The sequence below is a fragment of the Mustela putorius genome, unplaced genomic scaffold, assembly GCF_011764305.1.
Source record: "Mustela putorius furo isolate JIRA1106 unplaced genomic scaffold, ASM1176430v1.1 tig00000198_pilon_pilon_pilon, whole genome shotgun sequence".
NCBI lineage: Eukaryota > Metazoa > Chordata > Mammalia > Carnivora > Mustelidae > Mustela > Mustela putorius.
In genome coordinates, this window is record NW_025421311.1 from 7,039,645 (window position 1) to 7,149,078 (window position 109,434).

The 109,434-nt window shown below is 44.5% G+C and overlaps 1 protein-coding gene across 4 annotated transcripts; it reads left to right on the plus strand.

The window, feature by feature from the left end:
• Positions 1-24,873: 24,873 nt before the first annotated feature.
• On the plus strand, positions 24,874-104,915 carry ZC3H12C (zinc finger CCCH-type containing 12C). 4 transcript variants are annotated; one of them, XM_013062417.2, is made up of 6 exons: positions 24,874-25,171; positions 63,608-64,356; positions 90,428-90,567; positions 94,964-95,198; positions 97,078-97,184; positions 97,812-104,915. In XM_013062417.2, exons 1-6 carry the CDS (start codon positions 25,130-25,132, stop codon positions 99,206-99,208), a joined length of 2,670 nt encoding a protein of 889 aa, XP_012917871.1. In that variant the 5' UTR covers positions 24,874-25,129; the 3' UTR covers positions 99,209-104,915. The 4 variants fall into 4 exon arrangements, with proteins under 4 accessions (XP_012917871.1, XP_044933476.1, XP_044933477.1 ...); XM_045077541.1 differs by lacking the exon at positions 24,874-25,171 and adding an exon at positions 29,273-29,660; XM_045077542.1 differs by lacking the exon at positions 24,874-25,171 and adding an exon at positions 29,678-29,871.
• Positions 104,916-109,434: the final 4,519 nt, after the last annotated feature.

Genomic DNA, 109,434 nt, shown 5'->3' on the forward strand with positions numbered 1-109,434 from the left:
TTCCCGTAGAGGCTTCTAGGAAACAGAGGAAAGCTGAATTCAGAGACTATAGGGATGGTGCCTGCAGGAAGAAGAAGACAGACTCCCTCCCTGCTCCGCAAAACCCACGATGAATGGAGTAAATGGCTCCTGGGCATCCAGGTGCAAATTGCCCTTGTTAGGTGTGAGCTCCTGGGTGTTTGAGATCCTTGTTCATAATCGGCTTCCGGCTATAAGTATAAATCTCACAACCAGAAACAGAATAACTGCTAAAGTCAAGATTCTTGAGGTCGTAGCATGGTGTCAAACAATCTTCCAGTTTCTTAGGTCAGATAAGATATGGCAACAGGGATAAGGAAGAAAACGCGGCAGGTGCCTTCAAGCTGTGACGCTCTTCCCATCCAAGGACAGTCTGACATCCTCACTTAAAGAAGGCTTCACCCCCAGGACAGTTTGGGGCTTTGCTTGTTCCTTTGGGCTCATGTAGGGCTCCCCGTGGACCCCAGTCCCGAGCTGAATGAGCCCCTCTTAGTTGTCTTCTCCTCTCAAGAGGGGGTTGTAAGGAGTCTCCTCCCCATCCCCTAGGGCCGCGTCTCCGCTCCCTGATGCTGGACACTTACCCCTAAGCAGAAACAGCTCGGAGCTACGAGAACAGGGGGCAGCATTCAACGCTGTTGAAGGAAAGCATGAATGAATGAATTGTATCTCTAGCGGCCCACGCATAGATGACATTCTATGAATATTTGTTGGATGAATTAATAAACTAAGGCCGACAAATAAAAAGCCGGGACAGAATTGCTGGCCTTTCGATGATAATCCTCAACTATCCCCACTGCCCTCCCCAGCCTACAACCCTCCCCCTCTCCGGACTCACCCCATCATTTGGAAATATGTGAGGGATCAGCGGAGGCTGAAGACTATAAATTAACCACGTTTTCAACTAGGACCATTTCTGAGCCAAATGTACGTAAAAGCGGACAACTGTCCCAGCCCCCACAGAGGCTCTGGGGCAAGGCTGGGTGGCCCCGGACCACAAGATGGTACTGTACGCTTCTTAGTGTTTCATTTCATGTATCCATTTATTCAGCAAATAATTATTGAATAATCGTTGTGAGCTAGAGATTGTACTAGTCACTGGAGGCAGAGAAATGGATGAGGCAACAGTGTCCCTACTCTTACGGATTTACTTCTTCATTCATTGAAATGAAGTCAGTCGGAAAGGAAAGAGGTGCGTTGAGAGAAAACTAGGTTGGGCCTTGTTGGCCATCTTGTAAGTTTTGCCCTTTCCTCTCTGACTGAGATGGAAATTCGTCAGGTGATGACTAACAAAGGTGACTCCCCCTGGCTGCTGAGCCAGAAAGGGCTGTGGGGCAGCAGGGAAAAGGCACATAGCTGTAGGATTTTGTAGGTGGTTGGGAACGCTCTAGTGGAAAGATAGGAGGGGAAACTCAAAGGAAGAGAAGGGAACACTGCTAGAGAAATGTCCTTGAGTCGGCAAGAGGGGCGCCGTTCTCGTGCTCTAGTGAAGGGGCTCGGGGTGTCACAGGGGGTCATAAAAGAAGACGGAGCTTATGGGCATAGACCAACCCAAGGGAGCCAAACTGGTGGCGGGAGCTTGTATTCTCTTCCATTTGCCTCAGTTTCCCAACAAAGTCCAGGAAGTAAGACCACCAACTGAGAACGAGGGGAAGGTATCGCAAATGTGAAGACAAAAGGATAATCCTGACATAAATGCATCTTTAAATAATCCCTTGAAAAACTCCTAAAACAAAACACATCCTACTAAACTTTGGGCTATAGATGTGGTTCCAGGAAGAAAAAAAAAAAAAAGACCAGAAAATATTTTTACACATACAGCATATGTAAAGCCATCTGAGTACAACAACACGGACAGACGAAGTGACATGATTTGGCACGTTTCCATGAAGCAATGAAAACTGTAAGTCAATTCTCTAAATCTATTGAGATTGGAATCAGGCAAACATCCCTTTATGACTGGAAGTCATTTAAATATAGGTCACTGCATCAAGAGTTCAGCGCTGTGGGGAGAAACACGCGTCTGGAGTTGAGCAAGTGAGAAACACGGGCAAAGCAGCCTCATTGTAGGGCTCTGCTTCCCACCCCGCACTGAAGTCCAACTGACTTTCTCACTGGGGCCTGTGTTAGGCCTCCCCCAGAGACTGGGAACCTGGGATTCCCGGGATTTTTTCAACACTGTCTTCTCTGGTAATAGCTCAGCCCACAGTTCCTCTCTAGAAGAAGAGCTGAGAATATACTCAGCATCACAACTAGAATTCACTAGCTGGGTGAGACCGCTTCCGGGCGCACCACACAAGCCCTTAAGGTGAATTAAAGACCCCAATGCGACCGTCTACTGGATCTTTTCAAACCTGGAACATTTTAAAGCGTGATGCACTTTCATGGTCTCTCGGGAGCCTGTCCTCCAGCTCAAACTCGGACGACATCACTCAGCTTCCCAGGCTGGTTGTCGGTGCACCTTGGCTGGGCTGCATACGGCTGCTGTCTGGGGTAGGTGAGCTCAGCTGCCCACAGCCCCGAGAGCATCTAACCAAGTGGAGAAGGGGACGTGGCGGGGGGACCAGCAGGGCCAGGGGCCAGCAGGAGGCCAGACGTCTTTGCGCTTGGCCTTCAGCAGTTTGGGACTCACCTTGGACGTTAAGTGGTCTCATCTTGGAAACTTTGGAGGTGTGGAGATGTTAGCCCTAGCATCGGTATCTCTTATCCATTTTTACTTCCATTTTTAACTCTGGATTTTTCTTTTTATTTTTATAGTCTCTTGGCTTAACTGAATCCTTGTAACATATTATGTTATTATTTTTATCTTTGAAATATTTTCTTGCCTATCATGGCTTTCTTTTACCTTAATCACAGTTCGTCTCTTTTTCTTACTATTTAATTTTTACATTTGAGTATTGTGAACAGTATTCAAAAGCCTATATTTTTCCTAGTTTTCTAGTCACTTTCAATTTTCTTACCCATTTTTATAATAGCTGTATTTATTTATTTGTTCTTCTTTTTTTTTCCCTAACAATATGGCTGCTGATTACTTAACAACGTCCAGTGTCCCTATTTCTTCCAATTTTAACAGCCCCTTCCCATCCCCCACCCTGGCCAGCTCCTAGCTAAAACCTTTAAACCAGACAGTTCAGGAGATCCGACAGCCACAGTTCCTTCCCTGGACCACAAGTTTCCTCTTCCAGCTGTACACACTTGCACATTTCAAACGGGATTTTTTTCTCAAACTGTGTTGTAAGGTCATCTGTGATGTCCTTCTAGAATCCGTGGTCTCTGCTGCACAGATCAGTGGGCGGAAGCAGGAGAATCACGATGCAGAAGGAGGAGAGGGAGGCGTCGGCTTTCTTTCAGAGACGAACCTGGACCCGCTATCCCTGGACTTACTTTAACAAGGGGGTTTCGAAACTTGTAACATCTGTCCTAAGACAGAGCCACATAAAGACCCACAAAACTCCCAACTGGCTGTAACTAATGTAATTAATGTTTACAAATTTTGATGTAAAAAAAATTCTACTGGTGAGTAGGTCTTCTACCTCCATATTGAAGTTTCCAGGAGTAATGAGCTCTGGCAGGAATTATCCCCATCAGGGTTTGGGTTTCGTTTTTGGTCTGGTGTTTCATAGGCATATAAATCTAGTTAGGTATGTATGTATATCAGATTCGGATGTTATTTTGCTTTGAATACGAATCACTTGGAGACCAGAATGTTAGTAAGCAGCCTGGGGGTTCTATGTACCCCAGGGCCCCACAAGAATGCCTGATCTGCTTCTTTCCTGGACTAAAAATGAGTCATTCTTTGACAAAGGAGGGTCTAAGGCAAGATGCTTACATGCCAGTGCTCCGTGCTCTCAAAGAAAGCAGGATGCCATCTTGATTAGATCCGACTTTCTAAACACAACCTGATTATCAGGGCCTAGACCATGACCATGTCCCCTAAACTAAGGGAAATTTCACCAATTAATCTTCCACTTACATGGCCTGGAGAATGTGTTGAATCAAGAGTCCCTCTCCCCCCATCCCTGCACTATGCACTCCACCATTAGCGTTATTCACTTACTTCCTTTCCTTGTAAAACTTCATTTTGGGCATAGAGCTTCAACCTTCTTATGGCAACGGGTAACTCCTGTCTCCTCAACTGCCTCAGTTTGCACTGCTGTGTTTCCTCTCCCCTGGCTGGTTCAGGGTCAAGGGACCCCTGGATGCCAGCTCAACTTCCACTGGTCCCTGGTCTTCACCTAAGTGGACTTTCCTTCATGCTCTGCCTTACGTCCCTCAGCAGTGGTAAGCCAAGTCTCGCCAGGGCTGGTTCCCATTCTTAGCCAGCCGTGAAAGATCTGTGCAGCCCTGGACTTCGTGGCCCTCATGGGCATCTCCTGCAAGGTCAAGGGGTCCCCAGGAGCATTCCTACCAATGCAGAGATTTCTCTCCTACAGTACGATAGGACGCTTTGTGTGTTTTAGAATATTATGCCATTGACCGATCCAGATTCTAGGGGGAAAGAAATTCTCTCATTTGCAAGAACTGAAGCCTTCTTAATTTCCTTACAGAGGAAAATGTCAGAGAAAAGAAAGAGTCTATCTACTTTAAAGCCACGGTGAAGGGACTGTCATCATCTCCCAGGATCGTAGAGCAGCAACGGCTCATCCACACCTGGCTCTGCTCTCCCCTGAGATGAGCCTTAGTGTCTGTTCTGCAGAGATGCCCACAGATTGCTCCAGTCCTGGCCTCTGACATGTGTGATGATTATCTTTGAAGTCTGTCATGTCAGAAGTGGGTCCGGAAGATGGCCCGGACCGGAAGGATTATTTCCACATGGCATGGGCTACTTCTCTACAGAGAGTTATTTTAACCTAAATGAAGAAATCCCCTGCCAGGTGCATACATTTCACCAAAATATTGCAGAAATGTAATCTCTGGTAATGAGTTTAGTATCAATTTTTCATTTACTTCTCAAGTCTCTTGCATTTGGGAAGGTTGAAAGGAAAATGACTAAAATATATGGCAGGTGAAATTTGAAATGTTACAGCCTTTTTTGGGGGGTGGGGGAAGCCATCTGGTAATATCTTTCCAAAATGAAAATTATGTATACTCTTCAGCTCATTGATTCCATTTCCAGGAGTCTACCCTTTGGAAATAAAAGTGCCGGTATAAAAGGATACCAAGAACTGAAAACAAAGTGGAAATTCACCAGTGAAGGTGAATGGCTGAATACAGTGTGGTATGCTCGTGGAATACCACACAGCCATGAAAAAGCATGAAGGAGAGCCGTACAAGATGATCTGGAAGGATCCCGTAAGAAATCTTGGAAGGAGAAAAGCCAGGAACACAAAAGACAAAAAACAGACAAAGAGTGTATAGAATATAATTTGTTCCCATTTTAAAAAAACTACCCTCAAAATCTATATGTCATAGATACATAGATAGATAGAATATATCTATACAGAATTATATGAATGTTGATAAATATATAAATAGACATTCCCTGGGGGTTAGCATGCATCACTTGGAACGGTCAGGGATCAGACATAGGATACTGAAGTCTAGACGGGGTGGGAGGGTAAGTGTCCATGATAAAAGCAATATAGGATATGATACTGTTCATGTAAAATCATACATACATTTTTAATTTTTATTTTATATATATAATCCTAAAATAATGCATAAAAACAATGATCACCAATGATTAATGATTATCTCAGAATAGTAGGATTTTAGATGAACTTGACTTCCCTTTTTTTTTTTTTTTTTTTTGTAATTTATTTGAGAGAGTATGTGTGTGACTGCGTACACATGCGCGTCCTTGGGGGCTAGGGCCAGAAGGAGAGCAAGAGAAGCAGACCCCCCACTGATAATGGAGCCAGGTGGGCTCGATCCACGACCCTGAGATCCCAACCAGAGCTGAAACCAACTGACTGAGCCCCCCGGGCACCCCTCCTTCTTCTTCTTCTTTTTTTTTTTTTTTTTTTAAAGATCGCATTTTTAAGTAATCTCTACACCCCACGTGGGGCTTAATCTCACAAACTGAGATCAAGAATTGCATGGTCCACCTGGGACCACCTGGGACCTCCCTTTTTTTTTGTTTTTATATGTTGCTTGAATTCTTTAGGGAGAACATGTGCTAGCTGCTTATATTTTATATAAATTTATTTATATATTATATCTGTGGAAGCAAAGACCCACCAAAGTAGAAAAGCAAAGCCTACTTATTCAGAGCTTGCTTCAGCGAGGTAGACAGCCACCTTCACGAACATTTTGGAGCCTGAGGAGTGGGAAAGCTTTCTGGTGGAAAGGAGGGAAGGCCTCAGGCGTGTCCTGATCAGAGGCTGTTGTTATGGGGGAAATGCAGGCTAAGCAGAGGGGGCCATCGTCCTGTGTGATTGCTCAAGAGTGAACATTTGGCTTTCTTTGGCCGGTGTTAAGTTGGAAAAAGGGGGAAAAAATCAAGGCAGCTATTAGTTATTAATCAAGTTACCCCCATCTTGGAGGGATAGTTCCAGAATTTATTGTTTTGTTTCGTGGATCATTTCTAGAGATAGCAATCTGGCCTCCTGCGGGCCTGACTGACAGCAGGCTGGCTTCCAGGGCTGACTTGGTAGATAAGTGGGTTGCTTCCTGGGCAGGTTGCTGCAGGTTGCGGGTCAGAGTTCTATTTTTATAGACAGTCTGGCCATTGATTGTCTGTATATTCAGTCTCTCATATTTTATTTTATTTGTAAGTAAATATATTGTTACATCTTGACAAATATATTTTATAGTCTATAATTTGTATTTTATAAAAATTGCCAATTTACATTTTACATAAAAATTAAGTTATTTAACTAAAAAACAAAACAAAGAAAAAGATTTTTTAAAGATTTTATTTATTTATTTGACAGAGAGAGAGATCACAAGTAGGCAGAGAGGCAGGCAGAGAGAGAGGGAGAAGTAGACTCCCTGGTGAGCCGAGAGCCATCGCAATGCAGGGCTCCATCCCAGGACCCTGGGATCATGACCTGAGCCGAAGGCAGAGGCTCAACCCACTGAGCCACCCAGGCTCCCCAAAAAAATTTTCAATTAAGTAGGCTAATGAATTGTGTAAAAGAAAACAAGTTCTGTCTTCTTAGCCCTTGCCATAATGGGGTAGTGGTTCCCAAACCTGTTTGTGCACATTATTGCACCATTTAAAATAGGAGTTTACGGGCTCCTGGGTGGCTCAGTTGGTTAGGCATCTGGCTCTCGGTTTTGGCTCAGGTCATGATCTCAGGGTTGTGAGATGAAACCCTGCATCTGAGCAAGGAGCCTGCTTGGGATTCTCTCTCTCTTTCCTTCTGCCTCTTCTGTGCTCCCATCTGCACACACTCTCTCTCTGTCTTTTTTTCAATAGTAATAATAATAATAATAATAGTGTATTATACTGAAATGGGAGAATGTTCCTATTTCTACAGGAATCTTGTTTTTAACTAGAAGACCTTCTAAATCCCTGTTCCATTTGCCCTGCCTACCTCCTATCGCTGGAATGTTCACTGTGTCACCCTCTCTATGGGGTTCATGAGGACTGTCAGAGAGAGAATCAGCCTGGCTTGGTTAGCAAGATAAAAGGGAACAAGCCACGATGGGCTGAGCCGGCCTAGAAGCACCACGATCAACCCCCAGGGCCTTGCCCCAAGTGCTTTCACTGGGGAAGTTGAAGGTGAGAACCACCCACAATGTGGGGAGGCTGAGACCAGGGAGCCAAAGGTTACTGCAGGGCTGCTGCGAGCTCCTTAAACAAACTTAGGGTCCCTGGAATGTGTCTTTTCTTTGCAACCTGAAGGAGTCAGCCTAACACAAGTGGTCATCCAAGAACTACCTCATATTTAACTATATATAAAAAACTATACACACACACATACACACACATAAAATAAATATAATAAACCAAGATAGGAGACTCTATGCTTGGTTTGTATAACGAATTATACAGTCATATTTACTGACAGTCTTCTACTGTATAGCTTTCAACAAAAGGAATTGGAAGCACAGAATTGAAGTCTGGAAGACCTATTTCTTCCAGCTTTAGAAATCTGAAGTGACTTTGTAGGTTTCAAGGTCAAAAGGTTTCATATACGCTAAGCTCTTCTCACACTGAACCTGGTCTTACAGTTCATCTGAACACACCTCCTACATCGAGCTTTAGGGTGACTAGTCCTTGTCACAGAGCCATTTGTTCTTGCACCACCACAGACAATGTTACACTCTCATCTCAAAAAAAAAAAAAAAAATCAGAGAAGAAACATTTAAGATTTGTGGACGGAATGCCTGCTGGACCATAAGTTTGTATTGTTTCCCTTCTGGTTCTCCCTGAAGATCCCTCCTGAAGAAGGGGGAGGAGGGGGGGCTTGAGATTTAGTGCAGCTGCCCCGGACCAGGGAGGGATGGTGGGGTTAGGTTAGGCCACCTTGAAAGGAAGATGTAAGGATGCAGGGGGGCCCACGCGCAGGGGGACGTGGGTGGTTAGGGCGGCCAGCTGGAAAAGGGAGAGCAGAGTCCTGTTATTTGGAGAAGAGGGTGTGAGGAGGGAGGCGACTGGAACTAAGAGAAGGGGGGGACAAAACTGTTGTGTCTGGGGGTTGGATGCCTGAACCTCATTCCCAAGAAGGTCCTAATTCAATCTGCGTTACCCGGGAGAAACTCTGCGTGGGGCATCTCGCATGAGCTGTAACGCGGTGGCAGGCTGTTCCCTGCAAAAAAAAAAAAAAAAAAAAGAAAGGAATATTAGATCTCCCGGGCATCGCCAGGACATGGCAGGAGAGGGCCCCCACTCGTGCACACCAAGATATTGGGTCCCGTTCAGGCGACTCCACACCTCAGTCTAGAGAAACCACTGGATACCTGGCCGGCAAAGGTGAGGAGAGGTGGTCACATCTGGATTTCAGAACCAGATAATGCATGGTTCCCTAGAACGCTCTATCCAGCGGGGAGAGAGCAGAGTGGGCACCTTCACTACTGCTGCTTACAACGTTCAGCGCCTCGTCACTGCCCTCCTCTTGTGGAGTCAGGAAGTGGCTCTGAGCCAAATGCAGGAACTCTGGTTATGTGTGTTCACATGTTTGCACAAAGTGAGGGTGGGCTCAAGTGGTCTCCTGACAAATCAGATGATAATCTCTAGTAGAATGCATTCTGGCCCCACGTTCCTAATTTGAAATTCCTTGAGATGATTCGGAGGGTGTCCTGTCTTCTACATAAGAAGAAGGCAAGTATCCTCCTTCATGCGGTTAATGTTTTATTATGAACCAGAGGATGCATTCATGAACAGCTGGCCTTTGAGTCTATTGCCAGAAAGAGATGCAAAAGCTACAAACACGGACTTCGATAGTCTCCAAAATTAAACTCCAAAGTTTAACCTAAAATAATGACTTACCATTAATGTGATTTGTAATCTGGAGATACACTTTGCTGTTAATTTATCCAGGAAAACAGCCGCCCATCTTCCTCTTCATCAACTGTGCCCCGCTCTTGCTCTGTAGTGTGTCTTGACTGGACAAGTAGAACTGAGTTCCAACAAGTCTCCATGCTTCTGGTCTGTCTCATCCTGGCTACTTCCAGCGAACCCATTCTGCCCACAGAAATGTGTGAAAATATGTAGCTGTGCTTAAGAAATGTGTGAAAATATAAAAGTCCCACCACATAACAGTCCCACTGCAGTACTGGCTTCCATTCTTGGACTTCTGCGGGCTACCGCCTGTTCCCGGTATTCTAATCTGGTACTCTTTACTCTTGTCTCTTCTGGACCCCTGACCCCAGCCTTGATGACCTTCCACTCCAATCAACCCCAGCATCTCTCCCAGACATAATCCTGGTTATTTGGTTATTTGCCTTCCAGCATTCGCTACCTGGCACTTGGGTAAGAGAGACTTCTAAACCCGACCCCTCCCCCCCAACACACACCCGTCTTTAGGCAGCTATGCCAAGGGAAGCTGGAAGGTTTCCAGTCTTATCTCCTTCTCAGCTATCCTCACTGAAGCCAGATTCATTTCTCTAAAATGAAATTTTTATAGTGTTTCTCCCCTGCTTAAAATTCTTCAATGGTTCGCCTGTGGCCTCCAGGATGAAGTCCAAACTCCCCATGGCAAACATGGCAGACAAAATCTTTTTGGACATTGCTCCAACAACACTTTCCAGCCTCTTACTTGCACCAATTCTATACCCACGTTTCATCTTAACCATCGTAATGTATTTGCACTTTCCCCAGTGCATATCCTCCCTCCATATCCCTCTTTTGAGAAAGTTCTTTCCTGCACTGTTTACCAAGTGACCTCTAATTTAGTCTTCAAATAGAAATGCTTCTTTTTCCCGAAGGCTTTTTATAATTTCTCAGAGCAGAGCTTACCATATCATTCTTGGAAGTCCTACAATGCTTCTTACTAACCTTAGTATATATCACTGTAATCATTTGCTTTTAATGTTTGTCTTCCCACTAAGCGGTCTTTAAAGTCCCTTGCATAATATCTGACCTATATTAATTGCTGAGGGAAGGAACAAACAAATGAATCAAGGAATGTTAGAGTGCATCCAAAGCACATTCTTGGGAAAATTTTAGCGTTGCTTTTGGATGTCAAACTCTACCAGAGTTGGGCGATATGACTGATTTTTTTTTTTTTTTAATGGTGAAAGAGAAGAAGAAGGCTGTATTCTATAGTTTGAGCTCAGTGTTGTGAGAGTTTCTCCATGATCCTGGTACTTCCTGACCATTCTCCAGGAATTCTGATACAGAACAGGTTGCAATGAGAAAGGAAGGAAGAAGAAAGAAATTTCAAGATAGCAGCTGATGGGTTTTGCCCGGTTAAAAAATGGGCAGGAGGAGAGTGGGATAATTTTGCTTTGATAACATTTTCAAATGTGTGAGCTACCGGGTAAGAAACCATAACCAACCAATTTTGCACAAGTTGGGAGAGAAGGAAAATTTGCACCCAGTAATGTTAGTCTATAAGTGATGCGGTGAGGAAACAGACATGACTTCCACTATGAAGAGCCGATGCCATGGGATTCTTACTAGTCATTTAAAATTTTGTTAGCTGTTTTCTATCCGAATGAGTAAAAAATAAGATAGAGATAAATAAATAAAACTGAGATCTGTAGCTGATTAAATATATTTCTGATGGCTCCACTGAATTTTTAACTTTTAAAAAAATTCTGAACAGTTGGATGGGGAGGAAGAACAAATTCTCCCCTATCTCATGTCTCACCGAGGCTGTACTCATGATTCTCTGACTCACTTCCATGTAGAGGAAGAAACGATCACCCAAGAGCGTATTAAACAAGCTCAGATATTAGTAATAGGATGACAGTCTGAACTCTGCTGCTTTTACTTGCAAAGCACGTATCAATCTCAGCCCGCCACAGAAACCACTGATGTATCAGGGCCTGGTTGGAGAAGGCAATCTCAGCTCTGTCTACCTCCTAACTGGCTCCGGTCGAGAGCCCCTGGGGCAGTGGGATTATTTAGAAATGATCTAGGATGCACAGTCCTGCTGCTCTTCTGCGTGTTGCATTAGATTGTGGAATCACAGCAGACAAATGAGATGTTTATTAACAAAACCTGCAAGAAACAGTCATATTGAAGTCCCTATTTGATTTCCTATGGGAAAATTGCTGGGATCATTAATGATAATGACAATAGAACGTCTTGTGTGTAATATTTCTTTAAAATAAAGGAAAAAGAGGGGCACGTGGCTGGCTCAGCATGTGACTCCTGATCTCAGGGTAGTGAGTTCAAGCCCCATCTTAGGTGGAGATTACTTTTAAAAATTACATTTTTAGGGGCCCTGGGTGGCTCCGTTGGTTAAGTGTCCAACTCTTGATGTCATCTCAGATCATGATCTCAGGGTTGTGAGATTGAGCCCCGCATTGGGCTCAGTGCCCGCCATGAAGCCCACCTAAGATGCTCTCTCTCTCTCTCCCCCTCTCTCTTCCCCTTCTCACCCACCCCTCTAAAAAAAAAGTTAAAATAATTTATATCTTTAAAAATACATAAAATAAAGGAAAAAGAAACAAATAGGACTCAGACAATTTTAGCTACTCTGAGAGAGGTTGTGTAGGCTTCCTTCTTAACATCAAAATGGCAGCCCAGTGTCTGACTTCGTTGGGTCCTCTGCTCCCAGATTATGATAAAAGCTCTATTGGGTCATTCCAAATAACGTCCATTCTAGCCCTTGTGTGCTATCTCATGACTTGGAAGACACCTTCTCCATCTCTCCGGCTTTTCTGCTATTTTCTTTAAGCATAAGCCTTCCCTAGTAGGAAATTCTCAGTCCTATTCTTTTATTTCTTAATTCAACAAAATGTATAAAGATGTATTGAGAGCCCACTATGTGCCAAATACCATGTTATATATCAGACATTGTGAATGAGACAGAACCAGTCGTGCAACATACGAGCCAAGGTAGGAATCAACTCAGGCTAAGTTAACTTAAGCCCTTTGACAGCTCCGCGGTTTCTCCGGCAAAAATGCAAGCTCTCTGGAGCCTTCTGGCCTTGCAGCGGTGGTCTCTCTGGGCTGAGGGACTCTGCTGACATTACCAGACACGCAAACCCCAAGAAGCAGCAGGTGATGAGACATTCCATTTGCAACCCCAGCTCCCCGGGTCATAAGGGCCTTTGAGGGAGATGCAGCTTAATGCAGGTGAAGGTTCTGCCAGAGGCTACTGACTTTTGAGAATGTTCTGATTCCCACACTACGACCCCCTCTTCTGTGCCCTGTGTTCCCTGCACACTCTGTTTAATTGACAGTAAACTACTCCAGTTCCCTGAACACACTATGTCAATTCTCCGACCTTTGCAAATGCTTTTGCTTACCCTTCCTTTGCCAACCTGTTCATCTGCCATAGTCCTGTTATTCACACCATCCCTTAAGGAATGCCGCCTCCCTGATGCCTGCTGGCTTCCCTCCTTCCTTCCCCTTCCTTTCCTTTCCCAGAGTAATCCCTCCCTCTTCCGTCCTGGAGAGGTATTCGGCAATGGTTTCTAGTGAGTCTCTGAATTCTCATTAATCTGATTTATCTCTTGGCCCTACCACTTAGCAACTGCGATCTTGGATGATTTATTTAACCTTTCTGGGTCTCAGTTTCTTGATCTGTAAAAGGGGGCAATAATCATCTCTATCTCATTGGGTCATTAAACAAGGTAAAGAACTCTAAGGACTTAGAACAGGTTCTGACGCACATGAGGGACATCTGCCATGGATCAGGCCACATCGGGGAGCAGCTCTGTATTTCAAGTTCACTTCACCCCCTCAACTGGCAGCATCTGAAGAGCAAGAACCATGTCTAATTTATCCCTGGGCCCAGCATACAGCGGATGCACAACATGTGGGGTTTCAGCTGAGCCTAATAGTGGTATATAACATGCAAAAGTCACAATTCCTTGCAGTTCAGGGCAATTCAAAGGCAAGGGATTTTGAATGACTCACACGGTACTAACTGCAACTAGAGGGCCGCCTCCTCCTCCCCCTCCTCCCATGCTCTCTTTAAAATTGCCTTTCCCTTCGTGGCTTAACTTCAGTCATTCAGCAGTTGTCTACCAGGTGCCCACTCCGGGCAAAGCACCGTGTGAGGCGGAGACTTCTTAGTGAACACGAGGCAGTCCTAAGCCTCTGGGAAAGAGACCAGAGGATGAGCCCATGCAGCCGAGTCCTGCGAGAGTCACACACAGTGAGAGAGCATACACGTGCTAAGGGAAAACCTAAGGAAATGCAACGGTCTAATTTTTGAAGTTGGAGAAGTGAAATCTGGCTGAAGGTAGGAGCGTGGGGTCTTGGGTAGCTGTCCTCTGTACCCACTGAGTTAATAGCTGCCCAGCAGCTGCCCCAGGCAACGCTTCTCTTCTTACTACCGGCAGACTCGAGGGGGCTCTGGAGAGCCAAACGCTAGGGTCTGGAGGACCCCCAGCTTCCTCTGCAGCGTGACTTCCTAGAGAAGACTCCACCCTAGAAGTGAGTACGGTTGAAGGCAAGCACGAGCTGCCTGAGGCTGTCCTCCTCTAATTCACCCCAATAATTCCTGCTTTATTCAACTGCGTCTCTCCTCGGAAGGATCCAGACTTTTTTTCAAAACACCTGCTAAAATTATACATGCATACATTTTTTTGTTGTTGTTATGGTCAGAAAGACTTTAATTCTCTTCGCATATCACCTGTGCTCTGCACCTCAAACATTCATCTGTTTTCTCATGAGTCAGACGTTTCATGGACACCTACAGGGGCACCGTGACTATTATGACTCCCCGCCAACCCGGGGTTGGCCTGTCTTGACATTTTAAATTCTTCGTTTCCTTTCTCGATTATCTTACACTCTGTTTTCCCACACCTGTGGGTTTGTTTATGTAGTGAAGTGATTTGGGGGAAGTGTTAAATACACTGCAGAACATGAAAGTCAACAGAATCCCTCATCAGAGCTCATAGCAGCTTCTGGCCATCGCTCCAAGGACTCCATTCTGGAACATCCCGTCTGGTTAGCAAGGGTTGCTTTCTTCCCCTGAGTGTCACAGTAGGGCAGTTCTCTTTCATTCACACTCCCCATGTGAACGACAGCCGTCCCCCCCAACCCACTGTCTGTTACCAACAGAATATAATTCTAGATGTTGAATTTGAGTTTATTGGTGAAGGTTACAAGTTCTGGATGTGAGGCAGAACCGAGTTTGAATTTTCCAAACCAGTAGCGGAGCTGTGTGACTTTGGAGAAGTTACTTAACATCTCTGGACCTAGTTTTCTCGTCTGATTTGAGCTGTTGTCAAGATTAAGTGAGATTATGTGTGTGAATAGCTTAACTAAGCATTGTTCTAAATGCTTTGTATGTAGCCACTCATTTGCCTCTCTCGCAAGGTGCCCGTCCCATAGGGAACTTAGGGGTAAATATCATGTCACCCTTTGATACTAAGTTCCTCCAGCCCGCGCCTCCCTTACATGCCATATTGTGTACTCCCCGGGCAACAGAATAAAGGCAGCTTTCTTGCTGTGGCTGGCCTTGAGATGTTACAGCCGCAGACACCGAGCCTCGAGCCCCTCTGAAGGGGCCTCTGACACGCCCAGCGCGGCTGCTTGGCTGAGAGGGAGCCCGCCGCCCTCTGCACCAGCTGCAAACACATCTCGCATTCTAATCCAACAGAGCTGGCTTCGCTGACATTAAGGACGTGGTGCAATGCACAAGCTCTTTAGTTTCCAAATGAATGAAAATGACACACTGAGAGCGAGGCTGCCCACAGCATCTCGCTGGAAAACAATAATGAGTCACAGGAAACACAGAGACTGAGTAAGCACCAACGAAAGGCCAGTCAGTCCTTCATTAACATCACTTGGGAAAATATGGTCTCACTATGGAACAACCAAAAACATATGGACAGAAATCTCCCCGGCTTTTGAGGACAATCTAATTCCCATCTGGCTTATCAACCGCGTTCCTTTCAAATTAGCTACTCTGAGCGTTGACAGAGGATGCACAGCGGCCACAGGTATCGAAATGTTAAGCTGCGGTATGCATCTGTGTCCAGATTGGCATTGCTAATCGACTGTGAAATAACTATTAGATACCATTAATAAGCGAGATTATTGGGGCACCTGGGTGGCTCAGTGGGTTGAGCCTCTGTCCTGGGCTCAGGTCATGATCTCATGGGATTGAGCCCCACATCAGGCTCTCTGCTTGGCAGGGAGCCTGCTTCCCAACGCCCCCCGCCCCCCGCCTGCCTCTCTGCTTACCTGTGATCTCTGTCTGTCAAATAAATAAATAAAATTTAAAAAAGAAAAAAAAAGAAGCGAGCTTATTATTTACAGCCTAGATGTTGGACCACAAAAATACTCCACTGGTGTTAGAAAGAGATTGTAGCTTCCTCCTGCATGTAAATACCATCAGAGGTCTGGGTAGAAATTAAAAATAAAAAATCTAAGCATATATCAAATATTTAATGTGCTACTCTTTTCTTGATGATGATGATGATGATTATCAGCAGCAGCAGCAGGTGGTGCACAAAAATATAACACGAAAGCTTTCCTTCAACCTATTCACTATGTTTCTGGGTGATCATTTACTCAGTATATTAACAATTATCTTTGTGCAACAACAACAGCAACAAACATCTCATGGCAATGCTAGTAAATGTTCACAATTTTGAAGTAAAAAAGAATTCACTTGATATGCCACAGGGAAAAAAATTATATCAGTCAAAGGGATGAATCAATATTACTTTCACTTTCTTGGGGGCTTCTCACAGTTTGCCAACAAGGAGATGTCTAGAAGATTGGGAGTTGTAAGCGAAAATATCTTGTATTAACTAAACCAGGGGTTTGGTCACCAAAATCAAGCATTCTCAGAAGACACGCCTCATACACAGTTTTGATGTTTATGGCCCACCAGCCTCTAAAGCTCTTTGCTGGGCTTGAATAACCTTAAGAGCCAGAGCCCCACTCTCACTGCTGAAGCCAAACATTCCAGGCATGGGCCCGCCCAGCCTCCTTTGCAGCTAGAGCACCGGCATGTGATCTGAACTTTGACTAGAGGTACTCATGTCAGACTGCAAACCAGCAGCTAGGGCCCAAGGAAAGAGAGACCTCATAGAGTTCATTCTGCCAAAAATAATAGAGCCAGAAGTTGCATTTTGTTTTCCAGACACACCATTCCAGTGGCCCTTTCTAGCGCCGAAATTGGGGTGGTGGGACAAGCTGTGGGGTCTGTACCCTTCAACAGAGACATCGCTACCTTCCTGGAACCCTGCCTCAGCGTGATGTTGGGCACGGCGCCTGGCTCTGCGGCCTCCACATCTGGCTTTCAAGCCCAGCTAGAAATTATGTCCGATACCAAATGTTCTCTAATAAATTCTTTCACAGAAGACCAAACTCCTGGCTATTTCATTGTACTTCCTTTTTAAAATCTTGAACACATTCCTCCAGCTGTATCTTGTAGTTTGAGAAGACGCAGCAGCAACACTCTTCTAGATGAAGAGAGAAGAAAACAAAGAAGCACAAGTACCACGAGGCAGCTGGCAGCCTCGGGAACACATCTGCTGTCAGTGGGGCATTCTCACCCTGCATTCCAGAAGGTACCTTCCTGGTGGCAGTGAGTGTGTACTACTGTCATGTGACAGTCTGCTTCTCTGACGGGGAGCTTTGACTCGCCTTTCCACCATGTCCTCCTACATCTTAGAACGTGAATGGCAGGAAACTGTGCCCATGTAGACTGTCCTTACCGGAGTTTGCCACACTATCCCTCGTTAGCGTTACAGAATTTCTTCTTCCTGTACCTTTGAAAGAAGAGAAAAATCTTTTGTAGGAATTATAGCTTTGTGCTATCCGCAGAGAGCTGTGCCTCTGTACGTGGTATCTTAACAAAGTTTTTAGCAAGGAACTTAACAATTCAATTAAAACCGTATCTCCTACCAGGGCGCCTGGGTGGCTCAGTCGGTTAAGCATCTGACTTCAGCTCAGCTCGTGATTTCAGGGTCCTGAGATCAAGTCCCGTGTAGGGCCCTGCACTCAGCGGGGAGTCTGCTTCTTCCTCTCCCTCTGCCCCTCCTCCTGCACCTGCTGGCTTTGTCTCTCTCTCTCAAATAAACACGTAAAATATTAAATAAATAAATAAATAAATAACCAAAACCATGTCTCCTACTGAGCAAAAAGGTGAGTGGGGACCTGGGTGATTTAAGATGGTTACAGTTCACACAGAGCTTTCCCAAGCAAACATCTCTGAAACTATAAGCACATCCACTTAACAAAGAAGAAGGTTAGCGTGAGAGAAATTGGCTGACTTGGCCAGAGCACAGAGCTGGTTCAAAGTCGGACCGGATTTCTGAGACTCTGAGACTCCAAACCTCGTTCTCTTCCTCAATGTCGTCATATCTCTCCACTGTCCGTGTCATCTGCAATTCATGCCACATGCCTGGCCCAGAGCCACTTCCAAAGGAACTTGCTCCATCTTGACCCCTGCTGACAGGGCAAGCGCGGGTCATCCCTCTCTGGCTTCTACTGACTGGACAGCAGCAGTCAGCCGACCGCAAAGGAAGCCAGTCTGCAGGCTGGTCAGCAGCCCATAAGGTGGCTTGACACCAGAGTTTTGACTCAGCGGAGGTGACCTGAGTCAACCAGTTCCTAGCTCATTCTCATTCCCTCTAACCAGGAGACCCTAATTGACTCATCCCTTCTGTAGATAGTTGTGAATACTCTTCATGAACTGATTGCCTGGAACAAACTTGTTCAACTTTCTATTTTACCACTTCCACGTAAACATGTCCTAATAGAACAGGGCATCACATGTTTGGAAGTTCCCAATCTTAATCCCTGATAACTACTTTTGTTTTAGAAATTTTGTGCTGTGGATTCCCTGGCCCACCCAGTCTTGGTCCTCTCGCGCGCGTTTGGTCTCTGCTTCATCTGGGTGATGGGCAGCATGCTGAGTTCTTCAGAGACATGATCCTATTTAAGGCTCACAGCAGCCCCACAAGGGAAACAGTATTCATATCTCCATTTTACAGAGGAATAATGCAAAGCACGGGGAGGTGGTAGTGGTTTAGAGCAGGGTCTGCTGGAGGAGAGGAGAGGGCCGAGTAACAGATGTATTTTGAAAGTGGAACCAACCAGGCCTGACTGCTGAATTAGAGGTGGAAGTAAGGGAGGGAAAGGGTGAGGGGTGATGCCCAAGTAACAGCGAATTATGAAGCCATTTGTCCGGCCTAATGGTCCCCTCTGATTAGATGTTCCAGAAGCCCTTCCAGAAGACAAGTTCACCATGGCTAACACTGAACTTTCTGACTTTTCCGCAAGACCTGCTCCCCTTTTAATATTTTCTTTTTCAAAGAGCATCACCGTCCCGATTACCGAGTGGGCGGAGGACCTTACAGAAAAGACTGCAAATGAGAGAAGCCGTTGAAACGACGGTCAGTGTCCTTCTCGGTATTCAAAGTATCTTCTCCAACTTACTCATACATCTGCTAGATTTCTAGCTGCATCGTTTAACCACAAGCCTTCCAGGGGCAGACACTGTGTCTGTATTTAGAGCTGATACTGCGTGAGTATTTGCCAAAGGCCAGGCTTTATGTTCACCCCATGCAGTTCTCCCAGCAGCCTTACGAGGCAGGGCCGAGGCTGAGAGCCTGGGTTCAAATCCTGATTCTGGCCCATCATTGGGGAGAAATTACTCAGGTTCTGTGTGCCTTGGTTATCACACGGGACTCTGGCAGAATAGAGAAAGACGGGTCACCCAGGTAGACAAGAGCAAAGGAGGCTTTCTAGGATGAAATGAATTGCTGTGCGGAATCTTTGTTCCCAAAGTGTTAGGGGAAAGCTGTTGCCGGCGGAGAGAGCACTGTGCATGGAGGCCTGGGAACAAACCACACCTCGGAACCTTCCGTGACTGCCAAGGCCGTTTACCCAGAGCGAGGACGGGCGACAAACTCAAGTACCTACAAGAGCCAGGCAGGTGTGGCAGTAAGAGAAGCGGGCCAGGGCTAAGACACAGTGAAGACATGCGGTCCGGGGCAACCTGGAGAGCAAGGGACCGTCTACCGGGGCCAGCCTCTGCTCCCTCTGCAAGGTCCTCACTCTCTCCCTCAACCCACACAGCTCATCTCGCCTCAGGCCTCCTGCACTTGCTATAGGCTCCATCTGGAATGTTCTCCACACGGGCTGGTTCTCCGCACGAGCTGCATCTTTCAGCTCAGATGCAGTTGAAAAGAAGGTTTCCCTTATCACAGCCCTCAGCCACCGCAGACCTGCTTCTACTCCACTCTGATTTCTCCAGAGCACTGACTAGTATGTGAAATTATTTTGTTCACTTATCTGTGCCTTTCCTCTCCTTGTGTAGTTGTATGTTTTTAAATCTAAGCTCTGTTGGAGCAGGAAAATTTCCAGCACCCACAACCAGGGCTGACATAGGAAGAGCCCCCAGAAGAGCCATTTATTCGTTTTTGAATCAACAAAGGTGCTTTTATCGTGCACCTACTCGATGCCGGGTACGATGCACTACAGAGACGGATTTGACCATCGTCCGAACTTGGGTAGTACTCAACGCCACAAGACTGGGTGAGAAAGCCCAGGGCATGTGTGTGGAGCCGAAATCTACTGGGTCAGAGAGGAATTCTTTGTAGGAGTGGACAGAAAATGTAGGAGGGAAGCAAGTATCATAGAAACCAAGGGAAAACAGAGCTCGTGATATAAATTACACTCAATTAGATAATCGGCTTCTGCCTAATTATGATGTGCGACAGATACTTGGGATAACTAAGGCTTCTTTCCTTCCTTTGTCTCATTTTTGTGCCCATTTGGAAACTTCTGAAGAAAGCCTCATCTACATATCTACTTTCTGTCTGGGTTTCTAGCATATATCTCTATAGTGAGATCATGTCTGTTCCTCTTTTACCTTATTCAAGTAAACTTTCCAGAGTTTTTGTCTAAAGATAAACAAATTTCCACTTAGACATGTATGTATGCAATCTAGAAATAGAGATCTATATCTCTATGTAGAGATATCTCTGGTGTCTTATCGATCTATATCTGTATCTGTATCTGTATCTATCTCAGGTGATTATAAGTGCTTAAAAAAAAAAAAAAAGGCAGGGTCAGGGGATGGAGAGTGACCAGAGCATATATGTAGGGGGGCTCCGTGTGAGGAGCCCCCCCGACAGTGTGCTAAGAGATAGCTTCTCCAATGAGGTGACATTTGAGCAGAAATCCAAAGGACATTAAAGAGCAAGACTTGTGGATATTTGGGGAAGAGTGTTCGGGGGAGGGGGAGGTAGCCAGAAGAGCCAGAAGGCCACTGTGGCAGGTGGAGAATGGGCAGGGGAGAGTGGGAGGAGACTAGGGGTTGCAGGGTACAGAAGGGACTGAAGGAAGCGGCAGCAGCCTTCAGCTCAAGAATTCTCCAAGTCTGCTTTAGGAAGTAGGGGGACATCACAGCAGTGCCCAGAACACAACAGGTGCCCAAGAAGCACTTGTTCAATGAATGAATCCCAAAGGCAGACAGAGAGTTATTTTGAAATCTCCATCCTGGGTATCACAGCTCTTTGAATGAGCCCTAATTCAGGCAAGTTTAACATTTGATTATATTTAATCTAGTGTTTTCTCTGGATTTCTTTTTTTCAAATGTGTATTTTATCTTTCCTTTAAAATTTTGGTTTATTTAGGATATGGGCCATGTCTTTTTTTTTTTTTTTTAATGATCCAAAGTCCAGTGCTAGAACTCAACACACAGCATATTTGATTTAATTAAATCAAGAAAGCTAGTTGAATATAGACATAGAATAAAAAGTTTTCAATTGTAAGTGTTATCTCTGAGTGATAGGATAAGAGATTATTTGTATTTTTGAAACCTTACATTTTTACGTGTCCTAAGAACTTTCTACCATGAACACGTATTCTTGCGATTATTTAAAATAATACATTAGAATATTACAAGGGACTAGATGTCAAAGCCAGTGAAAACCACTTCCATTAACCCTTGTTCAAGATTCATGAAGCTGAAGTACTTGACCCTCAATTTACCTGTTGGCCAACTACATATATATAAAGGAGCCTTGGAAAAAGCCAGCCCTCGCTTTTGTATATAAAGAACTGACCACCAAGACAATACAAGTTACTGTATGGACCTGATCTTACAGAACTCTAAAATCTCTTACAAACATATTTTAGCAAAGTAAACACGGAAAGTGGGGACAATACATTTCATCAGGACAGTGTCTTCTAGTAAAAGACTTTGTCCTTGTCAAAGTTTACTGAATGTTTTAAGTGCCTCGTGCAGCTATCCAGAGTAAAATACATGCCTGAGTTCCTCTAGCAAGTTCTCCATTAAAAAAGAGACTGCAAAAGACAGATAATGCTCACTTTTAAAAACAGATGCTTGTAAAGATGACCCAGAAGGCCTAGCCCTTCTTAGTAAACCAGGATTCTGTGAATAAAACTCAAAATCAAGAGAAACATTTCAGGGGAATAGTGATGTTGTTTCAAATAAGGTAATTTTTGTTTTTAAGATTTTACTTATTTATTTGAGAGAGAGCGTGCACGAGCAGGGGGAAGGAGCAGAAGGAGAAGGAGAAGCAGACTCCCCAATGAGCAGGGAACCCATTGGGACCCTGAGATCATGACCTGAGCTGAAGACAGATGCTTAACCAACTGAGCTACCATAAGGTAAATATTTTGACCCAAATGAAGGGCCATGAGACACGGGAGTCAGTAAGTGGCCGATCTCTGTGCCAAGGTCTAGCCTGACTCCACCTCTGCCTACACAGTTTAAATCTGTGCGCTCTGGCCGGACCACAGGCTGGGTAAGACAGAAGACAGACAGTTTCTCTACAGTCAGAACTCACCTCCACCAAAGTCCTGATGGCGATCTGTGACCTACCAAAATCAGTGAAAGCCATCAGATAGCTGCTTTATGGTTCTATCTTAGCCTCGGTCCTAGCCCTGAGGCACTCTCTTAGGGGACCTGTGATATGCTTAAGGTTCTCCGTGTAGCTGGACCCTTCATTTCTGGCTCCTGGGTGCTCTTGGACTGAAGATCCCTGGGATGTCTACATTCAGACAGAAGTAGCTGGCAGTGGAAATTTCCCCTGGACTTCCACTCTGAAGGTTAGAAGTAAATACCTAGAACATGTGGGCTGGCCCTTTTCCCTGCATCCCTCTGCCCTTAGCCACGAGGCTCACTTACCTGTCCCCTCTCCTAGACGCTGAAGCCAGCCTAGACCCTGGATCAAGGTGCCTTTCCCACCCCAATCGCCCAACTCCCTCGGTGCGGTGACTCAGCAGCAAACCTGCTGTGCTGAGAATCCTGTCCTTCAGACAAACTGCAGCCCTAATTACGGGGCTTGGCCTTCACCTTTATTGTTATGCACTTAGTTGTTTGTTTGGGGCAACTGTCTTGCTTTAATTTGTTTGTGCATGGTTGTTTTTCTTTTTTCCTTCTTTTTTCCCTTTATTTTTATTATTGTTATTTTAAACCCAGCCCCTACCTTGTTCTGCTCCTTGCCTTGTCCTTCTAAGCATTTTTCTAACTCCCCACTCCTTCGGAGATCTGAACTCTGCCTGGCCCATGCTTTCAGAGACTGGTTCCCCTGGCCAAGTCCTTACTGCCTTCTAACAGATCAGAGCGTTACAGGCAGCCACAGGCTGGAGAGGCATGGACTGCCATGGTCCCCAGGATGTAGCCAACCCCAGTGCTTGCTACATGCTGGGCACCGAGCAACTGCGGGTGCCCCAGGGATCAGGGCAGAGCTCCGATAGAGTGCTGACATTCTGACGTGGGAAAAGATGATAAAACAAAGAAACCTAATTCTCAGTGATGGGTGTTATCAGCCCCGTGCCTCCTGCTGACTTTCTGGGAGGCCAGCAGCCTACTTGAACCTGTCCTGTGTCTGCTCGTGAGAACTTCCCGTTACACTCCCTCTAGGTAAAGCAGTCCCATCAGAAATCCTCATGGAATCGGAGCTTGGAGACTTTGGCGAGGAAGTTGTAAAAACACTGACTAATCCCAACTGCCGTTGGCTGGGAATCCTTTAGCAGTTTGGGGACCGCTCCTTCCACGTGACCGTAGGTATCTTTCCCTTGCCTGGGAAGCCCCAGAATTGCACATGTGCAACTCACGGGACTCCCACAACTTCCTCTTCCTTGTGGCCGTGGTACCATTTCCATAAATAGTATCTGCTTATGTATCGTATCAAATAGGAAGGGGTGGATAGTCGCACACGTCACCAATAACCGTGGGCGTTAAAAATGTGTTTTTGAATAAATAATTCAAGCACCCAATTTAAAAGTTGAAAAGCTGGGGCGCCTGGCTGGCTCAGGCAGTAGATCGTATGATTCTTGATCTCAGGGTTGTGGGTTCAAGCCCCACATCTGGTGTCGAGCTTGCTTACAAAGAAAATCTTTAAAAAATAAATAAATAAATGCAATTCAAAAGCTGTAAATGGCTATGGAACAAAAAGGGACCCTATTTTGCACTCTTCCTTTCTGATGATCGTCCAGTCCACCTGCCCAGGACATTGAGCATTACCAGTATGTTGTGTGTCCTTCCAGAGATAATACAGGCACAGTTAAACCCAGGCAGAGATCTTCTTCGTCTTTCACACAGCTGGTAGCATACTAGATTCACTGGTGTCTACCTGACTTCTTTCAAAACAACCCCATAAACATAAAGCCACTTCACTCTCTTTAATAGGTGAATGACATTCTAATGTATGCAGATATTGCAATTTCTGTAGTTTCCTATTAGGAGATATTTAGGCTTATTCCTTCTTTTTTTTTTTCTTTTGCCTTTGCAAATAATGCTGCAATTAATATTCTCCTGATAGTACCTTTTCACATAGGATGCCCTCTAACCTGAAAATTCCATAATTCCCTCTCCAGCTAGCTCAGTGATGTGCATTTATAATTCTGTATACTGATTCCCTTTTAAAACAACAGATGCTTGATGCTTGCAGAGGTGATGAGGATGTTTTTGGTGCACTTGAAATTCCATGTTAAAACAAAAAAAAAACTTTTACACTTCTGAGTGAGGTGAGCTGCTGGGAAACATATGGCCCTTGTCAAAATAGCCAAGCAACACCTTAGGAACATTTTTTAAAATTCAACACTAAGTGTTCATCGTTCTCAAAATTCCTGTGTTGACCCAATGTAGTAAATGAGGGCAGCCACGCTGTCTGTCTCAGGTAGAAAACCAAGCGCATGACCGTATGACACAGCAGATTGAAAACCTCGCCGTTCTGCTCTCTGGTGGCCTCCGACAAATGCTAGGGGGAAAGAGAGTCATGCTGCTAATATGGAATCTTGTGGTAACTCATCAAAAGGAAGCAGTCCTGGGATTGGCCAAGAGCACATATCTCGTGTCCCCTGGTTTCCTTTCCCTGTGAACTCAGCGTTAAAAAGCAGCTCTAAGCCGTGGCTGAAGGACATGGGCAAGAATGTGTTGTATCCCTCTGTGTCTGTCTCACGCAGGTCATGGGCTTAGGAAATGGTTGTGTAGGGTCCTGCTCTTCAGAAAACTTGACATTTCCTAGATGGTTGGAATTAACCAAGACTCCTCTGGAAGACATAAAAGACACTGAATGAAAAATTACAGTAGTCATCGGGCTCCAGGTATGAAGCTCAGTGACTGAAGAAAATCCAGTGCTGGCCAAAGAGCACGCGATGAAGCCCACAGAAGGGGCACTTGACTTTGTCTCAACTAAGGTAAGTGTTTTGGGAGAAATGGCGGAGGCAGGGGAAATAGTTCTCTCTCGTCCTCAAGTGTGTCCTCTGGGTACACACATTTTCAATGAGGAAACACACAAGGACGGCGCTATGAGAGCTCTGGGTAGAAGAGAAGCCGTTGCCATGGGGTGTGCCACTTTTGAATCTGAGGGTGACTTATGTGTCATCACTTTTGAGGTGTCCGGAGGTCTTCGAGAAGGTGGGCGGCCATTGGAAGGTGCCGGCTGAGGCAGCCAGGTGGGATGCGATGGCCGTCCGAAACTCTGGTCTTTTTGAGGTTCCAATGTGAATGTAGGTGTGGAGCAGTCTACCTGGGAGCTATAGATTAAAAAGAAGTGCCGCTCTGGCAATCATTCTCTCCCCTCACCCCCTATCCCCTCACACCCCCCCTCCCCTGCCCCCAGCCCCTAATCTGTTCTTTGCAAAGCATTTGCTTTGAACTAGTGAGGCTGTCCCAGGGCTTTGCTTACTATGAAGCCACAACCACTCAAATTCTTTAATTATGTGCATTTCAGAGTCACACTTCAAGGTCCAGCCTTGATTTTATAACTAAAATACTAAATATTTGCCCAATGCCTATTTTGAAGTTTTCTTGTCAGACATTCAGCCTTTGTTCCTCAGTTTCACCACCTGCAAAATGCAAAGTGGGAGCAGATGAAAATGGTCTCAAAGTTTTCTCTCATCAGTCTTGCGTTCTCTGAACTCCTTGGAATTTCTTTCCTATTTATTCTCTTTTCCTTTTAAGTAAATATAACTTGGAGTCAAGAAAAGATGATTTCCCTAGTGCTGGTTTTTCTCAGAGTTGTAGAAGCATTTTATTTTGTGAGATTTTCTTTCAATTCTGGTTTACGTAACCACACTTGGTTATTATAATAGTGAGCATTTAAAGTTTTCATACCCTCTCAATAACATAAAAGTCTTGGGGCACCTGGGTGGCTCAGTGGGTTAAGCCTCTGCCTTCAGCCCAGGTCATGATCCCAGGGTCCTGGGATCGAGCCCCGAGTTGGGCTCTCTGCTCAGCAGGGAGCCTGCTTCCCTTCCTCTCTCTGCCTGCCTCTCTGCCTACTTGTGATCTGTCTGTCAAATAAATAAATAAAATCTTTTAAAAAAAAAAACCATAAAAGTCTCATTTACCCAACTCTTTGTCTTTTCTAGATAATACTATCAAACATTTCCACATGAATATCCCACTGTTACCACAAAAACATGCCTAAAACCAAACTATTCTAAACATTTGTTCAAAAAAGTAGTTCCTCTAGCCCTAAACTTCCCCTTTTTTTCCAGTCAGCATTACTATAGGTTTCATATTCACACTTGCAAAGTTATTTTGGACTTTTCCCCTTTCTTAAGTCCATCTTCGTCAAGTGTATGCAATCACTCGGTGCTTTTCAGGTCATTATGTCTCACTAAACTGTCCCCTCCTTTCCTCCCTCGCGATTTACTTCAGTAGTTCACGCCTGTTCTGCCATATTGGATGTCAGACTCGTTTCCCTGTTCCAGTCCTTCCCCTTGCAAAACCATCCAGTAACCATCACAATACTTATTTTCCTAAAGTAGGATGTTCTCCATGTCACCCTGTATTCAAAACCCTTCACAATTCCCCACTGTTTACCTGCCACGCTGAGCTCACTCTCCCGTTCTCTCTCAGTCTTTGTGTCTCTGTCTGTCTCTCCCCATTTGCAAGTCTCTCTGTGATTTGGTCCTACTTGTCCCTCATCCCCCTATTTTCCACATTTTCCTGGCACTCCGTCTTTATTTATGCTGTTCCATTGATATGACCTTCCCCATCTTCTCTGTCAAAATACTACTCCTCTTCATTATCCAGCTTCATTTTTTTGTTCTTTTGAAGCCACGGTCATCTGTGCCGTCTTCCCCACCACTTCAACTTAAGGCAACTCTTCTGTCCTCTGAAACTTCATTGCCTTTAATACCCATGGCACATATTTAACTCTCCTCAGTTCTCTTGTCTTCTTAGTTTTCTTTGAACTTTTGTATGTTTTTCTCTCCCCAACTACACAGTAAGGTAACTAAGGGCAGTTATGGGACCGTGTTCACATAATGGGTCCTGATGCTAGAGCGAGACGGTGTTCTCATCCTTGTACTGTTACTTACTGGCTGTAATCTTGGTCTGCATTTTCTCATCTGTGAAATGGAAATAGTGATAGTTATTCAATTCTTCACAGGGGTTCTGTGGGCATTAGATGAAAGAGCACATGCCAAGTGCTTAGAATGGTAAGCATTCACAAAATGTTGGCAATTACAATAATTATTCATGTCTCCTAGCTCCAAAGTATCTAATCTAGTGGCTTGCTCTGTAACCACACTTAATCAATACCGAATGGGATTCGGTTGAGTCAATGAGGGAACTAAGGTAGGCTGTGTGGGTGATCTAGTGTGGACTAGGGGAACTCCTGGCATCACTAAAATCACGCCACAGATGCTGTCACTTATTGTCACCCAGCCAAACTCTTTTTAGGTTCCTGCCACTCCCTACTACTGCTCAAGAGACTTTCTGAGGGTTTGGCTCAGTGAACAAGGGATGATTTCCCAGAGCATCCCTCCCTTCCTGCCAATCGAAACTGACCTAGCTGCAGAGAGCAGGTTGCCAGACATACTAAAGGTCTTAAAGGTGATACCGGAAGAGTAGACCAGAGAGCTCTCATGGCCCCCAAGGAAACCTACCGGGCTGCTAGTTCACTTAACAGGGCCCAAGACTGGCCTGCTGAAGTGGGAAGCAGGCTCAGCGAATGCATCCCTTCGTCTTGAAGCATGAGAATGCCCATAGGCACCAGCAGCAGGACGCTCACAACCGGGAACCCCTCATCAATAGCAAAAGCGCTGCAAATGCTGGCCAAAGAAGTGGAGACATCTGTGCAGCTCAACTGAGCCATAAAGGCAGACTTCTTCTTCTGTTTCTTTTTAATTTTTTTAGACAGCTGGAAATGATAAAGCTTTAGCCGCAGTAAGTATTATGGATCTCACTACCATTAAGTAACCTATGCAAATTCAACAGATCCAGGCTTGACCCATATATGTGCTATTGAAAACAATTCAGAGGCAAGAAATAATTTTATTAGTGAAAAGTGCCATCGAAGGCATGAACTCTGGTGCAGTGAGACAAGTATGTACATTGGATGCACACAGACCTCTATTCTTCATATTCAAACTGTGTCATTTCAGCAAATTTTTCTAACCTCAATTTGCTGAGGGATAAAGGGGATTATAACACCTAACTCACATGGCTGTGGTGACACACAAATGAGATAATGCATTTGAAACAGGCTACCTAGTCTGTGGCACATGCTAGGGGCACAAGCCACCTAAATTCCCTTCCCTTTCACTCCACGAGCAGATGCAGCCTGCCCAAGGCTAGGAGCGAGACGAGACACCTGGTGAGAAGTCCACAGGCAGGTGAATACGATTATTTGAGCATTACTGAGATGTTGACCTAAATGGTACCAGGTGTTGGACAATTGACAGAAGGAAGAAAAAAGGGGCTCTCCTCTCTCCGTGCTTTTCACACTTGCAACTCAGTGCAGAGGGCTGTCTCCTCCCAATCTCTAGAAAGAGATCTGGATTTATCCTGGGCTTAACCTCGATTTTGACATGTTGCCATTTCCAATAAGGCCAGTTTTTTTGCCGAAAGAAGTCATCCTTTTCCTGGGTGAAATCCCAAGAGCTCCATTCGTGTAAGTTGCCTTGTTGGTCTTGCTAATGCGGGTGTGGTTTTTTCCTCACTACAGAATGTGGATAACGAGCAAACGGGCGCGGGAAACTCGCCCTAAGTAGGCACCTTCTCGGTTCCCTAGACTGGGGGGCGGGGGGATGGTCCGCCGTTCTTGCTGGGAGGACGAGGTGTTGCAGAGCTAAGAGGCGCCCCCCTGAACGGGGCTGGGGGAGCCGGGACCGGAGGCCGGGGACCCCCCCCCACCCGCCACCGGGCCGGGCCGGGCCGGGCCGGGGAAGGGGTGCGAGGGGAGGAGGCGCGGGAGCCGCGGCGGAGCCCGACAGGTTCCAGCGGCTCCCCTCACCCCTCTCCACGCCTCCCGGGTTTTCCCCTTGGCTCGGGGTTTCCTGTTTCAGTTCTCGGTGATCTCCAGCAGCAGGTGCTGGTTTGCCAACCTCGGCTCCAGAGGAGGCGAAGGAGGAGAAGGGAAAGAGGGAAGGGGAGGAGGAAGCGGCGCAGCGGCTGCGGCTGCGGCTGCGGGCGGGCGGGCGGCTGAGGAGCGAGGCGGCCGGCGGGAGAGCCGGGTTCGCTGTCGCCCGCGGAGTAGCGGCGCGGGCGGCGGGCGAGCCGAAGCCGCGGCGGGCGGGCGGGCAGGCATGGGGGAGCCTCCCGCTCGCCCCGCGCCCTAGCGGCGGCCGCGGCGGCCCAGGGCGGAGGCGAGAGGCGGCCGCCCGCTGCAGGGCCCCGGGGCCGCCCCGGCTCCCAGGGCATGTCGTGATGGCCGCTCAGAGGAGACCGCAAGTAGGTTGAGCAACAATCCCGTGTGCGCGCGCGGCCGGGGCGCGAGTTGTGCAAGCCGGGGGAGGGGGCGCCGGAGCCGCGGCCCGCAGGGAGGGAGGGCGCGCGGGCGGGCGCGGCGCGGCGCCGCGCGGGCAGGGCCGGGCTGGCCGCTGTCGCCGCGGCCGCTCGCCGCTTCCTCGCGGGGTCGGCCATGCCGGGTAGCGGCCCCCAGGTTGGTCCCTCGGGCGGCGGGGGCTGGGAGGGAGGCTGGCCGCGGCCGCGGAGAGGGGGGGGGGGCGGCGCCCTGAGGGAGCCGCGGGAGGAGGGGGAGGGTGGCGGGACCGGGAGGCCGCGCCCGAGCGCCGGGCGGAGAGGCCGGCGGACCGGAGCGGCGGCGCAGGGCGAGCTCCAGGCCCCGGGCGGGTCGGGGGCCCCCCCCTCCCCCGGAGGTCGAAGGAGCGGGGTGGGGGGGTGGCGAGCGCCCGCGGCTCCCGGGGCTCGGGTGGGGCCGAGCGGAGAGCCCGGCTCGCCGTGGCCGCGGGCCGAGCCGTCCTCGCCGGGTTCTCGGGCTAGGGGAGGCCGGCGACCCGGGCCCCGCGGCCTAGGGCAGCGGTCCACTCCCGCCCGCCCCGGGGCACGGCCGCCGAAGATGGAGGCGAGCCCGGGCGCTCCGCACGGAAACGGACCCACAGCGCTGCTCCTGCGGCTCCGGACGCCGCGCGATCGCGGGGTGAGGCGTCCTCCCGCACCTGGGATCCGGCCCCAGCCATGAGCCCTTCATTCCGACCCCCGCGGAAAGCGCTCCGGCGGCCGGTCCCTCCCGCGCCCCTCACCCCGCAGCCTCGCGCGCTCTCCCGGTTCCACCTCGCGTTCGTGGTAGCTGGGCTCCTGCTTGCCATGGCCAACCACCCGCGCGGACGTGCTCGGGATCGAACTTGGAGAAGCGACCCCCGCTCTCCTTCCCCAAACTGTCTGCCCCTTCACCCCTTAAAGCCCTTCGGAAACAGACTTCGCTTCCAAGTGCTGATCACTCCGACTGGGAGGCTTGCCATTTGGGTAACCGTTAACAATACTGGTCTGTGCTCTGTGTTTGGTGATAAAGAGATGAAATACGAATCCAGATTTAGGGAAAGTTTTCCTATTGGTTGCAAGACTGTGTTGGAGTATCCCCAGGCCGGTGAGGCGCTTATTGATTTAGATTTTTTTTTTTTTTAAACCATCTTCGAATAGTTACAGAGACGCTTGGAGCTGGCATATTTAGAAATTTGGTAAAGTTCATCAATTCTTTACTCGTTTCCTTGTTTAGTTTTTCTAGAGCGTATCATAAACGGAGAGCAGTGGCTGTGTCTCAAACACTTTGGGGGCTTTTCCAGGAACCACAAGAAGTCAGCAATAGAGCGTACTACATATATGTATATAATTAATCTGGGTGTGTGTGTCTGTGGGTGTGTGTGTATTTAATCTGTTTAGGTTGTAGAAGGTATGACTCCCATTTATTTAATCATATGTAAATGAATTTTAGCAGCAGTTTCTTTAATTGATGTCATCCAGTGTTTCGCTTATATAAACATAGCTTCACCAAATGTTTGTAAAATTACTTTACCATCTTACCTCCATTCACGTGTTTTCTTCCGATTTGGCATTCTTATTTTAAGTTACCCAAACCTGTCTATTTGAAGGTACCCTTAAATATCAGAATGATCTAGTAACCCTGTATCTATAATTCACGATGGTTGAGTATTTTTAGTTTAAGGATGGGTTTTACTTTCAAAGTATGTTTAAATTCTACCTCAAGCCTCTATTTGGTCATCACCTGAAGCACTCAAACGTTACAATCGAAGTAAAATGAACTTTTTAACAACACAACAGAAAGGCCAGTATTTTTTAAACAGCATTTGATCATGAACGTCTAATGAAGCTAGTTTTATTATAAAGAAAAATATTGGAGAATAGGAAACAGAAACTTGGAATGTTTGTTTGCTGATGGGAGTTTTTATTAGTCACTTCCTTTTACTACATACTTGTTTTAATTACAAGACTAATAAAAACATCCTATTTTCTGTCACTGGTTTCCCTAGAGCTATTTTCATGGATCACATTTGCCAAATTGGACCTTAGGTGCTTCATGGAAATTCTGTTTTTAAATTATTTTCCTCATTCTACAACGGGATTACCTTGTTTTCATTCTAGCAGACTGGATGATTTTTTACTTTAATTTTAATTACTGTAACAGATATAAAAGTGTTGCCATCATTTCATAACTCTTAGTACCATTTCTGTGCCCTTTTATATCCTTTTATACTCTTTTTGGGCTTTTCGTTGTTTCTGTAGATAAATTTGGAAGAATTTTCTCATGCTGATTTGATAGCAGTTTTAAAGAAACGAATATAAGATAAGTAGGAAACCTTTTTTATCTTTTTAGTTAGAATGGGGGATTGTAAAGTAATCTTCTGTTGCTGCTCACTTGACACTGGTACACTTTTATTCCCTCAGCAGATAATTAATTTAGTATTGATCTAGGTGCTGCATAAGGCTCCTGACCTCTAAAAGAAGAGGGATTATGAACAGATAGAACATAACGCTAGTTGAAATATACTAAGTGGGACAAGCAAAGAATAAGAAATGTGGGGACTATAGTAGGGAAGGCTGCATGCCAGGTCTGAAAGGTAAGATGCAAGCCAGTAGAGCTGGAGAGGAGTCATTTCCAAGTGAATAATGCTGTGAGTCAAGAAAAGCAGAGAGTGGGTGGGCCACTGTGTCTGGAACATTAAGTAGGTGATAGGAGTAGTGAGGGATTGAAGTGGCAAAGATGGTTTCAGGATATAGTTTTTATTGGAAGGAGACATATTAAGTGAGAAGGTCAGGGCATCACCAACATGGATTAAATCAGGTTTCCAAATCCAAACTGAAGTAAAACCAAGTTAAAAATACCGAGATTCTGGGGTCTGATCTCAAATCTGCCAAATGCTGAGAAAACAAAAACAGATATTTGTGTTTTTAAGCACTAGCAGTCCCGATGGGCCTACAACCTAGAAAATCTCATGACTTCACAAAGCTTGGATTTTAAGATTCACCAAAAAACATGTTACAATTATTGCTGCTGTTTCACTAGTGGCAGTTAAGAGAAGTGAATTGAGAATATGGTTTTGTACACTTTCATCCCAGAATATGTCTCTAGGAGCTCGAAAAAGAAAACTTTATAGGATACTTGAGCTATTTCAATGAGATAGCATGTGAAAAGTACACCCTGTCTGGCACATAGTAATTTTGATACTTAATGGCGTAAAGATGATTTTCAAATCTGTAATGTGGAGGTTATCAGTTCCCTGTCTTTGCTTCAGTTTTTGTAGCTGACACAGTGATAGCTATTCTGTGCTGGACACAGAGCTCCCAGGCACCATGCTTATGCACTGCTTTTATTACCCTGGTTTCTAGATGAGGAAGCCCAGGCACAAGAGTTGAAGTAACTTTAAGTTCCACATCTAGAAAGTTGCAGAAGGAAGTTTGAACCTATGCTGTCTGACTTTAAAAACCATGCTCTAACCCCTTGGGCAGGTCTGCTGCCCTGTGATTCAGTTTTTACTCTATTCCTTGAAAAGCGTGTCCTTGTGTGTACGCATGTTGACACACATGGTTTGAAAATTAAGAGACGGGGGCATCTGGGTGGCTCAGTGGGTTAAAGCCTCTGCCTTTGGCTCAGGTCATGATTCCAGGCCAGGGTCCTGGGATCGAGCCCCGCATCGGGCTCTCTGCTCAGTGGGGAGCCTGCTTCCCTCTCTCTCTCTCTGCCTGCCTCTCTGTCTACTTGTGATCTCTGTCTGTCAAATAAACAAATAAAATCTTTAAAAAAAAAAATTAAGAGACGCATGATAATTAGCATGATGGGTCTGGAAGATAAGAGAGGTCTGTTAACCTTTTCTCTATAAAGTACTCCAGTGACAGGACAACATGAAATCCTGTCTGGCCAAATTGTTTGAAGGCAAGGACCTTGTCTTTCCAGCAGGTTGCTTAGGACCTTAAAAGATAAGCCCAAAGGCAGTTTTGGTCTGGTATGGCACATGTTAAACAGCAATGTAGTTCCACCAAAGAGAGCATTTTTTGGGGTGGTGGGGAGGATGGAAACCTCAAAGGTTTTTTTATGAGTAGTGGTTTTAAGTGGTTTTTCCAGCACTTATCTCTGATTGTAGTAATGTAATGTACTTAACTGTGGAGAACTTAGAAAACGAAGAGAAATGTGAACAATTTTTAAAATCCCTGTAACCCCAAGATAACTAACAACATTTTGATGGGTTTCCCTCTTTGATTTTTCTATACATTGGCAAAGGATTATTTCACTTGGCTTGCAATCGAAGATAATCCCCCATAAAGGATAGTTTACATGGTTCTATGTCCCAACACTCATAGGAATTCTTAATGCTCCGTGACCTAGCCCACAAGCACATGTCTGAAAATAAAAAGTGTTCCGCCTTTAAGGTAATTATCAAATCCCTGAGGGTGGATAGGGGAAAAGTAGAAAATCCCAAGGTTGTCCTGTTCGCTTGGAACATTTTCTCCTATTCCGCTTTACCTTTTGCCTGGCCCACATCCCATAGTGGAGGCCTCAGCTCAGGCCTCACTTAGTTTACTCTTGTACTTTTAAGATTTGTAACAGTAGATAACATTTAATTGTGCCAGTCATTGTTCTGGGGGCCACACATAAATTAATGCGTGTGATGCCTACCGCTGCCTCCTTCATGGGAGTGTGTGCATCAAAAGATAGATCTTGTACAATTAGAATGTTACTGTTTATAGAGCCTTGTATCCCCCCTTTCTATCCCAAATTAGCATACGCTAAGGATTTTCTCATGATATTAAAAATATTTCAGGGCGTGACATGTGGGTGGCTCAGTTGGTGGAGTATCCAATTTTTTCAGTTCAGATCATATCTCACAGTCCTGAGATCAAGCCCTGGGTCCGGGTCTGCGCTCTATGGGGAGCCTGCTTGAGGAGTCTCTCCCTCTGCCCCTCCCCCTGCTCGTGTCCTCTCGCTCTCAAATCTTTGAAATGTTTTTTCCTCTATTTTTAATTTTTTTTAACATTTTCTTCCTGAGAACGTGTCACTTTATTTAATCATTATTCTATTTCAGTTAGACATCTGGGTCCCCCCCCCCAATATTTTAACATTTTAATACATTAGTTGAATATCCCAGTAAGAAAAAAAATTGTTTTCTGCATCTGTGTTCTTAGGATTCACGGATGTCATGATCAAAGAGCATAAGCTTTAAGGTTTTTGATGGCCAAAAAGCCTTCCAGAAAAGCTGCCTAGATATGTACACTTATTAGCAAAGAGCAGGAGCTAATTTCATCCCACTTTGAATGTACTGTTGACTTTTTAAATTTCTGACAGTTTGTTAGCTGAATATTAATACCTAATTTTAATGCTCACTTTTTTTTTCTACTTATAATTTAAATTGTTAAAGTAGTTCAAGTTGATTTGATTTAAAAAAAAGCAAACAGAAAATGAAAGCCACTTGCAATCTCCTTACTAATGTGAATATTTGGACAAATACTCTCCTATTTTTATTTCCCATAGGTATACTTCACAGAATTTTTACTTGGGTTTTTAAGTAAAATCACAAGTGTTTCATAGTCTCCCAGCTTCAGGCAAAATTATTTGCTTACTCCCTTCTGTTTTCAAAGTACAATATATTTCCTCCCTAAGCCTTGACTATATGGTGGTGGTGAACTGTTTTCTTCTTTATTTTCTATCTTCTGTGTCTCTGCTCTCCATCTGTAAAACAGAAGATACTGCCTAGAGCATAGATTTGTCATAACAATTTACTGATAATACAAAATGTTGGTAAGAGTACCTTTATTATGCCTAGGATTTTTTTTTTTTTTAATCTTGTTTTAAGCTTCCTGAAGGCAGGGAATTGATGGTCTATATTGTTGTATCCCAAATCTTGTACAACACTTGGCACATAGTAGACACTTCATGAATGTGTTTCTAGTACTTAAAATGAACCTGCTGATATGGGTAGGATGAACAAAGCCTGTAGATGGCTAAGAGATAGTTACAGCAATTAATTCTGAGCAAATAACACAATTGGTACCCAAACTTTAAAAAGATTACCTAGAATGTATGATGTGATTTCTTTTTTTTTCTTTTTAAGATTTTATTTATTTATTTTGACAGAGCGAGAGTGGGGGAGAGCACAAGCAGGGGGAATGGGAGTGGGAGAAGGAGAAGCAGGCTCCCCTCTGAGCCGGGAGTCCAATGCAGGGCTCGATCCAAGACCCCAGGATCATGATCGGAGCCGAAAGCCCCCACTTAATGGACTGAGCCACCCAGGCGCCCTAGAATGTATGAGATGATTTCTTGAGGGGCCATACACATTTGCCTCCTAAGAATATAATTAACCTTGCCTACCGCACTTAGAAGGGAAAGGATATTATAGAAGTTAATTTTCTAGAACATTTATTTTTAAAGTCTTTTTTTTAAATTTAATTTTATTTTTTCAGTGTTCCAAAATTCATTGTTTATGCACTATACCCAGTGCTCCATTCAATACGTGCCCTCCACAATTCCCGCTACCAGACTCACCTAACACCCCCCCAAAACCCTCAGTTTTTCTCAGAGTCCACGGTCTCTCATGCTTCATCTCCCTCTTTAATGTCCCCCAATTCACTTTTCCTTTCCTTCTCCCAATGTCTTTTGTGTTATTCCTTATGCTCTACAAGTGAAAACATACGATAATTGACTCTTTTTGCTTGATTTATTTCACTCAGCATAATCTCCTCCAGTCCCGTCCATGTTGATACAAAAGTTGGGTATTCATCCTTTCTGATGGCTGTGTAATATTCCCTTGTGTATATGGACCAAATCTTCCTTATCCATTCGTCTGTTGAAGGGCATCTCGGCTCCTTCCACAGTTTGGCGATTGTAGCCATTGCTGCTATGAACACTGGGGTACATATGGCCCTTTAAAGTCTTTCAAGAGCAAAACACTTACACTATTTATTTTTTTTTTCTTTGTTTCTCTTTTTGTTTTAAGTAAGCTCCATGCCTGACACAGGGCTTGAGCTCACAACTCTGACATTAAGAGTCACAGGCTCTACCTACTGAGCCAGCCAGGCACCCCATTTTAACTATTTTAAATGGAAAATTTTGTATGTGAATTTTTATATTTTTGTATGTAAATTTTTATATTTTTGTATGTGAATTTTTATATTTTTCTACCATTGAATAATATGCAGCTTATAATTTCAACTGATTGTGAAATGCAATAATAGCTAACATTTATTGGGCATTATGTCAGGCACAGTATTAAGCACTTTATCTACAGTATCTGATTTGGTTTTGCAACAATTCTATATGATTTATACTGTTGTTTTGCTGTTTTACACGTGATAGAACTGATGCCTAGAGATGTTAACTAATTTGGCCGAGGTTATCAATTTCTGGTTTATCTTAAACTAAATGACAACACTTTTTTTTTTTTATTTTTTTTTTAAGATGACGGGGGCAGCAGGACCTGATGGCTTCTATTGATTTAGATCAGTGACTTTTTTGGTCTTTTCTCTTTGTTGTTAGCTCTTCCTTGCTGATGTTGTCATTCCCTTCCAAGCTGCTGTGCCCTGCGAAACTGAAAGACAACAGCTCATATTATGCCTAAAATAAAAGTGTCTAGGCAGTGACTGACGGCCTACAGGACGTTCAGATGGTCTCATTTGGGGAACAGAGAGATGAGACTGCACAGGGAGGGCGGGCAGGAGCTCTGCAAGCAGGTAGACGTGGATCCGCACCTCCGCTCTGCCCTTGCCTGCCTGTGACCTTAGGCAAGTCTCAGCTTCTCTTTGACTTCTCATCCGTCAAACACTGTATACTTTGCAGAGTTGTTTTTACGGAATCAAGATAATGAGCATAGAAGTGCCTGGCACGTGGGAGACACTGGGTGTTATTATAAAATGATTTAGCAGTATCCACTGATTTGATTGGACAGAGACTTTGTCTCTTTCGTTTTTCTGTCCACTTATTCAGACGCTCTAGATTGTGTCCTGAGTAATTGGGATTACCAGATCTAAAAATCCTATGAGATCAAGTTTACTGTTACTGCTTTTAATATGTCCGTTTATATTTTAGATTTTTTTCCAAAGGGCTTTCAAATCTATTACTTCATGTTTTTTAGGGTGAAGCTAAAATTAGTTTTTGTTCTTTGTTCTTAGTCATCTGTACTCATTTACTATTCAAAATTATGTGGGCTTATTTTTATCCTTATTCTGTGACTTAGTCTGTTTCAGATCTTGGCTTTTACTTTACAGCTCATTTTTATTGTGTACTTAGAGGGAGCTGGTTTCCCGTGTAGCTGAGGCTTTCTCCCTGTTGTCGCCTTAGACATTTTTTTGTCTTACCTTTGAGTTCTCATTTTTGTTAATTGCCTCACTGGGATGGTGATCTTTATGTATTAGATACTTTCGGGAATTTTGCTGTAATTTTAAATGACTAGTATAGACTTAAAAGGCTTAAAATGTGCAGTAAATTATCTATTTTGATAAAGTAGGTATCATTTCTGCTGTTGCTAAGATAGAAAAGTACCTTAAGCAACATAAAAGTCAGGGGCATAAACATATGTTAAAATTGGCGGTATCATGCTTAGGAAAAAACGGGAAATGTTTTCTAAACTACATTTCTATTATTTTGACTACTTCATTTTATCTTTTAAAATTAAATTTTAGTTTACTTAACACATACACTTTATCTCATTCTTAGAATCTGAAAAATATCTAAAATGATACTGAAAATCGTCTATAATTCTCACCTAGAGATAGTTTTGGTATCAATGTTTTTATTTTTAAAATCTTCTACTCAGTACAAACACATCCTTTAAAAAATGTGTGTGCATGTGTATTTTGGTTATTTCTCTTCATTCAGTATGTTTTCCTGTGTCATTAACTATCCTTTTAAATGCTTATTTTTAATTGGCTGCATGGTATTCTTCATATTTAACCACTGCAGTTTAATGAAGTTCGTATCCTTGACTAGAGCGTAACCACTCTTCTTTGTTGTTAAAAACAACAAATGTAAACAATGTAAATTGATGATTTTACATACTGATTCTATTTTTAACAAGTTCCTAGATATGATCCTTAAATTGCTTTCTAGAAAAGTTATACCAATTTATATATTTTTTTAAAGATTTTATTTATTTGACAGAAATCACAAGTAGGCAAAGAGGCAGGCTGAGAGAGAGAGGAAGAAGCAGGCTCCCTGCTAAGCAGAGAGCCCAATGTGGGGCTCCATCCCAGGACTCTGGGATCATGACCTGAGCTGAAGGCAGAGGCTTAACCCACTGAGCCACCCAGGCACCTCCCAATTTATATTCTTATTGACACTGCAGGAATGAGTCCATTCTTTGAACCGGTCACTGTTTCCCCATGCAGCCTCGCTTTGTTAGTTTGATAGACAAGAATGAGCTTAACAGTGCTAAGAAGCTCATTCTGTAGAGTCAAACTAAGTCCGAGTTCCTTTTCTGACACTTACTGGCTACATCATCTTGGACAGTTTTCTTATAATTCCGCTAAGCCTCAGTTTCTTTTTCTGTAAGATTGTGATAGTAGTGCCTGTAATGGTGGTGCTATCCTCTAATGTGGTGTGGAGATTAGCAGGTGATGTGTATTGACGCATAAGTCCTTGAGGGACGCAAACTACCATTATTTATGCTAAACGAGATTTCCCCATATTATATTTTGTAATCTGGTATAGCCAAATTTTACAGCTGGTATAAAGAAAAGTCACTCACTTTTAAGTAACCATCTAACTACCTTCCTCTTTTATGCTCTGTTGAATGTAGGACTGAGTTCCAACACCTTTTCAGCTGAGCCTTTGTGATGTAATAATGCATTTTTTTTCAATATTTCAGTTCCACATTTTTTTTCTTATTGCATTGGTTGAAGCTAGAGAACAGTGTTGATTAATAGTAGGCATTTGGGCTTATGTCTGATTTTAATGGAACTTCCTCTGTTGGCTATTGTTTTCATACGTAACTCCCCCATATGTACGCACGCACACACACACACGCACTCCTGAAAATAACTACAAAGTTAAATGTGAGAAACTTCAAAATAGATTTATATCTTATGGGAGGATACCCTTAAGATTTTAAATTCCAAGTATCTTTTAGGCACATCTTCAAAAATATTTTTTTCAGTTTTTAATTTATATTCTCTTCCTTTTTAATTGAATGCACAATCAGTTTAAACAAATCTCAAATTTCAGCAAGGCTGAAATATTACTGCTTTCAGTGTACTTAATGATTCTGTCCTTGTCTCAGTGATAGTTCAAGACCTACTCTTTTCACTATAGTCCACTGTTACATCCTATTTGTAAAATATTAATAGAAGTAGGGCACCTGGGTGGCTCAGCGGGTTAAGCCTCTGCTTTCAGTTCAGGTCATGATCTCAGGGTCCTGGGATCAAGTCCCGCATTGGACTCTCTGCTTGGCAGGGAGCCTGCTTCCTCCTCTCTCTCTCTGTCTGCCTCTCTGCCTACTTGTGATCTATCTGTCAAATAAATAAAATCTTTAAAAATATATTAATAGAAGTAAATGAAGCAGTTTTTACCCCTGGAATAGAACCTTTTATTCAAATGAAATCTTGGGATCAGGGTCCCAGTGTCCTCCATATTCAGCCTCTTAGGCATTTTTTAGAGCAGTGTTTGAAAACTACTTCCCCTCAAAAAAGATTCAAATAATTTGTAAATCCCCCCAAAACAGTGCTACTATACCCAAAGTTTTCAGTGGTTAGCAGGAAAACCACCTTCTGAGGTCATAAGGCTTTTATTAAATAGATTTCGCACTGAAGTTCTAATTTAGCATGTCTAAAAAGATGACCAAGTATGGTAATATGATGAGAATATGGTATTTGCAGATTTGGGTGGACTCTTCTATCATTGGGTTACTGAAACTTTGGTCCTGGAGTCTCTCCTTTTTTCTACAGTCTTCCGCCCATCCATTATTGTATTTTAAAATGCCGTCATCTTGCCAATGATTATCACTGGCACATGGTTAGCTCTCTCTTTTATGCAGCTGTCTTGGGACAATTCCATTTGTATAGCTATTGGTATCTGAAATGAAAATTATCTAAAACAATTTTTGTTCTTCCAAATCTTTCTTTCCAAGACTTCTTCACTTCATTAAGTGTTACTACCTTCTTCTCAGTTTTTCAAACCAAAAATCTAGAAGTTCTTGACTGCTCAGGTCCCTCTTTGCTCTTCCATAAGCAATCCAGTGCATGAGCCTTTCATCGATACATACTATGGATGAACAAGGTTGTTCAGAGGCACCTGGGTGGCTCAGTGGGTCAGTCGTCTGCCTTCAGCTCAGGTCACAATCTCAGGGTCCAGGATTGAGGCCCACATCGGGCTCTCTGCTCAGTAGGGAGTCTGCTTCTCCCTCTCCCTTTCCTCCTCCTGGGCCCCCACTCATTGGCTGTCTGTCTCTCTCAAATAAATAAAATCTTAAAAAAAAAAAAAAGGTTGTTCAATATGAGAAATATCTATTATCATGGAATAAAGTCCACCTGTTAATGTGTATCATTACAATGTAAATACGCCGTGTAATTTACCTTTCTTACTTGTAGAGCTTCTGTGGATAGTATAAGTAAGATTAGGCATATATTTGGTTAGTTTTTGAGCCATCTTTGAAGGTTTCATCAAGCAGAATTATGCTAGCCTCTTAAACCACTGACACGTGTCCCGTGTTTTCCAGTGCCCTAAAATAATCGAAGTGAAGCTGGATGCTTTGAGGTTTTGCTCTAGTGCACCCATAGAAACTATAGGTAGAGCATCCTTTCTCAGGAATGGAATAGAGGATATAAATCACCGAGTGTTCTTCCACGGTATTAACACTTGTAACCTTTTCTTAGGTCAGCTTTCATTATAGATTCCTAATTTATTGGCATGAAGATTTATGAGGAGAATCCTTTCCATTTCATTGAACTTTACTTTTGTCTTGTGAGGTAGATGCAGAACTCCCCACCTCTTGGTCACAGTTTTAGGACATTCGTCATTCATTCGTGCATTCAGAACCAGCTCCATTTTATTAACCGCCTCTGCTTTTTCTTTCTTGCTTCCTCGTTTATTTATTTCTGCTTTAAATTATATTCCTTTGTTCACCTTTATTTGGTTTGCCTGCTCATTTTAACCTTTCCAATTTAAATCTTTAACTCCTTGATTTCTTGTTTTCTATTAAATACAGTTGTACGATTAATTTTTCCTTGAGTATCAGTTTGGCCACATCTCCTAGCTTATAATTTTACTTCTTATTTTTCTTTAACTATACAGTTCTTTGGAAGAGAAGTTTAATTTAGATATTGGTTTTTAAAATTTGTTTTTGGCTATCTGCTGCTATCTCCTCTCTGTTTATCATGGCCAGAGTATATTTCCATTCTCTAGGTTTCGGTTTTTATTAAATGCCTTGAAAGCGGTCTTCTAGTGCAAATGTCTGCCTGTATCTCAACTTTGAAGTCAGGCCGCCTGTGGTGAATTACTCTGAGTACTTGAGATAAGGGTCATTTTTATTATCATTGTTGTTGCTTAAATGCGTGTGTAAACCCCAGAGTTTGACGCCATCAGCATCATTACAAGCCAGTAAATGAGAGAAGTAAATCTAACGCCTTGGATTGTCAAGGCTTTCTGACAATTCATCTTTGTGTGAAGATAGGATGGTGTTAACTTTCAGAATAAGCCAATCTCGCAGTTTGTTGCAGAAGTATTCGATTTCCTTCAGTGGGACCCCTCAGCTCCTGGATCTGCAGACCTCAGGCCTGGTGTGTCCCCCTCCTCTGTGAGTGTCAGGACATCCTGGGGCCGGGGTCGGGCCAGTGGCCCTGGTTTCCCTGTGGTCCTCGCCGTGCTCTTCACCAGCAGAAGATGTGACAGGGAGCATCCTCTGAGTCCTCCCTACCGTCCCCCTCAAGATGGTGAAGCTTTGGAAATAAAAATCGACTGTTCTTTGCCGACCTGTTTATGGGAGGGATGAATGGCCAAGAGGAAGAGTAGACTCATAGACGTTACTCCACACTCTTGAACATGCGGGACGGTGGCACTTCGAGTGATTCCTGTGAGAAATTAACAAATGACCTTTGTTTCTGATGGAGAAGAAAGTGCTTCAGATGGCTGCCTTTGTAATTCCCGGGTGAGCTTCCGACTGCTCTGTGTTGTCGGGTGTCTTCTGGTGGCATTGAAGAGCGAGCCACCCGTCGGGCCCCATGTCCGCACGCCCTCCCCTTCGGAAAGAGGATGTCTGCAGGGAGCAAGGGACAGCTAACGTCTGAAGCCCACACCCTGTCCCCAGATCACTGAGATTTTCTTTCCTTAGTCAGAGACTAGATTCAGAGCACAGGGAGCATGTTTAAGGTATGATTTTGAAGAAACACTAGGAATCTGCTCCTAAGAGCCGATGTCACAGGCTGTGGCTCGGGTCAAGGTAGGAGGTTTTGGAGCCAGCCTGGGCGGCTGGGCGGCGGGTACCAGGCTGGCAGCGGCCGCTTAGCCTCGAGACGAGCCCGAGCTGTGAGAGCACCTGAGTGAAGCCGTAGCAGGTGGAGAAGGTGCTCTGGAGCGCCGGGGTGACAGCCAGAATGCAGGTTGGGCAAGTGTGCTGCGGGGGGCTGCGCCTCGGGCCTCAGCATTCCTCAGAACAACAGGCAGATTGGAAGTGTTTCTTTCCCGCCTTGGTACAAATGAGTGAAGTTTCTGTGCATTTCGGTAGTTATGAGCGCGAATTTGTTGACCAACACCTCAGCTAAGCAGGACGGTTCTACCTGGATTTCCATTTGACCAAAATCCTGAGCTGGTTTCCTTCTACTGTGTGATAGCCGCTTCTCAGCTTTTTGTATGATCGCTGAAAAAATAATCGGTCCTGGAAATCCAATAAGATTAGTGATTCATCTTAGAAAGACTGGTTCCAATGTCGCCAAAGCTTCGCTTTCCAGTAAGGTAGCTCTCTGTTTACCAGACCAAGTGGGTTAGGAAACTCTCCTAAGAGTGAGAAACAGAGTAAGCTGATTCCGTCCTCCCTGCACCCCCTTTTCTCCGTGCGTGTGCACCTGCACGCACACACGCATGCGCACACACACACCCCCCCCACACCCCTCCGAGGAGGAAAGGTGCAGGGACAAGGGAGCAGGACCACGGTGCAGCTAACACTCTTACACTGAATGGTCTTTCATCAGTTTCTTTATCTAGGTAGTCCTTTGGTTTAACAAGCTGTTGTTCTAATACTCATTGCACCTTTACCCCTTCCTCAGGAATCCTTCACACTTAGATGTTTCATAATTATTTTAATCATGTAAGCTTCCCAGTCCCCTCACTGATCTTTCTCTGGGCGTTTTGACTTTGGGTGGAGGGAGTCTGGGAAGGAGCTACGAGGGGCATCTTTATAGGAGATTACCGAATGGCAGCATTAAGCTTGTAGGTGTCTCCAGGGCTGGGACAGAAGGTCGTAGATGGATCCAGAGAGGAGGCGGGAGAGCAAAGAAAACGAGTCCCGTCCCCCCCGCTCCCGCTCCAGTCCCCCCCCCCCCCAAGTCCGTTTCCTGACTTCTGGTCCTGACTCCTGGCAGCCCTGGCCCCCTGGGTCGCACGGAGGGAAAGCCTGCAGAGTTGGGGTGGTTTCAGCAGACTTCCCCTCACTTCATCCATATACGATGTGCACACCTTTGTTCTCCCTGGCCCCACCGAATCCATTCTCCGGGCTTACACTTTGTAAAGAAAAAAAACCTTCTCCTTCCCTAACAGCCCCCTCCCCCAATATCTTTACCCTGCGCCTGTCCTGCCTAACTTACGAAAAGAAGACGTGTGCTGTCCTTTTCTCTTCCCCACACCGAGGTGGGAGTTGTCATCTGCCTTCTCTGGTTCCCCCGAGGACCCGTGGGCCTTTTGTGATGTTGGCTGGGAAAAATGTGCGTCTTTATATTCCTGTCCTCTCCTCGAAGTCTTGCGTGTCCCTCCGTTACGAATGTGAGTAAGAAATCCAGTGTCAATAATAGCACATAGGACTTTCTCACCTGCAGAAACCAAAAATGTTTCCCTGTCATGTCACAGTTGAAGTGAATTCTCCAAAATACCGTTTTCGCTTCTAGCTACTTCAAAATCACGGTAGTTAGGAGAACGGCTTCTTCATCTTGTTCTTTCCATGTGTTCATAAAAAATATATATGTCACTAAAATCACAGTTTTTACATAACTTGATGACTGTATTTTACTCTGTTTGGCTTCTTTGTAGTGCCCCCCGTGTTTCTGGTTTACATGTTTAGCAGCCTGTCTTTAGAGTGAGGTCTGTGAACTTCAGGAGTCAAGAAGGGCCGTGCGGTCTGGAAAGTTGGTGAAGACCGTCTGCTGTCCGCCCCGCTCCTCAACTCACTGAAGTAGCTCCGTCCCGGGCCGCTAAACGCCTTTATCCAGCATTGTCTTCTTGGTCATGATGCAATATATTTGTGTCATTTGATGCCATCCATTTTTCAATACTTTTTTGATATTTTTATTTTACCTCTTCCTCTTTTTTAAGATTTTATTTATGTATTTGACAGAGAGAGAGAGATCATAAGTAGGCAGAGAGGCAGGCAGAGAGAGAGGGGGAGGAAGCAGGCTCCCTGCTGAGCAGAGAGCCCGACTCGGGGCTTGATCCCAGGACCCTGAGATCATGACCTGAGCCAAAGGCAGAGGCTTAACCCACTGAGCCACCCAGGTGCCCCCTTTTCCTCTTTTGTATAAATCCATTGGCTCTATCTTAGGTAATATATCTTGTTTCTTTTTTTTCCCCTGCATAACTTTTTTTAAAAGATTTTATTTATTTGACAGAGAGGGAACACAAGCAGGAGGAGAGGCAGGCAGAGGCAGAGGGAAAAAGCAGGTTTCCCACTGAACAGGGAACCCGATGCGGGGCTTGATCCTGGGATTCCGGGATCATGACTTGAGCTGAAGGTAGACTCTTAACCGACTGAGCCACCCAGCTACCTCTACATAACTTTAGATACCAAGTCACCTTTTGTTTGAACTATTATAATACCTTCCTAATGCATCTTCTTTTAGTTTATTGCCCCCCCCCCAAACTTAACGCAGCTGGACTTATCATCCTAAAATACAGTTAGAAACACATCAGGGTCGCCTGGATGGCTCAGAGGGTTAAGCCTCTCTCTTTAGCTCAGGTCATAGTCTCAGGGTCCTGGGATCGAGCCCCACATCGGGCTCTCTGCTCAGCAGGGAGCCTGCTCCCCCCCCCCCCCCACTCCCTCTCTGCCTGCCTCTCTGCCTACTTGTGATCTCTTTCTCTGCATCAAATAAACAAATAAAATCTTTTAAAAAAACACACACATCATTCACATTGCCAGAACTCTCAGGGGTTCCCCATTACCTTTCTAAATTGTGGGTAGAGATGCCATTCTCTTCTGAAATTTTAATTCCAGTATAGTTAGCATACAGTGTAATATTAGTTTCGGGTATACACTTTAGCGACGCGACACTTCCATACACCGCCCAGTGCTCCTTGGGCAGGTGCCCTTCTTCATCCCCATCACCTCATTTACCCGTCCTCCGCCCATCTCCCTGCGGGTGACCAGCAGTGTTTTCGTTAGAGTTAAGAGTCTTTCTTGGTTTGTCTCTCTTTTTCCTTTGTTTTGCTTCTTAGATTCCATATAAGAGAAATCATAAAGTATTTGTCTTCCTCTGACTGCCTTATTTCACTTACCATTATACCCTCTAGCTCCGTCCATGCTGTTGCAAATGGCAAGATTTCATTCTTTTTTATGGCTGAGTACTATTCTGTTATTTATAGACCCCGCATCCTCTTGATCCATTTATCTGTGGATGGACACGTGGGCTGCTGTCATAATTTGGCTATTGCAAACAATGCTGCCGTAATCATCAGGGTGCATGTATCCCTTTGAATTAGTGTTTTTGTATTCTTTGGGTAAATACCCAGTAGTGTGATTTCTGGATTGTGGGGTAGCCCTATTTTTAACTTTTTTGAGGAACCTCCATACTGTGTTGCACAGCGGCTGCACGAGTTTGCATTCCCGCCCACAGCACATGGGGATGCCTTTCTCTCCACATCCTCGCCAACACTGGTTGTTCCTTGTGTTTTTTATTTTAGCCATTCTGACGGGTGAGGTGATCCCTCACTGTGGTTTTCATTTGCATTTCCCTGATGATGTGACGTTGAGCATCTTTTCGTGTATCTTGGTCATCTGGATGTCTTTGGAGAAATGTCTATTTATGTCTTCTGCCCATTTTTTAGTTGGCTAATTTGCTTTTGAGGTGTTGAGTTGTGTAAGTTTTTTATAGATTTTGGATGCTAGCCCTTTATCATACATGTCATTTGCACATACCTTCTTCTGTTCACTAGGTTGTCTTTTAGTTTTGTTGATTGTTTCCTTTGCTGTGCTGAAGCTTTTTATATCGATGTAGTACTGATAGTTTATTTTTGCTTTTGCTTCCTTTGCCTCAGGAGACATTATCTAGAACAATACTCCTATGACCAATGTCAGAGACATTACTACCTGTGTTCTCTACTGTTCCCTTTTTAAAAAAACCTTCAGTGGTTTCCCAGTATCAAAGTTGAAACTCTGGGATGGCTGGCGTTCAGAACTTTTCATGAACTAGCTACAGCCTGACTTTCTAGCCTCTTCAACAGCAGTACTAATCACACAGTGTTCTGCATATTTTATTACCTCTCACATCTCTGGGCCTTTGATCCTGTTGTTCTCGGGACAACAGAAGATGCTCCCTGTCTTCCCCTGAGCACAGATGCGTACACCATAGTCCGGCTGGGGCTGTATTGTCGCCAACCATCTCCACTCAGCTTACGTGTCACCTCTCCAAACCTCACACCATAGCCAATGTCCTTGTCTCCTGTACGGACTGATATTGCTGTTAGTGGCATTAATTTTTATATACCCTCTACTTTCTAGATGTTCATTTATCTGGTTTTCCTAGTACAGTTTTATACTCCTTAGGGTAGCACCTGTCTGCGTGTTTATACTGTCTCTCACACTCAGCATTATGCCTTTGACTTTCAAATACACGGTTCTTCAGTGAGCTCATCCGTTCATGGTGAACTGGCTGAAGCTCTCATTCAGTTGGGTTGGGTCATCACGGAACATGCTGCTATTTTTGTACCTGACACCACAGTATCACTGCTTAAATGTACACAGTCTTAAAACAAAATGTGATCAACTAGCTAACATTTATATATAAAAATGACCTAAGAACTGAGGTACTCTATAATTAATGATACTACTCTCGATAAAATCCCTCCGTCATAAGAAATCTCTTTATTTCAAAGAAGATTTTGTCAAATAGCAATTATTTAAGGGGAGAAATCATCATGGCTTTAATTTCTCAGTAGTTAATAACTCCTGGATCTTAGGAGAGAGCAAACTCAGAAACGTGTAGCAATTTATTACTTGAGGAGAGAGTTCTGTGGCTGGAAATTAAAATGATAATGAAGTTACGTTATGAGAGAGGCGGGAGGGATGGCTGCTCCTCATCGAGAGCCATTTATTTTAAAATAATTTGTCACAGCCCACCATCTCCATTGTTAAACTGGAAGAAATGTCTCATTTTCTACAAGAAAAATCCTTGCTTCCTTTCAGGTGTCTCTCACTGTTGCTTTCTTTCTTTTTCTTTTTTTTTTCTAATTATATTTGCATTTTCTCTCTCATCCCTTTACTCCTGCCCACTGTCAGACCAGTGTTTTTCTTCTGAATCACTGGCTTTGATGTCCATGTTCCTTCTGGCTTTCCATCAGCATCTCCTGCTGTTCTCCGCTGGCCGAGGTATTCGTGACCTTTACACCTTCAGTATGTTTGGCTTTTCCAAACTAAATGTTACCCCCCCTTTCCCTCTGAGAAGCATTGCCCTAAATTATTAATTTAACAAGATTCGTGTGACAGGATCGTGAACAAAGGCATAGCCTGAGGCATTTGAACTCCCAAGTGGCTTGAGTTCTTGGTTGTGTAAATACGTGGTGAGAAGAGCTCACGGGACACCAACGTAGCCTTTGCCTCCACATTCTTTTTTGTCTAAAGAGAAAACTTTTAGAATTACATCAGGGAGAACATAAAACAATGAAAATCAGGTTTTCTGGGGGTTTTTGTTGTACAATTCCACTTTTCCTATAAACTTTAAGATAATACTTTTAAGTATTTACTATGTGCCAGACACTGTTCTAAGTTACCAAGTATATTAACTCATTCGATCTTTATAACAACCCTCTGCCATTGGGGTATTGTCCCCATTTTCTCATGGTTAAAACCGAGACACAGCAATTAAATAACTTGTCCAGTTTGCTGAGTTGTTGGAAGAGGGTATGGTATAGTGTTGGGTTTTATATCCATCTGTGCCATCTTCCTCTTGGTCATCCTCTTTTCTTTGGGCCCCGTGCTGGAGTAGACGCTTCCCTGGGATTTATAGTCAGGTTCAGGGGCTAAATCAGATCTCTAGACCTCGTGGTGCCTTTGCAGGATAGCGTGGCCCGGTCTAGTCAAGTTCCGTCTGGTGCACTGAGCAACTGTTTTGTCACTGAGAAAAAGTCGGGGTGAAATACCATATCCCTTTTCTAACCTCAAAATAGGGGTGCGCAACTATGGCAAAGAAAATACATTAAGGAGAGTGATAAGCCAGTCTTACGATTATTGATATAAAAATTCTTGGGGGAAATTGGAGCATATATAACCATCTCAAAATATAATTGTATTTCTCTATTAGTCTATTAATAGAATTCACAGTGTTCACAATTCACAATAATTCTCAAAAAAAAATGATCATATTCTTACTGCTATCCACATTCCTAATTTTTTTCCTAAATCTTTCATGTAGGAGGAAAATGTATTTCTATAAATGACCTTTTCAAAGGCTCTGTACAGTGTGGTGTGTATTTGTATAGATATATATGTAAACATAAAGTTACATATAGCTAACACTTCCTGAGTGCTTACTATGTGTCTGACTTCATTCCAAATTTTTTTTTTATTTATTAGCTCATTTGGTTTCCAAACAACCATATCCTGTCTCTTTTTTTTTTTTCCTTCTTCTTCTTTTACAATTGAGAAAAGTGAGGTCTGGGAAGGTAGACTGGCCCAAGGTGATGTTTGTGTATGTTATTTATCTATGTGTGTGTGTACAGCCTAACGGACAAGCCATATAAAGCTTAATAATAAAACCCCAGAGGCATTCCCATCGACACTGGGAACAACACAAAATAGCCATTAATACAGTGTAATTAGACAAAAGGATTGAGTAAAAGATATAAAAATTGATAGGGAGGAGGCCATCTGATGATTTATGTTGTTCGAGATACCCGGAGATCCCCAGAGCCTGTGCGAAGCTCTGATAGAGACATGGAGACTTCACAGAAATACCGGCTTCACTAATGCTATATGTGAATAAAATAATAACCTTTTGGACACATGTAGTAACTAGTCAGTAAATATAATGTGAGAAAGAAAAAGAAACCTTCATTCACAGCAGCAAGAACAAAAGAAAATATTTTAAGACAAACTTAGTAAGAAACTTAGGTCTCTTGTGAAGAAATCTAGAGAACTGTACTGAAAGATAGAAAAAATTTCAGTAAGTTCTTTTTTACTAAAGAATAATTTACAACCACATCCTATGAATTTTCAGGTGTACATCATAGTGATAAGATATGTTTTAACGTCACAGAATGACCCCTGCGGAAAGTCTAGCTACCGTCTGCAGCATACACAGTTGTGCCGTGTCCCTGAGCACGTTCCCCTTCTGTACACAACATCTCTGGGCCTATTTATCTTGTAGATGCAAGTTTGCACCTTCCAATCCCCTTTATCTATTTTGCCTGCCAACCCCGAACCCTTCTGCGTCTGGTAACTACCAGTTTGGTTCCTGTTTGTGAGTCTGTTTCTATTTCGTTTTGTTCATTTGTTTTGTGGTTTAGATTCTGCACGAGTGAAATCATATGGTATGTGTCTTTCTTTGAGTTATTTCACTTAGCATCATACCCTCCAGGTCCATCCACGTTGTTGCAAGTGACAAGATCTCATCCCTTTCTGTGGCTGAGTAGTATTTGTGTGTGTACCACGTTGTTCTTGGTGAAACAGTTGAGCAACTCAGAGCGCTTTTTAAGAAGTATTAGGGCAGCATGGTCTCCATCAAACTCCCAACAGCTTTTTAGTTAAAATCCATCAAAACAATTCTAAAGTATCTGGAAGCATGTATGTGTAAAAATAGCCAGGATGAATATATGAAAACGAGGAGAAAACATATAGGGAAAGAAGACTTGCACACGCAAGGTTCCCAATATGCCCTAAGTCTACGGTCTTAATATCTGGTACGCGCACCGAACGGGGAGAGCGATGGGACCCAGCGGGAAGTGTGGAAGGGAGCCCAGGCTTACACGACGGTCCTATAAAGGAGGGTCCTATCCCTCCCTCTACTCAAACTCTGAAGGTTTTCCACTGCCGAATACAAGCCAGAGCCTTAGTGTGACCTTCAGCCTTGCTTCTCCCTGTGGGGTCCGTGGGCCAAGGGCAATGGCATCAGCCGTGGGCTCATTGGGATGCAGCATCTCGGACCCTACCCCAGACTCTGAATCAGGATCTGCAAGATCTTCAGGATGCACACGCTGTGAAGTCCGGGAAGCGCGGTCCTCCGGAGCGCCACGTGACTGCTTCTCCTGAGCACGCCTTCCTGCCCTCTGTCTCCTCCCCCTGCTCGCTTGCGCCCAGTGCGACGGGCCACCTTGCTTGTCCACAAACCCACTCTCCCGTCAGGGCTTCACACTTTATCCTCCCTCTTCCCGGGCACGTTTCCTTTGCTTCCTTTGGGTCTCACCTGATCACACAAGGCTTCTGGGACTCAGCTGCTTTGCAGCCTTCGCCATCACCTGACTCGTGTGCGTTGCTCATACTGTCCCCGCTCCCCACCCCACCCCACCCTGCCACTGCACAGTGAGCTTGGTGACAGAAAGACTCGCTTCCTTCCTGCTGTGTCCCCAGCACCTGGCCCCTAGGAGGTGCCCGACTGCTGAGTGAAACTGGTATTAAAAATTACAGGGGAGCTCTCTAAGAGTTCTGAAGTCGGGGTGGGGGGGGTGGATGCTGAGCGCTGGCCAAGGAGGGGAAGCCTTGCTTCCCACAGCCTGGGCTGGACGGTGTCCTCCAGCAGCCCTGATGGTCGGCCTCCGCACATGTCCGGCGATGGAGCCAGGCACCGGGTATTCTTTTGCACGTTACACCTCTGCAAATACAGAATCTGCAAATAATGAGGACCAGCCCCGCACCATTCGCTCAATAAATACTGCATTTCTGTGCGCTCTGCTCCCAGAATTATCCGTCACTCCGACGTTTGTTGAGGCCTGGCCGTGTGCCAGGCCCTGCTGGAAACTCCAATAATCCGAAGACAAATTTAACCGTGTTCCAGGGAGGGCTTCCTGGCAGAGTTGGGTCTTGGCTGAATGTTCAGGACTAACGGGTGGGATTTTTAATACGCGACGCTGTGGAGAAAGATATTTTAGAAGAACAGTCACTGGTCTTCTTAAACTTGGGTACACCTCAGACTCACCCGGCCAGTCCAAAAATACATGTCTCTAGGTATGAGACGCTGGCATCAGTGTATTTTAAATCTCCCCAGATGACTCTAGTGTGCAACCAAATTGCACAAATCGTGTTTGGGTAGAATATGGGTTACGTGAAGGAAAGAATGAATAAGGGATTTTGACTGAGGTATGGGAATGCCATCCGTTTTTTGCATATACCTGTTAGATGCCTGTTGTGTGTCAGACACTTTGCAGGGTCCTGGAGACACCTCCGAAAACAAGAGCCGGGAATCCCTGCCTTGTTCAAGTTTACAGTCGAATGGGGTTGGCAGCTGTTCAGGATGATTCAGGTTCTAAATTTAACTTATGATAGTATATGATGATTTGTATTTGGGAGGAATCTTGTCCTCACTGCTCAGAAATCTAAATTTAATATCAAAATTATTACATCGCCCTCTGATATGAATAGAAGGCTATAAAGAGAAATTCTGTTATAAACCTCTATGCTGATTTCGCTCAGCATCGTCTAACACAACCATATGTTGTGTTAGCCTCTCAGTGGTTTTCCGTTTCTTGCACACCAGGACAGTCATCTAAAACCAGTCGTGTGCAGGAATTTAAAATGACTGGTGTGAGGGCCACTGGAAGTACTAACCCAAGCAATTCATTGCACCATCTCATAAAGAATTAATAGGCAAGGCACTATTTCTGTCTTGATTATCAGGGAGAATTTCGATGGAACTCCTAATAGAGAACTTTCATTGGGTCATAGTTGGTTTGTAGTTGCTTTTGTATCTTTTATTGCATGCCATGCTTTTCTTTCCTGAGTTCCTGTACACGGTACATACTTACACACTCTTCTAGACCATTAGTAAGAAGAGACGGACCTCATGATAGAGCTTTCTTGTAACCTATCTGATACTCCCTCTAGCTTGACTAGCTTGACTAGCTTGACTCTGCCAGTCTGTCTTTTCACAGCACTCCTGGCCAAGCAGTGTTTGAATTGGTTTGCTAAGTAGAATAATTTAACGCCTAAAGAACATGCCCCGTGCCCATCCTCAGCTGGGCTGCACAGCCCAGAGAGAGCCTGATGTATGCAAATGAGCACACATGGCAGGGGAGGGGGGAGCGAGGGATGGCACCTGGACTGTGGGACATAAGGTCTGTGATATCAGGAGAGAAGTTCTTCCTAGGCTTCGATGATGAGGTTGCGAATGTTATCATTACCGTAAGAGGCAAAGTGTCATTAAGTTGTTAGAATGCAGAGAATGTCTTGTCTATATTTTATGTAAGATTACAAGCTTTTGGTCAGCTTTTCCTCAGTTTCAGTACACTTAATATTACTGTGTTTTATTAATATGGATGATGTGCTTTCTATCCCTCTTTTTAAAAATCATTTATGGCCTCTTTCCCTCATAAATTTTCTCTCCCTTCCTCCCTTACACACGAGCTGCTTTAGTAGCCTGTTTCATCGGCATTTCAGATGTCCTTTGGACTCCCTGAGCTTTTCTCAAATTCTTTGATTATTTACAAGTTTAATGAGAATTGAAGATCATCTTTCTAAAGACTTAGTTCAATGAATTTTTTAAAATACTGAATGAGAAGTTAATACTGGGAAATAATTGAAGTCTTATGCTGTGGCTTATCACTTAAAGTGACTGCAGAAAAGTTTTTCTTTTTGGACCCCTGGGAAGAAATAACTGTTTTTGTGGATTTATTTAGTGTTTGTCTCTGAACCCTAAAGAGAATTGGGGTGTATTTGCTTTTATTGATGTGGCATTGAGAGATTGTCAGACCCACAGAATTTTTATTTGGAGGAACATCATCTTCCCTCTTTGTTACAGGATCTTTAAATTTTTTTTTAACCTTTCCCTTCATATGTGTTTTAAAAGGGGTCTGGTCAGAGTTAATTTATGTAAGTCTTTTTATCACTTTTTTTCTGTAATAGTCCTTTATAGCAAAACTTTTGTTCAATGTTGTTCAAGGGGGTGTTTTTCCTGCCTTAGTTCTGAGCCAATTGAGAAATAGACAAAGGAGCCAGGCAGATGGACATCAGAATAGCTCGGTTTTGGTGGGACTGTTGCAGGACATGACAAGAGCCCAGCTTAAAGGGCTTAAAGACACTGAATCTTCCAAGTTAGAAAGCTCTAACCGCCCAACCTCAGGCGGTGGTGGGGTGCAAGGCAGACTAGCAGATCCCAAGGAGAAAAGTGCCCAGGAGTGGGGCGGGGCTTTGCTTACATCCCAGGCTCACCCACCCAGTAAGTAGTAAGTCCTCCTACAGGGAGGAGGGTAAGGCCCCGGTTGGGGGGGTGGGGATGTGAGTTGCACCAACCGAGGCTAGTCTGGTTGCGAGACCTTCAGGGAGGAGCCCTGCCATCCCCTCGAAGCTGGAGCGCCCTCAGCCTGCAGCTGCCCTGAGTGTTGGCCGCAGCCTCCATGGAGGGCTTGCAGGAACAGTGAGAATAGCTGCGGGCTCCTGGAGAAGCTCACCCTGTCTTAGAAATAAAACTGCCCAGGAGCTGTGTTGTTCCCCTGTTAACTCCCTGATGGATTTTGCTCCATTCTCTTACATTGTGTGTATAAATTAGGGCTATAAATTAGGGTTTTTATTGGTGTTTGTTGTGTTTTGTTTTGTTTTTAATTCTCAAAAGTAATAGGTTTTGCTGAATTGTAACCTTTCCACCTTCGGGGGACAGCTGGGGAAATTTGATAGAACGATTTTGCTTCCATGGTGTTACTGTTCGGATCGGGAGAGCCTGTATATTAATGGGGGGAGCAGAGCCATATTAAGAGAAAGGTACCAGGAATTGGGCTTGGGTCACAGTGATGAAGAGAATTGACAGCGGCAGCAAAGCCCACGTGTTCACATTCAGACTTCAGGGAACAGACAAGGTCCTCTCACGTGGTCGAAGCTCTTGACATTAGACACGGCGTTGGCACTGACAGATGTCCGCGTGCCGCTAGAACCCCACACTGTCCTCCGTGTCCCACTCCTGTCCTCGGGAGCACACCATGCTCAGCCCTCTCCTGCGGCGCCCCAAACAGCCCAGGGTATTTGCTTGTATTTGCTTTGGGGTGGAAAGTGCACCAGGGCTTGTGACTAGGGAAGCCAGACGGGCTCTTCACCTACAGATGTTTTAATGTGCTTAACATTATCCAATACCAGCAACCAAGACAGTCTAAATACCACAGCAGGATCTGATTAGCTTTTTCAGATCACTGCCTTTATTTGTTGTTTGCAAAAAAGCCTAATCCTGTGCTAGAGATCAGGCCTCCTGCTGAGCCCGGGGGTAGTTTTCTTTACTTTGTGTTCACCAGTGGTAGGAATTAGTGAGAAGATTCCTCCTCCTCCTCCTCTCGAATTAAAGCTATAAAGTAGTAACTATAGTAGCAAGGGATAAAGAGAAGGAAGAAAAGCCAGGGCAAAAGAGAAGACTTTCTATTCATACTAAAAGAGTTTACTTTTTATACGCAAGCAAGTTTGAATATGAATTCATAAATATGGACCTCACTGTCTCTCTCGTCCCTGCGTAGCTTAAGCTTTATTAGGTTTCAGTTGTTGTAATCACTTTGCATTTAATGTACATTTTTAATCTTTATCTTACTAAATCAAACTCAGTTTTACCAAAAGGAGTATATTTACTCACTATCTGGCCTGGATTTATATTTCTTACTCCTTTTACTCATGAAATTTCAAAAAGAAATAGCACCACACTACTTTTAAAATATATATATATTTTAAACTCTCTTCATTTTACTTGCTACCCAAGACATAACATTTGGGTAGTTCACCTTCTAATTTGCAATAAACTGTAATGTTCAAGATGTTTTATCTTTAATGGGCTCCTGACATCAGACCTAGGCTTAACCAATGCAGAAACATTCCTGCAACCCTTGGCAGAATAAGAAGAGTTTTGCTTTAGAAATTAGTGTGCCGTGCAGACCTAATAATAATGACATTCAGTTAAATATTTTCACAGGTTTTTCTAACATTTTGGGAATGATATACTTTCATAAAATATTAAGCTCTTGAGGAAAAATGCAGACAAATGGTGATCTAAAGCATACTTTGTATTTTCATTTTATTTCTGGTAACTGATTTTTTTTTTTAAGGCTTTTAATACTCATAAGGGATGTTTTCTTCCGGGAAATAACCGAAAAATTTAAACGATGTAGAGTAGGCCTTCTAAAATCTCATTTACACTTGAGTGGGCACAGTTAAGTCCCCAGTGGCCAGGAGTCCCAACAACTACTGTCACTCCCCAAGTATTCACAAGTCACCCTTACCGTGGGTAGCCTCGGTGTTTGTGTACGTGTAAAGAGAGATGGCCTCCGATGGTTTGGGGTGCTTTACCCCAATCCTGTAGCTTGGAAAAGCCGCATCATTCAGCCTGTGTCACAAAGTTGTAAAAGCAACTCTTGCCTTCGCCTTTCTCCTTGCACGGGAGTGGAACGTGCAGGCGCGCCGGTGCGGGCCGCTTGGGGGCGCTCTCTCCCCGAAGTAGGTCGCAGAACAGCCGGAGAAGTCTTTTTCCTTTCCCTTGAGCCGGAGGTACTTTGGCAACATCTAATGGTGTTTAAATTTTGATTGAACTTTTGTAATAATCAGAGGCCGCTCAGCCTGCAACTTATGCCACCCTCAAAAGCAAGTAGTGCTTAGCCTCATAAATCATATGAGGCTTAGCCTCATAAATCATACTGGAACTTTGGCCATAAGGGGGTGGGGGGCACAGGGAGGGACAAGCTTCCTCTGCAAGGGGAATGGCTTTGGCTTATTAGTTAAAAAAAAAACACCTTACTTCTTCATAAAGTTAACTTGTCCCTGAGCTGAAATTTGAATATTACATCTGAACAAATTTTATGAAAAATCAAATACCTTTAACAGGTATAATGTGTTGTATATTAGAACATAACATAAGCCTTTGTCTAGTGACATGAGTAAATAGAATCCATAATAAAAGAATTTTACATTGCTATTGGACATGCATAAGGTGAGCTGTAGGTGGATTTAGGTTGAAGTTAAATGATTTTATCTAAAGGTACAGTCAGAGTACACATTGGGCACACAGTGGGACCACACTTGAAGTTTTATCTTCTTAAGCTATGCTCTGCTTTTAATGAACATTCTTAAATTCTGTTTGTAAGCTCTTAAACCTTTGTCTTTTGCAGTCTTTCCTTCTCTCTCTCTCTCTCTCTCTCTCTCTCTTTTTTTTTTTTTTCCATTTTATTGCCTTGCAACAAATTAACCAATCTCTAAAAGTATTTTGGATTTCCTGGTGTTTTCCAGGGAAATAGTTGTACTCTAACCTTCTGTCCCATTTCACTACTGTCTCATTTAAGACAAGGGATTACTGCAGGAGCGAATTGCTACTCTGACACACCTCGTGTTCTTTATTTCTCAAAACCCCGAAGCTAATAGACTGGGAAGATAGCCTCAACTTTTTGGAAACATGCAACTTTTACTACTTGAAAATATAATTGGTTTCTTTGTTCAACACATGAAAAACAAGGAGGAGAAGCCGAAGGCTGCCCAAGCCAGGTGTTTCTTGTTGGCAGCCTGCTGCCTAATGACAGGCTCCCAGGGAGCAGCTGCCTGCGAGTCGGCTTTGTCTGGCCTATTGTTGAAGCGCACCCCTCCTGAATACACACGCTGCCCGGGGCAGACCCTGGGAATGACATCAACTTGCTTATCTTAGAAACCTGCGAACCTGACCCAGGGTGCTGAGGTTGGCTTGCATCTGCCCGGCCAACTAATTGTGAGCTCTCTGGCCCACGATTGGCTGTTCCTCCACTCGGTAATAGGTTAAGCAAAGACACTGCCATTCCATCTGTTCAGCTATTCATTGTTCTTCCTGCCTGCCTGCAAGTCTGCAGCTAAAACTGTGTTAAGGAGCCACTTACTGCTGAAGCTGCTACAGAAACCAATGTCTTTGTATTTTCCTGCGAACGTGAGTATCTGTGCTACTTCATGCCTCGCCCGCTAAACTTTGCTAAACCTTGAGAGTATTAATTTGAACTCTGAAGGACAGGAAGCACCTGAAATGGAAGGCTACCCATTGTTACATGGTGCCAAGATACAGGAAAATTCTCTCTGCAGACCTAGGTCTGGAGCCCCATCAATAGTGACAGCCTCGGGAACATTTGCACGGCGTTAGGCATGGCATGTGATCATCTGGTCCTTAAGGATGAGTTCTGACACGTTCTGATGTTTTAATAATGAATTTGGGTTTTATCTTGTCACGTTCTTGTGTTTCTTCAAGTGTGCGCTGTGAACCGGTAGTACGATGTGATAGATGTTTCCATTGTCTTAAAAATCTGGCTTGGGGGAGACAGACTGATGCGCAGGTAGAGGTTCTGGACAGCCTGTTGTAAACAGGATGATTGAGCAGTCACCTGCGTTGTCAGCAGTTTCGGCAGTCACGTATAGTTTCTAATTTCTCCCATCTTTTAGTTTTCCTCCCTCTGCCTTCGTATCAAAAATCAGGCTGAAGGTGTCATTCCAAGAACTACAGCTTGCAGGAGTCCTGTGATGGGGAAAGCAGGAGACAAAGACTTTCATCTGTCAGTTGGGAGGGAAAGAGCGAGCATAAAGGGTTAAAAAGAGGTTTTCATTTCTACCACATGCCCTATTGTGTGAACATATGCATGAGTCTATTGAAAGTTTTCAGAAGACGGGCAGGCCACCAGTTGCTGGTCTCCTGCAGTTCCAGGAGGACATCTGTTGCCCCAGAGCATTAACCAATCTGTTCAAAGGGCCATCCTTCCTTTGTTAGCCGGAGGGATGCAGACAACAGCACTCCCTGAAATACAATGGTAATTAAATACACGGAGACTACAGCAGTAGTATTTATTACATATTCATTATTTTATTTTCATTGTTCTCCTAGTATTGCCATTTGGATAACAACCAGAACCCACTTTATGGCATTGTAACTTTACCTTACAAACAAACAAATGGATTTAACAACATCATGTTTTCATATTCCTAATGAATTGATATGAGGCTCTTTAGAAATAAAAATTTTTTTTTCCCCCATTGGATTTGAGGTGAAGGATGATCCAAGTCATCTAATGAGAACTTTCAGAGATCTCACCGAATGGGGGAATTTGTGTGTCTACAACAAATTTCTAGTAAATGAGCATATTGCTTTCAGCGAATACAAAGTTTCTTTTGACAATTAAAATAATTGGTCACACCTCATCATCTACAAGATTAGCATGAAAATTTGGGTCTTTTTCAAGAGCTGTTATTTGATTTTTAACTTATTAAGCCTTTAGCAAGAAAAATTATTTTCGTTTCCAGTACAGTATCTGGAGGGAATCTTTAGCTTTGTAAGTGTAGAAATCTGCGTTCAGACTATTTATATTTTTGCCCAGTGCCTCCTGTGTTCATGAATATAGTGTGTAAAGGCCAATTGCAATGGATTCCTGATATAAAATTTCAAAGTTAAGCCATATTTTTTTTTGCAGTTTTGTAAGGGTTTTTTTTATAACTATGGGAATATAAACACCGACTTGTTTTGGGTATGACATTTTGTCTGTGCTGCTGCTTCATGAAATGAGAATTATCCTTATCAGTTAATAGTTGATTAATTTAAAGATGACCGGCATACATTAGCATTTGAGTAAATGCAAAACTTAGGAGTCTAATAAATGATTAGGAAATTAAGGAGAAAAGTATTTCCTACCTCACTTATAATAATAAATTAGGTGATGTTGTTGGAGTCTTTGCTATCTTTTTCAACATTATATTGATCATTTTTAAGGCACTGAACAAAAATAGATTCTCTACTATTCTTTGTCCTGAGATTTTTTATAATAATACCTCATAAGTTTTACACATGACATTACTTTGACAAGTACTGGCCGATGAAAATATTTTTTTTAGCTTTTAAATCCTAAGACTTGTGTTTAATTTTTTTATTGAGTGATTTCAAGGTAGTGTGGGGAAAAAAATGAAGTCTCATGTGAAGTCAGGGCAATGTTTCACTGATCTCAAGTGAGTGAAGAAGCATTTCAGATTGAAGTTTTAAAAACCAAATGTTTCCCATCCGGTCACAACAAGTAAGGTTATTTCAGATTTGGATTATGTAGCAGAGATGACCTAGGCCTGGTAATTGAACTCCTTTGCCCATATTTGTACTATTTCATATTTAGCCTATTGATCGATTGGAACTAAAAATAACTATTTAACTGCTTGTTGTGGACAAGATGACATGGGGTAACTTTCTCTCATGTAACCAGTGAGGTACAGAACATGAAGAGAGTCCTGTCAGTGTGGGGAAGAAGTTTAACTAAAGTATCTTAAAAGAAAAAATATGGTGCCTAACTAGATTAGATGTTGATTTTTTTAAAAGTAGGGTAGGTCAGTATTAACAATCATGTTAGCCCAGTGACTATAAGCTTTTTACTTCCATAGTTTCGATAGTTTGGTGAGTTGTAAATTACAAGTTAAAAGTGTGTGGTATTCACTAAATACATTTGTGTATACAATTGAGTTTTCTCTGGTTTAATATTATAAAAAGCAAATTGTTGGTAATCTCATAGTTTCCCTCCCTATATTATAGCCATATAAGAAAGTGATACAGTAGAGCAGATTTACACACTATCATGAACACTTCTTTTTCTATTAGACTGAAGTGATAGAGAAAGATTTAGATCCTTAGCGTGGATAATTTTTAGTTTAAAAACTTTGTAGTATTTGGTTTTGTTTCTTGAATGCTGTGAAAATGTGAAGAATAATTTCACTTATTCTCTAAACATTTCATGTCCATGTTCCCCAGTGGCTGTGTTTTTCATGCAGTATTCATCTTGTTTGAAACTGTCCAAAAGGAAAACACTTGAGCCCATTATTAAAATAATATTTCCTAGTTCAAGTCCGGGATTTGGTCAGTGACTCATTATCTTGAAGAATTATCTCACAGCAGCACTTTGCAAAACCCAAACTTTTCCGGGGAGATCAGAAATGCTGCCCATTAAATACACTTCCTGCGGTCGGAGCAGACTGTGGGGTTTACAGAACAATGATGTCGGAGCTTCCAGATTGGTTTGGCAGCTTCATTGTTCTCGGAGGGTAAACCAGACGCACTTAAGTCCCAGTCTCTTTTATAGGCTTTTGTTCATACCAAATTCTTGTTTCACTGGGCTGGCATTCACGGTGGCGTGTTAAAGGAGTGCAGCTTAGCAACCAGCCTCTGGTTGCCAGGCAGCCCGGCTTCCAATAGGTTTTCCTTGTTCGAGATACTTTTGGTGGGGAGCTCTGCGCAGGCCACAGTGCAGATTTTCCTTTTAACTGTATCCCTTCATTAGGATTCTGTTGTGATTTGTTACTTGCATTATGGTGTCAGTATATTACAGTAGTTAATAAATCACGGAGTGTAAAGATTTGCTTTCAAAATCCCTTCCTCGAATTCTAAATTATTGGGCTTGTGCATATCCATATTAATAGGAAAAAAAAATTTTGAAATGGATACAGCTCCGTCACAGAGCAGATGTATGGAGAGCTCTCCTAAGGAGTATTTCTTTTTATCGGCTGTGCTGTCTGGAGTCAGCAGAGCTCGATGTTGCTTTAAAAGTCATCAGCGCTGTATTACGAGGACAGTGTTATCTGTCTTCTCAAGGGATACAACCCGAAGAAACTCCTGTAGAATGTGGAGTTCTACGCTGAGGAGATCTTAAATGCGGCGTTATCAAGCCAAAGATCCCATGTTCTATTCTCGAGTGTTTAACACACTTAATATCATTTATTTCATTATGGAGCCATATTTCCCTCCCTAATAAGTTCACCAAGGATGCATTCAGATGTGTGACTCCTTAGAAAAACACTTAGCATTTTCTCTTAACATTTATTTAATAGCCCCTTCCTAGTGTAAATAAGAGCTTTAGAATAGAATGTTTTTGCAGTTTGCTTTTTTAGATTATTTAAATAGGTGTCCTATTGCTTTTTTAGATTATTTAAATAGGTGTCCTATGACAGTCTGAAGTCTGGCTCCCATTGCCGGACTGCCGTTATCCCTGGATGGAACCCCGGGGTTGCCCTAGGAAGTAAACTGCTCATGTGACTATGTTCTCACGCTGAAACACAAGGGCAGAAATAATTTTATTTTGCTAACCTATTCCCGGTCAAGAAATAGCAATGATTCCCAAGAGACTTTAAGGAAAATTGACAAGACAGCAAAAGTGTTTTAAACCATAAAAGCATTCCTGTGGGAGGGAGGGAAGGCGAAGTAGGAGAGGAGATGACTCTTTAACCAAATGCGGATAGTGGGTAATTAATTATCGATGTAGTACAGAAGTATTTTCTTTTTTAAGATTTTATTTATTTATTCAACAGACAAAGAACAAGTAGACAGAGAGGCAGGCAGAGAGAGAGGAGGAAGCATGCTCCCTGTGGAGCAGAGAGCCTGATGCGGGGGCTCGATCCCAGGACCCTGGGATCATGACCTGAGCCGAAAGCAGAGGCTTCAACCCACTGAGCCACCCAGATACCCCCAGAAGTATTTTCTTACATTAGATTCAGAAATCAAGATAACATGTATTCAGTGTACTTTAACTCATTGCTGTTAATTTCATGTGAACTGTACCATTTCTCTGCTTTCTGTAAATGTGCAGAGAATAAAGGAGTTTTTCCCCCTGGAATGAAATAGATGGCACTGTCCCTGACCCTTAGTAAGGGTAACATCACATTAAAATGTGTATTCTGATACTATGCTCTGTATCCACAAAATAAGGATTGTTAGGGCAAATCTATTTGTCTGCTAATTGGAGTATAATTCACTTGGTGATTATTTAGTTCTTTGTTGACTGTTGGAATTTGTTGACTGTTGTCACCTGTGCTCTGTTAGCACTCCACCTAAATTCTGTCTGGAATGTCTTCAGATTGTTGTTAAGCTTGATCCAAATTAATGTCATTCTTTCAAGTATAGTAAGTTAACGTTTTCCTTTCTTTCCATATGGCTTTCCCTTCAAATACTCTTTACAAATGTTTATGAATTCTTTTAGAGGAAATGTACATAACCTATCACAGTTCATCTAGAACCTGCTTTTCGGCAATATTGTAGGTGTCGCTCTGAAACACTGGCCTTTCTGACAGTGGAGAGATCTCTCCCACCAAAGGTCAAGAAGTGCACGATAGAATGGGAAAAGTCACGCAAAACTGGGTTCAAAAAAAAAAATCCAGTTCCACTAGTTACTTTCTTTGTTGCCTTAGAGGGATTGCGTGGCATTCTACTTCCTAACTTCTTTATCTGGAAAACAGGACATGCTACTATCTGGGGCAAAGGTGTTGCGAGGGCTGAGGAGATGGAGAGAAACCACCGCGCTGCATATTCCGTGGTCTGGCAGTGTTCTTTCACGTTCTTTATGGGAACAGAAATGAAACAGTCCAAAATTCTAAGAGTCTTACATGTTTTTTCTCTAGGAATACGGGGTGCTTTGCATTCAGGAATACAGAAAAAATAGCAAAGTGGAATCAAGTACACGTAACAGCTTCATGGGCTTGAAGGATCATCTGGGGCACGACCTCGGCCACCTCTATGTGGAGAGCACCGACCCGCACTCAAGTGCACCCGTGCCGTGGTCGATGGTAGAGAAGCCGACCATGGATCAAGTGCACTCGGGGAAGGAGGAGAAAGACGCGCCGGGAGGGAACGCGAGCTCGGGCGACTCGGACGGAAGCGCACATTCTGATAACGAGTCCGAACGACTGCGCATGTCGGTGGAGCCGTGCTTGGTGACCAAGACTCACAGACAGCTGTGCCGGTCCCCCTGCTTGCAGCCCCGCGCGCTGACACGCAGTGACCTGCTGCGAGACTTGGAGCCCGCGGAGGCGCCGGCGGCGTGCGGGGAGGCGGCGCAGCCCCCCGACGCGGTGCGGGAGTACCAGACCAAGCTGGAGTTCGCGCTGAAGCTGGGCTACTCGGAGGAGCAGGTGCAGCTCGTGCTCCACAAGCTCGGGACCGACGCCTTGATCAACGACATCCTGGGAGAGCTTGTCAAGCTGGGGAACAAGAGCGACGCCGAGCCGGCCGCGAGCGCCGTGCCCAGCGCGCCGCGGGACTCGTCGTCCCTGGAGTCCCAGCGCTCGGACTCGCCGATGCAGGAGCCGCTCGCGGACGACGGCGAGAACCTGAGGCCGGTGGTCATCGACGGCAGCAACGTGGCCATGAGGTGAGGGCGGCCGTCCGCGCCCCTTCTTCCCTTCCTGGGGGCGGGGGGCTTGCTCGCTTCGGGGTCGGTTCTCTCCCGGCGGCGGCGGCGGCGGGAGAGGTCGAGATGGTCCCGCATCGCAGCGCTGGCCTACGTGTGTCCTAGCTGTGTCGCCTCTGGTCTCCTGCCAGTCTGCTTGAGGGGGGGGGGGTCGGGGGGGGTCAGCATTCTCACCGCACTTGTCCTTAAAGACAGACACCCCCCCCCCCCCGTAAGTCTCTCTTTCCTTTCCTGCATCCGGCTGCATTACTGTGGCATTAAAATGAGCGCGTGTCCCCGGCTGAGTGTTGACCGCTGGTTGTAAGGGAAGGTCTGGAGTTCGGGGATATTTGGCACTTTTGAAATCTAGTCGGAGAAACAGTCTGTTTCTATGCGAGTCAAATAACCATAGGGAAAACATGCCAGTTCTTTTCGAAAATTATTTTTATTGATTTGGGAACGAACCGAAGTTAGAGTTTCAAATGTCTTTTGTTTCACTTAAATGTAAATTCAGGGGGGCCTGGGTGTCTCAGTTGGTGAAGCATCTGCCTTTGACTCTGGTCGTGATCCCAAGCGTCCTGGGATCGAGTCCCGCATTGGGCTCCCTGCTTGGTGGGAAGCCTGTTTCTCCCTCTCCCTCTGCCTGCCACTGTGTGTCTCTCTCTCTCTCTCTGTCAAATAAATAAATAAATATTTTTTAAAAATGTAAATTCAAAAATAATTCCTTAGGAATGGGATTTTTAAAAAAGCAAAAACTTCTAATGAAGTTCTTTTTATAAAACTGTGATAACATTTTAAATGCCTCTAAATTCAATTAGTATAAAGTTAATTACCCACAATGTTCTGAACACTGGTGGGGATCTAAAAATAGGGAAAGGTGTCCACTCTTTCAGAGAGTTTAGAATTTCCTATATCGTTTCTTAGGAAATGCTCTGATGTTCTCTACCACAAGTATCATCTGGAGAAGCATCTAAGACCAATGCTGTTCCATAGAAATATAATGTTGGCACATACCTCAGTTTAAATTCTCTGGTACTTATATTAAAAAAAATGAAACAGGTAAAAATGATAGGAAAGGACGTATTTTATTTAGACGCATATAGCCAAAATATTATTTCAACATGTGATCAATAATGAAATATTTTGCATTATTCTTCTATAGTAAGAGTTAGGACTGGCTATGTTACATTTAGAGCACATCTCAGTTCAGACAAGCCAGACTCCAGCGCTCAGTAGCACCCCTAGCCAGTGGCCGCCATACTAGACAGTCACTTCTAGAGACCTAGGTCACTTCTAGACACCATCCCACACACAAACCTGCCAAGTGCAGGTCCAGGGGTAGCTCATGCATCGACTTTTGTCACAAGTACACCAGCTAATAAGAATGTATGCTGAAATCTGGGAGCCACTGGTTTTTAGCAGGTGAGAGTAAGGGCTTGTACCAGGGTGTGAGATGGATCAACTTAACAGTCCTCAGTATAACCTTTTCAGGTAGAAGCAGTGTTATCTTTCTTTCATTTACAAGCAGATGAGACTTGCAGGGTATTAATTGTTTACCCAAGGAAAAGCATAATTCAAACCCAAATATGTCTGACTTCTAAGTCTGTGTACTTTTTATCGGATAATGAGAGATAGAAACAAGTTGAAAAGGTTCAAGCCAGACCTTTTAAGGTCTTGAGTGACAAGCCAGAGAATTTAAACTTGACCCTAATCCAAAGATACCTGAAGGTTTTTGAGGAGAGGATGTAGGAATAGAGTTATTCCTTATACTCATAACCTGGCAGTGATGCTTAAAGTGGATGCTGCAGGTAGGAGATCAATTGGGATCTCCCCACAACCCTTTCTCACAGACTACAGAGGGCCTTGAGCGTCCTAGAGGTCTGAAGCATAGGTATGGCCTTGAGAAGACTTTCAGTAAAATAACCTCTCTGTTTAATCTTTCCCAAACTTAGCCCCTTGTAATCCAGAACTAGGAAATGGTTACCTAAGCAGAGTGGTAACTTGTAAGGCCAGAACATCATGAAATCTCCAGAAGGAGTAGTGTGGGAAGGTGATAGGATCGGGAGGAACCACCTAGAACTGTAGCCAGAAGTCAGAATCCCCAGAGGAATCTTAAAAAAAATACACCTTCTAGGACTCTACTCTTGAATCAATGGGGCTATGATAGAGCCTAAATAATAATGTATTTCTTGAGTGCCCAGGTATTCCTGGTACATAGCCAGTGTCACAGGTCATTCTGCATGAAATGTGAGTATATGCAGGTCAGGAGGGGAGAAGAGTAGCATGAAAAATACTAGTGTTAGAAAAACCAAGGGAGCCACACATGCCATCAGGACTGGAAGGAGATCAGGCTTCAAGGAGAGAATATCCCGTGGGTTGTACTGAAAAACGATCAGAGGACATGACAGCCAGGAAGCCACTGTTTTCAGGAATTCCATTTGGCATTGAAGATAGAGGCCCAGTTACAAGGATGTCAAGAAATTAAGGATCAGGAGCCTGGCTGGCTCAGTCGGAGGAGCGTGTGACTCTTGATCTCAGGGCTGGGAGTTCAAGCCCCGCACTGGGCATGGAGCCTCCTTAAAAATTAAAATTAAAAAATAAATAAATAAATAGAGCTAAATCGGTGTTCTAGAAAGTTGACGGAGGAAGGGAAGAAAGAGGAGGAAGAAGTGTTGGGGGGAGGATTTTGTTTAGTTTGGGGTTTAAGAATGAGCCTAGGTAAGCGGAAGAGACAGGGAAAGCGTGTCCGCAGGAGAGGAAGGCGGTAACCGGGGGACAGTAGCCGGGCGGCTGAACTGTGGAAGCCGCATTCTGAAGGGGGAGAACAAGACGGGCACCAGGGGAGTGTCTGGCAATGGAGGTAAATGCACTGTAAATGTACAGACACAGACAGACAGGAGCGGGAGAAGGGCAGGAGATTTCTAGAAGGTGGAGCCCACAGAAATGAATTCATAAGATGGATGTCATTTAGATAAGCAGTGTCACAGTCGGATCAGCCTCTCCTGTCCACTCCCATGACCAACACCTAGCTCCCAGTGGAAATGAAAATTTCCACCAGAAATAATTGAAAATTTGCATCTGACTCTAAAGTCCACTCCTCGCACATGGTGGAAATCCTCCCCAGGAGAACTGTGGTTCAGAACTAGGCGGCATCCTGAAGGCGTGTGAACACGGTCTGTTCTGTAAGTAGAAGACGGACGTCTGCCCCCACACTCGTGCGGCCCCACCGGCTCCCCCTGCTGGACGGGCGGGACGGTGCAGAGTCTGCTCTTCTCACCATCTTGTATTTTAATCTGACGCTGGGAGTGAAGTGCTCCAGGCATCTCAGGACAGAACAAGTTGACAGGAAATTTTGAGTATAGCAGCATTATCCTGTCAGTCACAATACAATATTGTAGCACGTCCGTAACTCTGGAAGTGCCAGAGCTCGTGAAAATTCATAGTAAACTTCTATATTCAGCCATTTGTAAGAGAAAAAAATCATTTAAAAATACCTATCTACTTCAGATTCAAACTCTTATTTTAACAAAAAATGCGGACAGATTTCACCCATTTCATGTCTCATAAACTAGAACATGCTTTTACTTTTAAAAGTAATTGCCCACTCACGCTAAGTTAGGCAAACCTATTACATAATTTGTACACACGATGTTAAAATAATAAGTAAATGTGGGGATGAGTTAAGACTAGAATACTATTTAATTTTCCTTCTGATCTCTCAGGCAGAAGTAGTGCATATATAAGATGAATATATTTTTAATTTCATTTAAACGCCTGCAATAAAACTGATGGAAAATGATTCTTTAGATAGAAATTAGAAGTAGGAAAGCAAGGGTATTTTTATTAAAATTACCAAAGTAGGCTTTAAAAAAAAATGAGTTCTCTCTGTACCACTTTTGTGATTCTAAGTATGTTGTTAAAACTTTCCAGCCTTCCTTTTCAGAATTGTAAAAAGCAGAATTCTTATCTTACAGGCCTGTTATGAGAACTAAAGATAATTAATACCAACTGCCTAGCGTGTCATAGGTGCTCAGTAAATTATAGTTACTGCATTAGAGCTAGATTTTGTATTTCAACCCAGAATATAGTAACTAATGAATACTTTGTTATCCCAGGGCTTTTGTTTTTGGGTTTGTTTGTATCTAAAAAGCATAGCAATTTCACCGTCCATTTTATTTGTATAATTTATAGGACTGTTTTAATTCTTGCTTCAAGTTTATATTATCAGTGGTCTTCAGTGATGATTTCCCCAGTTTCATAAAGAAGACTTGGACTCAGGACACCTGGGTGGCTCAGTGGGTTAAGCCTCTGCCTTCGGCTCAGGTCATGATCTCAGGGTCCTGGGATCGAGCCCCGCATCGCGGGCCCTCTGTTCAGCGGGAAGCCTGCTTCCCCCTCTCTCCCTGCCAGCCTCTGCCTACTTGTGCTCTCTCCCTCTCTGTCAAATAAATAAAATCTTAAAAAAAAAAAAAAAAAAAGACATCGCTGACTTGGGCTCCTAGATCCAGGTGCCGTCCAAGTAACGCAGGGAGAAGCCACATTGAGATAGACACCAGAGCTCCCAGGAGAGCAGAGACCCTCCTAGGGGACCATGGAGGGAGCGTGTTTCTACTCCACGATAATTAATATGCTTTTTAAAATGTGCCACACTGATACAGGTTCTGGGCAAGTTTGCTGAATAAGCGACTGACAGTGACCCAGAACTTAGTGCAGCACAATTTGTGACACCTTTTCACTGCTGAGAGTGGAGGGCATAGCATGTTGAAACAGAAAGGTAAACTACATTTGGGGAAAGCCCTAAACGTTTACATATATAGTATTAGGCACTCACAATGTGTTTGGTTTCTGAAATGTGAAACAGAATGAAATTTACATTTAGTGGAGCTGGACTAACAAATCCTGACAAAAAGTGCAGTTGATTTAAAGTCCTTTAAAAAAAAAAAGAAAGAAAGAAAGAAAAAGCCTACAGATTGGTCACTGGGCAAGTAGGCCTCCTTCCTTCAAGGGGACACAGACCGGGTAATGTGGATGTTCCGGGAGGCGTATGCCCCAAGTGCAGACGCGGAAGGAAAGCATGAGTAGCGTGTACGCTGTTTCTGGAATGAAATTCTGAGGCTCTTGTGGTGTTCATTCCCTCCAAGCAGCTTTACACCTTTTCAAGCCCGGTGATTCCATCCAACTGAAGGTAGTTCAGTGGTGGGTATCGAATTCGTCTCTGTCCAAAGGTGTCCAGTAGTTTGTTTGTATTTTTCCTTAAATCCACTGCTCTTCTCATTCTCATGTGGCTTAAGTGTCTGATGACGAGTCATGCCGCTAACAGTGCGGTCCTGAGTGCCACAGGGATGGGCACCTGGTAAGCTGGCCCGAGTGTCCGCGCACTTCGATGACTCAAAGTCCTCGGTGACTGTTCTGTTTGTAATCGAAGTGCGGTTCACGGACACATGCTGTACAGGCTTCAGACGTCCACCGTGTGGACAGCGCCGTCCATCATTCCGGGCTCGCCATGATGATAAGTGTCGTGACCGGACGTAACTGTGGTGATAGTGACGATATGCCCTAAGCTGTATCTTTCATCTCAATGACTTACTGACTTTTTTGTCTGGAAGTTTGTACTTCCAAAGCCCTGTATCTGTTTCACCCATCCCCACCCCCACCAGCTCTCCCGCTGGCAACCCCCAGATTGTTCTCAGTATTGGAGTGTGGTGGTTCTTTTGTTCTCTGTTCATCTGTTTTGTTTCTTAGATCCCCCATTTATGGGAAACCATAGGGCATTTGTCTTTCTCTGCCTGACTTATCTTACTTAGCCTAGTATTTTCTAGGCCCATCCACGCTGTTGCAGATGGCACAATCTCGTTCTTTTCTTTTCTGTGACTAATATTCTGTGTGTGTGTGCACGCGCGCGCGCTGTGGGCACGTGCATGTGTGTGTCTTCATCCATTTAACTAAGGATGAACACTGAGGTTGCTTCCATGTCTTGGCTGTTTTAAGTAATGCTGCGGGAAACATAGGAGTGCACACGTCTTTCTGAACTAGTGTTTTCCTTTTCTTTGGGTAAATACCCAGGAGTGGAATTACTTCATCATGTAGTATTACTATTTTTAACTTCTTGAGGAGCTTCCACACTCTTTTCCAGAGTGGCTGCACCAGCTTGCACTCCCACCAACAGTGCACAGGGTTCCCATTTCTCAACATCCTTGCAAGTTTGGTTTTTTTGTATTAAGTTGTGTGAATTCTCTATATTTTTTGGATACTAACCCCTTATCAGATATAGGATTTGTAAATATCTTTTCGCATTCAGTAGGTTGCTTTCTCGTTCCGTCGGTTTCCTTTATGCAAAAACTTATTTTGGTGTACTCAGAATAGCTTATTTTTGCTTTTGTGAAACTGTCGGGTCCTGGACTTTGTTTGGCAGTTTTTTGATTACTGATTCAATTTCATTAATAGTAATCAGTCTGTTCAATGTTTCTATTTTCTCCTGATTCAGTCTTGGAAGATTGTATGTGTCTGTGAATTTATCTATTTCTTCTAGGCTATCCAATTTGTTGGTGTAGTTTTTCATGATATTCTCATAATCCATTCTATTTCTGTGGTTGTTACTTTTTGTTTTTTATTGTATTTATTTGTGTCCTCTTTTCATGATCAGCATACTGTAAGGTTTATCAGTTTTATTTATCTTTTAAAACAACTTAGTTTCATTGATTCTTTTTTCCTTTTTTTTTTTGCTCTCTCTCTTTTTTTTTTTTTATCTGCTATAATCTTAATTCTTCCTTCTAGCCTTGGGTTTTGTTTGTTCTTTTTCTAGTACCATTAGGTGTAAAGTTAGGTTGTATATTTGAGATTTTTCCTTTTCTTGAGATAGACCTGTATCACAATAAACTTGCCTCTTCCCGCTGCTATTTCTGTGTCCCAAAGATTTTGGACCATTTGTTTTCATTTCTGTCTCCATGTATTTTTTTAAATTTCCTTCTTAATATTTCAGTTAATCCATTCATTGTTTAGTAGCACATTTTTAAGTCTCTGTGCATTCTTGTTCTTTTCAGATTTTTTCCTTATTATTGATTCCCAGTTTTATATAGTTGTGGTCAGAAAATATGCTTGATATGATTTCAGTCTTCTTAAATTTATTGGGACTTGTTTTGTGGCCTGTCCTGTAATCCCTTCTGGAGAACATTCCATGTGCACTTTAAAAATCGTGTATTCTGAGGTGCCTGGGTGGCTCAGTGGGTTAAAGCCTCTGCCTTCGGCTCAGGTCATGATCTCGGGGTCCTGGGATCGAGTCCTGCATCGGGCTCTCCGCTCAGCATGGAGCCTGCTTCCCTTCTCCCTCTCTGCCTGCCTCTCCGTCTGCTTGTGATCTCTTTCTGTCAAATAAATAAATAAAATCTTTAAGAAAGAAAAAAAAAACTTGCACACAAATGCACAGAACAGCATTTTTTTTTTTTTAAGATTTTATTTATTTACTTGACAGACAGAGATCATAAGTAGGCAGAGAGAGAGGAGGAAGCAGGCTCCCCACCAAGCAGAGAGCCCGATCCGGGGCTCGATCCCAGGACTCTGAGATCATGACCTGAGCTGAAGGCAGAGGCTTTAACCCACTGAGCCACCCAGGCGCCCCAAACTACTCTCATTTTTTAATTATTTTTTTTTTTCTTTTCGCTCTTCGGCTTGGTTGCTTTCCATGACCTTGTCTTTCAGATCACTGATCTGGTCTGCAGTGTCTTCTCATTGGCTGTTTATTCCTTCTGGTGTATTGTTTATTTCCATTACTGAATTCTTCAGCTCTGACAGGCTCTTTTTTATATTTTCTACCTGTTTCTATAAGTTCTGAGATCATCCACTCTTCTCCAGCTAGTGGGTATCTTTTAGGATCATTATTTTGAATTCTTTATTAGGCATGTTGCTTATCTGTTTCTTTTAGCTCTGTGATTTTGTCTTATTCTTTCATTTAGGACATACACCTCTGTCTCCCCATTTTGTCTAACTCTGTGTCTATTTTTATGTGTAGGTTAGCTATTTTATGGGTAGGTTAGCTGTGTCTTCTGGTCTTATAGCGGTCTTGTATAGAAGAGATGCTGTGTTCCCTGCTGTGGTGGCTGATCTATGATAGCTCTCAGCCTGGCAAACTACAATGACCCACTTTGCCTGATGTGGGCATACTAGGCAGCTTTGGTCCCCGGGCTATTGAGAGGCCTGAGACCACTGCCATGGTTGGCTTGTGGGTCGGCCGGCAGTCAGACTAGTTGTCTGCAGTTAGCTTCTCTGCCACAACTCTAGGCACCACTATGGCCGTGCTTCCCGTGTGTCAGAGAAGCCTTTGGTGGTGAGTGGGGCCAGCAATCATCCTCGGTATGTGCCCTTAGCTTCTCTGCCGCATCTGCAGGTGCACTGACGGGCAGGGCTTTCTCCAGATGCAGCCAGCTAAGAGGCGGGGCTGCTGGAACTGTGGGCATGCTGGTGTGTGAGGACGTTTCTCCCTCCCCAGGCAGGAGTCACTTTGCAGTGGTGCTGGTCCCTCTGGGATTGCCTGCAGGGTGTGTTGGGGGCAAGAGCTGCTCTGGAGGTTTGCCCACCAGGATGGGTGGATTAGATGGGGAATGTCAGGGCAGGGTTTGTGTGCTGGCGAGAGTTGATAGGACTCTTACAGGCATCTGGCTCTCTGGGCTGCGGAGGGTGGGGATGAGAAATGGCCCCCATGAGCACTTCATTCTTCGAGAAATCTCTTGCGGTTCTCTGCCCCTCCCTCCATCACACATTCTAAGATCAGTCAGTAAACCCCTTGCGTGTATACCCCAGGCACCTTCCAAACTGCTGTTACTGTGCTCTCAGTGGAGTTCTGTATTACTCTGGCTCTTTGGGGGACGGGGCTCTGTTTCCTGTTGCCCTCTGGCCCTCCTGAAGTTCGGCCCTCCTGCTTCTCAAAGCCAGGAGGGCTTTCTGGATGTTCTGTGGACTCACCTTCCCAGGACAGGTCTCTGGTTGCCGTGGGTGCCCGGCGTGGGGTCTGATCATCTTGCCGCTCCCACTTACTTACGGGGATTCCCACCCGAGCTTTGGCTCCCACGCAGGGCTCCACCCCTCCTTTCCTTTGCAGTAAGTCTTCGGAGTTCTGATTAACGGGAGCAGGTCTGCTCCGTCAGTCTCCAGGTCATTTTCAGAATTTGTTATGTGGATGCAGCTGTCAGTGAGCCCGTGGGGTCCTGTCGAGGGGAGCGCAGCGTCCTGTTCTGCCGTCTTCCCAACTCGAGGTCTTGATTTCTTCACTGTGTGTCCGTGACCTGGTCACCTGACTTCCTTAAAAGTCACTGTATCTCTATCTTTCGCTTCTGCCCTTTCGGTGAGTAGTAAACAAGAAAACACCCAGAGCCTTATCACTCCCCTGCACGCTGATGTGCCAGATTCTCCCGTGGAACAGAATGAGGAGGAGGTGCACCACTTGTCTCTTTCTGACGCAAACGAATTACTGAAACTGCACCTCCCGCCCCTCCCCGCAATCGCGGCAAGTCCTCTGTCTTGGTCAGGGAACCAGGCTTTCTGGATTTAGATCAAACCTCCTGACTAGTAGGTGGGCTTTATTGTTGCATGTTTGTGCAGAGAATTAGGACAGATATTTTCTTTGCTAATCTCGGGTGAACCACGTTTGGCCAATAGGATCCATCCTTATATTGCATCTCTGGTAAGGACCAGGAGCCATGGAAAGAACTGAAGTAAGGGGGGAGGAGCATATCAGATGAGCCTTTTAAAAAGTTCACTGCGGGGCACCTGGGTGGCTCAGTGGGTTAAGCATCTGCCTTCCACTCGGGTCATGATTTCAGGGTCCTGGGATCGAGCCCCACTGCAGGCTCCCTGCCCCTTCCCCCACCTCCCCTGCTTGTGCTTGCTCGCTCTCTCTTTCAAATAAATAAATAAAATCTTTAAAAGCAAAAAAAAAGTTCACTGTGCAGATAAGTTTAGAGAAGGATTTCAGCACTAAGATTGCAGACGAGGAGACCTACTTCTATATGCAAAGGTTAAGTTGTGGACCACTGGGAAAAAAAAGATGAACTAGGAATATTCACTGCTTTCATGTACCAGTCACACAGCAGAGAATGGAGAAATAACGACTTCTACCTCTACCCACCAGAAAGCTTGGGATAGGAACTGGTTATTAAGTACACATCTCAGTGTTAACAGGGATGTACACAAACATCCCAGGTGAATCACTGAAAGTTTGAACAGAAATCAGATACAGATTTTAGAGTATGAGCAGAGAAGAATGTGTAAGTTATGATAACTTTTCTTTATATCAAGACTAGTGGGGTAAACCCAGATATTTATGAAAAACAAGCAGAGTTTAGCAATCTGTGTAACAGGATTTAGCTTCTGATCTTTAAAACGCAGAAAGGCTTTCATGTATCTAATCTGGTTTGTGAAGTTCTGTGAACTTGAGAACTCCTTTCAATGTAAATTAATTTGAATATTGAAGGTCATCTTAGCCAGACTCTGAAATTTGCTGTCCATTATTTGGTGGATTTGCTGTCCTGTTGCCTGTTCAGCATGTAAGTACAGGCCCAGTATCTAGTTAATAAAATCCTCCTGGAGCCTACTCCCCACGTGTATGGTTTACACGAGGAGAGTTCATTCAGATTTGATTTGGTTCTTTCAACAAAAATAAATCGAAAATCTGTGCAGCAGACCTGTGTGGTCCAGCATGCTGACCACTGGCCACAAGTGGCTTTGAGCTCTTGTAATGTATCTAGACCAAACTGAGATATTCTGTAAATGTAACATACATACCAGATTGCGAAAAAGTATTTGAAATATAGCTGTCACTTTTGTTATGTCTTAAAGTGATAATCTTTGATAAATTAAGTGAACTGAAATATTACTAAAGTTAATTTCAACTGCTTTTTACTTGGTCTTTGCTTTTAAAAATGCACTATACTAGATCATTTAAAATTATGCATGTTGTTCCCATTATATTTCTATTAGATAGCTTCTCAGTGGAATACTTTTTATGCCCCAGCTTAATTGGGGCTTACCATTAACTAAAGGACAGCTTAATTTCCCCCTAGGTGAACATTCTAGGTGTTACTTACAGGTTAGTTGGCAGTGCCCCGTTTCTCTTACTGTCATAAAGAAAGTCCTTAGAGACTGCAAAAAGAAACAAGCATGACTAGTTTTTTCTGTTTTTAATTATATCAGTATGACAAAGACAAATGTTAGTAATATTCCGCTGCATCTCTTTATAATCCTGAATTCACGGTTCTGGTTGTCATTAACCAGGAATTTTTTAACAGGCCAGTGGTCAGAAAACGTTCATGTTATCTCTGATGTGTTTAACTAACCTGGGACTCAGCAACAGTAGCAACCCCATTACATACGAATGAAGTTAATTACAGATCCCCTAAACAGTGTTACCAGTTACAAGAAATAGGAAATGTTACCCAGTTATAAGAATAGGAAAATGTGACTAGGGTCTCTGTTTTCTACTTTTGCTGAAATTGAAGACCTTTTTATACCTGCTTAACAGATATGTTCTCTTCAACATCTTTAGACTAATGACCCTCTTGGGTCAGGATCAGCTAGATGTGCTTATTATTAATTTTGGCTTCAAATTATGGACCTTATAAGGTCAACACAGTCTTTCCCCTTTCCTTCTTCCTTATGTTTTTCTGTTCTCAAAGCTCTCCTGACTCCACTGCTGTTACATCCATAACCAAGTGGAGGGTGATAGTGAACTAGTTTACATTTCGTGTATTTTCATTATTGAACATCAGTGATTTTTCAGACTTTTTTTTTTAAGCAGTCTAATCCTGCAGATCTTAGTAGCATATTTTTAAAACAGACAAAATCAGAATTCTGGTGGAGTCCTAGAGGTGGGCTTTTTCCACTTAAAAATTCCCTTCCCTGCTACCTAGAAGTGGCTCTGAGCCACAGTGTGGGAATGGTGAACACTGATTAAATGACTTTCAGTAAGGGAGCATAGACTTGGTTTCTGGTGGTACATTCAGTAGTTAGCATCCTAAACAGTAGGTTTAGCTTCAGAGTGCTCTTGGTATATTGGAAAAAAGATCAGAGATCACAAATCTGAGGAGCTATTAGAGTGACAAAAGGGACATCAATCATGCAGTCGTATGAGCCTTCAGTGTAAAAGAAAATTTTGGATTTCCGTAAGACAGTGCATGGAATTCATTATACATTATCATACAATATGAAATTTAGACTGCAGTGACAGAAAGTAGGATTTTATCTTATTTCCGTATTTAAGATTCCATCCAGCTGCACTCCTTTCTCCCTATTTAAGGAACATAGGAGAGATGTGAGAATTTCTTTTAAATCAGTGAAGAAGGTCTTAAAGCCACTTTTCAAAGAGTTCTTTGAAGTTAAAATACATTCAAATGTCCAACGTGGATTATGTATGATCAGGCCTAAAAATTGAGGGAAAAAATATCAAGCAATGAAATATTTGAAAAGCACCTGGATCTCTTAATAATTCAGTGTTTGCTATCTTTATTGTGAGTATTTTCATGTTCCAGTTACTCTGTGATTAGCACCTAGTGTGCCCGACTTCCTGTACTGTGATGGAGTTCAAGCTAAACTTGAAGGGCTTGGCACAAAAGATTCAAACCTGGTTCTCGAGTTTAAAGGGGTACCTCTGGCTCTTCAGTTTTTCATTGTAACGACTTAACCTTGCAAACATGTGTTCTTATGGGTAGCTTCATGTGACAATGGCCCATTAAAGCCCCTGGGGTTTACAGTCCTCCTTGGACCATCCAGTACAGAACAGAGTGTACTTATAAGTCACATTCTAGATTAAATAAAAAATGATATATATACCAGGTTATAAAAAAGGCCATGCTCCTTGCAGCCCTCTGATAACCTTGATTACTTTTTGGTTTCTTTTGAAAACCGAAACCGTGTAGTGATCTCCAGACATCAAATGTATTGTTCTCAAAAATCACAATTTACTATCGGTGAGATTAAACCTAATGAAGATTTTGTTGGCTTCATTTTCACTCCAAAGCAAGTTTTCTCCATCTTCCACAAATTAGGATTACAGGGTCATGAGAGTATAAAGGCACTAAAAGTTGTTCCTGCCCACTCTGTGTGTGGGACACCTTACAGACACTGCCTTGTTCGTGTCTCACCTGCAAGGTTCCTGGGTTTATCTCCATTTTAAAGATGAGAAAACTAAGAGCAAGTAACTCCCACCATCACACAGAAAACTGGTGAAGAAAACACCCAAAGGCGATATCATTTTCACCATACTGGGCAACTCACTAAGTCATCCCCCTGTGGTAGTCCTAGTATTGGAACTACTACAATAACTAGCTGTGCTAATGTATTACAGTATGACATTCTGTTATTTTTATAATTAGATTTCAGATCAGTTATGGGAAAATCATTTTAAGAATAGCTTTCCTTGGATCATATAAGTAGTATACTTGCTACACAAATGTCAAAATGAGAATAAAAGTCACCTGTGATTTCCAAGTTTTTTGGTTTTTGTTTTTTTGTTTTTTTTTTTCATAAGTTCGCCACTTTATTGAAGCATAGTTGACATACATGGTATTAGTTTCGGGTGTTCAACATAGTGATTCAGCAATTATGTGAGTGAGGAAATGCTCGGCACAGGTACCATGTGTCACTATACAAAGTCATTAAAATGTTGACTGTATTCCCTCAGGTGTACTTTCTATTGCTGTGACTTATAGCGAAGTTCGTACTGCTCAGTCCACGTCACGTGTTTCACTGTTCCCTGATACCCTTCCCCTCTGGCAGCCACCAGTGTGTCCTCTGTATTTATGGTTCTTATCATTCATATGTTTGTTTTCGTATTTGTTAGGGTTCTCCTTTAGATTCCTCATATGGAACCATGTGGTATTGGTCTTTGTCAGGCTTATTTCACTTAGCATAAGACCCTCTGGGTCCACCAGTGTCTTCATGAATGGCAAGATTTTACGGCCAAGTAATACTCCATTACATTATCCGTACCACATCTTCTTTATCCGTTCTTTACTGGTAGGTGGTTAGGTTGCTTCCCTATTGTAAATAAGGCTGCAGTAAACATAGGGGTGCATACATCTTTACAAATTTGTGTTTTCTTTTTCTTTGACTAAATACCCAGAAGTGGAATTACTGGACTGTATAGTATTTCTAATTTGGGGGGGACATAGTGGCTGAATCAATTTATGATCCTACCAATCGTGCCCGAAGGTTCCCTTCTTTCTCTCTTTCCTCACTAACATTTGTTATTTCTTGCATTTTTGATACTAACCATTCTGACTTGCTGGAAGTGATACCTGATTGTGGTTTTGATTTGCATTTCCCTGGTAATTAGGCGTGTTAGGCATCTTTCCCTGTATCTCTTGGCCATCTATTTCTTCTTTAGAAAAATGTCTGCTTAGGGGCGCCTGGGTGGCTCAGTGGGTTAAAGCCTCTGCCTTCAGCTCTGGTCATGATCTCAGGGTCCTGGGATCGAGCCCCGCATCGGGCTCTCTGCTCAGTTGGGAGCCTGCTTCCTCCCCTCTCTCTGCCTGCCTCTCTGCCTACTTGTGATCTCTTATCTGTCAAATAAATAAATAAAATCTTAAAAAAAAAAAAATGTCTGTTTAGATCCTCTGCCAGTTTTTTAATTGGATTGTTTGTGGGGTTTTGAGTTGTGTTTTTGTTTTGCTTGTTGTGTGAGTTCCTTATATATTTTGGATAGTAACTCTTTATTGGATATATTAGTTTTGCAAATATCTTCTCCCAGTTAGGTAGGTTGCTTTTTTATTTTGGTTTTGTTTCCCTTGCCTCGGAGACAGACCCAGAAAAATAGTGCTAACGTCAATGGCCAGGAAATCACGGCCCAAGTTTTCTTCTAGTAGTTTTATGATTTCAGGACTTACAGGTTTTTAATCCATGTTGAGGTTTGGGGTAAGAAAGTGACCAGTTTCCCCAGCGTCGTTTCTTGTAGAGATGTCTTTTCCTCATTGTAGAGTCCTGCCTCCTTCATCATTGATTAAAGGATTAAATAGAAATGTGGGCTTGTGGGGCTCTTGGGTGGCTCAGTGGGTTAAGCCGCTGCCTTCGGCTCAGGTCATGATCTTGGGGTCCTGGGATCGAGTCCCGTATCGGGCTCCCTGCTCAGCGGGGAGCCTGCTTCCCTCTCTCTCTCTCTGCCTGCCTCTCCGACTATTTGTGATTTCTCTCTGTCAAATAAATAAATAAAATCCAAAAAAAAAAAAAAGAAAAGAAATGTGGGCTTGTTTCTGGCCTCTCAGGTTAGTTCCGTTGATCTCTGCGCCTGTTTTGGGGAGCATTACCCTGCTGTTTCTAATTACTACAGCTTTGTAGTCGGTCTTGAAATATGGCTGTGGGACACCTGCAGCTGTGTTCTTGCTCCGCATTGCTTTTGTTAATTCAGGTTGTTTGCAATTCCATGCAAACTGTAGAATTGCTTGTCCTCGCTCTGTAAAAAATACAGTGGGTGTTTTGATAGGGATTGCATTGAATCTGAAGATTGCTTTGGGTAGTATGGACATTTGAGTAACATTTATTCAATACCTTTATCCATGTGAGAGTACAGGTTTTCTAGCTCTTTCATTGCATTTCTTCCAAGGTATTTTACTCTTTTTGATGCAGTTGTAAAGGGGATTATTTTAATTTCTCTTTCTGCTAGTTCATTATTAAGGTATAGAAATGCAGCAGAATTTCATTTCCTGTGTTTCTTCCAATTTTTTTCATACCCCGGTTCTCAAAAAAGATGCTTGATTTCTAAAATTTGTTGAGACATGTTTTGTGGCCCGTGTGTCATCTGTGCTAGAGAATGTTCCATGTGTGCTCAAAAAGGATATGTGGATTCTACTCTTTCTGGAGGGAATGTTCGGGCTGTGTGTCAGGGCTGTCTCGTCTAAGTGTCCCTCAGAGCCACTGTTCGTTGATCTTCTGTCCGGGGTATCTACTCAACGATGCAGGCAGGCCGCCAGATCTTCCTGTTACTAGAGGGCTGTCGATTCTGCTTTGTTAATATTTATGTATTTAGGTGCTCCTAGATTGAGAATGTGGGTGTTCACCAGTGTTATTGCCTCTGGTTGGGTTGATTTACCATCATGTGTTTTAAAGTTGGTTGTGATATAAAGTTGGTTGTGTTCTCCTCACGTTTTTCACCTCCATGTGCACAGCGTGTGTGTCTCTGCCGCGTCGCCTTGGGCCCAGGTGCGTCCTTGGGGCTGAATGAATTGCCTGCAGGATCATAGGCAAGTTCATCATTGGGTCAGTTTATCCTTCCGTGGCCCGGTGCCTTCGACTGCAGCACGGGGTTTCCAAGTAGTGGCTGGTGGGCGTGTACTTCCTGCCCCTGGCCCTTCCCGTCCATGTGTCCGGCTCGTTTCTGTAACACTTTCTCTGTTGCTTTCTTCTCTTGCTCTTTCCTCGGGAATGGTGACTTGCTTTAGGGTGATGCTGGACTTTCTACTTGTGTGTATTTTTTTTTTTTAAAGATTTTATTTATTTATTTGACAGAGAGAAATTACAAGTACACTGAGAGGCAGGCAGAGAGAGAGAGAAGGAAGCAGGCTCCCTGCTGAGCAGAGAGCCCGATGCGGGACTCGATCCCAGGACCCTGAGATCATGACCTGAGCCGAAGGCAGCGGCTTAACCCACTGAGCCACCCAGGCGCCCCTACTCGTGTGTATTTATTGCAGGTTTTAGGTTGTGATTGTCAGGACAGCCTAAGTCTACAGTCTATCTGAACTCATGGTCACTTGAACACATTCTAAAACATAACATTTTTACCACTCCCCCCCCGCCCCCGCCCCTTTGAGCCGATTGTCTAATTTTTGTAGATATAATTAATTTTACTACTTTTGTCCTTTAACCTTTGTAAGTGTTTGATCTGCTACCATTATGTTTGCTTTTACCTGTAAAGTTTTTTATTTTTCTTCTAGTTAGGGCCTTTTCTTTTCACTTAAGGAAGTCCCTTTAGTATTTCTTGTAAGACAGGGTTAGTGGTTTGTGTGCAACAACTTTTTCCTTGAGCTGTGGAGGACAGTCTTTGCAGCCAGAGCACTCTTGGTTGGAGGTTGTCCCCCTTTCTCCACTTTGCCTAGTCCCTGCCACTCTCTCGCAGCTGCAAACCTCCTGCTGAGAAAAGGACCCACAGACTTAGGGGCTCTTCCTTGAATGTAACGGTTTTCCTCTCTCTTGCTGCTCTGAATATGCTCTTTAATTTTTGCCATTTTAATTAGTGTCTGGGGTGGACCCCCTTGGGTTCACCTGGTTTGGGGCTCTCATTGCTTCCTGGACCTGGAGGTCTTTTTCCTTTCCCAGGTTGGGGAAGTTTTCAGCTCTTCTTTCTTGTTTTCTACCCCATCTCATCTGCTGGGACCCTTGTAATGCAAACATTAGGCCACTTGATGTCCCAGAGATGCTTAATCTTTTTTTTATTTTTTTGCTATTTAGCTTGGTGCTTTTTATTACCCGTCTCCCAGCGCACTGATGGTTCGCATTTTCTAATCCACTGTCGATTCCCTCTGGTGTGTTTTTCATTAAGTCATTGTATTCCTTTTTCATTCACTGAAGATGTCACCGTAGTTCACATACTCTGGAGACTCACTCAGTGAGCGTCTGTGTGATCCTTACTTTGAGCCCTTTATCAGGTCAACTGGTTATCTCCATTTTTTGTTCAGCTCCTTATCTGAGCTTTTGTCATTTTCTTTCTTTTGGATATTTCTCTCTGGCTTCATTTTGCCAGACTATGCATTACTGCATCTGAGTTCAGCTACATCTCCTGGTCTCGCAGGTAGACGTGGAAGGTGCTCTGTGGTGCCTAGTAGCACCGGGCACCCTCCTGTCGTGGCTGTCCGCAACTCACACGCGTGCTCTGGTGGGCAGACCTGGCCCTCAGCCCGGCTGCCTGCAGAGTCCACCTGTGCTACTGCTGTGGCCCGTGACTGGTAGGACTTGCCTCTAACTGGTCTGGCTACAGCTGCTGTAGGTGCACTACCTCGGGACACTAACTGCCCCATCCTCGGGGGGAAAAGTTACCACAAGAGGGTGAGAGGCCTGACCAGGGCTGTCTGCTGGCTGGGACCAGTCCTCAGGGGAATGTCAGAATTGGTTCCAGCAGGCACTGAGCCGACTAGAATGAAGGAGGGCAAGAAGCAGCACCTTCACCTCCTGTCTGCTCCGCACACGTCCAAGATGAGTAAATCCTCACCTGTGCCCCGGATACTTTTTCCAAACTGCTGCTACGCTGCTGGGTCTCAGGCTAAGAGATGTGGTGACCTTTTAAGAGAAGAGACGGGATTTATTACATCCCTCAGCTCTCCCAGGGTAAAGCCCCACCAGTTTTCAAAGCCAGACATTACGGGGCCCTGACTTCTCAGGGCAGGGAAAGTCAGGCCCCCAGGGTCAGGGCCCCCTGCACTGAGAAGTCAGGGCCCCAGGGTCACGGGCGCCCTGCGTGGTCCCTCCCTTCTCAGGCACACACTCAGCTGGAGATGCCCCTCCCACTTGCGGGATGCTGCCCCATGGTGGCCGGTGGCGGTGGCGGGGAGGGGAGAGCTCCTCTCTGTCTACCCGCCTCCTCTTACCGTGCCAGCTTCCTCCCTGTCCCCCCCCCCCGCACCCCCACCACGTTCTTTACAAGCTGGTAGCTAGTGTGTTAATCCAAACCAAACACTCAAACCAAAGGTAATTTAAATGAGAGTCCTTTGTTTTCCTTTTTCAGTGCCCTTAAAAGAATTGAAAATAGGCAGTCCCTTGTACTAGAAGCCTTGTTCCATTTTTATATTTCTCCCTGTTTTGGGGTACTCCTCATGTCTACCACTGGACAAGTTATCATTTTAAAGTAACCCTTCCCATCCTTTGGTTAACCCAGTTAATTATATATATATATAGAGAGAGAGAGAGAGATTGAGAGAGAGATAGCTCTGTCTAGCTAGCTGGCTAGCTAGCTTAAAGGAAGTGTTATCTAGGAAATTCTCTTTCCTAGATATGGCTGATGCAATGGTTGGCCCATTGTCCCCCTCTTCTAAGTCCTGTTTTGAAGCCAACTACATGAAAATATGTGCTTACCTGAATTTTTCTCTGCAGAATATGCCTTTATACCCATTAACCATCACAGCTGGTTCTCCGTAGTTCTCCACTGGGAGGTGTATATGGTCTTGTAAATCATGTAATTTTGAGTGCTAATGGAATTGACAAAAAAGGAGGATTCATGTACTTTTCAAATTTAGTACGGAAGTATATATGAATACATTAAAGATAGTTCTGTTAGACGTGGCGACGGTGCATGTACAGAAAAGTTGGAATAGCGAAAGGCTTAACCAGGAATATGTTTGTCAAGATGCTCTGTGTTTGTTTGGGTTCCCCTTGGTTTCCAGTTTCTAGTTCACAGGGAGTTGCTCCCTCCATAGAACAGTATCAGGGCTTCCGTGACCCCAGCCAACTTAGTAGCCCTTTCTGCAGCTCGGTCTGCAAATTAATTCCATCCCACTGTCTGGAAGCAGCTGTGTAACGAATTACAGACTCTGCCGGGAAAGTTGCGATGACTAATAAATCCGCAATTAGTTTCCCTTGTGGTTTATTAGTCGTCACTGATGGTCTGAAGTCTCTCTTCTTCCAACTTTGGCCCAGAGCCCGGCGGTTCCCCAGCACACATTAACTAGCTCAGATGCCCTGTCTCCCAGAAGTTTCAGAAACACTACCTGGAGCAGAGAATAGGGTAGCCTTTCACAGCAGATTAACCCTCACTGGGAGACAAGAGGGGATCTCTGATCCGCTCGGGAGCCTCCCAGGGGAAAGGCTGTCTGGACATAACCACAACTGGAGTGTGTGTCTGGACCTGGGTGAAACACGAGAAAACAACAGAAATTGCACAACACATTGCTCTAGGAGCCACAGGAAACGACAGGAAAGGACTAAGGTGAGAGGGAAAAGTCAGCTTCGTAAGGTTTGGTAACACTGCAGTCTTGGGTGAACTTTTTCCCAAAATGTTGGGAAAACGTCTTGCCCAAAGCCAGTCTCTGAGGACCTGTGTAGCTTACCAGCAAGTAGCCCGTCTCTTCCTCGTGCCTGAACCGAACAGCGAGGCTGCCACAGCAGCAAAGGGAGGCAGGGTCTCTGCTCATCTGCCCCCCGCATTGGTGTAGAAAGTGCTTCTATGAACACTGACGGACCCCTCCGGCAGCAGCCCTGCGGCTTTGCCCACGTCCCCTTTTGCAGGAGTTCAAGGACTGCCACCAGCGGTGCCTCACGGAGGAGCGGCCGCATGAGGCCGTGGCTGTCCACCGTGAGGGCTCAGCCTCGGCCCCCATCCTGCCTCTGCTGTGCCAGGTCTCCGCTCCAGGCAGGCAGCCAGTATCCGTCCTCAGGCGCAGGGCTGTAGGACTGAAAACAGGCTGCTGAGGACCTTGGTGCGTCTTTGCAGATCTCTCCAGAGTACTGGAAAGTAACTCTTAGGACAGCGCATATCAGCTCGGAAAAGGGCGCATGAACTCTTTCCCAGAGCTGATGCACCCAGCAGTCCTGGCTGACGTCTCAGAGACAAGGGGGTCCTTGCAGCCCTAAAGGCAGTCGGACTTTGCTCACCCTCTGCCGAAAAGTCGGTTTGTCTGGTTCCGTATACTGCTTACCGGGCTGAGTCCTCTAGTTTCCCTTTCTGCCGAGTCATCAGGGCAGCGGTTTGCTAGGCACATGCTTTCATCTAGGACGTCTCTTATCCAAATTCTCAAGACTCCTTTTTCCTTCTTCTTCATCATTTCTGCTTCCCTGGCTGTGTTCTGCCTGTTGAATGTAGGGGATCTTGGAGGCGGAGCTCACATCACAACAGTTAAGTGGAGGCTGGCAAGTCTCTCTCTTCCGCAGGGAAGTTATTCTCAGACCCCAAAGCCATTGGGAAGTGGCCATTCCAAAAAGTCCCCGTCTCTTTCTTCTCCGTCCTGGACAAAGAAGGTGAAGGGGAGTTAGGGGAGGAAGAAACAACAGCAAGAAGGCTTGAGAACCAGGAGGAAGGAGCTTAGTGTTTCTTAATGCATGCTTTATGGCTGTCGCAGTTCATTCTTTTCTTCCTGATATTCAAAGATACCAGTAATCCTTTTAAGTAGGTTTTGTTTTTGTTTTTGTTTTTGTTTTGGGGGGGGGTTAGATTTTATTCATTTGACAGCATACGCAGGGGAGGGAGACTGATGTAGGGCTCCATCCCAGGACCCTGGGATCATGATCTGAGTTGAAGGTAGACCCTTAATGACTGAGCCACCCAGGCTCCCCTAAGTAGGGTTTTCCTAAAAATCCCTACTTCAGATGAGCCTTTCTCTGGTTATCTCAAAGCAGGATTTTTATAAGCATGCTTATATTCCAAACATGACAGTAAAATAAGCCTTTTAAAGAAAGGTATCTGCTGGTAGACTTCTTGTATTCTTCTACCATTTCAGCCAGTGGAGAATCACATGCAAACTTTGAGTTTGTATTATACAAGAACTCAGAATTTGCCATGAGAGTTTAGAATTGTCCCCCGGAACCCAGTCCCCCTGAGTCAACAGGACAGGTTTCATCGAACATTCAGGGTCTCTTACCTAATCAAAGGTGGGCACAAATCTTCCAGCCAATTCAGCATCAGAAGGACTCACATGAGGTATACCATCTTTATTGTCAAATTGTTGAAATAAAAAAGAAACCACGGCCCAAAGGAACATGCCAGCTCATAAATATAGAATTAGCTATTTTTACTACTGAGAAAATGCATGCAGACAGAGCCCACAAGTGACTACAGAACTATAATGAATTTTCTTCTCTATTTATATGGAATTAAAACTTCAGTTCTTAAACATCATCCTACTTATTTTAGTAAATACTCAACAGACAGTTCATTTGCACCAGGAGCTACAGCGTGCTTGCTCTGACGTCCTGTTGGTATAATTCTTTGTCAGAACCTCCTACAAGCATCCTGTCCAGCACACGTGGTGACGCATGTCCTTGAACACGCCTCAGGAAGGGGAGATAAGTTCAGTCTCCTAAGCTCTCCTAGTCTGTACAAGTCCCATCTCCAGTTTGGAACCACCTATCAGTTACCTGTTTGAGCTTTTAGTATTTTGGGGGATGATTCGGGGCCTTGGTAGCAAGGCAACAGCAACCATTCCAAGGATTTCGTGGTTAGCACTCTTTTCCTTGGTCTGATCAGGAGAAGATGGGCTGGAAAAGTGTCACAGACTCAAGAGACCCGCTGTGCACTTCCACACTTGCCTGCCTCTCCTCGCCCCATGTGCGCTTCTAGTGTGGGTCAAGCATGAGAGCCAGTTGCTAATTGCGTTAAATCTGATTTCAGACTCATGTGGGGTGTTACTATACCTGGCTATGGGTTACTCTGTTTTAGAGGAAGCACGCCATCAACTTGACAGAGCCCCGCCACACTGTTCTCCCGGGTGGTTATACCAATTTACACTCCCACCTGTAGTGTCTGAGTTCCTCCTTTCACACATCCTTGGCAACATCTGGTGTTTGCAGACTTTATTTTTTCCAATCTGATGGGTGTGAAGTGGTGTCTCATTTTTGGTTTTAATTTGCATGTCTTCACTATTGAGCATCTTTTCATATGTTCGTTGGTCATTTGGGTTTCTTCTTCTGTGAATTCACTGTTCATATCTTTTGGCTTAAAAAAAAAAATGGTTACCCATCTCCGTGTGTAGGAATACTTTATATAGTCTGAGCACCAGCCTCGTCTTTGGTCCTACACATTGCAAATACCTTGTCCCAATCTATGGCACTTTTGTTTATTCTTTTGCGTAAAGCTTTATGTACTCAAATCTGTCCTTCTTTTCCTGGATAGCACATGGCTGTATGTCTTCTGTAGTATTTCCCCAGCAGGGCGCCTGGGTGGCTCAGTCAGTTAAACCTCTGACTCTGGGTTCCAACTCATCCTGCTCTCAGGTTATGGGCTCGAGCCCCATTTGGGACTCTGTGCTCAGCACAGTTGGCTGAAGAGCCTCTCTTCCTCTCCCTCTACACCTGCCTCCCCCAACCACTTGCACATGTGCACATGCTCTAAAATGAAATGTTTTTTTAAAAAGGTGTTTCCCCATCCTAATATGTGTGCCCTGTAATTTCTTTTTAAAGCTTTACAGTATTTTTCATGTTTAAATCTTTGTTCTAATTCATTTTTGTGTGTGATAGGAGATAAAAATACAGTTGTTTTCCATGTAAATAATCAGTTGCCCTAGGACCATGGTAAATGGTCCCACTTCATTAATTTCTAATGTCACTTATACACGTGTATTACCTTCAGCTCACTCTTCTGTTACATTTTTTTTTTTTAATTTTTGCCTGTATCAATATAACCTTGATTGGATTTCTGTATTTTTATACTGCGTTTTGACAGCTAATGAGACAGTTCCTCCTCTTTGGTTCAGCCATTCTTTGTCTATTGTTTTCCCATTCTAATTTTATGATGAGCCTCTCAGGTTCCCTAAAAGTCCCTTTTAAGGACTCTTATTGGAATTGCAGTGGACTTAACAGATTAATCTAAGATTTTCTGGCTTCATAAATAGAGTCTCACCATCCATGAAAATAGTATGTTATTGTTCCTTTCATTCGAGTCCTCACTTATGCCCTTCAATACAGGCTTTCTATTTTGGTTTGCTACATAAAGGTCTTGTCTATTTTTTCCTCTTTAGATTTTAGTTTTTGTTACTTTAACAAATGGGATTTTTTTTTTTTTTTTAAGATATTAGAGAGAGGGAGTACGCGCGAGGAGGGGAGACAGAGGGAGAAAGAGAATCCTGATGCAGTCTCCCTGTTGAGCACAAAGCCCACATGGGGCTTGATCCTAGGGCTCTACTATCATCACCTGGACTGAAATCAAGAGTGCAGCTTAACTGACTGAGCCACCCAAGTACCCCTACAAATGGATTTTTTCAAATTTTTAGTTGGTTTGCTAGTGTAGAGCAATACAAATGTTTGAACTAGAACCTTGTAACTTCAGGGTAATAACATTGTCCAAGAATACTGTCCATATGATACAGTTTTTTGCTGTCTATGGAAATCTGTTCTAGGGCCTAGTACATAGCCAATTTCCTAAGTCTTCCACATGTATTTGAAATGATTTCTCGTCTTGTGCAGCGCTTTGTCTATGTCCATTAGGTCAATCTTGTAATTAATCTGTCTTCTTACTACATTTTCTGCTTCATCATTCAATTAATGATTTCTTTCTATTCATTGAGTCATCTTTTGCATTACTCATTTGGAGACTCAGTTCTCAATTATTAAAGCATCCTTGTGAATTCTCTTTTTACTATGACTTGATAGCTTTTTTTGTCCATCTAATGTTTTTCCATTTAAAAATATATCCATAGAGCTTTCCAAGTTTACTTTAGTGTAGCTATAAATGATAGAAAACTTGACTATAGTTTCTTAAATCGAAGGAGGTATTTTTTTCTCAAAGAACAAGGTCAGAGGTAGGCATGGGCCCAACCGCCCAGAAACCGGGGCTCTTTGTTTGTACATCACCCACACCGTGTCACCCCTCATCTCTTGTGGGCTTTCTCCCTGTGAGCTACTGTTGGATGGGGGAGGGTTGGGGGGCATGGAGGGGGCAGGAACAGCCCGCACCGTCAGCATCACATGGGCTAATACCTGTTTCAGCCTCCAGAGAATCTCTGTCCGATGATTATAAACGATTTGCTGTTGCCACACATTTTGTGAACATTCTTTGCAGAAAGAGAAGATCTTATCTTGTGGTGAGTCAGATGTGACCATTTCCCTTCCCAAGTGAAGTCACCGGGAGAAAGTGCGGACGCAGTGTTCTCTTTAGACCCAGAAGCAGTTAAATGCTCAAGCCTCAGGAAACCACATGTCATTAACAACGAGCAAGGCACAATACACTTAGATTTCAGAGCATTAATACGAAATAAAAATATGATCTGTTTCAGGGAATGTTTGTAGTTAGGAATAATAAATTGATTCTCTCAAGAACTGATACCAGTGTTTTGTGGAGTTTTTCAGAAGGCCGGTTTCAGTATTTGCTATGAAACTCTGCATCACTGTGTGTCGTCTGCTGGGCATTGGCAGGGCATTCAGTAGACCGACTTGACCGAGGAGCTAGGACCTCAGACTTGCCCTGCCCTGCTTCTTCCCTCTCAAACTTCCCCAGCATCTGAGTCCACCTGTCCCCCTGCCCTGGACCATCCTGTGGAACACAAACCATCTAGTGGTTGGCATTTGGAGACCTCAGGATGTACAAAGCAAGTTGGTCTGTCTCTGTTTTGTCCTTAAAATGATTATTTAGATGGTTATAGTCCTTCCCAGGGGTTTAGTAGAATGTGTTAATATACCTAATATTTGATTTGTGCTAAAAATTAACAGAGCATTTACTTACCTTACTCAGCCCTCCTCGGCCCAGCATCCGTCCATTATGGAACTCCAGCTGAAAAAAATATAAAAACAGTTGTTACATTCAGAGGAGGAGACTATTTCTTTTAAAACCGTTAGAATCGGTGTTAATTTAGTACTTCTTAGGTTCAAGTGCACAGGCAGAGCCTGGTGCTAGATAATTGAGTGACGGCACTTTCATCTGACCGTTTCCTCATGGGCACTAAGACTGCGTAATCCAATTTTGAGTGCCCTTTTGTCATCATTAATCCTCGGTCCAACATGATACTGTTAAAACCAGGTGTCTTTTCATTAAAGGACATGGGAAGTGTTTCTTACAAACAATGTAAGCCTTGTGAACATAAATTTCCATTCACAGGGGTTCTTCCTAGGTGACTTCTTTTCACATCTGATAGAAGTTCTAGCTGTGGTGGAGACCCCTTCCTTTTCTCCCCATCCTGATTAAACAGAGCTTGTAGCTTCATACCAGTTAGCCTTTACAACTTGGTATTGAAAAACTCACTCTATTCTCCCCACAATGATGATCCCAGTTTTCCTCACAGAGCCTCACCTTTCCAGGATCTCTGTGTTTCTCTGAGCTGTACGAGTCCATCTTAAATTTGAAGTCCATTGCTTTTACAATTAAGTGGCCATTTCTGCTTACAGATTAGAATTGAGTTGAATTTAGATTGTGTGGTGTCTTACGTGTTCTAAAATCACCTTTCAGCCATGGAAACAAAGAAGTATTTTCCTGCCGGGGAATCAAGTTGGCAGTGGACTGGTTTTTGGAAAGAGGCCACAAAGATGTTACAGTTTTTGTTCCGGCTTGGAGAAAAGAGCAGTCCCGACCCGATGCTGTCATCACAGGTAAGCCTGTGAGCGGTCTGGTCGCGGCCTCAGACCTTCCCCAGGCGGGCCATCGGACACGGTCAGGTGTTGCGCTGCCGAAGATGTCCCTCTGTTTACTTGGTCTGTGTGACCGCCCCGTTCCCCGCGGCGAGACCTCGGTGTTGCTGGTCTTTACAGACTCGCTGCTGATGATAAGAAAGCAGTAAGATCCTTGCTCCGTAAACCAGTGGTTTGGGGTTTTTGGTTTTCCTGTTGTGATTTAGAAGCTTTTTACTTCAGATTTTGTAAAGTTGTGACTTTGGGACATGCCTAGGAGTCAGGAGACCTTGGTTAAAATTCTGAGCCACCTCTGCTTCTCATCTGCAGTATAAAATCACTAACATAGTTCAAAACACACTGGCAGGCCCCTGGGGGTCCGCTCTCTGGGGTCAAGTAGAAGGAAGGGACTCCATCTCAATAAAGTGTCTCTGTTTTGCGTTATTTTGTCATTTTTTAATGTATGCATTTTAGGCAGAAACTGCTCGTGATTCTTGCTGAACATTTTGATGAAGTTAACCATTCCCTCCCCCTCTGTCCACCTCCAACATTAACAGAAATGGAGGAACCTGCATGAGGAAAACTATACTTTTCAAATCAAAAACAGAGAGCACAGGCCACGTACCTGAAGGGAAGATTAATCATTAAGTCATTACTTGAGCTGGCATAAGGGCGTGCTCGAGTCAGAACTGTGCAATCAGACTCTAGTCTGTGTTAACTGTCAAGGGAGGAAGGTGCCAGAATTCAACCAGGAGCACCAAGACCCTGGGTAACACTCTGAAAAAACACATTTAAATCCTCATCTTCCTCCATGTAACAACGCATCCCACATGGTTGAAGAATTGTCAGAAACAGTCGTTGCATGGCTGGGGAAAACTTTACTAATGGTAGAAATGACAAAGGAAAAGATAAGTCTCATTGCATGAAAATGTATGCTTCTGTGTTTTGGGAAGTTTTCTTTAAAATGAGATCTTTCATTTGCCTAAGGGAGAAAAGAAACAAAGAATCCATATCCTTAATGTCTAAAGAGCTCATAGACTCTGGGCTCTCCCCTGTATATAAATGGTAACATGGTAGGAACAGGCAACACAGAATGCAGTACCCAATAAGAGAAGCAATTCACAAAATGACAAACTAAACAACTCTTACTTTTCACCCACCAAAACAGCAGAGATTGGAGAACTGGTAAGCCTCCAGGAGCTCCTCCTTCACTGCTGTGGAAATAGATTCTTACAACCTATCTAAAAAACAGTTGAGTCTTAAAATATTAATATTCTTAGATCTGCTGGTTCCCCTTCTAGGCATACTTCCTCAGAAAATAAGCAGAGTTACAGGCAAAGATTTACGACCACAAAGACATTCAGTGCATGATTACTTGAAATAGAAAGAAAAAAAAACGGAAATGAACCATACATTCACTATAATGGTTTGAGTATTTAGAATATTTAGGCAGAATTTCTCATGAGCTGAGGAAGTACGCTTTTCCATAAAAGTTTTATTGTGTTGCACGTACATGTACACACGTACACACATGCATATTTAAGCAGAGGCAAGAACAGAAATACATAGAGAATGACTAGAAGGAAATATGCCAAGGCAGTCCCAGTAATTGACTGTCAATTACTGACAGTGACTCTGTCACTCTTTATGAGGTTTTATGTTTCCCTCCTTCTGAGTATTTCCCCTTACTTTCCTAATTTTGCTCAAGGAACTTAGAGTACTTTAAAGTCAGGGGGAAAAATAAATCGAAAAGGAGAAAATATTTGAACATGTAAATGACTGGAAAGAAGTTAAAATGATCACGGGCATGACAGGTGTGTCTCAGTTTAATTTTTAACATAGCCGCGCACCAGGGCTCTGGACCACACCACTCGACCTGACCCTTGAACAACAGAGAAATGGACTTTTTACCGTACAGTACTGTAAACATATTTTTGCTTACGATTTTCTTTGTAACATTTTCTTTCTAGCTGACTTTAAGATGTAAAGATATAAAATACACATAACATAAAAGATGTGGCTTCTACAAGGTGGTTAAGTTCTGGGGGGGGAGTCCAAAAGTAAGGGGGTCAGCACCCTAACCCCTGCCTTATTTAAGGGCTGCTCAAAGGTCTGGAGGTGTTTTCTCCCCCTGGGTAATACTTCCAACTAAAACCTTCAACCAGCTAAAACCTGGTAAATAGAGTAGTCCATTATTTTTCACTGTACAAAAAAGGAAACTTGACCATATTTTCAGGCTCTCCCATGGAGATTCCGAATAGCACTTTTTTCCAGCAAGATAACACCGATCTTACAAGCACGGAGCTCCGGGTCAGGTGCTGTGCTGGGAAGGAGATTCGGTTCCACTCAGTAGCCCTACTGAACCCGGATCTATGTCAGTTAGGATTACTGACCCTGACTGGTGTCCTTTTTACCTCATTAGCTATCCTAGAAAAAGCAAATTAAGCAAGGTGATGTTGACCATTTTTCTATGATCACTTCGTGGCCTATCATGTATGAGCAAACACGCCCGCAAATAAAGTAGCGTGGCTGCTTCCTGAACGCAGTGGCTAACCCGGAAGACCTCAGAAGCACCGTCTCTAAGTGCCCCACGCGTTCATTCTCCAGACACGACTAGCTCCTGCTCTGCTCCTGGGCAGAGCGCTAGTGGGAACAAACATTTTGAGGGCAGGTACCACGTCTCATTGATCAGGGCAACACACAGAAATACTTACTTATGACAAATCCTGTAGCTGAGACGGAGCTTTGGGTGTGTCCTGGTCTTCTGTAACGAAGAGACCAACAATTCCATCTGTTAAAGTGCAGCTGAACAGTGTTGAGAGCTTGGGAGACGCTGTGCTCTGTGCTTGTCCCTGTCACAGCTCCCTGACTTCCAGCTTCCTGACTGCATCGGAGGCTCAATACGGTAGGACTGCCAGATAGAGAAAATGCCAGAACCTGAGATTTACCTATGATTTGCTGCTTCTAACACCCACATGTCCTCCAGTTCTACTCTGCTGCTTTTCTAAACCAAAGTTCTGGCCTGGATGAAATCATGTCGGAAATCATGAAATCTCCATGCCAGCTTGGGAGTCAGCCGACACCTAATCCTGCTTCTGTTCCCTCCCCGGGAGCCTGGCTCACCCCCGCCACCCTGCGGGGTGATTACAACCCTTGCTTACCTAGTCTGCATGCCTGTCCCATGATGGACACCTTTCTGAGAAGAAGCTATTCTTAATGTTGGTGGCCATTGATACGTGACGCACTGTAGCACAGGCCCGCCACATCCAGTCCCTGAAGACAGAGGTTTTTTAAAAGTTAGCAATTCCAGTTAACAAACATGGAGAAGTAGCCTTTAAAAAAAAAAAAAAGAAAAGAAAAAAATCATGAGGTGCCTGGGTGGCTCAGTGGGTTAAGTCTCTGCCTTTGGCTCAGGTCATGATCTCAGGGTCCTGGGATCAAGCCCCGAGTCGGGCTCTCTGCTCAGCAGGGAGCCTGCTTCCCCCTTCTCTCTCTGCCTGCCTCTCTGCCTACTTGTGATCTGTCTGTCAAATAAATAAATAAAATCTTTAAAAAAAAAAATCACGACCTCATGATCCTTGGCCGGAATGTACAATAGAAAGACAGGAAGGAGGTAGAAGAACCAAAGCAGGAAGAAGGCAAGGTAGAGAGAGCATTTTTATCATTAATCAAAGTAGAAACCCCAGCCCCTTTGGGGGGGGGGGCTACTAAACAAGTCGGAGTTCATCCCGGGTGTTGTGAGCATTGCCCACAGAAGACCGCAGGCTCTTCCCTCTAGCTCCCCTCACTCCGCCGGGGCTGCCTTCGTGGCTAGTCACTTCTAAGCTCTTCCCACAGCCCAGCCTCGGGGAGGACGCTGCACTTGTCGCCACATGTGTCCCGGGAAAGGACACAAAACATGCACCAGTCACGTCTAACCGTTGTGAATTCCCTGCCTCCGTGACCCTTCCGCAACCTCAGACTCTTCTCCTGCCACCTCAGTGACTTTTGCTCCCGCTTCTCAAACTCTTCCCCCGTCCCCTCCCCTCGTCAGAAAATAGGACAGAATCAACGGGGTTTGGCGGGGGGAGGGGAGTGCACCCCTGAGCCTCACACAGCTGTGTTGTCAGAACGGCTGGAAAACACCACTGAGCAAGCTGATGTTTATTCTGTTAAAGTTTGAAACCGTGTTTAGTCACCTTGGGGGCTGTTTTTAAAGGCTTTATTACCGTAGTCCTCAAGGAAAAATACTGGGAGTTAAAAATGTCCTGTAAATCATATCACCGGTGAAATGATGGCATCAGTCCGGTCCCTCTCATAAAAGTCACGTTGTACACGCGTCACCCTCTGTGTCAGGGTTGTACTCACTCCTGACAGTCGGCCCCACTTGTCCTTGCAGATCAGGAAATCCTGCGGAAGCTAGAGAAGGAGAAAATCCTGGTGTTCACGCCATCACGGCGTGTGCAGGGCAGACGCGTGGTGTGCTACGATGACCGGTTCATCGTGAAGCTGGCTTTTGAGTCAGACGGGATCATCGTGTCCAATGACAACTACAGGGACCTGGCCAATGAGAAACCCGAGTGGAAGAAGTTCATAGATGAGCGACTATTGATGTATTCCTTCGTCAACGACAAGTAAGTGACCCCGCTCACGGACCCCCGGGGGTCCCGCCGCCCTGGCCATCCGGGCCAGCTGCGGCCTGAGCGCTCGCCCCGCCGGCCAAAGACCAGACCCAAGACACGTCTCTTCCCGTGGCTGACTCACCCTCTGCTCCTCCGTGGGAGGAAGGAAGCCGTGTAGGAGGGACAGGGCCCATGCAGCAGGGCGTGCACACAGCCCGTCTGTCAGAACCGAGAGGGATGGTTCTGGAACAGATCAACCCCCAAGACACTGCCTTTCCAAAGCTACCCAGAGCCTTACATCTATTTTTAAGTTATGTGATTTTTTAAATCCTATTCCAGTGGTAAGACTCCAGTCACCACTGGAGTTGGTAAATGGGCAGAGCACCATAAAAAAGCAGTCTCCTGAGAGCTAAGTTTATTGATAAATGAGGGGGGCAGGTTCACCTGTTGGTAATCAAAAATGCAAACTAAATCTACAAAGAACCTGTCTTTCACCCATTTAATTCACAGAAATATTTTTGCATGTGCTTTGTCCTGTTAAAGATGGAACGAAACTGTTCACACAGTTTGCCGTAGGTCAGCAGAAGCCTTGGAAGTACGCGTACCCTCTCAGGCCCTCATCTCCTTTCTGGGAGTATATCTGAGGGAAAAAGACCAGATAGGTTAATTTCTGTATTTTTTTATAATTGCAACAATTCAGAGGCAGCTAAAGCTACAGCAGAGAAGTTGGTTAAGCCACTCTGCACCTAGTAGAATATTCTCTGGCTCTTTGATTAGGAGCATGAAGTCTCTTGAGAAACATGGACATTTATGTGTTAAAAAGACAAAACACAAAATTATATTTGTGTTTGGGAAATGTGTATGCATACAGAAATGACTCAAATGCAACACATAAATGAAAAATAATTGTATTCAGGTCATAGGATTGAGGGACTCTTCTGTTCTTAATAATGCTGCCACGTTGATGCTCCCCTAAGAGTTGGTCTAACATTCACATGTTCTGGGTAACTGCTTGGCCCATTTCAGATTCTACCACTGACCTCACAAGTAGCACAACTCCTCAGCTGTAACTCCTTCCTGTCGTGCTGTGCAGGCTGGGAACTCCTGTGTCCGGGAGATTTTGTCCATCTCTGCCGAGGCACAAAGAGAATGGGCAGTCTCAGCTGTGCCATGTGAGCTCACATCAAAGTCTGCTAATTAGGAAAGTGTATTAATCTGCAGAAATTAATACCTGAAGGGCCCACTGTCCGGAAGACGAGCGCGGGGGTACGCACGGCCTCGGGCCTGGACTGGGGCTGGGCCGGTGTCCATCTTCCCATCCACTGCTCCTTGCTCACCCGGCCTCTGTCCTGGACAGGATCAAGGCTCACAGCGCCCTCCTAAAATGGCCTGTGCTGTTTTCTGAGGTCCTTACAGAATCCCGAGGCTGGCAGGAAGAAAGAATTCATGAGACCATGCAAAGCTCAAAACTTAGTTGAGTTAAAACCAATACAAGTTCAGCTTGACATGTTTCACTTTTGTGCTCATTAAGGAAATTCTGTGTACTGAGATTCTTTACTCCATAGACAATGAATCGAAAGACTTGATGGAAAATGTTTTAGGGGCACCTGGGTGGCTCATTGGGTTAAATCCTCTGCCTTCAGCTCAGGTCATGATCTCAGGATCCTGGGATCAAGCCCCACATTGGGCTCTCTGCTCGGCAGGGAGCCTCCTTCCTCCTCTCTCTCTCTTTCTCTCTCTGCCTGCTTGTGATCTCTGTCTGTCAAATAAATAAATCAAATCTCCAAAAAAAAAAAAATGTCCTTAGAGTGAATCAATCTCTACCTTCTGTCTTCAGAATTAAATTATCAACCTCCTACTCAGGGATCACTTTTCGTTCTATCCCTGACAGGTTCATGCCCCCTGATGACCCTCTTGGCAGACACGGCCCCAGCCTGGATAATTTTCTGAGGAAGAAACCTATCGTTCCTGAACACAAAAAGCAGCCTTGTCCATACGGTAACTTTCCTTAGAACTATTTAATATACGCCTTCAGAGCACAGTCTGTTGTTAAACTTTTGTTACTAAAAATAAACGTGTTATGTTTTGGACAGCATAGTATGTGGTTCTTTGGATTGTGATTAAATTTAAGAAAACATCTTAGCCGTGAAAAAACGTTATTATTTTTACCTAGTCAAGTTCAATGCAGATGCATTTCCCAAAGTTAAAACGTGGTTCCAAAAACTCCGCTAGTCCAGGCAGGTCAAAATGTGGAGTTCTGACCTCGAGCCACACCTCAGACAGGCAGGGACGAGCGCGTCGCCGCGGTGCGCGTGGCTCTCCAGAACAGAAGGTCCCACTTCTGAAGCCAGACGGGAAGAGGATGGGCAGGGAGGAGGTGAGGGCGCAGGGCATTAACCCAACCCTCGGGAGGTGACTCAGTCACCCCGCCAGTGGGTCGGTCGCTCCAGAGAGGACCGAAGCGGGGACGACGGAGAGGGGCAGGTCTCCCGAGGAAGGGACAGAGGAGCAACTTCGTGTCCCTTCCATTTCCGCCTTCGTCTCCCGAGTTACAGCAGTCGTGCCAGACTGAGCCGCCGGGGCCGGTGGGGCGCTCCTTTGCCTAATCGATGTTCCTCTCCGTAGGGAAGAAGTGCACCTACGGCCACAAGTGCAAATACTACCATCCCGAGCGGGGCAGCCAGCCGCAGCGCTCGGTGGCCGACGAGCTTCGGGCCATGTCTAGAAACACTGCGGCCAAAACGGCCAACGAGGGAGGGCTGGTGAAGAGCAACAGTGTGCCCTGCAGCACGAAAGCCGACGGCACCGCCGACGCCAAGCGCGGTGCTCCCAAGAGGCAGTCGGACCCCAGCATAAGGACCCAAGTCTACCAAGACCTCGAGGAAAAGCTTCCCACCAAAAACAAATTGGAAACCAGGTCTGTCCCTTCTTTAGTCAGTATCCCGGCTACTTCCACCGCAAAACCCCAAAGCGCTCCGTCTCTAAGCAATGGCCTTCCATCTGGAGTTCACTTCCCACCTCAGGATCAAAGACCACAGGGACAATATCCTCCGCTGATGATGGCAACCAAAAATCACGGAACGCCAATGCCTTACGAACAGTATCCCAAGTGCGACTCGCCCGTGGACATCGGATACTATTCCATGTTGAACGCGTACTCCAACCTGAGCATCTCAGGCCCACGAAGTCCCGAAAGGCGTTTCTCCCTGGACACAGATTACAGGATCAGCTCCGTCGCCTCTGACTGCAGTAGCGAAGGGAGCATGAGCTGTGGGAGCAGTGATTCCTACGTGGGGTACAACGACCGGTCCTACGTCAGCTCGCCCGACCCTCAGCTGGAAGAGAGTCTCAAGTGTCAACACATGCACCCGCACAGCCGCCTTAACTCCCAGCCCTTCCTGCAGACTTTCCACGACCCCCTAGCTAGAGTGCAAAGTTACAGTCACGAAGAACCAAAGTACCATCACAAGCCTCCTCTGCCCCACCTGGCCGTGCACCTGCCGCACCCCGCGGCGGGCGCGCGCTCCAGCTGCCCCGGAGACTACCCCTCCCCGCCCGGCTCCGCGCACTCCAAGGCGCCGCACCTGGGCCGCTCGCTGGTGGCCACGCGGCTGGACAGCATCTCGGACTCGCGGCTGTACGACAGCTCTCCCTCCCGACCGAGGAAGCCTTACTCCCACCAGGACGGGCTGGCGAGCTGGGAGCGGCAGAGCTACGGCCTGGACGCCTATGGCTACCGGCAGACCTACTCCCTGCCCGACAACCCCACGCAGCCGGGCTACGAGCAGTTCCCCTTCCAGAGCCTCCCCGAGCTGCCGGAGCCCGCGTGGCGCGTCCCCTACTGCGCGGTGCCGCCGGACGCCCCGCGGTACCAGGACAACCGAGAGAAGATCTACATCAACCTGTGCAACATCTTCCCCCCGGACCTCGTGCGGACGGTCATGAAGCGGAACCCGCACGTTACAGACGCCCAGCAGCTGGCCGCCGCCATCCTCGTGGAGAAGTCGCAGCTGGGCTACTGAGAGACGATGCATCTTCGTGGTGTTTAGTAGTTTTTTGTTCAGCTCAAATGCTGAGGGAGGTTTGCTACAATAGCACACGTGATCTCCTTGGCGCAAGGAGGTTATATAGTATCCATTTATGTGAACTACTGTATCATGGAATCTGGACGTAGAGCCCCCCAGAGCGGAAGTGGCACGGGATCGCTTTACATCCAAACTTTTTTTTAAAACCTTTCCTTTTTAAAAGCTCTCTCCTCGGCTGGAAGTTGTTCCAGTTTGATTTATTAGATGTCTCTGTGATCTTTGATATTAATCTTTGGTGCATCAGGGGTTTATATGCAGCACTTTTTATCCTTGTTTCGTGTTTTATTACCTTGGTGTTTGTCTATCAATTGCAAGCAATTACAATACTTTCCGAATGTCGGACCTTTGACTAGACCCTAGCCAACTATTTTTGCAAGCCAAGCTTAATTGGAATCTTTTACAGCTTTTTAAGTTATTTTTATTTGGGGAAGGTGGGCTTCTTTGTGCTATAATCATTATTTATAGAAACAAAGATATACTACAGCACTGACTTTATATTTTAAACAAAATGTAAGTTACCAGTTTATATGGAAATGGGTAACAGTCTATATTAGAATGATTTACATTACGGCACTTTTCATTGTTTTGTTTTTGTTTGGATTTTTTTTTTTCCCTCCCCGTTAGGTAATTAGTTAATTTAATATGGTTGACTTAAAGGAAAGCAGATGCAATCAATGGAAAAAGTTGTTTCCATTTTTTTTTTTTTAAGAAGGCATAAGCCGTAACTGTGCCAGTTTAGAGCTTTGTGACCCAGCGCTGATGTGCTTCTAGGCAGTAGAAAATGGAACTGAATTCCCAGATTCTCATTAACCTGTATTTTTAATGTGTTCGTCCTTTTTGTTTCGGGGCACAGCAAGACTGGATAAAAGAACCCTTTCACAGTACTTGCCTGTTTTTAATGAATCTAATTATTCTCAATGCAACTTTTATATTTAATATACTCTTCGCTTTCCTGCTATTTATCAAGGCTGGCCTGAGGTGGGTGTACGTGTTGAGGATATGCAAAATTTATTGATACTGCACTATAGGAAGGGTGGTGGAGGCATTTTAAGTGGTAACTTAAAAATGTTTGTAAGATACTGTATATTTTCCATTTTCCTGAAGGTAGTTTTTGGGGGGCCTGTTATATTATTAAGGCCAGATTCTTGCCACAAATAGTGTAGTTTTAGCTACAGACTAAAGTCTGTTCTAGTATTAGTAAGGGATATTTCTGGTTTCAAAGTGGGTTTTGCTAGATGGGAATTCCTTTTTGTTCTCAGCAGACAGACCTTTGCATTGAGGGTAGAGGGTCGTGTACCTCACACGACTTCACTGTCGCCTCCAGGCTCCGAATTTCACTTTGCATGACAGACTCCTAGTCTGTGTCTGTGTCTGCCTCGATGCCCTGGGTATTCTGACCATTCTCCATGCTACAGTTGGAAGTAAAGCCCTGAAAAAGCCAGAAAGTACCTTTTACTGTTGATACAAATTGTATCTTTTTAACTATAAGAACTATTTTGATTTGTAGATCTAGTGAAAACACAAATGTGTAACTATGATTAGACTTTTGGGCAACATTTTATCCCTTATTTAAGTACAAATTTTTAAAGTAAAATTGAGGTCTAGGATAGGGTAGAAAAATAAAAGTAACAATTTAGGTAAATAAAAGTGTCTGTCTTAGTTTTATAGACTATATTAAAATATATTCAATACAGTTATTGGCATTTTCTTTCTCCTAAAACTTACCTAGTGAGAACTTAAAAATAAAGGTAAAATGCTGCCTGAAAATAATGTCCAAGCACCTTTGACTAGGATAACATTTTCACTACTTGTGTGACACTGTGTGTTGCATGAAGTAGGATTTGGGTATACAGTAAATGCTTCTAAAAGGCATTGTGCATATTGACATATCCAATAATCTGAACCGTGTTCAGCAAACTTAATTCAGGAAAGTGGTGTTCTACACAATTACTGGTGGTGTGGAGCTGAGTGTGGCCCTCCTCTGGACCCAGAAACAATGCAGACGTTGCCACACACACCATCTGAGCGAGGTCTGGGGGCGACCCTGCTCGCTTTGTCAAGCTCTTCTCCCTGATTCCGTCGGTCACTCTCCGTAGAACAAGTTTAAGTGTAGGAGTAAACGAGTGCCAAAACTAGGGTTACAGATGTGGAGTACCTTTTCTTTTAGTCCTGTTCTAAGCCTTTTCTTTTTTTTTTTCCAGTATGAAATCCTTTTTAAATTGTAGGTTTCGCTTCCATTTTCGTCACGTTAGCATTTTCACTCTCTGAAGACTCTGCCAAAGTGCACTAAACCTGTTTCAGTGAGATCGCCCATGCTGCGGATCTCACTTTTAGTCTGAGCTCCTCGTGGTGTCCGCTTACTGTCTGTCGCCGCTCCGTGCGTTCCGGACTGGGGGAGGGGAGTGCAGCTCGCCACTACCTGTCCCGAAGTGAATAGCCCTCAACTGCTCACACCGAAATCCTTCAGTATAGTGACCTGTTAGGGAAGAAAGAGCAGTTTTCTTAGGTCAAGCGGACAAGGTGTCCCCCTCAGATTTTTGGCAGAGTTTTGATACAGCAAATTCTTAATTCTCTAAAGCAATAAGTAAAAGGATCCATCACTAAATTAAATCCATAGCTGACTCCGAACCTTCGTTGTAGCCAAAACTTTAACCTTAATCCTATCTTCTACCAGCCGTGCTAGTAGGTAACTGGAGAGGGAGGGGTTAGCAGAGAAACTGCCCAGAGTGGTCCACTGATGGGAGAGAAAGAATTTGGATTGGAATATTCTGCCCCCGAACGCTGGACAGTTGACTGTCCTTTCCCCAGTAATTAGCCGGTTCACTGTCTCTGTGTCTCCATACAGAGGGAGCAGCATGCAGCTGGCCAAATCCTGGCCCTCACGGTTTCCTCCCTGTGCGCGATACGTCCGTTTTTCCGTCCGTTTATGACCTCTGTATCCTGATAGAGTTTGTCTCTGACCTCAACATTTGAAAGAAACGCATGCCAGTATCCAGTGTGTGAGGATACTGGTAGAAACTTGAACTTTGTGCTTTTATGAAATTTCCTTTATGAGAATATGTAATATAACTTTAAAAAGAGCATTTTTATATGTATATACATACATGCCTACATACTTGTCCTGAAGTATTACAGACGGGAGAGGGTGTCACGCCGTTGGTGGCTCACCTTCGTTCCCTCCGTTGGACTCTGTCTGACTTGTGGAGGACCAAGCCTGGAGTCTGGAGGACCAACCATAAGATTCTAGAACCACTTGAATGGAAAGCAACTCTTCAGTGGTTTTATTCCTGGTATTTTTAAAGAGTTATTTTGATAATTTTAATAGAATGTGTAATTTTAAAACACAAAAACTTAAAGTAGTATTGATTATACAGATAATTATTTAACATGTCTTTTACGGTTGTATCTATGTATATGGACAGTAATATATTTATAAAACAAATATACTTTACGTTGTAGCTCTTAGTTTGTGATAGGTTAGATAGGGCTTGAGATATGTATGTGTGTGTGCTTTGAAAACTCTCAAGCTGTCCCCTCTCCTCCTACCCCCCCCCCGCCATTTAATGGCACTGGCCCTAAGGTAGATTTGTTTCTGTTCTCGTTTTTGCTCTCCGACTGACTTACTCAAGGCGAGCTTTCTAGGTCTAACACCCACAAATAAAATGGAAGTGTCAAATCCAGGAACTACACATGTGCATTAGTGTCAGAGAAAGTGGAGCTGATCAAAGTTAGAGAAACACGCGGTGTTGCCAATGGGCCTGGCCAGCTCCCGAGGGCAGGGACTGACCAACTCTCTCAGTCACCGATCAGGCAGGAACTAGTCCGGGCCTGGGGAATCCTCTGGTTTCTCCAACCTGCTCACCGCTGCTCACACGGCACAGAAGCCGCCGCAGACCAGAGTGTCAGTGAGCAGGGTAGCTGTGCGGCTGGACTGGTGGGCAGAGTTCGAGCATCCCTGTCCCAGGGGGAGGAAACCCAGCATGGCTCAGCCGGAAGTTCCGACCCATGATAATACAAGAAATGAGAAGTGTTTCAGCTGACATTCAAACACAATGTTATTACTGATGGCCTTCAAAAGAGGATTTCGAGATGGCCCTATTAAAGCATCTTAATTTCCTTGTTTCTTCTGTGATGTCCATTACTTACTTATTAGAGATACTTCTCAGTGTTAAACCGCACACAAAAAAAGCATTCTGTCAACAGATGTTTTAATAAGTATTGAAGTTTTTTCATGAACTTTGTATTTCTATTGATAAATGGGAATACCTTACCTACATTTCATTTTTTAAGGGCCTCACGGACCAAAAATTCTGTTGTACTTTGACAATTAGCATGTAATTAGCCACAAAATATTTTAAAGACTGTGTTTGTCAGTTACATCTTTCTGCTGGTTTTTTGACTTCTAAAAAATGACAGATGTGCCCTTCTTTAAAAATGGTTTTAAAGAAGAAAAATATATTGTAATTTCACATACTATAGCTTTATTCTGTAAGATTAAAAATTGTGACTAGTGTAATTGTAGCTAAAATGTGCATTTGCTGTTTGTGACTCTTAAGAAACCAAGCGTATCCCTGCTTTCTCTGTCCAGACCTTTAGTATAGATCTTTTTAGACACCTTAGGACTGTCGTTGGTGAACGATATTGTTGACACGATCATGTGTGATTTTAAATTCATTGAAACTACATACTGCTGACCGTGTTCGTTCTCAGTGCTTGATAAATTGTGTTGACATTATAACATTTTCATAAGATCATTAAATAGTTTTGAACGTTACCATCCACTTCAGTCATACTTTCTTTTAAAATTGGAATACAATGCTAGCTTTTTAAGTGTTTACGGTTCAAAATGGTTATTTTTTTCTTTAAATGCCATCTGTTAACCTTCTCTTTATTTTGTCACAGTCACACTGTTATGTATTAGGAGTAGCTTTTTCCCTATGGTCCCTAATCTGAAGATTTAAAAACAGTTTAAGGGTTTGACCCTTTGGCAGTTAATTTTTTTTTTGAAAAGTCTGTCCATCTTTTAATTCAGTCTGATAAAATTTGCAAAACTTCACTTTTAAAACTTACCAAGTTGACCAACTGTCTGTATAAGGTATTTCAGTTGAATAACTGTTGTCCATTAAAGCTTTCAACGCCTCTCTTACTTAAAGCATCGTATGTCTCAAGGGAAGAAAAAAAAAAAATAAGACTGAAAAACAATGGCTTGTTTTTATACAGTGTATGTTTTAGATCTTCTGTTTTTTGAAATTATATGTTTCCTACCTAACACAAAATACCCACAAACACGCAGACCTCCTCAGAGACCTAAACCCACCGCTGCTGCTCGCAAACCCGATGACGGATCTCATTGTTTCCTGTTAGACTGTCCCCGCCCCGCCCCCAACCCTAGTCCTATGCTGATGGAATTTCCAATTTGGTCCCTCCAACTTTTCTTATAGGAAAATAAGGTAAAGAATGTTTAGAACAACCATCCAACAAACCGATGCAATTTTGTTTATCCTCTGTTTGTTCTCTGTGTCTCTGTCATGGAATTTTTACAACTCCAAAAAGCAGTATTTGAGACTTACTGGAAATCCATATCAGAACAGCGATGTGAATCTGCCACTGAGAAAAAAAAAAATTAAAAATATCTTTTTTTTAATGGTGGTTTGTTTTTGTGTCATGACAACATTGACCTCCTACAGCAGCACAGATGCTAAGTAATCAGGAATCCCTTTCTCTAGTCCCGCCGTTTGCCTACAGGCCGTGGTTAGGAACACAGGATACACACATGTTCATTACCAATGGGTCAGAGCCATCATTAACTCATGGGAAAATTGGAATTAAAGGCCAAAGATAACTAGTCATTCCTCACTATTCTAATAATTTCCCACCAGTCATTAACCTAAGCTTCTTAGGGCCTTCTGCATCATCTTGTGACCTGATGAGGTCTCTGTTGTATGTGTCTTGTTTGCTGCTCCCTCCCTGGCATGAATCAAGCTTAGGATCCCACTAATGCCTACTCTAAGTAGGTTCACCTCTCATTTGATACCCACTGGGAATTGAAAATAGTCTGTCATCTGTAGTCACAAATCCAAAATGGTCTCCTGATCTTCAGGATCTAGCATACTCATGTTCTAGGTCTATGTCTAAGGAACTTCTCTTTCCAGATCAGGATTTTTTTCCCTCCATTGTTTTTCAGTTTTTCATTTTGCTTCTTGATTTTTTTGTTTTTGTTTTTGTTTTTGCTACAATCACCATTTGTCAGGTGTTTTCTTTCCCCCTCCCTCTTCCCCGTAAGCTCTTTACTTGGGATCCAGAGTGAGGGGATTCCTCTCCTCGCCGGCAGCAGATCTAACTGTGGTGCCCAGCTGTAGCAGCAGAAAAGGCAGCAAGTTCTAAGTCTGTGTGAGGCCGGAGGGGCGGGACAGGCTCCGGGGAGGCGCCCAAGGAGGCAGCCCCGTGGGCTAGCGCCCATCGCTTAATCCTCCCCGTCTCGTTCCTCCGTCTCATTGCTCCTTCCTCAGAGCGAGGATTCACATCCTGATGAATCAAGTCATGCTGGAAAAAGAGAGAGTTGAGAAAGCAACTCAAAGGTTGAGTTTATTTACAACAACAATACCTATCACAGGGTCTCTCACCAGTTCAACACCTATGAACATTTGTGCCTCAGCCACAGATGCTGTTTTAAAGATTTGTTTTAGAGAAAGAAAGCAAGCAGGGGGGAGGCAGAGAGTGAGGGAGAGAACCTTAAGCAGTCCCCACACCCACCACGGAGCCCAAGGCGGGGCTCAATCCCACCACCCTGAGCTCATGACCTGAGCTGAAATGGAGAATCAGATGCTTAACTGAGCCACCTAGGCACTACTTGGCCTTAAGATTTTTTTAAAGCAACTTTTTAAGAACTGCATTCCTCTCCATGCCACTCTCAGAACTGGCACTGGCGTCCACCCTCTGTGTGCAGAGACGGGCAGATTAGTGACCAGAGAGAACCACCACCTCATCTGTGGCCTGTTAGGACCAAGTCAGACCCTCTGCACTCGCACATGCATGTGAGAGTTGACCTAGTCCTGGTTCTGCAAATGCGAAGCACATAAACGGTAGAAGGCAGTGCATTCTTTTCTGTTTCCAATCATGCGCAGTGCCCTTCTTAGGCATCCTTCGAGAAGCCCCCTTTAGTGCATGGGCTCTCACAATGCCCACCGTAAACACGACACCTTTCATATGAAGGGGCTGCCATTGGCAGTTCCCAGGCCTTCTATTTGCACAAATCCAGCCTGAGACTAGAGCCAGACAAGTTTAATTAGGTGGCCCAGCAGATACCCTTCGGTTCCCCAGGAGAGCTCAGTGAGGGGCAGAATTCTCCAAACGCAGGAAGTACGAAGCTTACGAAATGCACTTTTCACCCACCTAATGCCCTGCCCTTCTCGCTCTTGCCCGGAAGCCTCTGTGGGCCAGCGACCCAGCTGGGCCACCCCCTGGCACTGTGAGCCCCGCCAGCACCCCACACTGGGCGCCAGGACATGGGCTTCTCCACCCCCAGGCTTCATGACTCCTTTCTCCCCTCCACTTTCCAAACCCGTAATTATCATTCATTTCGGGCAACGCTCAAGTACGCACATGGGAAGACTCACAGAGATGGCAAACACAATCGTCACCGCCCGAAGAGCTCTTCAGTCCAGCCCGGGAGGAGACCTGCGGGGTTGTGCATGACACCGAATGAACACGGCGAGGACCCAGCACGCTGCAAGGCACGAATGCAAGGCTCCTGGAGATGCCGGGAATTCAGAATCCGTCAAGGGAGATGCAGAGCACATGCACATTCTTCTAGCTCAAGCTCAACTTCATGGCCTCTGTGCACTCAGGGAGGCATACAGCCATGGGCGGGGCCCACAGCCGTGGACGGGACCGAGTGGGACCGGAGGCCACCCCTGGCCTCGGGGCAGCACAGCGATGCACCACCAGTCCCAGGGGCCTAAAAACATCGGTGCCTCCATCCTCCCTGCCTTCACAAGCCGCCCTCCCCAGCTCCCCCTGGTTCCCTGTCATCCAGAAAGATCAGGATTCTGCACTCTGCTCCTTCTCTACCCCCACAACCCCACCCCTCCAGAGGCTGCCTGGTGACACTGAGCTCACCAGGTAGCAGTGGCCATGGGAGTGGGGAAAGAGGACCCTGGCAACTGGCCTGGGAAGATCCTGATCCCTCGAAGATGAATTTAATATACAGACATCCAAGGCCACCTTCCAGATGGAAGCAGAAAATGCCCCGTAGCTAAGAAGGTGATGCAAGGAACATGGGAATCCAGCCACGAGCTCCAGTCATGGTGCAAAGATATATGTGCATCAAGGACCGAGCAGCCAGGCTCTAGGGGTCCCAGCCGAAGCCAGGCAGCTGTGTCGCAGCTCGCTTCCTTGGCCCTTAGGGAGCCAGGGGCGGGTGTTCCTAGCTGGCCATCTTGTGGGGGGCTGTTTGTCCCTATCGACAGGCAGCACTGCCACCAGGGTGCCTTCCAACCCTTCTCTGCTGACCTGGAGGGGTACCTGACTCAGCCTTGGGTCACAGCACAGCAGCACCCGCTAAGCTCTGCCCACACGACCCTCAGAGACACTGCGTTTCTGAGGCAGGGGGTCCTCCCAGAGGAAAAGAGCACATTCTGAGAAACACTGGCTCTCTCCGGTTGTAAAGCAGATAATGGCAGCTCACAGCAAAACGTGGGCCTCCCTGGAGCTATGCTTCTCCTGATGCGCTTCTTGGAAGCCCTTGACCTCCACCTCCAGCTCCTCCCCACCACAGACAGTGCCTGCATGATGAAGGCAGGACGCCTTATTATATCATCACAGCCCGCCCAGTCCCAGTGACCAACAGATGCACTGTCTCACCCCACAGCCATCGCAGACTCAAGACCCCTGACCCTTCCCAACCAGCAGCAGGCAAGGCCCCTAGCCCTCTAGGCAGCACCCTACAGGCAACCCTTCTTCACCAGCCTCCACCAGACAGAATGCCCGGCTCCACAGCAAACCCTAGCCGTCCCTACAGCTTTCCCTGGCCTTTCTAACAGAGAGGAGGCCCACGCTCGTTTAGGACGGGCCTCTGTGGGGTTGGCTGTAAGATTTCAAGAAGTTGGCTGGTTGACCCACGGCCTTTCTCCCTTGGGCCAAGTCAGTGAGCCTCAAGAACAGTGGCTGTGTTGGGCTCACTCTTGCCCTATGACTGATTCATTCATTCATTCATCAGTTGCTAAATTAGCTCTTGTTGAGGCAGGTGCTGAAGACGAAAATACCTGGAGAGAATGGATGATTACCACCACCTAATTCATGTTCAGGGTTACAAAGTTAGCTATAATGTCTCTTGGCTTCTTCCCAGGAAAGATCATAGTCCAGGGAAAAGGGAACAAGGGAAGCAGTCCAGGAGGCTTACGACCAGTGATGCTGCTTCAGGCAGTCAGGTGATGGCTTTAGGGAGCAAGAGAACATACAAGTCAGAAGGAACATGCACAGAGGGCAGGCGTGTTTCAGAGCACCTTCCAAGGACAGAGGGTTTCAAGTGGCTGAATTGCTTTGTTCTGTTTTAAAATGGGCTCCATACCCAGTGGGGCATGGAGCCCAGTGCAGGGCTTGAACTCACGGACACTGAGATCAAGACCTGAGCTGAGATCAAGAGTGGGATGCTTAACCAACTGAGCCACCCAGGTGCTTCTGGACTGGCTGAGTTACTGAGTTCATGGGGATCAAGCTAGGAGATACACAGAGGCCAGACAGCCCATGCCCCTGTGTGAGCAGCTCGGACTGAAGCCCTCACCACCAGCCCTTCCGTTTTGTCATGCCTGCCTCAAGAATTGAAGTGCTTTATGACAGGATGGCACTGGCACAAAAACAGACACTGAGATCAGTGGAACAGAATAGAGATCCCAGAAATGGCCCTCAAATCCATGGTCAATTCATCTTCAACAAAGCAGAAAAGAATGTCCAATGGAATAAAGACAGTCTCTTCAGCAATTGGTGTTGGGAAAATTGGACAGCCACATGCAGAAGAATGAAACTGGACCATTTACTTATACCACACACAAAAATAGACTCAAAATGGCTGAAAGATGAGACAGGAATCCATCAAAATCCTTGAGGAGAACACAGACACAGGCAGCAACCATTTCTACCTCAGCCCCAGCAACTTCTTCCTAGGA

Coding starts and splice junctions, on each gene's coding strand:
- ZC3H12C (XM_004764388.3), top strand. CDS start 30,289: ATGGAGGCGAGCCCGGGCGCTCCGCACGGAAACGGACCCACAGCGCTG. Junction 30,370..63,607: donor GGACGCCGCGCGATCGCGGG/GTGAGGCGTCCT, acceptor TTTTTTCTCTAG/GAATACGGGGTGCTTTGCAT. Junction 90,568..94,963: donor ACCCGATGCTGTCATCACAG/GTAAGCCTGTGA, acceptor TTGTCCTTGCAG/ATCAGGAAATCCTGCGGAAG.